This window comes from Ahaetulla prasina, chromosome 4 (assembly GCF_028640845.1).
Source record: "Ahaetulla prasina isolate Xishuangbanna chromosome 4, ASM2864084v1, whole genome shotgun sequence".
NCBI classification, from domain to species: Eukaryota; Metazoa; Chordata; class Lepidosauria; order Squamata; family Colubridae; genus Ahaetulla; species Ahaetulla prasina.
Window position 1 is genome coordinate 4,193,082 of NC_080542.1, and position 139,419 is coordinate 4,332,500.

Genomic DNA, 139,419 nt, shown 5'->3' on the forward strand with positions numbered 1-139,419 from the left:
ATCATGTCACCCCTAATTTGCCTTTTCTTTAAATTAGCCAGACCCCAAAACCTGCAGCTGCTCTTCATGTGTTTTAGCCTCCAGGCCTTTAATCGTCTTAGTTGCTCTTCTCTGAACCTTTTCCAAAGTCTCAACATCTTTTTGACCAAAATCGATTTGCAGGATTCCAAGTGTGGCCTTACTAAGACTTTACAAAGCGGTACGTCGCCTGATTTTGATTCGACGCCTCTTGTTTCTCCAACCGAGGATCGTATTCGCTTTTTGGGCTGCTGATGCACACCGCCGGCTCATACTTAACAACCCACTTCTGAAGTTACGACGACCGCCCCGTCTTCACCGCTGTCACGTGACTGCACTTTGACGCTCGGTAACCGCGGACCTCTGGCCGCCTTTTCCAAGATTTTGTCTGAAAACCAACAACTTATTTCCGGTTTTCTGCAATTGGTGCGCCATTAGTTTGCTTAACGACCACGGCGGTTGGCTTGAGCAGCGTGGCGTTTGCTCAACAGCTGCAAAAAGATTGTAAAACCGAATCGGTCGTGGCGGTCGTCTTCCCCACCGTCGTGGCTTAACAGCCGTAACGTACCAACCAGCTATGACGGGCTCCGTTCAGTCAAAGGTTTCCCGCTCGTCGCGGCTGTAAATATCCTTCGCCGTTTTCTCCCTTCCGTCTCGAAAATGTGAATTATTACGGGCCGCCCTGGCACTGCGCACAAGTACACACTCGTACAGATAACAAAGCGATCCGTTAATATGGCAAAGCGCGATGTTAATTCTTGGGGAAGCGAGTGTGGGCCTGTGAGGGAACGCCTCTTAATCCCCCTGAACAATTTATAGCCAGAAGTCACGAAACATCCGGCTTCTTCAAAATGCTTTTTATTCGCCTTTTCTTCTTCTAAATCGGAGCGGGAGGGGATTGTCCAACTTTGGCAACTTTTAAAGGCCGGTGGACTTCAACTCCCAGAATTCCCCCAACCGAAACCCCTCGCGTGAAGCCTTAATACCGCTTTATAAGGCCTTGGTAAGGCCGCACGTGGAATATTGCATCCAGTTTTGGCTGCCACGATATAAAAAAAAAAGATGTGGAGACTAGAAAGAGCGCAGAGAAGAGCAACCAAGAGGATTAAGGGGCTGGAGGCTTAAACATACGAAGAACAGTTGCTGGTATGTCTAGTTTGATGAAAAGGAGGACAAAGGGTGACATAATAGCAGTCTTCTAGTATTTGAGGGGCTGCCCCAAGAAGAAGAAGGAGTCAAGCTATTCTCCAAAGCAGCCGAAGGTAGGAGAAGAAACAATGAATGGAAGCTAACCAAGGCGAGAAGCAACCTGGAACTTAAAAGAGGAAATTGTCTGACGGAACCATTAACCAGTGGAACTCCTTGCCACCAGATGCGGCGAATGGTCCATCACTGGAGGTTTTTAAGAAAAGATTGGATTTGTCCGAAACCGTATAGGGGTCTCCTAACTTGAGGGGACGCGGTGGCTCAGGGGCTAGGACATTGAGCTTGTCGATCGAAAGGTCGGCAGCTCAGCGGTTCGAATCCCTAGTGCTGCCATGTAACGGGGTGAGCTCCCGTTACTTGTCCCAGCTTCTGCCAACCTAGCAGTTTCGAAAGCACGTAAAAATGCAAGTAGAAAATACAGGGACCACCTTTGGTGGGAAGGGAACAGCGTTCTGTGCGCCTTTAGCGTTGAGTCATGCCGGCCACATGACCACGGTGACGTCTTCGGACAGCGCTGGCTCTTCGGCTTTGAAACGGAGATGAGCACCACCCCCTAGAGTCGGCAACGACTAGCACGTATATGCGAAGGAAACCTTTACCTTTAACTTGAAGGGGTTGGATTAGAAGACCTCTTGAGGCCCCTTCCAACACTGTTATTGTATTAGTCTAACGAAGAGGAGGACTAGGGGTGACATGAGGGCAGCGGTCCATTATTTCAGGGGCTGCCACCAAGAAGGGGGGGGGTTCCACCTATTTTCCGAAGCCCCTGAAGGACAGGACAAGAAGCAACGGATGGAAACTCCTCAAGGAGAGAAGCAACCTAGAACTAAGGAGGAATTTCCTGACGGAATAATAACTCATCGGTGGAACAGCTTGCCACCAGAAGTCGCAAATGCTCCAACACTGGAAATTTTTAAGATGTTGGATAACCATCTGTCTGAAGTGGAGTAGAGTTTCCTGCCTAAGCAGGGGGTTGGACTAGAAGACCTCCAAGGTCCCTTCCAACTGTGTGATTTTATTTATTTATTTAATTTATTTATAATTACATTGCTATACCGCACCATCTCCCGGAGGACTCAGGGCGGTTTACAGCCAATGTTAAAATACCCACACCAATACAATATAAATATAATAAATAACAATATTTAAAAACAAATATTTACTGGCCGAATCACTAAAACGGTCAAAGACCGATTAAAAACCCCTTAAAATTTCGCTAAAATATGTCTTAGGCTAGTCCCGCTCGGTGAAATAGTAAAGTCTTCAGTTCACGTTTGAAGGCCCGGAGATCGGGGAGTTGGCGTAACCCCGGAGGTAGCTCGTTCCATAGGGCCGGTGCCGCCACAGAGAAGGCCCTCCCCCTGGGGGCCGCCAACTGACATTGTTTGGTCGACGGCACCCTGAGGAGGCCCGCCTCTGTGGGAGCGCACGGGTCATTGGGAGGCAATCGGCGGCAGAAGGCGGGCTCGCTAATACCCTGGTCCTAAGCCATGGAGCGCTTTAAAGGTGGTAACCAACACCTTGAATTGCACCCGGAAGACTACCGGCAGCCAGTGCAAGCCGCGCAGGATGAGTGTTATATGGGAGCAACGCGGTGCTCCCTCTATCACCCGCGCGGCCGCATTCTGGACTAGCTGGAGCCTCCTGCTGCTCTTCAAGGGGAGCCCCATGTAGAGAGCATTGCAATAGTCCAGGCGGGAGGTGACGAGGGCGTGAATGACCGTGCGTAAGGCGTCCCGATCAAGGAAGGGACTCTTGATTCTCTTGTCTTGCACTTTTGCACGCAACCGACCAACTTCCCCTGCTCCTTCCCCCCCCCCCCCCGGCAACTGCTCCAAGGAGCGGAAACCTTGTTTTTTAAAAAAATATATATTTATGCATTGCTTCATTTTTTGGGTGGAAGTTATGATTCAGAGGGCTGCGTGCGCCCTGGGTTCACGCACCCGGCTTATGCCATCTCTGCTGCGCAAGGGTGTGTTGTGTACTAGGAAGCGGTTGTGTCAGAAGCCGCTCTGTGACGTGAGCCGTCACTTCTCTTATCAAAAAAACACCCGGATTTCAAGGCTGCAATGCTAATGAACTCATGGACCGAATGCCTCCTGTTGAGAGATCTCTCGAAATACTAATAATAATAATAATAATAATAATAATAATAATAATAATAATAATAATAATAATAATAATAATAATAATAATAATAATAATAATATTTTAATTTGTATACCGCCCTTCTCCCGAAGGACTCAGGGCGGTTTACAGCCAGAATAAAAATACAGCAATACATACAATATTAAAAACTTATTAAATTTGGCCTAATATTAAAATACAAGTAACACTAAAAGTTAATATAAAATTAAAACCCCATAAAATCAGCTAAAAATTAAAATTAAAATTCAAGCCAGTTGAATTCAAGAAGGCTGTTCCTTTAGAGGCAGTCCTCGACTTACGACCGCAACGGAGCCCCCACCCCCTCGATATCTGTTGCTAACCGAGACTTTGTCGTTGCCACCGCAGCGAAGCAATCCACTGCAGTTGTTAAGTGAGCCACACGGTTGTTTAGCTTAAGTGTATTGGTGAAGTGAGTTTTGCTCCATTTCGCGGACTTTCCTTGCCACCTTGTTGTTAAGTGAATCCCTGCAGTGGTTACATGACTAACGCGGTCGTTAAGCGAATCCGGCTTCCCTGTTTTACTTCATGTATGTAACAGGGAAGTCCTCCGCTAACGATGGTCGAGCCTCAACAAATTTAATGCGGCTCAGGGAGGAATTGGGGGAAGCGAGCTTTTGCCCCGTTTTACGACTTTCCTCGCCACCGTTGTTAAGTGAACAACGCTGCGGTGGTTAAATTACTAACACGGTCGTCAAGCAAATTCCCCATTTGACTTTGACTGGTCAGAAAAGGTCACAAAGAGGGGAATTGCATGACACACACACACACCCAGGACGCGGCGACCGACATAAATACGAGTCAGTGGCCCAGCATCTAAAATTTGATCACGCGACCACCGGGGATGTCTCAACGGTCGTAAGTGTGAAAAACGGGTCTTAAGCAAGCGCTGGGTTTTGCATTTTGTTACCACCGGTTCTCGCCCTGCGCACACGCTCACTTCGCATGTGTGTGTGCCTTCCACGCATTGGCCCGGACTTCCGTTCATGGTCTTTGCTCGTGCGCGCAACTTCCACGCATGCGCCTGGCCTCAAAAACATGCCTAATAGGACAGCATAGAGCCGGGACGGGTTGTCAGGCCCACTCGTGATTTCCACTATCATTTCCAGCGAACCGGTCTGAACCGGCCCGAACCGGCTGATACCACTCATGGTCTTAAGTTACCGAAGAAGAAGCTTCTCGGATAAGAAGCGAAAAGTCTTCCAAGAACCAACAACAAAACAAAAGCATCTTTGGGACAAAGTCCATGTGGCAGGTACTACGAAGTCCATGCTGTGTGGACTTCAGCACCCAGTTCGGAACCGGGCTCGGGTTCGAATCCCAGAAGGGTTTGGGGCTAGCCGCGGAGAGCTAAATAGCTTGAAATAGATCTTATATCGGTCTCCCTTTGTCCGTAAAACATATTAATTCAACACAAACCACCGATGGCTTCAATTTTACACATCGCAGGCCAGGCCAGGCCGTTTCCAAACCAAAGGTGTAAGTCTCGCCTCCGACGTGTCCGTCCGTATGTCCCTCTTTCACACCCCTTGATGGTATGTGGGAAAGACGTTGGGAGGCTGGGCAAAGAGACGATGCCAAGGAGCGGTCAGGTAAGAGTCAGCCGAGCCCACAGTTGCATAATGGGTGTGTGTGTGTGGGGGGGGGGAAATAGACTCCAAAAGAAGAAACCCTCTCTAGTGTTTCCAGCTGTATACGAGACGCTGGGCAAATTGTACTGTTCAAAATTGCAAGCTTCAGTTAATAACAGAGCTGGGAGGGACCTTGGAGGTCTTCTAGTCCAGCCCCCTGCTCAAGCAGGCAGTCCACTCAAATTCTCTCATCTGCTTGTGCTCTCTTACCCCCATCCCACCCCATGAGACCGGCACACCCCAACATGCAGCCACATAGGTTATGTTGCATGACCGACACTGTGAGTAGCACTGATGACGTCATCTAGTTTAGGTCATGAAACGCGTGCAAGGAAATAACCGAACTCAGGGAACACCAAGGTCCTCACATTCCTCCTCCTCCTCCTCCTCGTCTCTGCAAACCCCTCTCCCTTCTAGCACTGATTGTGTTCCCTAGCTGGGTTATGAAACGTCTGCATGAAAACCACCCAGTTCAGAGACCACCAAGGACCTCACATTCCTCCTCTTTCTCCTTTTCCTCCTCCTCCTCCTCCTTCTCGTCCCTCCTCTCCTCTCCTTTTCTCTTCAAACCCCACTCCCTTCTAGCACTGATTATGTTCCCTAGCTGGGTTATGAAACGTCTGCATGAAAACCACCAAGCTCAGGGAGCACCAAGGACCCTAGATTCCTCCTCCTCTTTCTTCTCCTCCTCCTCTCCCCAAACCTCATTCCTTCTAGCACTGATGCAATCCCCTAGTTGGGCCCTGAAATGTCTGAAGAAGACCACCAAGCTCAGAAAGCACCAAGGACCTCACATTATTCCTCCTCCTCCTCCTCCTCGTCTTTGCAAACCCCACTCCCTTCTAGCACTGATTGTGTTCCCTAGCTGGGTTATGAAACGTCTGCATGAAAACCACCAAGTTCAGAGACCACCAAGGACCTCACATTCCTCCTCTTTCTCCTTTTCCTCCTCCTCCTCCTCCTTCTCGTCCCTCCTCTCCTCTCCTTTTCTCTTCAAACCCCACTCCCTTCTAGCACTGATGTTGTTCCCTAGCTGGGTCATGAAACGTCTGCATGACAACCACCCAGCTCAGAGACCATCAAGGACCCTTCGTTTCAACCCTGAGCTACAAATCTCCTCTTTCAACGGCCCCACTGACACTGTGTGACTCTTTCCCGGCTGACTCCAGCTCTCTCCAACCGACTGGCCACAGATAGAAGAGGCAGCTATCTAGATTGTCCGCAAATGATGGTGAGGCATCGAAAGAAACCGGACCGCCATCACTCCCGGGAGTTTTTCAAGGGGAGGCTTTCGCCCCGGGGAGGGGGAGGTTGGACTAAACGACCTTTGGGGTGTCCCTTTCCCCGCGCGAGGACTCAGCGAATCCTGACTCCACCGTGGCTCGTGTCCTTACTCGCTTTTCCCATGCCCGGCCTGCTTCAGGACTGGCTCTCCCTGCCTTTAACAGCTAGTCGAACTGGATTTGTAATTTCCCCAACCGGCAAAGGTGTGGCTGAGGTGTCTCCTCGGGCGTATGTCGCAGCAGATCTCCTAAAAAAATAATAAATAAATAAAAAGCTGGCTTCCTCTCCTCGCCCGCCTCCACCCTGCCTTCTCATGGGCCAAGCGCATCAGCCGACTCTGGCAAGAAAGTTGGCGAGGCCGACTCGGCCGTGCCCGACCGCGGGAATCCTCCACCAGTCCAGAATAATTCCTCTTTGCAGCATCCTCGCAAATTAATGGAACAGAAGTTGCCTTCAGAAGTTGGGGGCCCTGGAAGCTTTCAAGAAAAGACCGGACTGCCCCTGTTGTCAGAAATGGTGTAGGGGCAGTGATGGCTAACCATTTTTTGCCATCGCGTGCCAGGAGTGGGGGGACCACGGGAGGGTTCGTGCGTGCGGGGGCTCACACCCATAATTCTATGCGCGACCTTTCCCAGCTCCTGGCACGCGATGGCCCGGTGGGCCCATTTTTCTTTCTCTCCAGGCTCCAGAGCCTTTCTTGGAGCCTAGGGAGAGCAAAAACGGCCTTCCTCACCACCACCACACCAGAGGCCCTCCGGAGGCTGGAAACGGCCCGTTTGCAAACTTCTGGTGGGACTGGAAGGCGCGTTTTCTGCTCACCCCAGGCCCCAGAGCCTTTCTAGGAACCTGGGGAGAGCAAAAACAGCCTTCCCCACCCGCCCCGGAGGCCTGTTTCTCTACTTCTGATGGGTCCAGAAGGACCGAAAATCAGCTGAGCTCACGTGCCCACTGATATGGCTACATGTGCCATGGATGTAGAGTCTCCTGCTTGGGCGGCGGATTGGACTAGATGATCTCCAAGGTCCCTTCCCACTCCGTTAATCTGATTTATTTATTTATTTATTTTTAAAAGAGACATTTTTTGACAGATAATCACTGATGTGACTATAGGTAGTCGCCATACAATCACTCCTTTAGTGACCATTTAGAGTTACAACCGGACTGAAAAAAAAAGTGACTTACGACCGTTTGTCGCACTTACGACCGCCCCAGCATCCCCACGGTCTCAGGATCAAAATTTGGGCGCTTGTCGACTGATTCATACTTACGACGGCCCGCAGAGGTCCTGGAGGTCACCCGATCCCCCTTTGCGACCGTCGGACAAGCAAAGTCAATGGGGAAGCCGGAGCCACTTAACAACGGTGTTCCTTAACGTAACGACGGCAGCAATTCACTTAACAACAAGAAAGCCAGGAAGGTCGTAAAACCGGGGCGAAAACCCCACTGGGCGGCTGTCTCGCTTAGCAACAACGGGCTCTACGGCGGTTGTAAGTCAAGGACGACCTGCGCCGACTCCCGAAGGCATTGCACCAGTTTAGCCACATTGTGAGGAAACATAGCTTGTGTGCGTCGTCTCTTCGGGGCTTGATTTTAACCAGGGTTTAATCGGAGATAGTTTGCCTGTAGGGCTAATGTTCAGCTTCAGCCGCAGGACAAAGTCGCAGTGCCTCTGAGCAACTGCAGAGTATTTTTTCTTCGCAAGGTGACTGGCTGTTTCTCCTGACACACGCACGGACAGGTGCGAATGGGGCAATGGAGAGCCCTGGTTAGCACACACACACACACACTAACACACCTGGGCAATATGTACTCCGGCCCAGCCACCCACAGCACCTGCGTGTAGGCCGCACAATTATTTTGTCCCTGGCATGCTTTCCAGAGCTCACCACTCGTGTGGTTGTAACAGAGCCGCCTAAATGCAAGCCGGGCTAAAGAAGAGTGCCTCTGAGGGAGTACGAAGTTGCGCGGCCTGAGGATTCACAGCAAGGCTGGCTGGGGAATTCTGGGAGTGGAAGTCCAGGCAGCTTAAAGGTTGTGAAGTTCCTTTCTTCCTCCCTCCTTTCTTCCTTCCTTCTTTTCCTGCTCCACATTCCCATCTTCTTCCTTCCTGCTTTCCTTTTCTCCCTCCCTCCCTCCTTCCTTCTTTTCCTTCTCCACATTCCCATCTCACTCCTTCCTTCCTTCCTTCCTTCCTTCCCTTCTCCATATTCCCATCTCACTCCTTCCTGCTTTCCTTCTCTCCCTCCCTCCCTCTTTCCTTCTTTCCTTTTCTTCTCCACATTCCCATCTCACTCCTTCCTTCCTTCCTTCCCTCCCTCCCTCCCTCCTTCCTTCTTTTCCTTCTCCACATTCCCATCTCACTCCTTCCTTCCTTCCTTCCTTCCCTTCTCCATATTCCCATCTCCTTCCTTCCTGATTTCCTTCTCTCCCTCCCTCCTCTTTCCTTCTTTCCTTTTCTTCTCCACATTCCCATCTCACTCCTTCCTTCCTTCCTTCCTCCTCCTCCCTCCCTCCTTCCTTCTTTTCCTTCTCCACATTCCCATCTCACTCCTTCCTTCCTTCCTTCCTTCCTTCCCTTCTCCATATTCCCATCTCCTTCCTTCCTGATTTCCTTCTCTCCCTCCCTCCTTCCTTCTTTTCTTTCTCCACATTCCCATCTCCTTCCTTCTTTCCTTCCTTCCTTCCCTTCTCCATATTCCCATCTCCTTCTTTCCTGCTTTCTTTCTCTCCCTCCCTCCCTCCTTCCTTCTTTCCTTTTCTTCTCCACATTCCCATCTCGCTCCTTCCTTCCTTCCCTCCCTCCCTCCTTCCTTCTTTTCCTTCTCCACATTCCCATCTCCTTCCTTCCTTCCTTCCTTCCTTCCTTCCTTCCTTCCTTCCTTCCTTCCCTTCTCCATATTCCCATCTCCTTCCTTCCTGCTTTCCTTCTCTCCCTCCCTCCTTCCTTCTTTTCTTTCTCCACATTCCCATCTCCTTCCTTCTTTCCTTCCTTCCTTCCCTTCTCCATATTCCCATCTCCTTCTTTCCTGCTTTCCTTCTCTCCCTCCCTCCCTCCCTCCTTCCTTCTTTCCTTTTCTTCTCCACATTCCCATCTCGCTCCTTCCTTCCTTCCCTCCCTCCCTCCTTCCTTCTTTTCCTTCTCCACATTCCCATCTCCTTCCTGCCTGCCTGCCTTCCTTCCTTCCTTCCTTCCTTCCTTCCTTCCTTCCTTCCTTCCTTCCTTCCTTCCTTCCTTCCTTCCCTTCTCCACATTCCCATTTCCTTCCTTCCTTTCCTTCTGACCCTTGATTGAACGGCTTTTTCCATGAAAAAGTTATACCCCCCCCCAAAAAAAAAAATCAGGATAGATGGGGTTGAATTACTTTGGGATTACAGTTCCCATCCGCTGCAGGCTGGGAATGGGAGTTGTAGTCCAATGCCCTGAGGAAAGTTAGTTGATTTCTGTCCTAGCAGACAGAAAAAGTCCCTATTCTCAGAAATAGAAATATCCAGACTGAAAAAAATATATGTTTCTAACAGTAGACAAGGTTTGTGCAAATATTAAAAAAAACTAAACTAAAATAATAATAAAGTAAAATTAAAAAAAACAAAATAAAAATATATAATATAATAAAATATAAAATATATAAAATAAAATATAAAATAAAATCTTTTCTTATCTTATTTATGTCCTGACCTGGCTAGAATTCCCCGGCTACTCACAATTTTTTCCCAACTTAAGGTAAGAGCAGAAAGTCCCACTTAGGGTAAATTTTATTTTCTTTTTCCTTCCATTGTTGAACTGACCAGAGCAATCCCTGGGAGGCAGCTTATAACAAAAGTGAAAGTAGGGAATTTTGTTCTCTGGCCTTTAGAAGAGGGTCTTTCCAGCTGGAGGAAGAAAACCTACCTCAAGCCATTATCAGCCCCTCTGCCCGAATGGAAACTCCAAATTCCAAGGCAGTCTACCTCATCTTCAACTTTCAACAGTCTCAGTTAGAGAGGGATCCTATCTTACAGGCCTTTACTGGGAAAGCCATGGAATAGCCATGGAATAGGTTTAATTCAGGAGGGAGAAGTTTTCAAACTTTTGGAAAAGTTTTAAAAGCTTCAAAACTTTTAATATGTTTTTAAAGTTTTTAAAGATTTTAGAAAGTTCTGAAAATTTTCAAAGTTTGAAAAGAAGCTTGAAAAGTTTAAAAACTTTTAAAACGTTTAAAAGCTTTAAAAGTCTCAACCCTTTTCATAAAAAGCTTTTAAAGTTTGTAAAAACGCTTGTAAAGATTTTAGAACGTTTGAAAGGTTTGACGAGAAGCTTGAAAAGTTTGAAAACTTTTACAATGTTTAAAAGCTGGAAAAGCTTTCAAAGTCTCAACCCTTGTATTATGTTTTTAAAAACCCTTTTCATACGTTTTTTAAAAGCTTTTAAAGTTTTTAAAAACTTCATAAAGATTTTAGAATGTTTGCAAAGTTCGACAAGACCCTTGAAAAGTTTGAAAACTTTTACAATGTTTAAAAGCTGGAAACGCTTCCAAAGTTTCAACCCTTTTAATAGGTTTAAAAAAAAAAAAGCTTTTCAAGTTTTTAAAAACCTTTTTAAAGATTTTAGAAAGTTTGAAAAGGAGCTTGAAAAGTTGTGGGGGGGGGAGGGAGTTTGAAAAAAGTTTTCAAAGTTTTCAAAAAAGTTCCAAAAAGATTCTCTTTTCGTTGGCGACCACCTAGGCAAAAAAAATAAAAAGTCCCAATCATGGATTATAAGGAACTGAGGTGGGGGGGATTTTTTTTTTTAATTCTTCTTCATTCAGGGACCCCTCCCCATTATAGAAATATGGGTTGGGGAGGAGAAATACAGGTGGGGTAAAAATACCAGTCGGTGCGCAAGGACAGCCTGACTCCTTAACCCCATATCCTGCCCTCCCTCCTGTCTGGACGGGGCAGGGAGTGCGTCCTCCCCCCCAGTTGACCCCTCTGACTCAGGAGGCAGCTTCCCCCGTCCTTGCCCTCACGCCTGAGAAGTTCCACGCGGGGAGGGGCCAGCAGCCTCGGCCCTCCCCTCCCCTCCTCTCCCCTCCCCGGATACTTCTCATATTTGTGACTCCAAGCCGGCTCCACCCCAGACTTTTGACAGGAGTTGCGCATCCCTCTTCTGGCTCCAGAGCGCTTCGGGGGCGAAGCGAGCCGGATCGGAGCTGAGCCGCCGAGTGCCAGGTGAGTGCGGGCCGGCGCCGGGGGCAGGTGAGGTGGAGGGCGGCTGAAGACACCGACCTGGGGGGCTGAAGAGGGTCTTCTGTGCAACTTTGGGGAAGGTGGAGGTCGGAGGGGCCGTCGTCAGGAGGGAGGCAGAGACAGGACCACCGTTGCTGAGAGATCGGAGAAAGGTAGGTAGGTAGGTAGAAAAAGAGGGAGGGAAGGAAGGAAGGAAAGAAGGAAGGAAGGAAAGAGAGAGGGTAGGTAGATAGGTAGGTAAGTAGGTGGAAAAAGGGAGAGGAAAGGAAGGAAGAAAGGAAGGGAGGTTAGTAGGTAGGTAGAAGAAGGGGTGGGTAGGTAGGTAGGGAGGAAGGAAGGAGGAAGGAAGGAAGGAAGGAAGGAAAAAGGATCGGTAGGTAGATAGGTAAGTAAGTAGGTGGAAAAAGGGGGAGGGAAGGAAGAAAGGAAAGAAGGAAGGAAGGAGAGAGGATAGGTAGGTAGATAGGTAAGTAGGTGGAAAAAGAGAGAGGGAAGGAAGGAAGAAAGGAAGGGAGGGTAGTAGGTAGGTAGATAGAAGAGAGGGTGGGTAGGTAGGAAGGTAGGTAGAAAGGAAGGAAGGAAGGAAAGAAAAAGGATCGGTAGATAGATAGGTAAATAAGTAGGTGGGAAAAGGGGGAGGGAAGGAAGAAAGGAAAGAAGGGAGGGTAGGTAGGCAGGAGTAGGGTAGGTAAAAAGGCAGGTAAGTGGGAAAAGAGGGAGGGGAGGGAAGGAAGGAAGGAAGGAAGGAAGGAAGGAAGGAAGGAAGGAAGGAAGGAAGGAAGGAAGGTAGAAAAAGAGGGAGGGAGGGAGGGAAGGAAGGAAGGTGGAAAAGCGAGAGGAAGAAGAGAGAAGGAAGGAAGAAAAGGGAAAGAAAAGAGGAAGGGAAGAAGAAAAGAAGAAGAGGAAAGAAAGTAGGTAGGTAAGTGGCAAAGAGGGAAGGAAGGAAGGGGAAAAGGAGAGAGGAAGAAATGAAGAAAAGAAAGTAAGTAGGTAGGTAGATAGGTGGAAAAGAGGGAAGGAAGAGGGGAGGGAGGAGTGGAGGGAGGGAGGAGAGGAAGGACAGAAGGAAAGAAGAAAAGAAAGTTGGTAGGTAGGTGGAAAAGGGGGAGAGAAAAAGGAAGGAAGGAAGGAAGGAAGGAAGGAAGGAAGGAAGGAAGGAAGGAAGGAAGGAAGGAAGGAAGGAAGGAAGGACTGGATTAGGGAGGGAACCTTTAGCAGGTGGTAGCTGCAAGGTGTCTCCAGCTGTGTGCACAAGTAGCCGGGGCCGCCTAGAGCAGCCGATGGATGCCGGGCAGGTATGGGGAGTTACACAAACACACACACACACACACACACACTTGAGAAGGAGTTGCGAAGAAGTTTGGGATGGAAAGATATTCTGGAGAAAACCCACAGCCCGGGGATTCCCGAGGGAATGGGAAGCAAAGAAGGGGAGATGTGGGGAGGGGGGCAGAACCCCCAAAGTGTGTCTGGGGGGTGGTCCCTTTAACCCCACCTGTGATCCAGCAGTGGGTCAGGATAGAAAATTAGGCACCAAAGCGGCTGTTGTAAGAAACGCGCGTCGCCAGGCGGGACTCCCGCGCGTGGGAATCCAGCGCTTGAAAACTAGAGAGGGCAGGACCACAGCGCCCATCATCGGGAAGATGGGACTTGTAGTGCCGAGTGCTTGAACCCCCGGGGCTGGGAAGGAGAGTTGTCGAGGCTTTAGAAAGGAGGACTCTTGCCTCCCTCTGGGCGTCGGAACGGGACTTCGGGAGGTCCCAAAGTCGTGCCCGCAGCGGGGGTCGCGCCTTTCGACTCACGACAACCCTGCAAGGCAGGCCGGGCTCCCCAGAATCCGCTCCCGAGTGGAAATCACGGGTGGGGGGTGGGGGGGGCGCAGCTTTGGCGGAGACCCCTCTGGATCTGAACCCCGAACCCTCTCCGGGACAAATCCGTGGGCTCCCCCCCCCCGGTTCCCGTAAGACCAAAAGCGTTAAGATACCCACGAGTTGACACTTAACTTAAACTCGAGTTAAGCAGAGATTCTTAAAGACCCGATTGAGCGAGAATAGAATAGAATAGAATAGAATAGAATAGAATAGAATAGAATAGAATTTTTTATTGGCCAAGTGTGATTGGACACACAAGGAATTTGTCCTGGTGCATATGCTCTCAGTGTACATAAAAGAAAAGATACCTTCATCAAGGTACAACATTTACAACACAATTGATGATCAATATATCAATATAAATCATAAGGATTGCCAGCAACAAGTTATAGTCATACAGTCATAAGTGGAAAGAGATTGGTGATGGGAACTATGAGAAGATTAATAGTAGTGCAGATTCAGTAAATAGTTATTAATAGTAAATAGTTATAAAAATTCAGTATAGTTATTGTGGGTCCAAAAAAACACAAAACCCCAAAACCAGTGGTTGGAAATTGGGGGACGGGGGTGTCGTCTTACGCGCATTTTGGAGGGGGGGGTCCAGAGCGCCTTTGCTAAACCTAGATTGACAAGCCAGAACGTGGCTTGCTGGTTTGCTGGGTCACCAAATGGGGTGAATGTTGCAGAAGTGGTATGTTTGGTCTATGTAATGGTATATAATGCCACCACTTTGCTAAACAACTAATTCCCACAATACTGTCCAACTTATTAACACTGTATTATTATTTACTTTATTCATGAAATACGAAATTCAGTCAAATGAACATTCAAAAACGCATCACAAATACCATTGATTGGTGCTAACGGTTGATACAGGTTGCTGCCAGCGTCCTAGGTATCAACCAAGTTATTATTATTATTATTATTATTATTATTATTATTATTATTATTATTATTATTATTATTATTATTATTATTATTATTATTTAAACATGAAACTCAGTTAACTGAACATTGAAAAAGGCATCACACATTCCATTATTATTATCATTATCATTGTCATCATCCTTTCTAGTACTTATCTCTTCCCATTTATGGCTATAGCCATGTTGCTTGTCTCTTTGCAATTTGTATTGTTTTATTTGTTTCCTAATATGATTTGATTGCTTATTAGCATCCTATGACTATCACTCAGTGTTGTACCTTGTGATTCATGATGAATATATTTTATTTTATTTTTCTTTATGTACACTGAGAGCTTATGCACCAAAGACAAATTCCTTGTGTGTCCAACCATACTTGGCCAATAAAGAATTCCATTCCATTCTGTTCTATTCTATTCTATTCTATTCTATTCTATTCTATTCTATTCTATTCTATTCTATTCCATATTTTCTATTCTATTCTATTCTATTCTATTCTATTCTATTCTATTGCATTCCATATTTTCTTTTCTTTTCTATTCTATTCTATTCTATTCTATTCTATTCTATTCTATTCTATTCTATTGCATTCCATATTTTCTATTCTATTCTATTCTATTCTGCAGGGGGTTGGACTAGAGGACCTCCAAGGTCCCTTCTAACTCTGTTATTCTATTCTATTCTATTCTATTCTATTCGCAGTGTTTTCCCAACCTTCAAGACGTTTGAAGATGGATGGACTTCGATTCCCAGAGCTCCCAACTTTTAGAGATGGGTGGACTACAAATTCCCACAATTGCCCAGAACAGCCAAGGGTGTTGTAGTCCACACATCTTCAAGTTCGGAGTTCGAGGAGTTGAAATCCACCCATCTTCAAGTTTCCAAGGTTGAGAAATGCTGATCTGCGGTGACAAAATAAAATAAAATAAAATAAGAATTCCTTTCTGCAGGACAGGTGGCTCGGCTGCTAAGACGCTGTGCTTTGTCAGCGGTTCGGCGGTTCGAATCCCTAGTACAGGTCCCCTACATGAGCAGGGGGTTGGGCTAGATGACCTCCATGGTCCCTTCCAACCCTGTACCTGTTATGTATGTACGTTTCTGACAACGAATAACAGTGGTTTGTCCGGAAAGGAGTTTCCAGCTTCTCTGTATTGTTTGAATGAAGCTGCAAGCTTTTTTTGCCAAAATTTCATTGCCAGTCTTGGGCAAAGCAGAGCGGGAGAAATTCCCCGTTTTGGAGATTTAGAGGGTAAACAAGCAAATATTGTCCTTCACACACACACAAACACACACACACACCGTCCTTAGTACTTATTTTCGGAGTGCAGAGCACAAATTCCAGTTTTAAATTTTTGGAAAAATTAATTAATTCTGGTTCAAAGTTGGAGAAACGATGGGCCGTGGTTTAAGCAAGACCCATCCGTCTGTTGGGCTATCTATCGATCAGAATAGGGACCTTGGAGGTCTTCTAGTCCAGTCCTCCGCTCAAGCAGGAGACCCGATACTATTTCAGACAAATGGTTGTCCATTCTCTTGTTAAAGACCTCCAGGGATGGAGCCTCCACAACTTCTGGTGGCAAGCTGTTCCACTGGTTAATTCTGGTTAATTGGTTAAATCCAGAGGGTTGGATTGGATGACCTCAAGACCCGTCCCACTATGAAGTTTGTTGGAGTCTGGTGATTTTTTTAGGGGGGAGGGGATTCAGTGGCAGGATCTTCTTGTACAGACCACAATCAATGATGGTTTCAGAGAGCAAACAGCTCTCTGACCCGTCATAAACTGTGACTCTGGTCTGAGACCATTTGGTAGTGGAAAAATGTCAAATAACGTGCAAAAATTCTTGCTCTTCAGATTCGTCTGCATCCAAATTATTTGTTTTTGGAGTCCTGCTTTTGACTTGGTTGAAAATCTTTTAATAATAAATTGGATCGGGATTTTTCAGTGGCGTTTGCCATTTTGTGACCCTGCCGACGACCCCGGTTGGATCCTCCTACAGGCGGACCTCGTTTAGCGACCGTTTACGGTCGTGAGAGGGGATGATAAAGGAACGTGGTGACCGTTCCTCTCATTTACGACCCATTCAGGTCCGTGACGCAGAGGAAAGGAAGAGCATATGCATGTCTTCACTTAAAGACCATTTTGTTTAATAACAGTGGTCACTAAATGAGGACTGCCTGTAAAACGGGCACATTTTTTAGTCACGGCTAAAAACATCCACACAGGTTACTCCTGGACTTAAATCTACAGATATCTACAGCGATGGCCTATTTATGACTTGTGGACTTCAACTCCCAGAATTCCTGAGCCAATTCCAGTCAGGAATTCTGGGAATTGAAGTCCGCAAGTCCTAAAAGGGGGCCATCATTCCCCACTCTGGTCTAGGACATCGTCTTCCAGAAATATCATTACAAAAAGAAACGTACTTTGCTCATGCTCAGAGGAACTCTTTTCCAAAACAGAGTCCTGCACATGAAAGCATTCTTGCATAGAAAGTAAGGAGCGGATGGCTCGATATTGTCATTTTTTTCTTCCTTTCTATCCTCCCACAGGGCTACAAAAAAAAAAAAAAGCGGGCCTTGCTTAACCATGGTTTGTTGAGTAAACCACAATTGGTAGTGTAATTCCTCAGGCGGAGCCCCCAATCCTGGGTTTGCAAGCCACAATTTTAAGCGGGAAATCAATTTTCTTTAGTTAATCTGCCTAGTTGCTCGTATCGCTGGATTCAAAGAAGCCCTGAGCCGGCCAACGCATTCAGTATATTAAAAAATGATTTAAAAAAAATTACCATCGGAATAAACCGACCAGCTTGACGACCATAGAGTGCGGCACTTCCTAGATCAGCTCGATCATAGCAAACAGGCTAGACGGCGGCTGATGGCAGTGCCAGCCACCCAGGAGGGACCCTTCCTTGGAGACTCCGTTCCGGCAACCCACAAATTGTCCCCGCCTTCCATGGGAAGTTATTTTTAAATTCGCCGTCCCTACATCCAAACCGAAAACCCCACCCCGGTGACTCTTCTTAAAATTCAGCAAACGTCCGTATTGCTGATTTTTCTCTTTGTGTGTGGGAATGGCGTGGCTTAGCTTCCCAAGGATCCACCCTGTGAAACCGGTTTGCTGATAGCTGGTCTAGTCCTCAAACCGGTCTCTTGGGATGAAAGCTCTTCCCTCCCTTGCCCAGTTCGATTCCTGCCTGCTCTTTGCTTGTGTAAAGGCATGGGGTCTTGCAAGGAGGTGGAGAATGTAGAAATGGGCACGCTTGGTTATCTTATTGCAGTGTTTCTCAACTTTTGAGGCAGGTGGACTTCAACTCCCAGAATTCTCTAGCTGGTTTAGTAGTGTCATTATGTTAAGGCAGTGTTTTCCCAACTTTTGAGACGGGTGGACTTCAACTCCCAGAATCCCCCAGCCGGCTTAGTAGCGTCGTTACGTTAAGGCAGTGTTTCTCAACTTTTGAGATGGGTGGACTTCAACTCCCAGAATCCCCCAGCCGGCTTAGTAGCATCCTTAAGTTAAGGCAGTGTTTCTCAACTTTTGAGACGGGTGGACTTCAACTCCCAGAATCCCCTAGCTGGTTTAGTAGTGTCATTATGTTAAGGCAGTGTTTTCCCAACTTTTGAGACGGGTGGACTTCAACTCCCAGAATCCCCCAGCCGGCTTAGTAGCGTCATTATGTTAAGGCAGTGTTTCTCAACTTTTGAGATGGGTGGACTTCAACTCCCAGAATCCCCCAGCCGGCTTAGTAGCATTGTTATATTAATCCAGTGTTTCTCAACTTTTGAGATGGGTGGACTTCAACTCCCAGAATCCCCCAGCCGGCTTAGTAGCATCGTTACGTTAAGGCAGTGTTTCTCAACTTTTGAGATGGGTGGACTTCAACTCCCAGAATCCCCCAGCTGGCTTAGTAGCATCGTTATATTAATGCAGTGTTTCTCAACTTTTGAGATGGGTGGACTTCAACTCCCAGAATCCCCCAGCCGGCTTAGTAGCATCGTTATATTAATGCAGTGTTTCTCAACTTTTGAGATGGGTGGACTTCAACTCCCAGAATCCCCCAGCTGGCTTAGTAGCATCGTTACGTTAAGGCAGTGTTTTCCCAACTTTTGAGATGGGTGGACTTCAACTCCCAGAATCCCCCAGCCGGCTTAGTAGCTTCGTTATGTTATTGCAGTGTTTCTTAAGTTTTGAGATGGGTGGACGTCAACTCCCAGAATTCCCTAGCCAGCAAAGCATTAACGTAACGAAGCTACTAAGCCAGCTGGGGGATCCTGGGAGTTGAAGTCCATTAAACTTTGAGTTGCTGATACTGAAAAAAACTTAGGCACGGTTCAACTAGAAACTTCTTCCCAGACTAACTGGCAGGCTTGCTACCCATCTGGGCGCTGCCCTCGGTGGAGCCCGTCCCCATAGGTAGTGACAAGGGCCAAGGTGGAGCACACAATGATGGATGAGTAACCTTCGGGAGCATCCCAAACATTCCTTCTCCCCCCCACCCTCCCCCATATACTTCCCCAGGCAAAATGTTAGCTTCCTGTCTCAGCTCATTTCAAACCATCCGTCAGGCACAAAAATTCCCATGGATTCAGCCGGCCGGTTTGAGCTGAGAAAGCTGCCCGGGTGCGGAAAGCCATGGTGCCTCTGAGGATGTGCAGAGCGAAGGAGCGAGGAGAAAGCTCCACGTGTCTTTTTAGAAATGGAGGAGCGATTCTGTGGAGATAATTTTGTGTTTTCTCCCTTTGTATTTTCTCCAGCCCTTAAAAATCTGGCCCAGAGTTAAGCAATCAGTTAGTCCTCGACTTACGGCCATGATTGGGGGGTCAGAATTTCCGTGGCTAAGCAAGGAAGTTGTTAAGCGAATAAGTGCCCTGTTTTATGAACTTTCTGCCACGGCTGTTAAGCAAATTCCTGCACTTGTTAAGTGAGTTTCCATTGACTGTTGTTGAGCGGGTTGTGCCCCACTTCTCGACGTTTTCTCCCACGGTTGTTAAGCGAATCACTGCAGTTGCTAAGCAAATCGCAGGGTTGTTAAACGAATCCGCCTTTCTCCGGTTGACTTTGCTCGTCAGAAGCCATCTGGGAAGGTCGCAAATGGACCTTCTCCGCTAAGCGCCTGAATTTTGATCAATTAATCAGGGGGATGCTGAGATGGTCGTAACTGCGAGGACGGGCCATCCGTCGCTTTTTTCAGTGCTGTAGTCAACCTCAAACGGTCACTAAACGAATGGTTGTATAACTACAAGCAGTCCTTGACTTACGACCACCATTGAGCCAATATTTCTGCTGCCAAAACAAGACATTAAGTGAGTTTTGCCCCACTTTACGATCCTTCTTGCCACCGTCAAATCACTTCGGCTGTTAAGTTAGTCACGCCGTTGTTAAGTGAATCCGGCTTCCCCATTGAGGTTGCTTGTCAGAAGGTCACGTGGCCCCGGGGACACTGCAACCGTCATAAATATGAATCAGTTGCTAAGAATCTTAATTTTGGTCACGTAGCCACGGGACTCCTGCGAAGGTCATAAGTGTGAAAAACGATCGTAAGTCCCCTTTTTTCCGGGCCGTTGTAACTACGAACGGCCACTAAATGAACTAGTGGCTACCGGTAAAATAAATATTGGGCCGAAAATCTTCCCTGCAAAAGAGCCGACTTAATTTTGCAAATCGCAGCTGACTTTATATCCATCCGATGATAGAAATTGGGTGCCCCACCTTAAGAGAACACCCGGTTTTTAAAAGCCGGGATTTCTTCCCCAGCTCGGATTAAACTGGTGCTAAAAGGGATCCTTTGTATAAGCAAACAGGCGCGGTACACGCTTGTGTATTTAATTTTTTTTAAAAAAAATAACATTTAAAAGTAAAACTGTGGTGACTCTGGTTTGACTTAGCATGCCCATCGAACCCTGTCATTAGCCTTTGCTAACTGCAATTTTTGGCAACCGACAAAGTTGTGGGAAGCTCGTTGAACGATGCCACTTTAAAAGAAACCACAATCTGGTAGTTTTAAGGGACGAGCGGAGAAGCGAAGTTTCCCGATTTACCAAGCCTGAAAACTCGGTGCAGGCTGGTATGAGATACCATGGCTCTTCAACTTTTACCTCACAAAACCCGCATCAAAACTTCACCTGTCGAAAAGCCAAAACCTCTGCAGAGAGTCCTGGGCAGGGCCACTTCCAAGAACTCGCCTTGCGTGGCTTAAGTAATGCCTGCGCAAGAAAACCGAGGGAGCATCGAATATGGAATGCATAATTATCCTTGGGAACTCACTGTCACTAGACAGCGGCCACGATCTTTCCTGACGGCCTCGGTGGTGATTAAGCAAGATTGCAAAGGTGGAGGAATTTTTTTTTTTAGCATGGCCTGAGAGCACATCCATCACCTCTGACTCTCAAGACAAAGGGAAATCATCATTATTTGTTTTATTTTATAGACCAAATTGAAAGAACGCCCATCTTCCTTACTCCGGGCTGGGTCCCATTAGAAACACAAAACCACACCAAATAATTCTTACATGAGCTGAAAACACACTTATTTATTCAAGCGGGACTGGCCTAATATTTTTAAATTTTAACTGGGGTTTTATCATCATTTTAGGGTTGGAATTTTAAATTTTAAATTTTTAATACTGGCCATTTTTTCTAATTTGCTCGGTTTTAAATTGTTGTTTTAATTGTATATTTCTTATATTTTTATCCTTTGGCTGTGCCTCGGGAGAAGGGCGGTATAAAAATTTAATAAAACTAAACTAAACATAACCTTCACCTTAAGAAGAAAGAATATTTTTTTCCTGTTGTTGTTCTGAGTTGCTTTTCTCTCGCTCTCTTCTTCTTTTCTTTTCTTTTTTTTCATTTTAAGTAGGTGACATGCTCAGAAGTTAGATAAGAAAGAAAGAAAAAGTTTCTTTAACGAAGGGTGATAGGATCAAAAGTTAGAATAAGTGATAGAAATAAGAAAACATTAGCGTATACCTTTTTACATCATAAAATGAAAGTAATGACAAGAGAAAATGTGGAATAATTGAACAATGATAGATTATAATAGATTATAATTGAATATGTATGCATTATTATTAGAAATATATTTCTAATAGTATTCTCCCCAAAATAAGACCGGATCTTATATTAATTGTTGCTCAAAAGACACATTAAGGCTTATTTTCTGGTTAGGTCTTATTTTTGGGGAAATACAGTACTAAATGCATCCATCTGGCTGACAATCTTAACTGGGGCTTATTTTGGGGGTAGGGCTTATATTATGAGCATCCTGAAAAATCATGCTAGGGCTTAATTTTCCTGTTGGGTCTTATTTTTCGGAAAACAGGGTATAAGCGGATTGAATGTAAAGATTATGATTAACTTGGTTTTATTTGTATTAGAATGCATGACATGCTGGCTGGGGAATTCTGGGAGTTGAAGTCCACAAGTCTTAAAGTGACCAACACTGGAGACCCCCTGGTCTCAACTCACCTAAACCATAATCTACCGTAATTTCATTGTTTTTGGGATAGTGTATTGTAGCTCTGGCGGAGGTAAACCAGGTTTTGTGGTTTCATGTGCGGTGTGAGCTCCACAGACTGAGCAAACGTGCCAGCTGCTGATACACGGTGGGTGTGAGGCCAAATTTATAGCGACAAATTAATCAACAAATCAACCATTGCATAATATTTCTGGGCAGGGTTGGTATCTCTTTCTTGTCGGTCCTGCCATTCTGGCTTTGATCCAGATGTTTTGCAGGCCTCCCCAGCGGTATCCAACCACCCCTTACACAACACATGGTTGCTTCCAGGCCCTGATGGGCAGAGTTTGAGTAGAGCTGTGGAGACTCTGGCCATCGCCAGATGTTCCCCAAAATCTGTGGAAGGTCATTTGAATCTCCCCCCCCCGCCCAAGATGTGTCATCAATCACATTTGCCCACAGAGCAATTTCACAGATTGTAGAAATCACTCCCCCCCGGCCCGCAGTGGGTAACCCTGGGAGACAGCCTTGAGAGAGATATGTCTGGAATGTGCTTTTGTTTTTGGCTGCCCTGCTGCTGCGTCGATTTACCATCCCTCTTGCCTATGGCAACTCGAGAGCTGGCCAGGAATGCTTTACGAGTTGACACAAAGTCAATTAGGGGAGCCAGATCCACTTAACAACCCTGTTCCTAACCCTTAGCAACTGTGACAAGAAAGGTCGAAAAAGGGGGCAAAACTCATTTCACAAAGGTCTCACTTAGCGGTGGAAATTTGGGGCCGATTGCGGTCATAAGTCGAGGGCTACCAGTACATTTGGACACCTTGTTACGCTGGCTTATTAAAAAAAGGAATAAAATCCACGTTCGGAAGGAAGTTATGGAAAGAACTTATTTTTTAAAATTTATTTTATGCATTGATTTATTTAGGCTAAACACCTTACTAAATGCGACTCTAAAGATATCCAATTAAAATGTGCTATCAAACATTCCAACCATAAATTAGGATCGTATCTTTAGCTATTTGCTAAGACCGTATTATTCTTATTCTTATTGTTCTCCTTCCTGTTACCTAGCTCCTGTTCTACTTATGACTATAATAACTTTGTCGCTTATATACTTACGATTCATATTGTTTTATTTCGTTTCCTAGTCGGATTTATGTTGATTGCTTATTTGACATCCTGTGACTATCTCTCTTAAGCGTTGCATCTCATGAATCACGATGGATGTATTTATGATCACGATTTAATCACTTTATATCTTTTATGTACACCGAGAGCTGGGAACGTATTTTATGCACCGGAGACAAATTCCTTGTGTGTCCCATCACACTTGGCCCATAAAGAATTCGATTCGATTCTAAAAAAAAAAAATCCATTAAAGTTAAGCTTTCATCTTGGCACCTAAAAAAAAAAAAAGAACTTTACCAAAAATGGGATTTTTTTTATAGTACTGTAGAGTCGTCCCCAGTCGTCGAGTGTTTAAAGGCGCACAAGAACGCCACGCGATCAGAGATTTTGCAATATTCAGCATTGAGAGACTGGAAATATAGTACAAAAGGCATATTTAACTGTCGGCCAGGTTTTCTGCAAGATTCAAAGCCTTAGAGAGCTGGATGCAATTTTGGTTGCGTGCGCACGTATGTTTGCGTTGAGCAAAAAGGACTTGCTACATGCTCAGTGGCCACCTTCTCTCTATTCTGCTTCACACAGGAAGGCAATATAGGTAGTCCTCACTTAGTGACGATTCAAGCTAACGACGGACATCCCCAAAGTTAATCAGCACACATTTTCAAAGTTCTGATGGACACATACACACAATGGCATGATCACATAGTGGGCCTTTGGCCACTGCGTCACAATTAATGGCCATTTACAATTTTCGGTATTTTTCGGGCATTGACTGCTTATTCCTGGCCAAAAAAAAAACGCCCCTTGGGCAAAATTGGTTCGCTTAACGACCGGCACAACAAAAAAAAGGTCATAAAATTGGACACGGTCCCAGGGCGGCCCGCTTAACGACCCACAATCGTTAAGTGATTCCAGGCATCCGTGGTGACCCAGTGAACAATTGCTGTGCCTTACAACCGTACAGGTAGTCCTCAACTTAATGACCGCAATTGAGCCCCAAATTTGCACTAAGTGAGACCATGGCAGAGAGAGCTTTGCCCCGTTATAAGACCTTTTACGACCGCTGTTAAGTGAATCGTTGCTGTTCTTAAGCAAGTTACACGGTTGTTAAGCCAATCCGGCTCAGAAGGAGATTGCCTGACTCCGGGATCCTGCAACCGTCATAAATACGAAACACTTGCCAAGTGTCCGAACTTAGATCACGTCACCGTGGGGAATTTGCAACGGTCAGAAGTGCGAAAAACGGTCATGACTCACATTTTTCCCTCCCGCAGAGCTGTCGTAATTTCAGACGTTCACTAAACGAACTATCGTAAGTGGAGAACTCCCTATAATTCCTGGCTCCATTTCGGTCGTAAGTGGAGGACCTCATCCAAAATCAGGAGGAGATGTTTCCCGTGCGAGAGTACAAAATGTGTGTTGTTAGTCACAAAGGAGCTTTTCAAGTGTCAGGCTTTGGAATTTGGGTGGAACAAAGGAAATGAATTATAGATCAAAAATAAATAGAATCAACTCTGCGGTTCTATTTAGCAATCTAAATATCGGGGACGATTTTCACCTTGAAAATAATGTCAGAGAAGAATAATTCATATTTCTTCCACCCTGGCCAAGCCCTCAAAAAAAATCTACCTATTACCACTTGGGACATGCTCTCTAATTTGTTTGGTTACACTTGAACTCACAGGTATACACAATCTGTTTTATTTATCTTTCTTCTTTCTTTTATTTTACTTTCTTCCGCCCTTCCTGCAGGCTAACTTACAATATCCCAGGCCCCATTCCTTACATATTTTGACAGCCAAAATAAACTTGTCAGGAAAGTTTTTTTTACTCTGTGTGTGTGTGATATCTCACAGCACAGCACAATCTCTGCGAATGGGCCAGGAAGATAGAAAGTCCTTGGTGGGCACATTTGGTTGGCTCCCTTCCAGCTTAGATTTCTACCTGCGGGGAACTCGCGTTGGCTTCCCAGTGACGGAGAGAACTCAAATCTCGTAATCTGAAAAGGAAGGAAGCTCTCTACGTATGCTCCTGAAATCTGGTTTTATTTCAAGAAAAGAAACTCTTTGGTGACTTTCGTTGCCTCCCTTCCGGATTAGATTTCTACTTGCGGGGAATTGGCGTTGGTTTCTACTAACGGAGAGAATTCAAAAGTTGGAAAAGGAAGGCTGTGTGTGTTTGGTACTAAAATCTGGTTTATTTCAAGGAAAAAAACCCTCCTTGGCAACATGTTGGCTCCCTTCCAGATTAGATTTCTACCTGCGGGGAATCGGCATTGGTTCCCATTCAGACTAGATTTCTACTTGCAGGGAATTGGCATTGTCTCCCTTCCAGATTAGATTTCTACTTGCAAGGAATTGGCATTGGTTTCTTTTCAGACTAGATTTCTACTTGCAGGGAATTGGCATTGTCTCCCTTCCAGATTAGATTTCTACTTGCAAGGAATTGGCATTGGTTTCTTTTCAGACTAGATTTTTACTTGCGGGGAATTGGCATTGGTTCCCTTTCAGACTAGATTTCTGCTTGCGGGGAATTGGCATTGGTTCCCTTTCAGACTAGATTTCTACTTGCAGGGAATTGGCATTGGTTCCCTTTCAGACTAGATTTCTACTTGCAGGGAATTGGCATTGGTTCCCATTCAGACTAGATTTCTGCTTGCAGGGAATTGGCATTGGTTCCCTTTCAGACTAGATTTCTACTTGCAGGGAATTGGCATTGGTTCCCTTTCAGACTAGATTTCTACTTGCAGGGAATTGGCATTGGTTCCCTTTCAAACTAGATTTCTGCTTGCAGGGAATTGGCATTGGTTCCCTTTCAGACTAGATTTCTGCTTGCGGGGAATTGGCAGAGAGAGTTTAAAAGTCAGAAAGGGAAGGGTTCTGTATGTTTGCTACCGAAATCTGATTTATTTTTTTACCCCTTTTTGGGCAAGCATGAAACTTTTTTATTCAGGTTTTCTTGGTCTTGGAAAAGGGACAATTTGCATTCATAAACTCACAAAGGCACTTTGTGAGTTTGGCACGCAATGGCCCGGTGGGCCCGTTTTTCTCTCACACACACACCCAGGCTCCAGAGCCTTTCTTGGAACCTGGGGAGGGCAAAAACGGCCTTCCTCACCACCAGAACCAGAGGCCCTCCGGAGGCCGGAAACGGCCAGTTTGCAAACTCCTGGTGGGACTGGAAGGCCCGTTTTCTGCTCTCCTCAGGCTCCAGAGCCTTTCTTGGAACCTGGGGAGGGCGAAAACGGCCTTCCTCACCACCAGAACCAGAGGCCCTCCGGAGGCCGGAAACGGCCAGTTTGCAAACTCCTGGTGGGACTGGAAGGCTCGTTTTCTGCTCTCCTCAGGCTCCAGAGCCTTTCTAGGAACCTGGGGAGGGCGAAAATGGCCTTTCCCACCCCCCTGAAGGCCCTCCGGAGGCAGGAAACAACCTGGTGGGCCCAGAAGGCCCGAAAATCAGCTGAGCTCACGTGCCCACTGATATGGCTATGTGCGCCACACGCATGCCATAGGTTCGTCATCGCGGATCTAGTCCAAACCCCCTGCCCGGGCAGGAGACCTTACACCATTTCTGACAGATGCCAGTGGTCTGTTCAAATGTGGTCTACTCAAAGGGTAAGTTTGATCTGCTGTCAAACTCAAGCACTCTTCCCTCCTGGAGAGTCATTATCCAGGTAGACTGCCCCTGAAGCTGGAGGTTTTACGCAACTATGCTTATCCCAAGATTAGATCTAAATATAGGAGCTCCAATCGCAATGTTTCTCCACCTTGGCCACTTGAAGACGGATAGACGTCAACTCCCAGAATTCCCCAGTCAGTTTTCATGGGCTTTTTAAAAAAAAACACTTTGCTGACATCAAGGTATATTACATCGACTGCATCCCCGCTATCTATTAGGAAAATTAACTCTATCCCAAAAAAAAAAAAGTGATAAAGGCCGCCTAGCCGCATTTGTTCTTTATCCGTGGTTAAACAGGGTGACATAATGTCGAAGGCAAACCAGGCCTTAGGTCTCTTAACTGGTAAGGTAAGAGAGTCAGTTTTCCGTACAGTGCCGGGTGTCAAACTCGCCGTGTCATGTCGCCGTCAGGTGACGATTCACGACGTCCTCCCCTTCGCGGAGCTGGGGTGGGTGTGGCCTGCGCGCGATACATCCGGCCTGCTGGCCGTCAGTTTGACATCCCTGCCGTCAGTGGCGGTATTCACTTATTTTCCCTACCGGTTCGCAAATGTCCCCGTATACGCATGCGCCCGGCCTTCCGCGCATATGCTTTGGTTGCACACGCTCCTTTCACGCATGCGCCTGGCCTCAAAAATTATGCCTAAATAGGATGGCATAGAGCCGGAGCAGGTGGGTGGGTCCACCCACGATTTCTGCTACCGGTTCGGACGAACCGATTTGAACCAGCTGAATACCATCTATGCCTGGCGTAGAGCGAAGGGTCACTAAACCTGTGGACTTCAGCTCCCAGAATTCCTCAGTCAGCCCTGCTGCCAAGGGAATGCTGGGAGTTGAAGTCCACCCAGAGGGCAAAACCAAACAAACAGGACATTTAGAGTTACGGAGAAGGAGATTTAAGCCAGCATGGAAAACAAAGCCGTGGAGCAGATGTTGGTCGAACCCCTGACCTGGTTTTTTTTTTCATCCCTTTGATATCGGGACAGCTTTGGCCTGGGTTCAAATTTTATCAGCAGTTTCCCCACCACCCACCCCGTAAAAGTACAATTTGTCCTTTCTTCGACATTCCTCTCTCGGCCTTTGGGTTCCTTCGGGCCTTTTGGCCTCCTTTCTCTTCTCCGCATCTGTCCACATCTGGCAGACAGCAGGATTGCTGGGTGGGCTTTGAAGAAGGAGGCCGAGAATCTGCCTTGGCCCACTGACCCTCGCTCTCCTTTCCCCAGCCGGTGCTGAGTCAAGGGACACAGAAAGGGGAAGGGAAACGGCAGCTTGCACAAGACCTTTAGGGACTAGAAACTTGGCACGTCGGCGTTGGAGGGAAAGACGGGGTCGAGGCCTGGTCACAAGGCTGGGTGGGTGAAGCAGAGTCCCAGAACTGTGGCAAAGGGTTTCCACATGTTACGTGTGGAACTCGTCTCACAATTTCTTCTATTCGGGCTTAGCGGCTCACCGTGTTTTCCTCACAATTCCTTCACAAGTGTCTGCGGGATGTATGCGAACATCGGTGACCGCCACGGGATGTTTCGAACCCGGATACGCCTGGAAGATTTTGCATCCCGTGTTTAAAGAGGTTTTTCCCAGCCGGTGAGGCCTTGCGAACCATGCTGGTCCCGACTGTGTCGTTAAGTCGAGGACTAGGGTCCTTTTCCTCGACTTACGACACAATCGGGAGCAACATTTCCCTGGCTAAGTAAGGCGGTGGTTTAAGCGAGTCACGTTCAATTTTACGACCGTTTTTTTGGGGGCCACGGTTGCTAAGCAAATCGCTGAAGTTGTTAAGTGAATCAAATGGTCATTAAGTGAAACCGGCTCCCCCCCCCTTGATTTGGCTTGTTGGAAGCTGGCTGCAAGTGGCGATCACGTGATTCCCCCATCGTAAATACATGCTGGTTGCCAAGTACCCCAATTTGGATCATGTAACCATGACGATGCCCTAACGGTCGTAAGTACGAGGACTGGTCATAAAGTCACTTTTTTAAAGTGCCCTTGTAACTTTCAATGGTCACTGAACGAATGGTTGTAAAGTTGAGGAACGCCCTGTACAGGTAGTCCTCGACTTATGACCACAATTGAGCCCCAAATTTAGCTTGCTAAGGGAAGCATTTGTTAAGCCTGTTTTGTCCCATTTTGTCCCTCCCGCCGTTAAGTGAATCATTGCAGCTGTTAAGTCAGGAACACGGTCGTTAAGCGAATCCACCTTCCCCATCGATTTTGCTTGTCAGAAGGTCGCAAAAGAGGATCGTGTGACCCCAGGATACGGCGACCGTCATAAATAGGAACCAATTTGCAAGGCGTGAGGAGAAAAACAAGTCAAAATACTCCCAGAATGTCCCCAACTGCGACAGTTGTAAATGCAAGGACCGGACGTAAGTCGCCCCGTTTCATCCTAACTTCAAATGGTCGCTAAACAAGCCATTGACCACCTGTACCTTTAAGGAAAGTCTTGTTTTTTTTAAATAAAACTCACCTGGGGGAACTTGCTGGACTACTAAACCTGAGAGAGGATTTAACCTGCAAGGATCGTCCCGGCTGGGCTGGTAAAACTAAAAATATTGCAGAAATAAAAACAGCCCTTTATATTTGGGGTTTGGGATTTAACATGGTTTGTGAATTCAGCCCATTGTGGTTTAAACAGGGTGAACCTCAACGAATAATCAAATTGGGTCTGAATGGGATGATGCGACTAGCTAGCTTATCTGTGCTAAAACCTTTGAATGGAGATGGCTGATTGGCTGGGATGCAACTATTCTCTGACTGAAGCTGGCTTGTTTCATAAGCCATGGTTAAACAGGGGTTTAATGTCCAGGCAAAGCGGGCCTATGTCTCTCATTTTCAGGTAAGAGAGTCAGTTTGCCCTACTACAGTAAGGATCACTAAACTTGGCCACTTTAAGACCTGTGGACTTCAACTCCCAGAATTCCTCAGTCACCCACGTAGGGTAACTTTCTTAAGAGACGGGGGGTATGTAGTAAGCGTAATATATCTTGCCTTCAGCAAAATGAAAGGGGAATTCTGGGAGTCGAAGTCCACGAAGTTGCCAAGGTCGGAGACCCTGGTCTAGTGGTTAAGGTACCAGGCTAGAAAGCTCAATGTAGTGAGTTCTAGTCCTGCCTTAGGTACGAGAGCCAGTTGGGTGCCTTTGGGGTGAGACAGACCAGTCCCCCCTCACAGGGTGGTTGTTGTGGGGAACATAAGAGAAAGAGCGGGGAAGTGTTGGATATTTATTTTATTTACCGTATATACTCGAGTATAAGCCGAGTTTTTCAGCACGTTTTTTGTGCTGAAAAACGTCCCCTCGGCTTATACTCGGGTCTATACGGCTTATACTCGAGTTTTTTTTTTTTAAGCCCCTCGGCTTATACTCGAGTATATACGGCTTATACTCGAGTTTGTTTTTTTTTCCTTTTTTTCACATTTTACCGGACGGCGCGGGGAAGCCCTGCCGGTGCAGTGAGAGGGCGGGGCGGGGGAGCCGCCAGCCTTCTCAGCTGAGGGAGGGAGGGTTTCCCCAACCGGTAGGTGCCTCATTTCCCACCCTCGGCTTATACTCGAGTCCCCAGTTTACCCCAGTTTTTGGGGTAAAATTGGGGACCTCGGCTTATACTCGGATCGGCTTATATTCGAGTATATACGGTATTTATTTTTCAGATTTATATACCGCCCTATCTCCCTAGGGACTCAGGGCGGTTCACAGGCAATTAAAAACAAACATATAAATACAATTTAAAATCAGACATGTTTTGTTTGCCGGATATGTTTGCCGCCTTGAGTTATTTGTAAAAGCGAAAAATAATGAAAGGCAACATACAAATAATAAATAAATAGAGAGACAAATGTTGGATAACCATTTGTCCGAAATGGTGTAGCCTGGGCAGGGGGTTGGACTAGAAGACCTCTAAGGACCCTTCCAACTCTGTTATTATGTTAAATATTCTGCCCAGATTATTTAACAGTTCCTATCCTTCCTTCATTTGGGGAGGGTCTTCGAGAGGAAATTATCCCTCTGGACTTGGGTAAGAGGTATTTGCCAACTACAGGTAGCGCTCAACTTACAACCACAATTAAACCCGAAATTTCTGTTGTTAAGTGAGACATTCCTTAAGTGAATTAAGTTTCGCCACCGGCCTACCTCGCAGGGCTGGCAATCGTCGACACCAAAGGTAAATAACAGAGGAACTAGTGTCCAATGGTGCTTGAGTCTCAGGAGAGCGGGAGGGACGAGCATTTGATGTACATCAAGCCCATTCGGATCCATTCGGATCCTACCAAGATGTTTTTTCACCTGGCCTGCCTCGAAGGGCTGTCGTACCTCCGTCGCAGACCCTCAAAAGCCAATCCTTTCGATCACAACCAATGGATTTTGATGTATTAGCACAGGGGTGTCAAACTCGATTTCATTGGAGGGTCGCATTGGGGGAGGGGCACATGCGGGGAGGGGGCGTGGCCAGCTTGACGTCACTCATGTCAGGGCACCGGTGGTGACAGGAGCAAAAACGGCCACCTGAGCTCCGTTTTCAGCTGAGACAGCCTCCTGCAACCCTCTGCCAGCGAAAATGGAGCTGGGGAGGGCTGCGCACGGCCCTCCGAAGCCAGTGGTGGGTTTCTAACGGTTTGCACCGGTTCGGGAAAACCGGTAGCGGCAGCGGTGGGAGGCTCCACCCACTCGCCCGGATGTCATCATGGATGCTCTGCGCATGCGCAGAAGCGCCGTGCATGAGCAAAGCGAGTGCCTGCACACACACGCTCACAGTTCCAAACCAGTAGCGAAGCTAAGTGAAAACCACTACCGTACGGAGCTCCATTTTCACTGGCAGAGGCACCACGAGCCAATCCTGTGTTGTTTCCAAGGTGATCCCGGCAGCGGGCCAGATCTAAGCACTCCGCGAGCCGGATCCGCCCCTTCCCTTGCCTTGAGTTTGATACCTTTGTGTTAGCAGAACAAGCTTTTCTTTTTTCTTTTTTTCAACCTTGGCCCTCTGAAGATGGATGAATTTCATCTCCCAAAATTCCCCCGGCCAGTTTTCATGGCTTTTTTTTAAAAAAAAACTTTGCTGAAGTCAAGATATATTACATCGACTGCAGCATTCCCACTATCTATTAAGCAAGTTACCTTATCGGGTGGGGCGGGGAATGCAAGATTGTTGGGGCGGGGGCAAGAGGCTGACTCTGTAAACCGCTTAGAGAGGGCTGTAAAAGCACTTGTGAAGCGGGCTATAAGTCTGAGGGCTATTGCTATTTGTTCTTTAGCCATGCTGAATTCTGGGAAACCCTTGCTGGCTGGGGAATTCTGGGAGTTGAAGTTGTGGTGATATTCGCTTACCTTCGCTACCGGTTCGCGAAATTGAGCGTGCATGCACAGAGTGTAAAAAAACAGGACGTGATGACGTCCAGGTGGGTGGGCAGAACCATATCCGCCGCTACAGGTTTGCCCGAACCGGATCGAACCGGCTGAATACCACCACTGGTTGAAGCCCATTCATTTTCCAGTGATTTGAGAGGAGTATTTAATGGCTTGGGAAGGATGTACGCAAGCTGTGAGTTTTGCAATTGCGTAGGCAGAAGGTGTATCGTAGCCACAGGGGTACTCTCGGCTGTTCTTTGCCAGCCTGTCTTTGCGGGGCTCCGATGCCATTCCGGAATCTTTACCTCGTCTTTCTTAGCGCCTCTCCATCTTCCTCTCGGATGCAAACGGGGAAACGATTAACCGAACAAACGAAAAGTTGGTTTTGTTTTCTAAGCTGGGATCGGGGGACTGTGCGGCTAAACGCTCCTCTTCTTTCTCTTCCGCAGACGCCATGCCTGTATCGGATCCGCGAGGAGATGCAGGACGGTGGGCCAACGTCAGCTACCGGGTACGCCAGCCGAATGCTGCCGAACCGGCACCCAGGAGGAAGAAACAAAGCTGGTTTCACAAATTCTGTCGATGCTGCGCGGGCCAGCGGGATGACAGCGACTGGACACCGGCGCCCGGCGAAGTCCCGGGAGCCCGGCGCCCGGATCCCGTCATCCGGGGTGAGTCGTCCAGGGGAGGAGGCTGAGAGGCTATCCCAAACTCTGGCATCAATACAATTGAACGTGTCCAGAAATATTTTACAAGAAGAGTTCTCCATTCCTCTGAAAACAATAAAATACCCTATCCCACCAGACTTGAAATCCTAGGCTTAGAAAACTTGGAACTCCGTCGCCTTCGACAAGACCTAAGTTTAACTCATAGAATCATCTATTGTAATGTCCTTCCTGTTAAAGACTACTTCAGCTTTAATTGCAATAATACTAGAGCAACTAATAGATTCAAACTTAATGTCAACCGCTTTAATCTAGATTGCAGAAAATATGACTTCTGTAACAGAATCATCAGTGCTTGGAATACTTTACCTGACTCTGTGGCCTCTTCCCATAATCCTAAAAGCTTTAACCAAAAACTCTCTACTATTGACCTCACCCCATTCCTAAGAGGACCATAAGGGGCGTGCATAAGAGCACAAACGTGCCTACCGTTCCTGTCCTATTGTTTTTTTTTCTTTTCTTCTTCCTATATATATGCTTATACCTCCTTATATTTACTCATATATGTGTTTATATACTATATAATCTTTTGATATATTGTTGTGACAAAATAAAATAAATAAAATAAATAAACAAACCTCCAGAGAAGGAGAGATCTGGGGGGCTGGGAGATGAGCTCAATCGGATATAAAAAACCCCACCCAATTTCAATCAGAATAGAGCTGGAAGGGACCAAGGAGGTCCTCTAGTCCAACCCCATACTCAAGCAGGAGACCCTATACTATTTCAGAAACATGGTTGTCCAATCCCTTCTTAAAACCCTCCAGTGATTGAGCAGCCACAACTTCTGGTGGCAAGCTGTTCCACTGGTTAATTGTCCTCGCTGTCAGGAAATTCCTACTTAATTCCAGGTTGCTTTTCTCCTTGATTAGTTTCCGTCTGTTGCTTCTTGTCCTGCCTTCGGGTGCTTTGGAAAATAATTTGACACACACACCCCTCTTCTTTGCAGCAGCCCCTCAAATATTGGAAGATGTTATCATGTCCCCCCCCCCCCTTAATCCTTTAATTTCCATTAAACTAGACATACTCAATTCCTGCAACCGTTCTTCGTTGCACTTCCGGATTTTAGAGTTCGGTTTGGAAAAATGAACAATCTTTCCCCTCCCCCATCACCCATTAAATCCAAGAGGAAAACCCCATCACTGTTAATTTTATCGGAGGATAGCTGGGGCAGAAACGCAAAACCCTAAATTAAAGTGATCCTTTTGCTCCTGAGATTTCGTTTTCCAGACGCTTCTCACCGGTTGAGTGACAGTTTGGAGCAGTGTTCTGCAACCTGGGCTAGAATGGAATGGAATGGAATGGAATGGAATAGAATATATGGAATAGAATAGAATAGAATGGAATGGAATGGAATGGAATGGAATGGAATGGAATGGAATGGAATGGAATGGAAAAGAATATATGAAATAGAATAGAACGGAACGGAACGGAACAGAACAGAACAGAACAGAACAGAACAGAACCGAACGAACGGATGGGATGGGATGGGATGGGATGGAATGGGATGGAATGGGATGGGATGGAATGGAATAGAATATATGGAATAGAATAGAATAGAATGGAATGGAATGGAATGGAATGGAATAGAATAGAATAGAATAGAATAGAATAGAATAGAATAGAATATATGGAATGGAATGGAATGGAATAGAATGGAATGGAATAGAATAGAATAGAATAGAATAGAATAGAATAGAATAGAATGGAATGGAATGGAATGGAATGGAATGGAATGGAATAGAATATATGGAACAGAACAGAACAGAACAGAATAGATGGAATGGAATGGAATGGAATGGAATGGAATGGAACGGAACGGAACGGAACGGAACGGAACGGAACGGAACGGAACAAAACAGAACAGAACAGAACAGAACAGATGGGATGGGATGGGATGGGATGGGATGGAATGGAATGGAATGGAATGGAATATATGGAATAGAATAGAATAGAATAGAATAGAATAGAATAGAATAGAATAGAATAGAATAGAATGGAATGGAATGGAATGGAATGGAATGGAATGGAATGGAACGGAACGGAACGGAACAGAAGGGATGGGATGGGATGGGATGGGATGGGATGGGATGGGATGGGATAGAATAGAATAGAATAGAATAGAATAGAATAGGTGGGGTGGGGTGGGGTGGGGTGGGGTGGGGTGGGATGGGATGGGATGGGGTGGGGTGGGGTGGGATGGGATGGGATAGAATAGAATAGAATAGGATAGGATAGGATAGGATAGGATAGGATAGGATAGAATAGAATAGAATAGAATAGAATAGAATAGAATAGAATAGAATAGAATAGAATAGTAGAATAGAATAGAATGGAATGGAATGGAATGGAATGGAATGAATTGAAAGGGACCTTGGAGGCCTTCTAGTCCAACCCCCTGCCCAGGCAGAAAACCCTACACCATCTCAGACAAATGGCTATCCAACATTTTCTTAAAAATTTCCAGTGTTGGAGCATTCACAACTTCTGGAGGCAACTCGTTCCACTGATTAATTGTTCTCACAGTCAGGAAATTTCTCCTTAGTTCTAAGTTGCTTCTCTCCTTGATTAGTTTCCACCCATTGCTTCTTGGGTGGACTTCAACTCCCAGAATTCTATGCTGTGCTGGGGAATTCTGGGAGTTGGAAGTCCAGCCATTTTAAAAGTATCCCAGGTTGAGAAATGCAGGCAATCCTCGGCTTTACGAGCACAATTGAGCCTAAAAATTGCTGTTGCTAAAGTGAAACATTTGTTACGTGAGTTTTGCCCCATTTCACGATGCCACAGTTGTTAAAGTGAAGTTACTGACACGGTTGTTAAGTGAATCTGGCTTCCCCGGTTGACTTTGCTTGTCCGAAGTTTGCAAAACAGACTCCGGGACACTGCAACCGTCATATCAGAAAGGTCAGCAGTTCGGCGGTTCAAATCCCTTGTACAGGTCTCCTGCGCAAATTCAGGGGGTTGGGCTAGATGACCTCCAAGGTCCCTTCCGACTCTGTTACTGTTACCAATGCGAGTCAGTTGTCAAGCATCCGAACGCAAATCCTGCAACCCTAAGGGATGCTGCAACGGTCGTAAGTGTGAAAAACGGACGCCAGTCACTTGGTTCGGTGGCGTCGCAACTTCGAACGGTCACTCAACGAGCCGTCGTTAAGTCGAGGATGGCCCGTACGGGCTTAAAGCTTCAGTAGTTGCACCCATCTCCGTCGTCTTCTCTCTGAATTGAATTCCAGTCTGGAGGCGGAATTTTTCCCCAGGTTTTTGCATCTGGCGAACCGTTTTTTAAAAAAATAGGCCGAAAATTTTGCATTTCTGCAACTTTTCTTTTGCCGGTCTTCGGAGCCGCAATCTGGGTTAGGATCACTGGTGGGTTTCACTAATCGTTGCTACCAGTTCGCTTCTGTGCATGCGCCGAGCCTATTTGACGACGTCCAGGCGGGTGGACGGAGCTTCCCGCCGCCGGCACAACCGGTTCTCCCGAACCGGGGCGAACCGGTAGCAACCCACCCCTGATTAGAATGCAAAAAACGGTCGTGGCCAGAGCGAGTGACCCTCCTTTCTTTTCTCCTCCCGCAGAGGGTATGCTGGTCGTCAAAAAGATTGATTTAATGAGTAGCCGCACGGGGGCCAACCGTCGCGCCCACCACACCGACGAGTACGAGTACGAGAAACTGATCATCCGCCGCGGGCAGCCCTTCGAGATGAAGCTTCACTTCCAGCAACCTTACGATTACGACGACCACCGGGTCTGCCTCGAGTTCCTGATCGGTAAGTCTTTGACCGAAGAACGGTTCCTCCGTCCGGGTTTCTAGTCCTCATGGCATTCCCCCTGGGATTAGTCTGGGAAGGGCCGAAATCAGCAAAGGTCAGAGGTTGGCAATGTTGAAGTGGCCGGGAGACTACCCAGTTATGGGTAGTGTTTGGGCGACGTTAGGGATCCGGTGGGGATCTGTTTTGGAGATCATCTTTGAGTCTTGGGAGGGGGGACATCTGGGTGATTGTAAACTTGGCAATGGCAACCTTTAATTGACTGACAGTTACACTTGACAGCTTGGAGGTGGGGAAGAGTGTAGTTCCCTTCTTTTCTTCCTTCTTTGACTCCTTCCTTCCTTCCCTCCCTCCCTCTCCTCCTTCCCTTCCTTTCTTCTTTTTTCTTTCTTCCCTCCCTGTCCTTCCGTCTTTCCTTCCTTCTCTCCCTTCTTCTCTCCTTTCTTCCTTCCTTCCCTCCTTCTCTCCATCCTTCTTTCCTTCCTTCTTTTCTCCTTCCTTCTCACCTATTTTACTTCCTTCTCTCCCTCCTTCCCTCCCTTTCTTTTTCTTCCCTCCCTCCTTCTTTCTTCCTTCCTTCTTCCCTTTCTTCCTTCCTTCCTTCCCTCCCTCCCTCTTTCCTTCCTCCCTTTCTCCTTTCTTCCTTCCTTCCCTCCCTTTCCCCTTTTCTCCCCTTTCTTCCTTTCCTAACTCCGTCTCGCCATCCTACTTTCCTTCCTCTTTTTCTCCTTTACTTCCTTCTTCTCTCCTTTCTTCCCTCCCGCCTTCCTTCCTTTCTTTCTTTCTCCTCCTTCTTTCTCCTTTCTTCCTTCTTTCTCCTTCCTTCTCTCCATCCTTCTTTCCTTCCTTCCTTCTTCCTTCTTTCTCCTTTACTTCCTTCTCTCCTCCTTCCTTCCTCCTTTCTTCCTTTCCTCCCTCCTTTCCCTTCTTCTCCCCTTTCTTCCTTTCCTCCCTCCCTCTCTTGCGGTTATTTCTCATCTCAAAAAATGTGGTGGAATTTGAGCTGGGTTGTAGGGGGTCTCGGAGAAAAAAAAAAAAAACCCTCTAAAATTACCCAGAAAAATCAACGTACTTCCTCAAACAGGACCCAGCCACCACATCAAACAAGCCCATCCCGATAAATGCAAGGCTGCCATAACACGATGCCTTGTCATTAAGCGATCCATTGTTCGGGGGAGGCTAATTTTGAGCTTCCCATGACCCCCGCCCACGGCTACGAAATTAACCGAATTGCAATTCTAATTACTGCTGCCTGCCCTGTTTTATTTTAAGCAAGAGGGGAGGGGCACCAAGGGCCAGACGGTGCAGTTTTCCCTCTCGCAGTTACTTTACATTCGGGAAGCATCTGGGTGCAGTGGTGGGCACGGAGCCCTCTCTAAGGGTACGTGTGCCATCGCCGGGGTGGGCTGCTGGGGGTTCGCAGGGGTTCGGGAGAACCTCTAGCTAAGATTCTGTGCAGTTCAGAGAACCCCCAAATCCCACTGCTGGCTGACCCCACCCCGCCCCTCCTGCCCCTCCTAGGAGTCCCCACGCTGGCCGTTTTGGATGCACAGGGCACGCACGGAAATTCAGGGAGGCCGAAAAACAGGCCCATTTCCGGCCTCCGGAGGGCCTCCGGAGCCTGGGGAGGCTGTTTTTGCCCTTCCGGAGACTCAAGAAAAGCCTCTGGAGCCCAGGGAGGGCAAAAACGCCCCTCCCCTCGCTGTGGTGCAGGAGGCCGACTAAGCCACACCCACCATGGCCACGCCCACCAGGCAGAGAAGCCCTTGCTAAAAATTTTGAAGCCATCGCCCCAGCCCAGCTCCATCGCGTTTCTCCCGCAGGGGAGAGCGGGAGGGCGGGAAGAGAGAGAAGGAGGGAAGGAAAGAGAGAGAGGGAGGGAAAGAGAGAGAGGGAGAGAAAGAGAAAGACGGGGAGGGAGAGAGGGAGGGAAAGAGAAATGAGACTGCAAAAGTTTTTCTTTTTTTTTTAATGGTTGCTCAACGTAATATTTCATAAAGCAGGGGGACAAAAAATGACGGGGGGGAGCCCTAAAAGTGGACTCATCACATTTTTTTTTCTCAGAACGTTTAGCTGAACTCTGCCTGGCTGATCGTTATTTTAGGTCGTCAAACCTCGGTATTTGGGTTAAATTGCCGTGCGGGCACTTGCCGATCCACAAGTGGGTTTCGGGTTGCCGTTTGGGCACTCCGGTTCGCCATCCTTGATCTGGGGAGGTCTTCTGGATGCCAAATATCCCCCCCCCGTGGTGGGATTCAAATAATTTAACAACCGGTCCTCTGCCCTAATGATTTCTTCCAACCACCGGTTCGCCAAACTGTTCAGAAAGTTAACAACCGGTTCGCCCGAAGTGGTGCGAACCGGCTGAATCCCCACCACTGCCTCCCCCTCCCGAAATGAATTAACTCCAAGACGGGGAGCGCGACCGTTCCCTTCCTTTGCTTCAAAACCGGGCAGAACCACCCCGCACGCTTGCAGGAGACGAAATGATTCTGTTTACTGGTGGAACTGGTCCCCAGCTCGCAATACCTTTCTTTTTTATTATTATGATTATCCCCGACCTCGCTCCGCTCAACCGGGCGAGGAATTTTGGCCTCCCGCATCCCTGGAGGGGTCCCTGGTCACCACGATAGCAATGTTGTTGCGTTGCTACATTTCTCGAGGAGAAGTTTGCACGCACACACACACACACACAAACACACACACACACCCTGCCTGCCTGCCTGCCTGCCTTCCCAGCCCGGCGAACAACTTTCGCTCGTCCTTCCTTCCCTTCGGCATCTCTCTCTGCAATTTTTGGAGGGTTTCTGTTTTTTTAGCTCACCAGCACCTGGGAGAATTATGGTGCCAAGCCTTGATTATCTCGCAAGGTTGTCATTTGGTAGATCTGGGGTTTGGGAGGCCCGGTTGATCCTCCTCCCTCTTGATCTTTTTTTTGTGTGTGTTTGTTTCTTTTTGTCACAACAGTATACACAAATTGTCATAGATAAAACAACATATCTTGAAGAAAATATATATATATATATAAGTAAAAAAAATATGCATCAACTATATTAATTTGATATAATGAAGGGAACAATAGAACAGGAACGGTAGGCACTTTTGTGCTCTTATGCACGCCCCTTATAGTCCTGTTAGGAATGGGGTGAGGTCAATAGTAGACAGTTTTTGGTTGAAGTTTTTGGGATTATGGGAAAAGACCACAGAGTCAGGTAATGAGTTCCAGGCATTAACAACTCTGTTACAGAAGTCATATTTTCTGCAATCAAGTTTGAAGCGGTTGACATTAAATTTGAATCTATTGTTTGCTCTTGTAATATTGCGATTGAAGCTGAAGTAGTCTTTTACAGGAAGGATATTGTAATAGGTGATTTTGTGTGTTAAACACAGGTCATGTCGAAGTCGACGGAGTTGTAAGTTTTCTAATCCCAGGATTTCAAGTCTGTTGGTATAAGGTATTTTGTTGTTTTCGGAGGAGTCTTTGTGGCCGGGACTGCCTCCCCGTCCTTATCGACACCCGGAAACTCCGAATTTTATTTTTTTCCCCCCGCCCCACCTCTGAGAAGGCCCGAGGCAAGAATTTGGAAAGCCAGAAAAGGGCGAGAGTCAAAATTAAAAAATATATATATATTTTTTGCAAAGGAGGAGACGGGTTTGCAGGTCTGGGGAGGAGGTGTGTGAGTTTAATCTCCAGCCTGCTATCTCCCTGCCCCGAGGGCCCAGCCAGGAAAGACCCCCCCCCAACCACAAAATATATTTGAAGTGGGTAATTTGGTGTTTCCACTGATTTTGAACAGCTTGTTAATTGGATACAGACTTCAGTTGTTTCCCAGATTTGGCAGTTTGGAGATGGGTGGGCTTCAACTTGCAGAATTCCCCAGAATCCATCCATCCATCCATCCTTCTTTCTTCCTTCCTTCCTTCTTTCCTTCCTTCCTCTTCTGTTCCTTTATTTCTTTCTCCCCTCCCGCTCTCTTTGCTTTCCTTCTTCCTTCCTTCATTCCCGTTTTCCCTCCCTCTCTCCTTCCTTCCTTCCGCTCCCCCTTCCTTCCTCCCTTCCTTTCTTCCTCTTCTATTTCTTTATTTCTTTCTTCCCTCCCTCTCTCCTTCCTTCCTTTCCTTCTTCCTTCCTTCTCTGTTCCTTTTTTTCTTCCTTCCCTCCCTCTCTCCTTCCACTCCCCCTTCCTTCCTCCCTTCCTTTCTTCCTCTTCTATTTCTTTATTTCTTTCTTCCCTCCCTCTCTCCTTCCTTCCTTTCCTTCTTCCTTCCTTCTGTTCCTTTTTTTTCTTCCTTCCCTCCCTCTCTCCTTCCTTCCTTCCTCTCCCCTTCCTCTTCTTCCTTCCTTCTTCCTTCCTCTCCTCTTCCTCTCTTCCTTCCTTCCTATTCTGTTTATTTCCTTTCCTTCCTCTCTCCTTCCTTCCTTCCTTTCTTCCTTCCTATTCTGTTCCTTTATTTCTTTCTTCCTCCTCTCTCCTTCATTCCTTCCTCTCCCCTTCCTTCTTCCTTCCTCTTTTCCTTTCTATTCTGTTCATTTCCTTTTTCCCTTCCTCTCTTCTTCCTTCCTTTCTCTCTCCTCCTTCCCCTCTTCTTCCTTCCTCTCTGTTCCTTTATTTCCTTCTTTTCTCCCTCTCCTTCCTGCCTACCTTTCTTCCTTCCTTCCTTCCTATTCTGTTCCTTTATTTCCTTTTCCCCTCCCTCTCTCTGCCTTCCTCTCCTTCCTTCCTTCCTTCCTTCCTTCCTTCCTTCCTTCCTTCCTTCCTTCCTTCCCTCTATTTCCTTCCTCCCTCTCTTTCTCTTCCTTTCTTCCTCCTTCTATCTTCTTTCTTGCCGACGTTTCATGACCCAACCCATCAGCACTAGTAGGGAATGTGATTTGGGGGGAGGAGGAGGAGGAGGAAGGAGGAGGAAGAGGAGGAAGCAGCGACTGTGGGGACCCTGGGCACTCTCTGGGCTTGGTGATTTTCTTGCAGACGTTTCATGACCCAACTGGGTAACATCATCAGCGCACTGCGGTCTTTGCCCAGGCTATAAAGAAAATGCCCCTGGTGGCATTTCAGGGGCTAAAATGGAGCCACTGACTGTCAGGGTTTGAAACACCAAACGAGAAGGCAGCGCCTACTTCCATGGCTTCCTTTGGCCGAGACGTGTTCATTGGCGTCTCAGATTCTCTACTGATTCCATTTGGTAATATTTATTTTTTTTTTTTTAGGCTCCCGGCCACAGGAAAAAAAAGACAATAATCCACGATCGTATCGACTTCCTGGCCCTTTGATAAGCGAAACCGGGGCTGGGTGGGGGAAGCTGCGATCTGCTTATGTGCCTTCCAGCCCTTTTCGCCAGTTAGTCGGGCCTTGAATCCGATCCGTCCTTCTTCTTTCGATCCAAATTTGGTGGTTATCACCACGATATGAAAAAAAAAGATGTTGAGACTCTGGAAAGAGTGCAGAGAAGAGCAACCAAGATGATTAGGGGACTGGTTGCTGGATGGGCGTGGCCATGGTGGGCGTGGCCTACTCAGCCTCCTGCACCACGGCGGGGGTGGGAGGCGTTTTTGTCCTCCCCAGACTACGGAGACTTTTCTCGAGCCTCCGGGAGGGTGAAAACTGCCTCCCCTGGGCTCTGGGGGTCTTCCGGAGACCAGAAACGGGCCCATTTCTAGACCCAGAAGGCCCATTTTTCACCCTCCCAGAGCCGCTGCGCAGGCCCTGCACTTAGCTGGCATCCAAAACGGGCTGCGTGGAGACTCCTGGGAGGAGAGGAGCAGGGTGGGAGGATTCAGCCACTCTTTGCAACTACCGGTTCGACGAACTGGATAAAAATTAACATCCGGTTCGCCCCAACTGGTTCGAACCGGCTGAATCCCACCCCTGATTCCGGCAAAGGTCTTTAAAAGTGTGAAAAATGAACGGTCACTAAATGAATTGTTGTAAGCTGAGGACTCTCTGTATTGGTAAGAACCGTGAGTGCAAGCTATTTGTCTTTCCCCCTACCCTGCCAAGGGATGCGGTGGCTCAGTGGCTAAGACATTGAGCTTGTCGATCGAAAGGTCGGCAGTTCAGCGGTTCGAATCCCCAGTGCCACGTTAATGGGGTGAGCTCCCGTGACTTGTCCCAGCTTCTGCCAACCTAGCAGTTCGAAAGCAGGTAAAAAATGCAAGTAGAAAAATAGGGACCGCCTTTGGTGGGAAGGGAACAGCATTCTGTGCACCTTTGGCATTGAGTCATGCCGGCCACATGACTACGGAGACATCTCCGGACAGCACTGGCTCTTCAGCTTTGAAACAGAGGTGAGCTTACTGCCCCCTAGAGTCGGGAACAACTAGCACATATGTGCGAGGGGAACCTTTATCTTTACTACCCGGCCAGGAAGTGCTTCTAGTACATTTTTTGAGGGGGATCTTGGACCAGGAAGCCTCTCTCTCAGAATGAAACAGATGCCCTAAACCGGGCACACCCCACCGGAGGGAACATGGCACAATAAATTATTGCAATAAATTATTGCAGCATAAAAATATTGCTGCATCGGGCACAACGCCCAGCATCCGCCGGGAACAGAGGCATAATAGATGCAATCGTATAAACATAGCAACAGAACAATCAAGAGATATCAGATTGTGACACAGAAAAACCCTGTAAAAGCAGCTGAGTTTACGTTTTTCAGCCGTGGCCCCTTTAAGATGGGTGGACTTCAACTCCCAGAATTCCCCAGCCAGCTCAGCTTTGCTGGCTGGGGAATTATTCTGGGAGTTGAAGTCCACCCATCTTAATGTTGAGAAACCACAGGATTAAATCTGGTGTCTTTCCATCTATCCCGATTGATTCTACAAACCAATTTAAGCTTATCGCCGTCGCCTCATTTTGTGGCAGGGAGTTCCGTCGGTTACCGAACGCAGATGGTGCGGATTTTTCATTCGCCTTCAATCTCTGCAACTCGGCTTCATCAAGCGATCCCAAGTCGTTGTACGGTACAGAGTGGGCAAACAGCTTTTTTAATATATATTTATGACAGAAATGGCAGTCCAGTCACTTCTTGAACTTTTTCGAAGGGATATCTTGGTTAGGTTGTCGAAAGATATATTCCACTGATGGATTGATTCTAAAATGAGTGCCAAGCCACCGATTTACAAACCTTACAAAATGTGGAGTTTTGCTCTTGATATGGACATGGCAAGAGTGGCCAAATTTCCCACCTGTGGTTGACCTGTCCAAATCACAAGAAGAATTAATGGAATTCTTCCTGACAAAGAAGAACCTGGGATGATCCTCCAAAGTTCTAGAGAACTTCCCCTTGAAGAGACAATTAAAAAATAATAATAATTTTGAAGACTATCTGGATGTTGGTACGTCTGATGGAAACCAAGCACCATAAGAACCTTAGGTAGACCATCAAGTACCAAGATAGAAATGTCCTTGTTGTTGTTTTTCACCATGAAGGAAATATGACTTCTGCATCCTAGCAGAGATATCTGCAGGAGAACTTTCTCCTCACGTTCAAGATGGAACCCAAATGAAGGAGGTCAACTGAGCAAGGAGACACAGTGGGAGCCCTTCCTCGCAAAGAAGAACCTGAGATGATCCTTCAACCTTCTAGAGAACTTCTCCGTGAAGAGACAACTAAAAAAAAAAAATTTTGAAGGCTACCTGGATGGGGTCACGTCTGGTGGAAACCAAGCACCATAAGAACTTTAGGTAGACCATCAAGCTCCAAGATAGGACTGTCTCTTTTGTTTGGGAATGTTCTTCACCGTTAGAACTTCAACCAATTGCCACTCCTAAAAGAAATATGACTTCTGCATTGTAGCAGAGATGTCTGCAGGAGAAATTTCTTCTCACGTTCAAGATGGAACCCAAATGAAGGAGGTCAACTGAGCAAAGAGAAACAGCGGAAGCCCTTCCTCGCAGAGAAGAACCTGGGATGATCCTCCAACCTTCTAGAGAACTTTAGGTAGAGAAAACCCTAAAAGGAGAAGAAGATCTTCGCCATGGAGGAAACGATACAAAATTCAAATTATAGGAAGTGCTGCTGGCTCGCGGACGTCACATCTCAAGGAGGGAGAACCAGTTCGCGTATCTGACAACTAATTACTTCTTCATTCCAACACCGTGTTTTGCTGGATGATTAGTTTATGAAATGGATTTATGGAATTTATTTATTTTTCCATCCAGTGAAAGAAATGAAGAGACGTCATTGTTATAATGCCACAGCAACAGGGGGAATTCAGCCGGTTCGGCCGAACCGGTAGTTGCAGCCCACCTGCCCCGGCACTATGCCGTCCTATTTAGGACGCGTTTTTTTAAACCACACGCATGGGTGCAAGCCACACATGTGAGCAAGGCACATGCGCAGAAGGCACACGCTCACATTCTCGATGCTGGGCGAACCAGTTGTTAATTCATGCGCCGCCCGCCCCGCGCCACAGATTTTCCTGTCTGTCAGTTCCTTTGCATATCAATAGAAGGTGCGGCTGTATATTCAGTGGCAGGGAGACATCGAAATTCGGAATATCCGAAAAGCCGCCCCACCCCCTCCCCCCATATTTTTCATTGTATTTCATTATATCCGAAAAGTGGGGGAATTTCCTTTGGACGTAAGCCAGACCGTTGTGAACTTAGCTTCAGCTCCATTTCAACGACGTTTCTTGCCACCGACGTTAAGTGAATCGTTCAAATGGTTACGTCCGTCTCACACGGTCATTAAGTGAATCCGGCTTCCCCCATTGACGTTGCTCGCAGGTCACTAAAGGGGGATAAAGTGACACACACACCCTCCCTGGGACACTGCGACCGTCATAAATATGAGTCGGTTTCCAAGCATCTGAATTTTGACCCCGAAAATCCTGCAGCGGTCGTAAATGTGAACAACAATAAGTTCCACTTTCCAGTGCTCTTATAATCTCAAACCGTCACTGAACGTTGCAAGTTGAGGACTGCCAGGGACAATTCAGTGGCAAAGAGACATAAAAATTCAGAATATCTGAAACGAGCCACAAGCTTTTTCACGGACTTCTTCCTTGCGTTTCAAACTTTTATCCCGGTTTGGAAATTGAAGACATAACGTATTATTTCTTTTTTTTTTTCCCTTTTTCTTTTTTCTTTCCCCTCGGGACAATTCTCCACTTTTCAACTTTCCCAAACGGTGGCAGGTTGACTTAAGTGTGACTAAGTGTCACCTCTCCGCTTTCTTTGCCGAATGGAAACTGCACCGGTTGCATTTCTGTCTGCAAGCAAGCTTGGCGACTTTTAAGACTTGTGCGGCCTTTAATTCTCCAGCCAGCCACTTATGACCGTTCCAGCATTGGAATTCTGGGAGTTGAAGTCCACCCGTCTTAAAGGAACAGCATTGGAATTCTGGGAGTTGAAGTCCACCGGTCTTAAAGGGCCAGCATTGGAATTCTGCTCATCAGAAGGTCCTAAAAGTTGAAAGTTAAAGGAGAACTTTAACTTTCTTAATGGATGGTGGGAATGCGGTCAACATAATATATCTTGACTTCAGCAAAGTTTTTAAAAAAACTAAAGAGCTGGCTGAGGAATTCTGGGAGTTGAAGTCCCCAGGCCTTAAAGTCGCCAAGTTTATACACTCCCGGTCTACAAAATAGTTTATCCACACCTGCCCTCCAGGTGTGCTGAAAGCCAGACCCACGATCCCAAGACGGTACTGCCACGCTTATCCAATTATGGGAAACGTAGTCCAACATTGGTGGGACGCGGTGGCTCAGGGGCTGAGACGCCGAGCTTGTCGATCGAAAGGTTGGCAGTTCAGCGGTTCGAATCCCTAGCGCCGTGGAACGGGGTAAGCTCCTGTGACTTGTCCCAGCTTTTACCAACCTAGCAGTTCGAAAGCAGGTAAAAAATGCCAGGAGAAAAATAGGGACCACCTTTGGTGGGAAGGGAACAGCGTTCCGTGCGCCTTTGGCATCGAGTCGTGCCGGCCACCTGACCACAGAGATGTCTTTGGAAAACGCTGGCTCTTTGGCTTTGAAACGGAGATGAGCAGCACCCCCTAGAGTCGGGAACGACTAGGACAGATGTGCGAGGGGAACCTTTTCCTTTACCTCAAATTGGTGAGGACAATCCTTCCATCCACAGCTGAATATCTAGCTAGAAAACCCAGACTCCAACCTTCATCCGGGCTGCCCCTGTTCAAAAAGCCACACCTGGAGAAAACAGGTTTTTTTCCCCACTGCTTGTCCTAACCTGCAACTCCAAATAATAGGGAAGGAACAGAACATTAGAAGTTGGAAATAAAAATGTGTTTTTCGTTTGTTTGTTTTCTAAGCCTAGTAATCCCCTTCTCAGCAGTGTTGAGTAACTTTTAAGACAGATAGATTTATGTTGGCTGGGGAATTCTGGGAGTTGAAGTCCACCTGTCTTAAAGGACCAGCATTGGAATTCTGGGAGATGAAGTCCACCTGCTTTAAAGGACCAGCACTGGAATTCTGGGAGTTGAAGTCCACCCATCTTAAAGAACCAGCACTGGAATTCTGGGAGTTGAAGTCCACCCGTCTTAAAGGACCAGCACTGGAATTCTGGGAGTTGAAGTCCACCCGTCTTAAAGGACCAGCATTGGAATTCTGGGAGTTGAAGTCCACCCGTCTTAAAGGACCAGCACTGGAATTCTGGGAGTTGAAGTCCACCCGTCTTAAAGGACCGGCATTGGAATTCTGGGAGTTGAAGTCCACCCATCTTGAAGGACCAGCACTGGAATTCTGGGAGTTGAAGTCCACCCGTCTTAAAGGACCGGCATTGGAATTCTGGGAGTTGAAGTCCACCCATCTTGAAGGACCAGCACTGGAATTCTGGGAGTTGAAGTCCACCCGTCTTAAAGGATCAGCACTAGAATTCTGGGAGTTGAAGTCCACCCGTCTTGAAGGACCAGCACTGGAATTCTGGGAGTTGAAGTCCACCCAGCTTAAAGGACCAGCACTGGAATTCTGGGAGTTGAAATCCACCCGTCTTAAAGAACCAGCATTGGAATTCTGGGAGTTGAAGTCCACCTGTCTTGAAGGACCAGCACTGGAATTCTGGGAGTTGAAGTCCACCCAGCTTAAAGGACCAGCATTGGAATTCTGGGAGTTGAAGTCCACCCGTCTTAAAGGACCAGCATCGGAATTCTGGGAGTTGAAGTCCACCCAGCTTAAAGGACCAGCATTGGAATTCTGGGAGTTGAAGTCCACCCGTCTTAAAGGACCAGGACTGGAATTCTGGGAGTTGAAGTCCACCCGGCTTAAAGGACCAGCATTGGAATTCTGGGAGATGAAGTCAACGTGTCTTAAAGGACCAGCACTGGAATTCTGGGAGTTGAAGTCCACCCGGCTTAAAGGACCAGCACTGGAATTCTGGGAGTTGAAGTCCACCCGTCTTAAAGGACCAGCACTGGAATTCTGGGAGTTGAAGTCCACCCGTCTTGAAGGACCAGCACTGGAATTCTGGGAGTTGAAGTCCACTTGGCTTAAAGAACCAGCATTGGAATTCTGGAAGTTGAAGTCCACCCGGCTTAAAGGACCAGCATTGGAATTCTGGGAGATGAAGTCCACGTGTCTTAAAGGACCAGCACTGGAATTCTGGGAGTTGAAGTCCACCCGTCTTAAAGGACCAGCACTGGAATTCTGGGAGTTGAAGTCCACTTGGCTTAAAGGACCAGCATTGGAATTCTGGGAGATGAAGTCCACGTGTCTTAAAGGACCAGCACTGGAATTCTGGGAGTTGAAGTCCACCCGTCTTAAAGGACCAGCACTGGAATTCTGGGAGTTGAAGTCCACCCGTCTTGAAGGACCAGCACTGGAATTCTGGGAGTTGAAGTCCACTTGGCTTAAAGAACCAGCATTGGAATTCTGGAAGTTGAAGTCCACCCGGCTTAAAGGACCAGCATTGGAATTCTGGGAGATGAAGTCCACGTGTCTTAAAGGACCAGCACTGGAATTCTGGGAGTTGAAGTCCACCCAGCTTAAAGGACCAGCACTGGAATTCTGGGAGTTGAAGTCCACCCGTCTTAAAGGACCAGCACTGGAATTCTGGGAGTTGAAGTCCACCCGTCTTAAAGGACCAGCACTGGAATTCTGGGAGTTGAAGTCCACCCGTCTTAAAGGACCAGCACTGGAATTCTGGGAGCTGAAGTCCACCCGTCTTAAAGGACCAGCACTGGAATTCTGGGAGCTGAAGTCCACCCGTCTTAAAGGACCAGCACTGGAATTCTGGGAGTTGAAGTCCACCTGTCTTAAAGTTGTCGAGGTTGAAAGACACAGTCCTAAAGTCAATAAAATCCTTTGATTTACTTATTTTTTCTTCCTCCTATTGCAATCTTTACAGGTAGTGCTCAACTTACAACCATTCATTTAGTGGCAACAAGGGCACTGAAAAAAAGTGACTTAGGACCATGTTTCACACTTACGACCAATTGAAATGGCAACTGACATGTATGGTCGCAGTATGTCCCGGGGTCACGTGATTCCCCTTTTAGGACCTTCTGACGAGCAAAATCAGGGGGGGAAACCAGATTCACCTAACAACCGTGTGACTCGCATAACAACTGCACCGATTCACTTAATAACCACGGCGTAAAAATGGACCAAACTCCCTCAACAACCGTAACAGCCACACAAATGTTGGGTTCCATTGTGGTTGTACCCAGTGGTGGGATCTTCCTGGTTTAACAACCGGTTCGGTGATCGCGCCATTTGCATGGGGCGAACCGGTTCTCTCCCAGCTGATCGTCGGAGCTACCGGTTCTCCTGAACCGGTCCGAACCGGTAGAATTGCACCACTGTTCGTATGTCGAGCACTGTCTCCACTTATGACTGACCCACTGTCAACCAGAAAGCGAAGTCTTTGCTAGGGACCGGTTCCCTCCCCCAAAATGTCAGTTTTGCTTGTGGTTGCAAGCCACAAATTGTTGCCTGAGCCACTACTAAATCGTGGTTTATCCTGCCGATCGAGTTGTGGTTAAAGACAGAGGAAGTGAGCTGAGCTGGGCTGGGCTGGGTTCTTGTAAGTTTCTTTGTATTGGTTTTAGATTTTATTGAAGGGAGAGGAAGCAAGCGGTGGAATCTGGAGAATTCACATTATCTCTTGGAACATGGATTTTTTTGGCAGGCCCCGTTCCCACCATCTGGGCACAGGGTGTTCTCAGGCTCCTTATCTAACTCTCCCTAGCAAACCGAGGCTTAACGCCAAGCCAATCCTCTATGCTCTGCTTGATAAAATGTCTGTTTTGGGGCCGTACCGTCGGCCCACCTCGACAAACAAGGGTGGACTTGTTGATGTTTGGGTGTGAGAGTTGGCTTCAGACACATGAAACCCAGGTTTATCCAAACAGGATACTTGTATTTCCAACATGGCTGACACCGCCCGAACAGATCAGTCCTATTTTAAAGATCGAATAATTTTCACTTTATAGGTCGTTTAGGGACGTTTCAGAGATATACCGGCACTGAAAAAAAGAGACCGAGGGCCATTTTTTCACACTTAACGACCGTCACAACATCCCCGCGGTCACGCAAACAAAATTCAAACGCTTAGCGACCGACTCGTATTTATGACGGTCTCAGTGTCACGCGGGGTCACGCGATTCCCCTTTTGCGACCTTTTCTGATTCGGCATTCTCTGTGGGACCACAAAGACCCTGTTGGAAGAGAACATGGGGCTTGTAGTTCAACCACGAGTTCACGGCAGGGGTGTCCGCAGGGTATGGTCAAAAGAGTCAAGATGGCGGCCACCCCTCCACCCTAATTCTCAGCAAAACAAATGCCTCTTCTCTTGAAACAGTAAAATAAATGTAATAAATTTGTGTAATTTATAGATTTAAAATACAAGCTTTAAATACACATGTAAGAGATCGTTAGAGTTGGTTGCAGAGTCAGCCAGATGTTGAGAGTGGATCTGGCAGTTTTCTCCACCTGTTCAGTCCTTCACTCCCAAGGACCTGAAGATAAGACAGAGGTGGATATTAAATGGTGTAAAAAAAAAGATTTTCCAGTAGGATTTAAGCCGTTCCAAGTCGAGCTGCCTTTCGCAATTGACCGATGGTGAATTTGTCAATTCCGATGTCGTTCAAATGGCGCGCCGGTCGTTTGGCTTCGCGCACCCAGGCATCTATGACTATTGGTACCTCCCTGTCATTAATTCTGTTCATCACAAAAATTACAATTATTAATTTTCCCTCCCACGTTTTCTCCTTCCGGCAGGCCCCAACCCACAACCCTCGAAGGGCACCCACATTCTGGTACCCGTCGGCGGTTCCATGCCCGGCATGAGCTGGACGGCGGAAATGACCAGCTCAGACGACGACACCATGTCTATCCGGGTCTGCCCCTCGCCCAGAGCAGTGATCGGCAAGTACCAGTTCAGCGTGAAGACCCGAAGCAAGGCGGGCGAATACGCCGCTCCCTTCGACCCCAACAATGAGGTCTACATCCTCTTCAACCCCTGGTGCTCAGGTAAGTTGTGGGGAGAAATAAACGAGCGAGAGAAACAGAGGGAAGGAGGATGAAGTCCAGAATTGGCAGCCTGGCTTTGCTCAAGTGGTCGTTTCCCAGCTAAGTTGGGAACTCAGCTCCCAGAATTCCCTTGTTAGGATAACTGGGGACTTCTGGGAGGGGAATTAGCGGGAGATCTGGAAGGCTGATGGAGGCAACCTTTGACTGCGGCGTCAATCTGCGAAGATTATCAATTAAAAGAGTGAATCCTTTTTTTTTTTTTTAGAGACGACAATCACTTTGTATGGATGGAGGGAGAAAGGAGTGGATGGATAGAAAGAAGGAAGGAAGGAAGGAAGGGTGGGTGGGTGGGTGGATGGATGGATGAATGGAAGGAAGGGAGGGAGGCAAGAGATGGATGGATGGAAGGAAGGAGAGATGGATGGAAGGGAGGGAAGCAGGGAGGAGAGAAAAGGAAGGAAGGAAAGAAGGAAGGAAGGATAGATGGATACATGGATGGATGGAAGGGAGGGAGGAAGGAGAGAGAAGGAAGGAAGGAAGGAAGGAAGGAAGGAAGGAAGGAAGGAAGGAAGGAAGGAAGGAAGGAAGGAAGGAAGGAAGGAAGGAGAGATGGATGGATGGATGGAGGGATGGGAGGAAGGAAGGAGAGATGGATGGAAGGGAGGGAGAGAGGGAGGGAGGGAGGAGAGAGAAGGAAGGAGGGAAGGAAGGAAGGAAGGAAGGAAGGAAGGAAGGAAGGAAGGAAGGAAGGAAGGAGAGCTAGATGGATACATGGATGGATGGGTAGATGGAAGGAAGGAAGGAGAGATGGATGGATGGATGGATGGATGGATGGATGGATGGGTAGATGGAAGGAAGGAAGGAGAGATGGGTGGATGGATGGATGGATGGATGGAAAGGAGGGAGGGAGGAAGGAGAGAGAGAGAAGGAAGAAAGGAAAGAAGGAAGGAAGGAAGGAAGGAAGGAAGGAAGGAAAGAAGGAAGGAAGGAAGGAAGGAAGGAAGGAGGGAGAGAGAGAGAGAGATTGATGCAGTGGTGGTATGCAGCCGGTTCTATCCGGTTCAGGAGAACCAGTAGCGGCAGCTGCAGGAGGGTTTTTACATACATTTAGATGAATATATTGTATCACAGTCCTTGACGTACAGTCCTTCGTTTCACGACCAAAGTTTCCACAATCCTCACCATTATGACCATTGCAAGATTCCCCACAGTTCCATGATCAACCTCCGGATACTTGGCACCCGTCCTCTATTTACAACGGTTGCTGCGTCGCGCGATCCCCATTGGCGACCTGCCCAGCCGGCTTCCGGCAAGGAAAGGAAGTCAACCGGGCAGCCAGATTCACTTAATGACCGCACACCTCACTTAAAAGACCTCAGTGATTTGCTTACCCATCGTAGTCGAAAAAGTTATCCCATTGGGCATCGCGCAATCCCTGCCTCGCTTAACCACACACACCCTGGCCGTAAGGTTGTGGTCGTAAGGGCGAGGACCAAACTGCCTTTTGCCACGTCGATGGCTGGGTTTTTAATGTCTACAAATCCGTGAGAAAATGGCCGCCAACCTTTGTCCGAAAGAGGCAATCTCTTAGGAGTTGCCACCCTTGCGTTTTTTAATTTTTTTTTCCCACGGTTCTCATGAAAGATGCACAACTCACAATCCGATCTAAATCTCCATGCCATAACACACTCTTCTCCTGACCTCGGTACGAAAGGCGCTGTCTTAATTTTTTTTGCCCGAGTCAGCAGGGCGTGGGAATGATGGAGCCTTGATTGCGTAGCCGAGACACTTGGAGAAAGAAGAAGAAGAAGAAGAGAAGAACGGAAGAACCACAACAACAAAATAATAAATTCATTATTTGTCCTTTCTGCCGGGTTTTCCCATCTCCTTCGTCACACCCCAAACCGGTTTTTTATCAAAACTAGAGATTTTTTTGGCTTCTGACGAACACATTAAGGTAAAGGTAAAGGTTCCCCTTGCACATCTGTGCTAGTCGTTCCCGACTCTAGGGGGCGATGCTCATGTCCGTTTCAAAGCCAAAGAGCCAGCGCTGTCTGAAGACGTGTCCGTGGTGATGTGGCCGGCATGACTCAACGCCAAAGGCGCACGGAACGCTGTTCCTTTCCAACCAAAAGTGGTCCCTATTTTTTCTACTTGCATTTTTTACCTGCTTTCGAACTGCTAGGTTGGCAGAAGCTGGGACAAGTAACGGGAGCTCACCCCATTACGCGGCAATAGGGATTCGAACCGCTGAACTGCCGACCTTTCGATCAACAAGCTCAGCCTCTCTTACCCACTAAGCCACCAGGTTATCAAAACAGAGCGGTTTTTTTATTTCCAAAATGGATGACGCCCAAATAGATCGGCCCTATTTTGAAGGATTGATTTCAGTTCCGCTTTATAAATCGTCCTTGATTTACGACCGTTCCTTTAGTGGCCGTTCGAAGTTAACAACAGCACCAAAAAAAAGGAAACTTAGGATCGTTTTTTTCACCCTTACGACCGTCTCAGTATATTCCCTGCGGTCACGGGATCAAAATTCAAATGCTTATATATCAACTCGCATTTATGACAGTCACAGCGTCCCGGGAATCACGCGATCCCCTTTTGAGACATTCCGACAAGCAAAGTCAACGAGGAAGCCGGATTTGCTTAAGGACCGTGTGACTCGCTTCTTCAACGGGCAGCGAGCCACTTCACAGCTGCGGCAGGCGAGGCCGTCAAACGAGCAAACGCCCCTCCGCCAATGTTTCGCTTAGGAACAGAAATTGGGGGCTCAGTTGTTCGTAAGTCGAGGATGACCCTTAAGCGGGTTTATTTTTGCATTTGAAGCTATTTCTTAAGAGATCGGAGGTCAGTTTGACGGGGCCCCTTTCTTAAGAAATGGGAATTTCCACGATTCCTGTCTTTGTCAATATGTCTGACTTTGGAACCTTCTGGAAGGAAACGAGCAGGTGTGGTGCGGTGGTTGTTCCATATGCAAAAATTTAGGAATTGTATCAGCCCTCCCACACCCCTGTTTCTGTTTCCTTCCTGAACTGCAGGGAAGGCTGAGGAGAGTCAGAAAGAATCAAGGCGGGGAAAGGAATAAATTTCTCCGTGCTATTTTTCGAAGGACAAAAACCAAAGGAAATAAATCTTTAGCTTGGCACGCAGGAGGGAACGTTCACAAAACAAAAACAAAAAAAAAGGAAAACAAGGACTCGCACAAACACACGAACACACACCCTCAATAGGTATTGTTCTCTCGGCAGGAAGGAAAAGAAAGATAAAACTCTTTGGTCTGTTTTTATTTTGATCAAACCTCAGGAAATGACTTCCAAGACATTTAGCTCGTGCCTCTCTGAAAAGTTGGGTTTTTTTTCAAGGAAATAGAGAAAGTGCTCATCTTACGACCAGTGGTGGGATTCAGCCAGTTCGCACCACTTCGGGAGAACCGGTTGTTAACTTTCTGAGCAGTTTGGTGAACTGGTTGTTGGAAGAAATCATTAGGGCAGAGAACCGGTTGTTAAATGATTTGAATCCCACCACGGCTTACGACCACAGCTGAGCCCAAAATGTACGTCATGAAGAGAGTTTTGCCCCCTTTTACAACCTTTTCTTAACACCGTTGTTAAGAGAATCACTGCCCTTCTTAAGTTAGTCAGACGGTCGTTAAGCAAATCCGACTTCCCCCATCGATGTTGCTTGTCAGAAGGTCGCAAAAGGGCAGTGGTGGGATTCAACCGGTTCGCCCGAACCGGTCCGAACCGGTTGAATCCCACCCCTGCGAATGGGGATCACGTGACCCCAGGACACTGCGACCGTCATAAATACGAGTCCGTTGCCAAGCAGTCTGGATTTTGATCGCGTGAACCATAGAGATTCCGCAACGATCGTTAAGTGTGAAAAATAAGCCATAAGCCACTTTTTTTTAGTGCCGTCGTAACTTTGAACGGTCACTAAATGAACTGTTGTAAATCGAGAACGATTCGTATTTTTTTAAAAAACAGTATTTTATTGTAATTATTTTTAGGAAGCGAATTTTTTTCCGAGGGATCCCAAAGCGACACACACACGGGACAAAAGTACACGTTAAATACACATTTTTATTTGCAAAAAGAAAAGATCGGCAAGAAGCGAATTTTTTCTTTTAATTTCCTCAACTGAAGGACGTTTTAAAAGGGAGGTGAGATCGCCAAGGTGTGTTTAGTGGCAGAGATGTATATTTAAACTATATTTTTAAAAAGGAGAATAGCAATGGCTGGAATTTTTTTCACAATTACTTGAATTTTCCTCGTTTTTTTTCCTCCTTTAGAGGATTCGGTTCACATGCAACAGAGCGACTGCCTAAAGGAATACGTGCTGAACGAAACGGGACGAATTTATTACGGGACGGAAAGTCAGATCGGGGAGCGAACCTGGAACTACGCGCAGGTAAGGGGCCCTTTTGTCTTCTCGCCTCAAAAATGTTTGGGGAGCAAATTTTGTTGAGGCTGAAAAAGTGAGAAGTCGAAGGATCCAGCGAAGAAATAGAAGATGTTTGAAGTGATTTTTAAAAAGGAAGGAAGGAAGGAAGGAAGGAAGGAAGGAAGGAAAGAAAAAAGAAAGAAAGAAAGAAAGAAAGAAAGAAAGAAAGAAAGAGGAAGGAGGGAGGGAGGGAGGAAGGAAGGAACGAAGAAAGGAAGAAAGGAAGAAAAGAAAGAAAGAAAGAAAGAAAGAAAGAAAGAAAGATAGATAGATAGATAGATAGATAGATAGATAGATAGATAGATAGATAGATAGATAGATAGGGCAGCGATTTGTCTGACATGGTGTAGAATCTCCTGCTTGGGTAGGGGGTTGGACAAGGTCCCTTTCAACTCTGTTATTCAGTTATTTTGAAATGGTACATAGAGGGATGGACTAGAAGCCCTCTTGGGGCCCTTCCAACTCTGCTATTCTGTATTCTGTATAAACGAAAGTGTTGTTAGTGAAGAAAGGAAGAGAAGGGGGGAAAGGAAAGAGGAAAGTAAAAGAGGAGAGGAGGGTGGGGAGGGGAAAGGAAAGGAAAGGAAAAGGACAGAACAGAAAGGACAAAAGGAAGGAAAGAAAATAGGGAGGGAGGAAGGAAGGAAAGAAGGAAGGAAGGAAGGAAGGAAGATGAGAAGCAGGGAGGGAGGAAGGAAGGACCATAGAAGGAAATAAGGGACATGGATGGGAATGGGGTCCCTTTAACTGTGTTTCTCACTCTTGGGGACTTGAGGTAAGGGGAGTTGAACAGGAAGGAAGGAAGGAAGGAAGGAAGGAAGGAAGGAAGGAAGGAAGGAAGGAAGGAAGGAAGGAAGGAAAGAAAAAGGAAGGAAAGAGGGAGGGAGGAAAGGAAGGAAGGAAAAAAGGGGAAGGAAGAAGAGAAGGAAAGAAGGAGGGAGGGAGGGAGGGAGGGAAGGAAGGAAGGGAAGAAAAAGGAGGGAGGGAGGGAAGGAAGGAAGGGGAAGGAAGAAGGAAGGAAGGGAGGCAGGGAGGGAAGGAAGGAGGGAGGGAGAAGGAAGGACCATAGAAGGAAATAAGGGACATGGATGGGAATGGGGTCCCTTTAACTGTGTTTCTCATTCTTGGTGACTTTAAGATAAGTGGAGTTGCAGGAAGGAAGGAAGGAAGGAAGGAAGATGAGAAGGAGGAAGGGAGGAAGGAAGGACCATAGAAGGAAATAAGGGACATGGATGGGAATGGGGTCCCTTTAACTGTGTTTCTCACTCTTGGGGACTTTAAGGTAAGTGGAGTTGAATAGGAAGGAAGGAAGGAAGGAAGGAAGGAAGGAAGGAAGGAAGGAAGGAAGGAAGGAAGGAAGGAAGGAAGGAAGGAAGATGAGAAGGAGGGAGGGAGGAAGGAAGGACCATAGAAGGAAATAAGGGACATGGATGGGAATGGGGTCCCTTTAACTGTGTTTCTCATTCTTGGTGACTTTAAGATAAGTGGAGTTGAACAGGAAGGAAGGAAGGAAGGAAGGAAGGAAGGAAGGAAGGAAGGAAGGAAGGAAGGAAGGAAGGAAGGAAGGAAGGAAGGAAGGAAGGAAGGAAGGAAGATGAGAAGGAGGGAGGGAGGAAGGAAGGACCATAGAAGGAAATAAGGGACATGGATGGGAATGGGGTCCCTTTAACTCTGTTTCTTTCTTGGTGAGTTTAAGATAAGTGGAGTTGAACAGGAAGGAAGGAAGGAAGGAAGGATAAGAAAGGAGGGAGGGAGAAAGAAAGACAGACTGAAAACGATGCAACCATGGCTACGTTTCTCATTAGGGCAAGGGAATCCCTGGAAAGTGGTCAAAAAAGTCAAAATGGCCACCCCAGCCGTGCCGTCATCGCCCAGAGGTTGACGCCTTCGTCCCAAAACAAACCGCAGGAAGCTGGGAAGCCCTGGTTCCCTGCTCCGACTGATGACCTTCCTTCTTGTCTCCCCTCAGTTTGACCACGGGATCCTGGATGCTTGTTTGTTCATGCTGGATAAGCGGGGGATGCCTCACGCGAGCCGGGCTGATCCGATCATGGTTTGCCGCGTTGTCTCGGCCATGGTGAGTGGCGAATGGCTTCCTCTCCCTTCCCAGCCCTGACAAGGGATCCAGAACCTTCTGAAAGAAGGGAAAATGTCAATTATTATTTCATTTATCTTCCCCGCCTGCTTCCCCTTGGTTTGGTTCATAGCTTCCGCTGTTCCTTCAATCGATTCTCCTCCTCGTTTCCTTTCTTTAATATCCCATTTTATTCTCTGTATTCTATGTTTTCCTTTCTTTTCTCTCTCTCTTCTGTTTCTTTTTCTTTCTCTCTTTTTTCCTTGTCTTTCTTTCTCTCTTTCTTTCTCCTCTCTCTATTTCGCTTTCTCTCTTCTTTTTTCTTTGTCTTTCTCTGTCTCTTTCTCTCACTCTCACTCTCACTGTCTCTTTTTCTTTTTCCTCACTCTTTCTTTCTCTTCTTTTTCTTTCTCCCTCTTCTTTTTTCTTTGTCTTTCTCTCTCTCGCAGTAAGAATTACAGTGAATTAAAAAAAATTCAAACATTTTAGCAACTGGTTCGCTGCCTAATTGCTGGGTGGGCGTGGCCATGGTGGGCGTGGCCTACTCGGCCTCCTGAACCAAAATGGCCTCCCCTGGGCTCCGGAGGCTGAAAACAGGCCCGTTTCCGGACTTCCGGTACTTCCGGGCGGCCCGTTTTTCGCCCTCCCAGAGCCTCTGCGCAGGTGCTGCACTTACCTGGCATCCAAATGGAGACTCCTGGGATGGGAGGAGCAGGGACGGGTGGGCGGGGCCAGCCATGTTCTCGCAACTACCGGTTCGGCGAACCAGATGTAAAATTAGCATCCGGTTCGCCCATAATCGGTCCGAACCGGCTGAATCCCACCCCTGCTTACAAGCGTTAAAAAACAGAAATTCAATCTTGGAAGTGGAACAATGGTCATAAATACGTACCGAATGTCAAATGTGCAAATTTTGCTCATGTGACTGTAGGGAACTTGCAACAGTTATAAGTGCAAAGACCAGTCATAAGTTACCTTTTTCAGCGCCGTTGTAAGTCAAGGAGTCCCTGAAATGTTCTAATGACCTATAGATGATACACAACATTTAAACCTTTAATAACCTTCCTTGCTTCTCCTTTTTCTTCTTTTCGTTCCGCTTTAGTTTAGTTTAGTTTCGTTTTCGTTTTTTTTCCCCATTGTTTGTCCAACATTTTTCTATCTTTCTTATCGAATAAAATAAGTTGAACTGCAAAAAATAATAATAATAATAATAGGGAGGGAACGGGAAAATAACATCAGGCTATTTAAAGCGGATGTCACCCCTTCGAGGTAGGCTTGACGGGGTATCCGACTCCATAAATATAATAGGAACGTGGCTTTATAGAGGTAGGTTAAAATATCTTTTCTTAACCTATCCAACTTAAAGTCGTGCGGACTTCAACTCCCAGAAGTCTTTGCTTTGCTGGCTGTGGAATTCAGGGAGTTGAAGTCCACATTTTGCTCCACGTTACGACTTTTCTTGCAAAAGGGGATCCCTTAAGGCTGCAAACCATCATAAACGCGAGTCAGTTGCCAAGCATCCACATGTACAGTAAATCACGTGACCATAGGGATGCCATAAGGGGCGTAAGTCTGAAAAGCGGTTCTAAGTCACTTTTTTCATGGCCGTTGTAACTTCGAACAGTCCCTGTCGTGTCCCACCCCCACTCTGACGAACGAGTCAAGGAAGTCCGTAACAAACTTGGCAACGAAGCCTTTGCAGCTTGCTAAGTTCCTTCGAGGTTTATCAGGGCAGGCAGGAGTCCAAGTTGTGACTCGATAGAGTCCGATATCAGCAAACTAGATAAGACTTTGCTTGACTCAAGGTTGGAATGCCAAAAGCAGGTCCTTTATATAGGCTGTGGGGGGGTGGCTCCATGACTCAGCATTTATCCAGGCCTGCCCCACCCGTCCTTCTGCTGGCATCGCCTCTCAGATATCCGGAAGCGAGGGTCCACCCACCTGAATTGTCTTCAGCTGGATCTGCTGTCAGCTTCTGGGAAAGGGAGGGGTCAGAGGGAGTAGGGCCGAGTGATTCCAGCACCTGGCTGGCTTCCTGCTCTGAAGGCTGAGCCAAAGGAACACACGCTGTATGAGTGAGGTTTATCGGGCTTGTCCTTTCACTCCTGGAATCCTCTCCGGGCATGGGGCCAGGGCTGGGGGCTGGAGGCATGACAGGCCGTTCATCTTCATTATCAGACTCAGAGTCTGATAAAAGGCCCGGTTGGAGACGGGAGAGGCCCGGCTGAGGAGAGGAGGGAGGATGAGTCACAACAGTTCCTCAGTGAACGTCGTAACTTGAGGACTACCTATACAGCTGTATATAAGTAAGAATCGTGGTCCCCAACACTGTAGATGCATTTAGCACCGGCCAGGTTAGCAAAGATGTTTAGAGACATGTCCGCCAGATGTTGGAAATGCAACCAGACACTGGGTACATATAACCACATGTGGTGGCCCTGCACAAAAGCAAAGAAATATTGGACGAAATTGCATACACGGTTAGGAAAAAAAATGTTAAAGCGGCACATCGATTGTAAGCAAGGAATGTTTTTGTTAGATATTATAGTGAAAAGTATAATTAAAAAAGGGAATTTATATTAAATTTGACATGTTTTGAAAGCGGCAAGAATTGCATTTGCGTAGTACCGGAAAAATGAGGAAACACTTTCAGAAGAAGATGTAATTTACAAAAAAAAATTAGGTTGTGCTGAAATGGAGAGGTTGACACCAAAAATAAGAGAAAAAGAAGATACAGAATATTTTCAACGCACTTGTTTGACAAATGGTTGGATAATAGAACAGCGGTGGGTTTCAGATACTGTTACCACCAGTTTGTCGCGTGTGCGCACGCTAGGTTTGCATCCGCACACACCTTCTGCGCATGCGCCCAGACTCAAAAACATGCCTAAATAGGATAGCATAGCTGTTGTGACCCAGGCCCAAGTAGGTTGTAGGAAACTCAGCCCGTGAAAAAACAAACTTTATTTGAACAGCTGAGAATTACTTTATTCCCAGCGTCATTCAATTAAATTAAAACAAATGCCTCCCAACACAAATTCCTCAGTTATCTCACAAACCTTAGTCCAATTAGGCAAACTGGCAAAGGCCCTTCCTGGCAAACGTCCAGAAGCTACAAAAATAAAGACGTACACGAAGCAGAAGACGGAGCAGAAGACACAGCTACAACATTGTTTTCCGGCAAAGCCCAAACACCGGTGCTGGTCTGTTTTAAGCTTTATGGGAGGGGCCAATCATCTCTTGGCCTTACTCCCGAGTTGTCCTTTGTGCCTGAGCTGCTCTTGCCTTCCGGCAGCTCTTCTCATGCGTGCATTAGGAACAGGGTCCTCCTGTTCCTCTGCCTCACTACTATCAGTCTCTGGAGGCTCTGGAGTCCGCACCTCACTCCCCGATGGCCCTGCCTCATCTCAGCCTCATCGCTTTCCGACTCCGTTGCCAGCTCCGCAGGCTGCTGGCAGACCACAACCATAGCGCCAGGGCAGGTGGGCAAGTCCACCTGCGATCTCTTCTACTGGTTCGGCTGAATCGGTCCGAACCAGCTGAATTCCACCTCTGTAATAGAAATAGAAATTAGACCTGGGGAATTATTATTATGTAAACAAATGGATCCAGACAATGCCCTGCTCACTAAACACCGATATGTGTAAAATGAAAATATATAAATAAACCGTTAAAAAAAAAACCCCACACCATAGACGCTCTTGGCCTTGTTTTTGATCCATGACGGTGTTGTGTTTCCTCCCAGGTGAACTCTCTAGACGACAATGGTGTTCTGGTCGGATGCTGGACAGGGGATTACTCCCGCGGCACCAACCCTTCGGCCTGGGTGGGCAGCCGAGACATTTTGCTGAAGTATCACCGTACCGGTTACCCCGTCCTCTATGGGCAGTGCTGGGTGTTTGCGGGCGTCGTGACCACAGGTAACGGGTGTTCGCTGTTGACGGGGGGGGAGGGAGGTTTGCGGGTCACAAGAAAAGAAGCAGGAACCTCAGGGATAGGGGGCCGTAGATTGTGATGTTGTGTGTTGTGCCTCGCCCGCCCCTCTCTCCACAGCCAGGCCCCTCACATCTCCTGCCAACGGAGCCAGAGACTGATAGTGCAGAAGAATGTCCTGGCATGCCTCCAGCCCCCAGCCCTGGCACCATGCCCGGACAAACTGAGTAAACAAACCTCCCTCTGATAGTATGTACGCCTGAAGCCAGCCACGAGCTGGAACTGCCAGCAGCTGGGGACGAAACAATGCAGTGGACAGATCCTCGCTTCCGGAGAATGGAGAGGCGACGTCAGCAAAAGGAAGGGAGGGGCAGGCCTGGATAAGTGCTGAGTCATGGAGCCACACCCCATGGCCTATATAAAGGATCTGCTTTTTGGGATTCCTTGAGTCAGGCAAAGTCTAATCTGGTTGCTGAAGTCACACCTTGGATTCCTGCCTGCCCTGAGAACTCTGACAGGAATTTGGCAAAGCTGCAGAGGCTTCGTGGCCACGCTTGAGACAGACTTCCCCGACCCGGCTGTCGGAGGGAGAGTGGGACACGACATTGTGGGTGTCTTCATCCCTGGAGCTTTTGAAGAAGAGATTGGACATCCCCGTTTCTCTGAAACGATGTAGGGTCTCCCGCTTGAACAGGGGGCTGGACTAGAAGACCTCTAAGGTCCCTTCCATCTCTTTTATTCTGTTATTCCTCCTCCCCCTCTTCCTCCTCCTCCCGCTACTACTTTTTAAGAAGAGATTGGACATTTGTCTGGAATTGTATAGGGCAGCGGTTCTCAACCTGTGGGTCGCGATCCCGTTGGGGGTCGAATGACGATTTGCCAGGGGTCACCTAAGACCATCAGAAATACGGGAAGTATACTTGCGAGTCGAAGAATCGCGCTCCAATGGTTGACTCCACAATCCAGCTGCAGGCTCTTCAAATCGCGAGCCGAATTCGGCTTCAGGCGCGATGAATTAAAAAAAGAGAGAAATCTTTTCTCTGAAGTCTCCCTCTCAAGCCAGCTGCAATCGCTCCCAATCGCTAGCCTAATCTGGCTTCAGGCGCGATAAACTTAATAGGGGAGGAGTCTCCGCTTTAATGCCTCTGTCCTCAAGGCAATCGCAAGCAGTTCAGATCACTAGCCAATACGGCTCCAGGCGCGATAAATTCAAAACGAAAATAATTTTACGGTTGGGGGTCGCCACATCGTGGGGAATTGTATTAAAGGGGTCGCAGCACTATAAAGGTTGAGAACCACCGGTATAGGGTCTCCTGCTTGAGCAGGGGGTTGGACTAGAAGACCTCCAAGGTCCCTTCCAACTCTGTTATTCTGTTAATCCTCCTCCTCCTCCTGTTACTATTATACTGCCACTTTTTAAGAAGAGACTGGAAAAACTATTTCTCTTAAACGATATATTGTCTCCTGCCTGAGCAGGGGGGGTTGGACTAGAAGACCTCCAAGGTCCCTTCCAACTCCGCTATTCTGTTATTCCTCCTCCTCCTCCTCCTCCTGCTACTATTATACTGCCACTTTTTAAGAAGAGACTGGAAAAACCATTTCTCTTAAACGATATATTGTCTCCTGCCTGAGCAGGAGAGTTGGACTAGAAGATCTCCAAGGTCTCTTCCAATTTTGTTACCTGCTATAAGGTGGTCCTGGTTTTTCCTTTTAAAAGGTCCAATCAGGTCTGGAAACGAAACAAAAAAAAGAAGAAGAAGAATTATTAATAATTTCTTGATGACCGCAAGCAGGCCGGTCCTTTCCCAGCCAGCACAGTTAGTCCTCTCCTTATGACCACAACTGAGCCAAGAATTCCCCTAGCTAAGCAACACACCTGTTGCGCGAGTTTTGCCTCGTTCTACGACCTTTCTTGCCCCCGTTGTTCAGTGAATCACCGCATTTGATAAGTTAGCCACACCATTGTTAAACGGATCTGACTTCCCCGTTTGGCTTTGCGGGTCAAAAGGTCGCAAAAGAGGGGGGAAATACCCCTGACCCCAGGCCGCAGCCAGCGTCATAAAATGAGTCAGTGGCCAAGCACCTCAATTTTGATCACGCGACCCAGGGTGGAAAAAAAAAACGGTCCGAACGGCGAAGTCATTTTTTTTCAGTGCTGCCGTAACTTCAAGCGGTCACTAAATGAACGTCCGTACGTAAAGGACTACCTATAATTGCCGATTGTCAGCAGAAAACAAGGCAGGCTCCGTTCACCTGACCTGTGCAGGGCTGATAGAATAGAATAGAATAGAATAGAATAGAATAGAATAGAATAGAATAGAATAGAATAGAATAGAATAGAATAGAATAGAACAGAATTTTTTATTGGCCAAGTGTGATTGGACACACAAGGAATTTGTCTTGGTGCATATGCTCTCAGTATTATATAATATAATATGTAATATTACATATGTAATATGTAATATTCAGCAAGGTACATATTACGGGCCTCTGGTGGCTCAGACTGGTAAGACAGTCTGTTATTAACAGCAGCTGCTTGCAATTACTGCAGGTTCAAGCCCCGCCAGGCCCAAGGTTGACTCAGCCTTCCATCCTTTATAAGGTAGGTAAAATGAGGACCCAGATTGTTGGGGGCAATAAAAGTTGACTTTGTATATAATATACAAATGGATGAAGACTATTGCTTGACATAGTGTAAGCCGCCCTGAGTCTTCGGAGAAGGGCGGGATATAAATGCAAATAAAATAAATAAAAATAAAATAAATATTACACTACATCACAACTCAGGAATTTAAAAGAGGAGTTTATGCAGTGACGTCATTAAGGGGGCGGGGCTTGCACGGCATACATTAATTATCCTGGGCGGGTTCTGATCATTTATGCGTCTTGAGTAGGAATTCCTGGAAGTTTTTCTTAGCTCATCAAACGACAACAGAATAAATCAACTACAGGTAGCACTCCACCCGACCAGCCCAAAATTTCTACCGCTGAGTCAAAACATTTGCGTTCTCTCCCATTTTATGACGTTTCTGGTCACGGTTGTTAAGTGAACCGCGGCCGTTATTCAGTTACTCACCCGGCTATTAAGCGAATCGCTTTGCCCATTGACTTTGCTCGCCAAAGGGGATTGCGTGACCCCCTGTGAACACTGCGGCCGTCATAAATACGAGTCGCGTGACCGCCAGGATGCCCGCAATGGTCGTAAATATGACAAACGGCCCTAAAGTCACTTTTTACAGCACGGTCGTCACTTTGAATGGTCACTAAATGAACTGTAGTCGTAAGTCGAGGGCTGTGATGTTCACCCATTGTGCTGATATCACAAGGGACCCGATTCCATTTGAGCACAGACTGCATGTTGCGCGACCACAAACCATGATACAGGTACGGTAGTCCTCGATGTACGACCGCAATTGGCCCCGGAATTTCGATCTATCTGAAGCCAAGCAGCTGTGAAACATGTCCCTTCCAATTTTGTTACCTGCTATAAGGTGGTCCTGGTTTTTCCTTTTAAAAGGTCCAATCAGGTCTGGAAACGAAACAAAAAAAAGAAGAAGAAGAATTATTATTAATAATTTCTTGATGACCGCAAGCAGGCTGGTCCTTTCCCAGCCAGCACAGTTAGTCCTCTCCTTATGACCACAACTGAGCCAAGAATTCCCCTAGCTAAGCAACACACCTGTTGCGCGAGTTTTGCCTCGTTCCGCGACTTTTCTTGCCCCCGTTGTTCAGTGAATCACCGCATTTGATAAGTTAGCCACACCATTGTTAAGCGGATCTGACTTCCCTGTTTGGCTTTGCGGGTCGAAAGGTTGCAAAAGAGGGGGGAAATCCCCTGACCCCGGGCCGCAGCCAGCATCATAAAATGAGTCAGTGGCCAAGCACCTCAATTTTGATCACGCGACCCAGGGTGGGAAAAAAAACGGTCCGAACGGCCAAGTCATTTTTTTTCAGTGCTGCCGTAACTTCAAGCGGTCACTAAATGAACGTCCATACGTAGAGGACTACCTATAATTGCCGATTGTCAGCAGAAAACAAGGCAGGCTCCGTTCACCTGACCTGTGCAGGGGTGATAGAATAGAATAGAATAGAATAGAATAGAATAGAATAGAATAGAATAGAATAGAATAGAATAGAATAGAATAGAATAGAACAGAACAGAATTTTTTATTGGCCAAGTGTGATTGGACACACAAGGAATTTGTCTTGGTGCATATGCTCTCAGTATTATATAATATAATATGTAATATTACATATGTAATATGTAATATTCAGCAAGGTACATATTACGGGCCTCTGTGGCTCAGACTGGTAAGACAGTCTGTTATTAACAGCAGCTGCTTGCAATTACTGCAGGTTCAAGCCCCGCCAGGCCCAAGGTTGACTCAGCCTTCCATCCTTTATAAGGTAGGTAAAATGAGGACCCAGATTGTTGGGGGCAATAAAAGTTGACTTTGTATATAATATACAAATGGATGAAGACTATTGCTTGACATAGTGTAAGCCGCCCTGAGTCTTCGGAGAAGGGCGGGATATAAATGCAAATAAAATAAATAAAAATAAAATAAATATTACACTACATCACAACTCAGGAATTTAAAAGAGGAGTTTATGCAGTGACGTCATTAAGGGGGCGGGGCTTGCACGGCATACATTAATTATCCTGGGCGGGTTCTGATCATTTATGCGTCTTGAGTAGGAATTCCTGGAAGTTTTTCTTAGCTCATCAAACGACAACAGAATAAATCAACTACAGGTAGCACTCCACCCGACCAGCCCAAAATTTCTACCGCTGAGTCAAAACATTTGCGTTCTCTCCCATTTTATGACGTTTCTGGTCACGGTTGTTAAGTGAACCGCGGCCGTTATTCAGTTACTCACCCGGCTATTAAGCGAATCGCTTTGCCCATTGACTTTGCTCGCCAAAGGGGATTGCGTGACCCCCTGTGAACACTGCGGCCGTCATAAATACGAGTCGCGTGACCGCCAGGATGCCCGCAATGGTCGTAAATATGACAAACGGCCCTAAAGTCACTTTTTACAGCACGGTCGTCACTTTGAATGGTCACTAAATGAACTGTAGTCGTAAGTCGAGGGCTGTGATGTTCACCCATTGTGCTGATATCACAAGGGACCCGATTCCATTTGAGCACAGACTGCATGTTGCGCGACCACAAACCATGATACAGGTACGGTAGTCCTCGATGTACGACCGCAATTGGCCCCGGAATTTCGATCTATCTGAAGCCAAGCAGCTGTGAAACATGTCCCTTCCAATTTTACGACTTCCACCCCCCGCCCCACGGTTGCGAAGCCAATCATGGCGGCGGTTAAGCGAATCGCATGGTCGTTAAGTAAATCCGGCTTTGGCTTTCCTTGTCAGAAGATTATTGGGATGGTCACAAAGGGCGATCACATGACCCTGGTACGCTGCAACCGTTGTAAATACATGCCGGTTGCCAAATGCCCGAGTTTAAAATCATACGAACCGGTGGACACCGCCCCCATTGTAAGTGCGAGGACTTGTTGTAAGTCACTTTCTTCAAGGCTGTCATAACTTCAAGCATTTGCTAAATGAACGGTTGTAAGTCGAGGATTACCTGCATTACTGGCCGAACATTTGGGTTCGCTGTTCGATCCTAAATCTTTGCAAATATTCAGGAGAGCAAATATCACATTCAAAAAAATCCCACCAACTTTTTGGATACTGGTTGAGAAGAACTACTAGGCCTCTCTGCTGATACCCTTCCTCTCTGTCCCTCTTCCTCCTCAGTTCTGCGGAGCCTGGGCATTGCCACGCGGACTGTCACCAATTACAACTCGGCGCACGACACAGACGTCAGCCTCACTATGGACATCTACTTTGATGAGAATATGAAGCCCCTGGAGCACCTCAACGCCGACTCTGTGTGGTGAGGACACGAGACCTCCTCTTCCTCCCTCTCCTCCTCCTTTTCCTCCTCCCCCTCCTCCATGGGTGTTTAGGTGGTGAGGAGAACGACAAGTCTGGAGAGAAGAGCAACTAAGAGGATGAAGGGCATGGAGGCTAAAACATATAAAGAATGTCTATGACTTTGAATATGACTCGTCCTCCTCTCTCTCCTCCTCTTCCTCTCCCTCCTCCACTTTCTCCTCCCCCCTCTCCCCCCTTCTTCTCCATGGGTGTTCGAGTGGTGAGGAGAAGGATAAGTCTGCAGAGAAGAGCAACTAAGATGATTAAGAGTGTGGAGGTTAAAACATATAAAGAATGTCTATGACTTTGACTATGACAACTCCTCCTCCCTCTCCTCCTCTTCTTCCCCCTCCACTCCTGCTCTTTCTCCTCCTCTATGGGTGTTTGGGTGGTGAGGTGAAGGACAAGTCTACAGAGAAGAGCAATTAAGATGATTAAGGGCGTGGAGGCTAAAACACATATAAAGAATGTCTATGACTTTGACTATGACTCCCCCTTCTCCCCCTCCTCCCTCTCCTCCTCTTCCTCCCCCTCCCCTCCTCCTCCTCCTCCTCCTCCTCCTCCTCTTCCTCCATGGGTGTTCGGGTGGTGAGGAGAAGGACAAGTCTGCAGAGAACAGCAACTAAGATGATTAAGGGCCTGGAGGCTAAAACATAAAGAATGTCTGTGGAGATTCCCAGTCATCCAGGTCATAGTTGTCCCAAAGGTGTTTTTTCAAGAGGCAACTGGAATTTCTGGTTTTTCCTTGAAGACATTTCACTTCTCGTCCAAGAAGCTTCTTCAGCTCTGACTGGAGGGTAGGGAATGGAAGGGTTTAGTCAGAGCTGAGGAAACTTCTTGGACGAGAAGCAAAATGTCTTGAAGGAAAAACAAAGCCCAGTTGCCTTTTGAAAAAGCACTTTTGGGACAACCATGACCTCGACAACTGAAACTCCCCATAAATAAGGAGTCAGGACAAAAAGCAACAGATGGAAACTAATCAAGAAGAGAAGCAACGTAGAAATAAGGAGACGTTTCCTATCAGTGAGAACAATTAATCAGTGGAACTGCTTGCCACCAGAAGTGGCAGAGATTATTAAGAAGAGATTGGACAACCGTTGGTCTGAAATGGCATAGGGTCTTTTGCTTGAGCTTGGGGGTTGGACTAGAAGACCTCCGAGGTCCCTTCCAGTTATGCACGGAACCTTTGAAATCCCTCCTTTGGATGCAGGAATTTCCATGTCTGGAACGACTGCTGGATGACGAGACCGGATCTGCCTTCGGGGTTCGACGGGTGGCAAGTGGTGGACGCAACCCCTCAGGAATCCAGCAGTGGTACGTTTGGGCTGGTGAGAAAGCTCTCCTATGAAATGGCATCCCCGACCTTGGAAACTCTTGAGAAGGTTCTAGATCAGGGGTATCAAACTCAAGACCCACGGGCCGGATCCAGCCCACGCGGTGCTTAGAAGTGGCCCGTGGGGCTGCCTTGGGATCAGCGAAGGACCTCCCCGCAGTGCCTCTGCCAGCGAAAACAGAGTTCGGGTGGCCCACACACACCCCTGGCCACGCCCCCTGCACGCGGCCCTCCCGAGCTCCATTTTCCCTGGCTGAGGTCCCACGGGCCGGTCCTTCGGTGTTTCCAGGCCGGGCTCACAGGCCAGATCTAAGCACCCCACAGGCTAGATCTGACCTCCAGTTCTATCCAGTTCAGTTGAACCAGTAGCGTCTACTGCGATAGGCCCCGCCCACGCGCCTGGACATAATGTCGTCCAATTTAGCCACATTTTGGAGGCCGCGAGCATGCGCGGAAGGCGTGCGAGCAGAGCACCTGCGTGGAAGGAGCGCACGCGCGCTCACGTTTGCAAACCATTAGGGAAGGTACATGAATCCTATCTCTGGGGCACAGCCCACCTTCGCTGACAGAGGGCTGCAGGAGGCCATTGCAGCTGAAAGGTCTGGCCATGCCTCCTGCCCATGACCCCCCTCCAAGGTCAAACGCAACCCTGATGTGGCCCTCAATGAAATCGAGTTTGACACCCCCTGTTCTAGATTGAAAGGGCCCCAGAAGTTGTAAATGCTTCAACACAATGGACGTTTTTAAGAAGAGATTAGATAACCATTTGTCTGAAGTGGCATGGGGGATTCCCTGCCTGAGCAGGGGGGTTGGACTAGAAGACCTCCGAGGTCCCTTCCAACTCTGTTAGTTATTCTACTCTTCTCCGTTTCCTTTCTCGCGTTCTGGTGGGACACAACACGATCACCTCCCGCTTCTTCCCACAGGGATCTTCTGCTGTGGGCCCTGCTCCGTGGAGGCTATCAAAAACGGCCTGGTCTACATGAAGTACGACGCTTCCTTCTGCTTTGCCGAGGTGGGTCTCTCTTTTAGTGTCGAGCACAGCTGAGGTGGCGTAGTGTCGAGATCAGTGCCTTCAGGCACGGCGGGGAGAAAAATCGGCAGGAATGGGTGGATTGGTGATACTTTGTCTCCTCAGGTGAACAGCGACAAAGTGTATTGGCAACGCCAAGGGGACGGCAGCTTCAAGATCGTCTACGTAGAAGAAAAAGCCATCGGCCATCTCATCAGCACCAAAGCCGTAGGGTCCCATCAGCGCGAAGACATCACCAGCCTTTACAAGCACCCCGAAGGTAAGAGTACGTTGAGCGGAGGAATAGGATTGGCCCAGTGGTGACAAAAGGACAGGCAGTCCTCGATTTATAATGGCATCGAAAAAAGTAACTGATCACTGTTTTTCACACTTGCAACCGTTGCTCATCATCCTGTGGTGATGAGATCAAAATTCAGATGCTGGCAACTGACTCGTATTTTATGATGGTTGTAGTGATCCCAGGATTACGTGATCCCCTTTTGTGACCTTCTGACCAGCAAAGTCAGTGTGGAGGCCGGATTCACTGAACGACCGTGTCGGTCACTTCAGAACTGCAGTGATCCATTCACTCGTAAAATAAGGCAAAACTCAATTAACATAACAATGGAAATTTTGGGTCAAAAGTTTGGGTTATGACTTCAATCATAGTCGTAAGTTGAAGACTACTTGTAGTAGCATCTGTCGCTGGCTATCCTAAAAATGGCATATTTCCTCAAGGTCTCCTTTGGATCTCTCTCTTGGGATCGAGGAGAATTTTTTGAATCCTCCGTTCATTTTCCCCGCAGGATCGGAAGCGGAGCGCAAAGCGGTAGAAACTGCTGCCAAGCACGGCACCAAGGCCCACATCTACACCAACAAGGAGTGGGGAGAAGACATCTCGGTGACGGTCGACACCCAAGAGGCCTACACCGGACAAGACATTTCCTTGAGGGTCATCCTGAAGAACCGGAGTTCCATGCCTCGCAGTGTCTCTCTCAACCTCTTTGTGGCCGTCATGTATTACACGGGAGTCACCGGCAGCAATTTTAAACAGGAGCAGCGCCAGGTCCAGGTTCCTGCAGGAGGAGGTAACCGTCTCCAGCTGCCTGAGGCACAGCATCTGGTGCCAAAATTGAGGGTGTTGGAATTTATTGTTGGAATGTATCTTTTTGTGAGAGCTATGGTAGTATTCAGCCAGGAGATGGCAGTGTTTGCAAGTTTGGATCTGCAGTATATACTCTTTTGTTCTAAATAGAGTTTCCTGTTACAGTTAAAAATAGCTGAGCAGTAAAACACATTGTGACTGTGCTCCTTGTTTGAGCTGTGCTATTTCTAACGAAGGGCCACCTCCTTCGTAAATTGTCAGGAAGGAATGGGTTGCGATGCAGAATGGGCTGGGCAAAACAAGGAAACCTTGGTATTTGGGTCCTTGAGTGGCTCAGGCTGTAAGATAGCCTGTTATTAAAACACAGCTGCCTGCAATTACTGCAGGTTCTAGTCCCACCAGGCCCAAGGTTGACTCAGCCTTCCATCCTTTATAAGGTAGGTAAAATGAGGACCCAGATTGTTGGGGGGGCAATAAGTTGACTTTGTAAATATACAAATAGAATGAGACTATTGCCTTACACACTGTAAGCCGCCCTGAGTCTTCGGAGAAGGGCGGGATATAAATGTAAATTTAAAAAAAATTGTTTATCTTAAGGGTCTCTGCCTACCTGACCCCAAATATGTCTTCTTTCTTTCTCGCAGCTCAACAGGTTCCGATGGTCATCTCCTATCCCGAGTACAAGCCCCATCTGGTGGACCAAGGAGCCATGAAGCTCAGCGTCTCTGGGAAAGTAACCGAAACCGGACAGGTCATCGCAAAGGAACATACTTTCCGTCTTCGCACCCCAGACCTGACCCTGACGGTACGACACAAACTCTAGGCTGCTCTCACCAGCTACGTCTGACAAACTAGGTTGGACAAGGATGGTGAGATCTTCTGAGCCCAGAAGGTCAGGATTCTCAGGAGATGTTACTTAGGGAAATTGACTCTTTCAGCTGTCCCTAAATTTGGAGCTACCAGTTCTGGTCAAGTGACGTGCTCATTGGGATTATAAAATAAAATAACAGAATTGGAAGGGACCTTGGAGGTCTTCTAGTCCAACCCCCTGCTCAGGCAGACAACTCTATACCATTTCAGATAAATGGTTATCCAACATCTTCTTAAAAACTTCCAATGTTGGAGCATTCACAACTTCCGGAGGCGAAGGGGAACTACGTTCTACATTTGTCCTCATTTAGCGACTGATTTTAGCGATTGTTCGCAGTTACGACAGTGGCAAAAAAACCCCAACTTCACGACCACTCTTTGTCGTTACGACCTCCGCAGGTCTGTCAAGCCAAGGAAAGCTCTAGAAAGGTCATAAGCAAAGTTTCACTTAGTGACCACTTTAGTTAATGACAGGTGCCAATGTGGTTGCTAAACAAGGATGAGCTGTATTCTGTAGGGAGGGTCATTGGGAGTACTGCCACACCATTCAGCTGTTTGTAAAAATACTACCCTTAGGAGGAGTAACGGCAACACCTAGGAGTAGTAACGGCAACCACTTACTGCCATTTTCATCGTGTGGCATCTTCTTTTTCTCTGCTCCGCAGCTACTGGGTCCGGCCGTCGTTGGACAAGTGACTCAAGTCCAGATCGTCTTCAAGAACCCCCTTCCTGTGACTTTGACCAACGCCACTTTCCACATGGAAGGATCCGGACTCTCGACTCCCAACACAATGACCGTCGGGTGAGTAGACCTGTAGAAAGCTGCCTATTGTGTGTTTTCGTTATTCCTGTGTGATTCGTTGCCCCCCAGAAAGACACAGAATAGAAAAATAAAGTTGAAAGGGACCTCGGAGGTCTTCTAGCCCAACCCTCTGCTCAAGCAGGAGACTCTATACCAGTGTTGATGAACCATTTTAGCACCGAGTGCCGAAACGGGAGCGCGTGCACGAGGGAGCACCAGAAACCGGAAGCTCAGCTTCCCAGCATGCACATGTGCGCTGGAGAGCTGCTCTCCCCGTTTCCAGCACTCCCGCGCACGCGAAGACCAGCTGGCTGGAACCCGGAACAGCAACGGGCGACAGCTGGCGTGCCCAGAGAGATGGCTCTGCATGCCACTCGCGGCACTCGTGTCATCGGTTCACCATTACGGCTCTATACCAGGGGTCACCAACCTTTCAGACCTCAGGGACCGCTAAATTCATAGCGAGAACACAGGCTGTCAAACAAATCTGTCTTCCCTGTTGACTCTGCTGGTCGGAAGGTCGCAAAGGGGGATCGTGTGACCCCCGGGATGCTGCAAACCGTCATAAATGTGAGTCGGTGGCCAAGCATCTGAATGTAAACGATGGGGATGCCGCAAAGGTCACATGTGTTAAAAACGGTTGGAAGTCACTTTTGTAAGGGCCGTTGTAGCCTCGAACGATCATTAAGCGAACTGTTGTAAGTCGAGGACTCCTTGTACTATTTCTCCCCGTGCATCTTTTTTCCTAAGGGGGGTGAGATTCGCAAGCATGACCCAGAATGTCTGTTTTCACGTTGCAGGGATATCGGTCCGCATCAAACCGTGCGACTCTGTCAGAACTTCACTCCGCTGCGTGCCGGACGACGCCAGTTGGTTGCCAGCCTTGACAGCCCACAGCTCTCCCAGGTCCACGGCGTGTTGACCATCGACGTGGCCCAGAATCCTCCGCCGGGACCGTCGGCGTCTCCAGCACCTGCCCGGGTTCGCGGCTCCCCCGGCCGTACCCGAGGTTCCCCTGCGGCCACTCGGGCCTCCCCGGGAAGGCAACCCGCCAACCACAGCACCCCAGCCAACGCCAACACAAACGCCAACACAAATGCACGGGGTACCCCCAGCCGCCAGCCCAATCCTGGAGGAGCCCCCAATGCTCGCGGGGCGGCTGCCGCCTCCAGGCCAGGGGCCACGGGGCAGCCTGTTTGAGCCAGCTCTTAGCTATGGTGCCGAGTGTGATGTGACAGCACAGCAGAACTGCATGGCGAAGAGAAGAGGGGAGGACCCTTGCCCGAGCCACGGAAGCACAGTGGGGTGTGCCGAACCCCCAAGGCCGGTGAACAAAATGTATCTCCTGGGAGTGAACTTCAAGGAACTTCTTCACTTCTTCATCCACCAATTTCGCTTTTCGTTTTCATTCCGCGCCACTATTTTTTCCTGCAAATATTGTTTTTCCACATATAATCACCTGATCAAGTCGCAGTTTCTATGGTCGAGACCACGGTCAGGAGCAATCAAAGCACCGTCCTTCTCTCACAGCATTCACCCGAGATGTGGGTCGAGGACTCGGCTGCCTCCTCCAACTCTGGGACCCCCACTCCCAGTGGTGCCACCCACTCACCCTGTGCACAGACTCCCTCACCCTGTACGTTAATTACTTGACGTGTATTTTTCACCGTGAAATTTATTCCCTTCTCTAAACGCACGCCGATCTTCACTTGCGCACGCTTGCTTCCACTAACGGTGCAAAATCCTCTGGAGAAGTTTGGGAGAACTTCCGACAGAGAAGTGATAAGTTGGGGTTTGTTGTTGTTGTTGTTTTTTCAAATTATTATTCCCTAAAATGCACGGTGGGACTTCTCCCTTGAGCCAAAGGAATTTTCTAGGAATTTTTTCCCCCCATCTCTCTGTTTGGACAGATTCAAGGGGGGGGGAGGGGAGGTTGGGGGGGAGGGATTTTATTAGCTTTCCTTTTTTTCAGGAAGTGTATTTAAGGGAGAAGTCGAAATCCGTTTGCTAAGGAGGGTTAAGGCAAAATAAGTTGGCTAGCCGGGCTTCTGCCGTTCATGCAAGTTAAAATATAGGCAAATTAAAAGTGTCAAGAGATCATGTAATCCTAAAGCGGTTTTTAATTACTACCCTGATCTTTAATCTTCGTTACGTTTCTCTCGTACTGCATTTAACCTTTATGGACAACGAATGAAGCAACGACAAAAAGAAAAAAGAAAAACTGTATTTTTGTGTGTGTGTTCATACTAATATAGGTATTTATTTGAAAATAAATGATTTTTAACTCCTAGCGCGCTTTGTTAAAATAACGTCGTTTTACGTTTTTCTGAAGTCATTTCAGGGGGGATCGCTCAGCCATAAAGTTTGTGGGTTGTAGGCAGAGTATTCAGGATTCAGCCGGTTCGAATGAACCGGTAGCAGAAATCGTGAGTCCGCGCCAGCTCTATGCTGTCCTATTTAGGCACTTTTTTGAGGCTGGGCACATGCGCGTAAGGCACGCACACGAGCAAAGTGCATGCGCGGAAGGCTGGACACATGTGCGGGAGGCGCACACACACACACAAAGCAACCGTGCACCCAGCGAACCGGTGGTATAACAAAATGTGTTGGTTGTGGGTTGATCAGAGCCTTGAAATTGTTAGCCACAAACCAGAGGTGGGTTCTACTTAGCTTTATACCGGTTCGCATCGTGCTTCTGCGCATGCGCAGATCACTTTTGATGACGTTTCGGGTCAGTGGGCGGAACCTCCCACCGGTTTTACTACCGGTTCTATAGAATTGGTCCGAATCGGAGACAACCCAGCACTGCCGCAAACGGTGGCAAGATTTTGGTAGCCCGGTGTGTATTTCCCCAAATAGGATCTGAGCTGTAAAGGTAGATTAATATCGCTTTACAGGTCGTCCTCGACCTTACAGCATATTCATTTAGTGACTGTTCGAAGTTACAACGGCACTGAAAAAAGTGAATGTAGGACCGTTTTTTTCACACTTACGACCGTTGCAGCCTCCCCGTGGGTCAGGTGAGCCAAATTCAGACGCTTGGCCACTGACTCATATTTACGACGGTTGCGGTGTTCCTGGGGTCACGTGCTTCCCTTTTGTGACCTTCTGACAAGCAAAGACAGTGGGGAAGCCAGATTCACTTACCGTATTTTTCGGACTATAAGACGCATCTAAATTTAGAAAAGGAAATCAAAAAAGTTTTCGGCCTTCCTTTTTACAGGCCTTTTTTTTGGCCCTTTTCCAGCCCATTTTTGGGGCTTTTTTCGGAGCATTTTTGAGGCTTTTTTTGGCCCAGTTTGGGGGCTTTTTTGGCCTGTTTTCAAGGCTCTTTTCAGCTATTTTGGGGGCTTTTTTGCCCTGTTTTCAAGGCTTTTTTCAGCCTGTTTTCAAGGCTCTTTTCAGCCATTTTGGGGGCTTTTTTGCCCTGTTTTTGAAGATTTTTCAGCCTGTTTTCAAGGCTTTTTTTGGCTCATTTTTGAGGCTTTTTTGGCCCATTTAGGGGGCTTTTTCAGCCTGTTTTTGAGGCTTTTTTCAGCCATTTTGGGCGCTTTTTTGGCCTGTTTTCAAGGCTTTTTTTTAAGCCTGTTTTCAAGGCTTTTTGGGGGGCCATTTTCAAGGCTTTTTTTCGACCCGGTTTTTAGACTTTTTTCAGCCCGTTTTCAAGGCCTTTCATCCCCTTTTGGGAGACAAAAAATCTGTGTCTTATAGTTCCGAAAAATATGGTAACAACCATGTTGCTAACGTAACTGCAGTAATTCACATAACAACCCTGGCAAGAAAAGTCATAAAATGAGGCAAAACTCACGTAACAACTCTCTAGCTTAGCAAAGGAAATTGTGGGTCCGATTGCCATTCTAATCCAGTCCTTGTCTTTGGCAAGTTTTAGCCAATTTTTTATCAGATTCTACATTTCTTTGGAGAACTTTCTTTGCTGCTTCGAAGAATTAGAACACATTAACAAAAGGAACTCCTAGTTACTGGAAACATTACTCACAGAGGCTCCCCTCTCCTGCTGCCATCAGGTCCACTTTCAGTTTTCACTTATCATTCTGGTCACTTTTAATTCTTTGCTGCAACTATAAAATTCAGAATGGCGAGCCAGAATACTGGCTGCACTTTATCGGAAACGGCACCGTAGTTGCTGGGCTACCGAACCACAAATTTGTGCAACTCTTTTTAAGGCTGTTCCATCTTCCGCAAAATGTTGAATTTACCTTCCAGTTCCCTATTTTTATGATCACTGAACTAAACTTTTCTGCAGGGTGAAATCTACTTACCTTCCCTACTGGTTTGGAAGGGCACTCTCTGTGCGCGCATCATGTGCAATTTTCAACCCAAAGCCTTTTGCACATGCGCAGAGGATCAAAAACAGGTTACTTCCTGGTTAAAACCAGGAAGTAACAACATCCGGGCGGGTGGACGGAGCCTCACGCTGCCGCCGCTAGTTCGCCAAACCACCCACTGCTGCCACTACCGGTTCTCCCGAACCGGTGCGAACCGGTAGCATTTCACCCCTGCCTTTCTGAAAAACCTTGCCAAGAAAACTATAAGGACTTGCCCAGGAACCTCAAGAACTGAACGCAATTGAACGGAAGAAATATATACTGTTGGAAGAAATATCCTTTTGGGTTCGGTTCCAAGTGGGAAGAAAGACACTGGAAACATGGCGGCTGGTTGGAAAGATGGTTTTTAATGGTGGACAGAACCACTTGCTTTGAGGTCCTGGCCAAAAAGCACCTGGTTGAGAGAGAGAGAGAGAGATTTATACCCTCTGTTGGGCTTTGAATTTGAGCATCTATTAGTTGTCAGACTCCCTCCTATGGGGCCATGCAGAGGTGACTCTGTAGGTTGTCTGTGTCCCAGGCTTGGTTGAGCCTTACTGGGTGATGATGTAATGAAAGGGCTTTGGGAAATTCCTACTATGGCTCTGCCTGAAGGAAGTAGATCTTTGTTATGTAGAATAGACTGGCCCAGGCCTTAATGGCCGATTGACAAAGGTGGTGGGGGGCTGAGTTTCTGCCTCCCTTTGAGGGGAAATATTCTGCCCTTTTAATATTTCCTAAAATATCTCATTTTCCTAGGAGAGTGGTGGGTGCTAACTTCCTATAATACAATACTCATATATAAACCCATCCACGGATAAACTGACGCTCACTTTTTTTAGTCCAAATATCAGGAAAAACAAAAATGTAAAACAATATATAATTTCTACAGTAGTTTTTATCTGCAGGAGGTATATTTTTCAAAGTATTTTGATAGTTATATTCATGGGTCACGTGGATTTATACACAAGTACTATATATGTTAAGGGATGCGGTGGCTGAGTGGCTAAGACACTGAGCTTGTCGATCGAAAGGTTGGCAGTTCAACGGTTCGAATCCCTAGTGCGCGTAATGGGGTGAGCTCCCGTTCCTTGTCCCAGCTTCTGCCAACCTAGCAGTTCGAAAGCACATAAAAAATGCAAGGAGAAAAATAGGGACCACCTTTGATGGGACGATAACAGCGTTCCGTGCGCCTTTGGCATTGAGTCATACCGGCCACATGGCCACCGAGACGTCTTTGGACAGCGCTGGCTCTTCGGCTTTAAAACGGAGATGAGCACCGCCCCCTAGAGTTGGGAATGACTAGCACAGATGTGCGAGAGGAACCTTTACCTTTACCTTTACCTTTACTGTACATGTAATAATTATTAGATGTCTTATTGGAGAGCAATCTGGCAAATTGAATTTATATTGATGCAAATGAATTTTCTCCTGCAATAGTCTCAGATGGGATATTTTCTTTCCACTTAAGATCCAAAGTGCTCAGAAACAGCTGCCTCCCCCACTCTCAAAATTACTCAGTGTTCAATGTGGTTGAAAAAGGGGAATTAAGACAAAAAGAAAGATTTCTTTCCCACGGGACAAAGTGCCCGTTACGTCTCCAAGATCTGGAGGGAACTGCCAAATTGGCTGACTTTAAAAAGTGTTTGTGGTCACGATAACTGACTTAATTTAGTGCTTCAGTTTTTATAGCTCCCATTCCTGACCCTGGGGAAGACATAAAAAAAACCCACAGTACCAAAACATATAAAACCACCTACAAATATTACAAGCCACTAAAAAGAATTGAAAGCCATACATTTGAGGTGATAGGTTCTAGATTTCTCGTGCAAGTAAAGGCGGTCTGAGGTCCGTGGCGGTGGGAAAAGGAGAGACGCAGGTGGAAGGCATCTCCAAGTAACTGATTAAATTATGGTTTTTGCTGGCCTGATTTTTTCATCAGAAGTGGGTTGCCATTGCCTCTTTCTTAGGGCTGGGAGAAGGTGACCGGCCTAGGATCACCCTGTTGGCGGATCCTGACTCTCAACTCCTTGCAAAAAGTTTTCTCGTAATTGCTTACGCAAAGTGAAAATTAACGTTTTGAGCCGCTGATTCTCAACCTTGGCAGCTTTAAGTTAGGTGGACTTCAGCTCCCAGAATTCCCTAGGCAGCATTGGGTGGACTTCAATTCCCAGAATTCGTTAGTCAGCATTGGGTGGACATCAACTCCCAGAATTCATTAGTCAGCATTGAGTGGACTTCAACTCCCAGAATTCATTAGCCAGCATTGGGTGGACATCAACTCCAGAATTCATTAGCCAGCATTGGGTGGACTTCAACTCCCAGAATTCATTAGCCAGCACTGAGTGGACTTCAACTCCCAGAGTTCCCTAGCCAGCATTGGGTGGACCAACTCCCAGAATTCATTAGCCAGCATTGGGTGGATATCAACTCCTAGAATTCATTAGCCAGCATTGTTGTTTTTTAGTTGCATAGTCGTGTCTGACCCATCGCGACCCCATGGACAACGTTCCTCCAGGCCTTCCTGTCCTCTACCATCCTCTGGAGTCCATTTAAGCTCCCGCCGACTGCTTCAGTGACTCCATCCAGCCACCTCGTTCTCTGTCGTCCCATTCTTGTTTTGCCCTCAATCTTTCCCAGCATTAGGCCCTTCTCCAGTGAGTCCTTCCTTCTCATTAGGTGGCCAAAGGATTTCAGTTTCCTCTTCAGGATCTAGCCAGCATTGGGTGGAGATCAACTCCCAGAATTCATTAGCCAGCATTGAGTGGACTTCAACTCCCAGAATTCATTAGTCAGCATTGAGTGGACTTCAATTCCCAGAATTCATTAGTCAGCATTGAGTGGACTTCAACTCCCAGAATTCATTAGCCAGCATTGGGTGGACTTCAACTCCCAGAATTCATTAGCCAGCATTGGGTGGACTTCAACTCCCAGAATTCATTAGCCAGCATTGGGTGGACATCAACTCCCAGAATTCATTAGCCAGCATTGGGTGGACTTCAACTCTCAGAATTCATTAGCCAGCATTGGGTGGACTTCAACTCCCAGAATTCATTAGCCAGCATTGGATGGATATCAACTCCTAGAATTCATTAGCCAGCATTGTTGTTTTTTAGTTGCGTAGTCGTGTCCGACCCATCACGACCCCATGGACAACGTTCCTCCAGGCCTTCCTGTCCTCTACCATCCTCTGGAGTCCATTTAAACTCACGCCGACTGCTTCAGTGACTCCTATCCAGCCACCTCATTCTCTGCCGTCCCCTTCTTCTTCTTTGCCCTCCATCTTTCCCAGCATTAGACTCTTCTCCAGTGAGTCCTTCCTTCTCATTAGGTGGCCAAAGGATTTCAGTTTCCTCTTCAGGATCTAGCCAGCATTGGGTGGAGATCAACTCCCAGAATTCATTAGCCAGCATTGGGTGGACTTCAACTCCCAGAATTCATTAGTCAGCATTGGATGGACTTCAACTCCCAAAATTCATTAGCCAGCATTGAGTAGATTTCAACCCAGCTTTAGTGCAACAAGCCAGCTTTCCAGGCCAGTATGCCTGGGAAGGAAAGATGCTGGGTTTTTTTTCTGGAAGAGTCAAGGCGCAGGCTCCCCTTGTCGTTCTGCCCAACCACAACCCTGTGAGGCAGGCTTGCCTGAAAGTGGGAGGGGCTCAAAAGTCCCTCCCGCTTTCAGGGAAGCCTCCCTCACAGGGTTGTTGTGAGGAGACCAGGTAGGAAAGCCTGCGCCTTGAGTTTTGAAATGGAAGGCGGGTCTGAAACCAAATAAAATTTTTTAAAAAAGGAGCAATGATGGGGATGAATTTAGTCCCCAAACCCCATGAGCCTTCAAACATATGGGACTACAACTCCCATCAGCTCGTAGGAGACGCGCAAGAGCCGGGATGCCCTGCTGGTGCTATCCCAGAAACAGCCACCAGAGGCCGCTGCCGCTCAAGCGAAGAATTCCATTCCAAAACAGGAAGTGACGATCTCGACGGAGCGACGCGCCGCGGGTCTCCATGGAAACAGAGCGGAAGTTCATGTGCGGGGCGAGCAAAGGTCCGGAATGAGGCCGGGTCGAAAGCCGTTTTACCCTTCCTTGTGTGTGTGTGTGTGGGAAGATTTAAAAGCGGGGCGGGTTGAGGGAGCGGCAGCGTGAAGGTTCTTTTCCAGGCGCCAAGCTGCCCAAAAAGGGTGTGGAACGGTGAAGGCCGTTTGGGGGCGGAGCTTCCTTTGGTGTAGGTGGAGCGTAAAGAAGGCGGGGTCGGGAAGGAGAGGCGGGTGCTATAGGAGCGGGGCCTCCGCTGAGTGGTGGAGAGCAAAGAAGGCGGGATTGGGTAGGGCAGGGGGCAATATTGGGGCGGAGCCTCCGAAGGAGATGAGAAGGGTGGAGCGGCAAGAAGGCGTGGCTACGGGGGGCCGGTCGGGAGCGCGAACAAGAGGTGGGGGGGAGAATTGAGCGAGCGCTTAAAGAGGGCGGCTGAAGGACGTAAGGGGCGGGGCCTCCGCGAGGATGGAGCGCAAGGAAGGCGTGGTTTCGGCTGGCCGAATCTTTGGCCTCGCAGGAGCGCGAAGAAGGCGGGACTGAGTGGCTTGGGGGTGGTGCGTCAGCTAGGAGGAGGCGTGGCTTTGGGTGGGCGGATCCTTTGCCGGGGCTGAAGCGCGAAAACGATTGGAGCGGGCCACGTAGGGGGCGGGGGCCTTCCCTAGAGTGCGAAGAAGGCGGGGATTGGGCGGGACTGAAAGGGGGCGGGGAGGAGCGCGAGGAAGACGCGTTTTCGGTGTGGGCGGATCTTGGGCTGAAGGCGCGAAAAAAGATTGGAGCAGGCAACGTAGGGGGCGGGGCCTTCTTTGAAATAGAAGAAGGCGGGACAGGACGAGTGGGCGGGGGAAGGAAGGCGTGGTTTAGGGTGGGCGGGGCCTCGGCTGGGGCCAGTAAAGATTGAGGCCGGCGGCCTATAGGACGCGTGGAGGTGTTGCGAGGAGGAGCGAAGAAGGCGGGACGGAAGGGAAGCGGCGGGCGGGGAGGAACGCGAGGAAGGCGTGGTTTCGGGGGGCGGGGCTGGATCGCGAGCCAGGATTAGGGGGCGGTGCCTCCCTTGGAAGTTCGAAGAAGGCGGGACGGAGGGGAAGCGGAGGGCGGGGAGGAGCGCGAGGAAGGCGTGGTTTAGCGGGGGGCGGGGCTGGAGCGCGAGCTGGGATTGGGGACAGGCACCTAGGGGGCGTGGCCTCCACCGGGGGGGGGAAAGTGGGCGGGGAAGGCGTGGCTTCCGCGTTGCGGGGGGCGTGGCCAGAGCCGGCTCCTTTCTCACTGGGGGTCTCGCAGCTCTTCCATGGGCGACGATCGGGCGGGCGAAGCGGCCTCCGAGGGGCCCTGCGGCGCCGTGGCCCTGCGGGTAGTGGCGGCGGCAGCCTGGCACGTGGTCCGCGGGCGCCGCTTCGCGGATTTCCCGCGGGTCCTGACCTTCCTGGAGAACGTGGCGGAGGCGGCGCCGGAGCTGGTGCCCTTCCAGCACTTGGCCAAGCTGCGCCTGGGGCTGCAGGCCAAGGTGAGGAGGAGCTCCCCGGGGAGGGGGAGGGAGGGGACCCCCAGGAGGAACCACTTTGGCCCCATTGGGGAGCCGTTTCAAAAGCTCTGGGAAATAGATGAAAGAGATAAAAGATAAAAGAGGGACTTTAAGCCGGGCGTTGGGGGGACTTCAGCTCCCAGAATCCCCCCAGGCAGCAAAGTTGCCTCGGGAATTCTGGGAGTTGAAGTCCCCCCCCCCCGGCTTAAAAGTTGCTGAAGTTGAGAAACACTGGGCTAAAGAGTCAAAATAGGGCTCCCCTTAACACTGACAAAGCTATTTCAAAAGAAGAGAGGAGAGGAGAAGAAGAGAAGAGAAGAGAATAGAGGAGAAGAGAAGGGAAGATATGAGAAAAGAGGAGAGAAGAGAAGAGGAAAAGAGAGGAGAAGAGAATAAAAAGAAGAGAGGAGAAGAGAAGAGAAAATAGGAGAAGAGGAAAAGAGAGGAGAATAGAATAGAAGGAGAGAGAGAAGAGAAGAGAGAAGAGAAAAAGGATATGAGAAAAGAGGAGAGGAGAAGAAGAGAAGAGAGGAGAAGAGAAGAGAAAATAGGAGAAGAGAGAGAGAGAGAGATAATAGAAGAAGAGAAGAGAACAGAAGAAGAGAGGAGAGAATAGAAGAAAATAGAGAAGAGGAGAAAAGAAGAGAAGAGAAGAAGAGAGGAGAGAATAGAGAAGAGGAGAAGAGCGAAGAGGAGGAGGAGAAATAGAAGAAGAGAAGAGAGAATAGGAGAAGAGAAGAGAGAATTGAATTGAATTGAATTGAATTCTTTATTGGCCGAATCTGATTGGACACACAAGGAATTTGTCTTTGGTGCCTAAGCGTTCATTGTACATAAAAGCTATGAGTGATAAATCGTGATCATAGTCATCATAAAAATACATTCATCATAAATCATGAGATACAACACTTAGTGACAGTCATAGGATAGTAAATAAGCAATCAACCCAAATCGTGGGAGCCAGTTTGAGCCTTTTTTGGGGGGGGGAATTAAATACTCTCAAATTGTTTTAGGGAGAATCGTCCTCAACTGACCCTCTCTTGCTTTCTCCTTTTGCCCAGATTGTCATGAACATGTTGCAGGAAGATCAGCCCCAAGGGAAAATCTATGATGCTATCGATACCTACTTTCCAGAGAATGAGGCGCCGCTCCACCATTCCAAAGCAGTGAGTTTTTCTCTCTCTGTTTGTAGAAATCATCCTAGCCCAGGGGTCTGCAAACTTGGCTCTTTTAAGACTTGTGGACTTCAACTCCCAGGGTTCCTCAGCCAGCTTTGCAAAGCTGTATGCAAAGCTGGCTGAGGAACTCTGGGAGTTGAAGTCCACAAGTCTTAAAAGAGCCAAGTTTGCAGACCCCTGTCCTAGCCTAACGTCCTCCATACAGTCCTTGTGGATAACTCCCTTCCCCTCTCCTTAAAGAGATTCTCTCTCTTTTTCTCTCTCTGTCTCCCTCTCTCTGAATTATGCCGTTCCATCTCTTTTCCCCCCTCCCATAGACAGCTAAGGACCTAGAGATGGTACAAACAGCCCAAGAAAACTTCAGAATTCTGATACTGAGGTTGCTGAGTGACAGCATGCAGAAGGATATATATGTGCAGGTAAGGCTGGGAGGACACGGGTATCTATAGAAGTCTTGAACCCCTTGGTCTGTTTTATCTCATCTATTTACCTATTTCTGTCTATCTTCATCACCATCCTTTCTATAATTGCCTTCCATCCATCTCTCTCTCTCTTCATCACCATCATTTCTATAAGTACCTATCATCCATCCATCTATCTGTCTCTATCATCTGTCTATCTACAGTATCTATCTATCTATGGTATCCCTCATTTCTCTCTTTCTGTCTATCTCCATTTCAATTGTCATCATCATTTCTATAATTAACTATCATCCATCCGTCTCTGACTATCATCTGTCTGTCTATCTACGGTATCTATTATCTCTCTCTCTATAGTATCTATCTATAGTATGTCTCATTTCTCTCTTTCTATTTCTATCTGTCTATATCTATTTCAATCTTCATCACCATCATTTCTATAGCTACCTATCATCCATCCGTCTCTGTCTATCTCTATCTATCATCTGTCTGTTTATAGAATAGAATAGAATAGAATAGAATAGAATTTTATTGGCCAAGTGTGATTGGACACACAAGGAATTTGTCTTGGTGCATATGCTCTCAGTGTACATAAAAGAAAAGATACGTTCATCAAGGTACAACATTTACAACACAATTGATGATCAATATATCAATATAAATCATAAGGATTGCCAGCAACAAGTTATAGTCATACAGTCATAAGTGGAAAGAGATTGGTGATGGGAACTATGAAACGATTAATAGTAGTGCAGATTCAGTAAATAGTCTGACAGTGTTGAGGGAATTATTTGTTTAGCAGAGTGATGGCCTTCGGGGAAAAACTGTTCTTGTGTCTAGTTGTTCTGGTGTGCAGTGCTCTATAGTGTCGTTTTGAGGGTAGGAGTTGAAACAGTTTATGTCCAGGATGCGAGGATCTGCAAATATTTTCACGGCCCTCTTCTTGATTCGTGCAGTATACAGGTCCTCAATGGAAGGCAGGTTGGTAGCTATTGTTTTCCTGCAGTTCTAATTATCCTCTGAAGTCTGTGTTTTTCTTGTTGGGTTGCAGAACCGAACCAGACAGTTATAGAGGTGCAAATGACAGACTCAATAATTCCTCTGTAGAATTGGATCAGCAGCTCCTTGGGCAGTTTGAGCTTACTGTGTTGGCGCAGAAAGAACATTCTTTGTTGTCCTTTTTTAATGATGTTTTTGATGTTAGCTGTCCATTTGAGATCTTGCGATATGATAGAACCCAGAAATTTGAAGGTTTCTACTGTTGATACTGTGTTGTCAAGTATTGTGAGAGGTGGAAGTATGGAAGGGTTTTTCCTAAAGTCTACCACCATTTCTATGGTTTTGAGTGTGTTCAGTTCCAGATTGTTTTGGTTGCACCACAAGGCTAGTCGTTCGACCTCTCGTCTATATGCGGATTCGTCATTGTCTCGAATGAGACCAATCACTGTTGTGTCATCTGCGAACTTCAGTAGCTTAACAAATGGATCATTGGAGATGCAGTCATTGGTATACAGAGAGAAGAGAAGTGGGGAGAGCACACAGCCTTGGGGGGCCCTATCTATCTACAGTATCTCTCTATTATCTATCTATCTATCTTATCTATCTATAGTATCTATAGTATGTCTCATTTCTCTATTACTATCTATCTATCTGTCTATCTATCTATCTATCTATGTCTATTTTAATCTTCATCACCATCATTTCTATAACTACCTGTCATCCATCCGTCTCTGTCTATCTCTGTCTATCATCTGTCTGTCTGTCTATCTACAGTATCTCTCTATTATCTATCTTATCTATTTATCTGTCTGTCTATCTACAGTATCTATCATCTATAGTATCTCATTTCTCTCTATCTTTCTCTGTCTATTTCAATCTTCATCACCATCATTTATATAACTACCTATCATTCATCCGTCTGTCTTATCTATCATCTATGTACAGTATCTCTCTATTATCTATCTATAATCTCACGCGCACGTTTCTCTCTCTTTCTCTTCCTGTCCCTGTCTCTCTGTCTCTCTCCTCCTCCATCTCTTCCTCTAATTTTTATTGAGATTATCAACATAGAAGTGAAATCAAAAAAAAGAAGAAGAAGAAGAAGAAAAGGCGTTAATCTTCCCACTCTTTTTGTCGCAGCCGAACCCAGCTTAATAAACCTACAGCCTCAGGTTATTATTTTTGCCCACTTAAATCTACAACCGGCCCTTTTGATAGCGACAAACCCTATCTCATCCACAAATCCCAAAATCAGAATTTCGTTTATTCCCCCCCTCCCCGCCGTCTCCAAACCGGCAGTTTCCCAACCGGAAACAAAGTTGGATGTGTTCTTTTTCTTTGATCAAAGTAATCCATTTCAGCTCCATCAGTTTTCCCATCCATTCTTCCAGTTGGGGGTGTGGGGGAGGATTCTGTGTCTTTTTCCACTTTGGCCCCCCTGAGGCATTCTTGCTGTCGGGGCAACAGGGAACCTTTGAACCACACAAGGGAAAACAAGTCAGGGAGAAGGAACCGGTTGCTTCTTTCGGGGTTGGGGAGACGAGAACCTCAGCTTCAAAAGGGCTACTTGTGTAAAGATGACAGAGGCTGCTCCAAGGCTGGACAGGTGTTTGGCTTTAAATTACAAAGCCCGGTGTCTAATCTCCATCATCCAGCTCATGGTTGTCCCAAAGGCAGCTGGACTTTCTGGTTTTTCTTTTGAATAGAATAAAATAGAATTTTTTATTGGCCAAGTGTGATTGGACACACAAGGAATTTGTCTTGGTGCATATGCTCTCAGTGTACATAAAAGAAAAGATACCTTCATCACTTACAATACTTAATGATAGTCATAGGCTACAAATAAGCAACCAGGAATAGAATAGAATAGAATAGAATAAAATTTTTATTGGCCAAGTGTGATTGGACACACAAGGAATTTGTCTTGGTGCAGATGCTCTCAGTGTACATAAAAGAAAAGATACGTTCATCAAGGTACAACATTTACAACAGAATTGATGATCAATATATCAATATAAATCATAAGGATTGCCAGCAACAAAGTTACAGTCATACAGTCATAAGTGGAAAGAGATTGGTGATGGGAACGATGAGACGATTAATAGTAGTGCAGATTCAGTAAATAGTTTGACAGTGTTGATGGAATTATTTGTTTAGCAGAGTGATGGCCTTCGGGGGGAAAAAAACTGTCCTTGTGTCTAGTTGTTCTGGTGTGCAGTGCTCTATAGTGTCGTTTTGAGGGTAGGAGTTGAAACAGTTTATGTCCAGGATGCGAGGGGTCTGCAAATATTTTCACGGCCCTTTCGCTTCTCATCCAAGAAGCTTCTTCAGCTCTGATTTGAGGGTGTGGCAACGGAAAGATTTATCCTCCTTGCAGACAGCTAGAAAATTCGCATTTTTATTATTATTATTTTTTTGGGGGGTGGTTAGTCGTGAAGGCGTGTCCGACCCATCGCGACGCCACGGAGAACGTTCCTCCAGGCCTTCCTGTCCTCTACCATCTGGAGAAGGAAGTGGCAAACCACGCCAATATCTTTGCCATGGCAACCCCATGCGTTCTGTTAGCGGGTTGCTAAGGCCACTTGGAGACTTGTCTATGCCCTCAGGGTCACCTGAGTGGTGCAAATGGGTGTGGAGCCTTTTTGGAACTGCTGAAAGGATTGTGTTGTAGACTGGAGATAGATGAGGTCGTATCCCTCCCCCACCTCTGTTGAGAGAGGGATAGGATAGGATAGGATAGGATAGGATAGGATAGGATAGGATAGGATAGGATAGGATAAAATAAAATAAAATAAAATAAAATAAAATAAAATAATAAAATAAAATAAAATAAAATAAAATAAAATAGAATAGAAAATATGGAATGGAATGGAATGGAAAATATGGAATAGAAAAGCAAAGAAAAGAAAATATGGAATAGAATAGAAAAGAAAATATAGAATAGAATAGAAAATAGAATAGAACAGAATAGAATATATGGAATAGAATAGAATATATGGAATAGAATAGAATAGAAAATATGGAATAGAATAGAAAAAAGAAAATATGGAATAGAATAGAAAAGAAAATATGGAATAGAATAGAATAGAACAGAACAGAACAGCAGACTTGGAAGGGACCCTGGAGATCTTCTAGTCCAACCCCCTGCTTAGGCAGGAAACCCTACACCACTTCAGACACATGGTTATCCAATCTCTTCTTTAAAATTTCCAGTGTTCGAGCACTGGACGTTCAATTTTGACCTACACGGCCTCTTTAACTCCTCTTTCAAACCAGTAACCCCCTCTGTCCAAAATACGGACTTTGTTGTCTTCAAAATAGCAATAAGCACTTAAGACTTATGCACCGCTTTTCAGTGCTTTTACAGCCCTCTCTAAGAGGTTTACAGAGTCAGCCTCTTGCCCCCAACAATCTGGGTCCTCATTTTACCCACCTCGGAAGGACGGAAGGCTGAGTCAACCTTGAGCCTGGTGAGATTCGAACTGCCAGATTGCGGTCGGTCAGAAGAAGTAAGCCTGCGCTACTTAACCACTGCGCCACCGCAGCTCAGAAGAGTGGCCTGTGTCTTTCAAACGCAGATGGACTGCTGAATCTAAGTCCCGATGTGTTTGTTCTGCTATGTTGCGCCATCGGTTTGTGAAGCGGCTGTTTTGATTCCCCCAATGTACAGATTGGCACATGGCTCACTGCATTGGATTGGAAAGACCACGTTGCTCAGTTTCTGGTCTGGGTATTTTATCCTCGGGGTGGACAAGTTTCTGCCTTAGTGGTGCTCTTGGGTTTGAAGCGGGGGTGAAATGCTCCCGGTTCGGACCGTATCGGCCGATCCGGTAGCAATGGCGGCGGGTGGTTCGGAGAACCGGTAGCAAAAATCCCTGCCCGCACCCCCATGCCCAGCTGAGCCATGCGATCATCAGAGCCTTTTTTTTTTTACCTCTGTGGCCTCTGTGGCTCAGACTGGTAAGACAGTCTGTTATTACTGCAATTACTGCAGGTTCAAGCCCCACCAGGCCCAAGGTTGACTCAGCCTTCCATCCTATATAAGGTAGGTAAAATGAGGACCCAGATTGTTGGGGGCAATAAGAATAGAATAGAATAGAATAGAATAGAATAGAATAGAATAGAATAGAATAGAATAGAATAGAATAGAATAGAATAGAATAGAATAGAATAGAATTTTTATTGGCCAAGTGTGATTGGACACACAAGGAATTTGTCTTGGTGCATATGCTCTCAGTGTACATAAAAGAAAAGATATGTTCATCAAGGTACGACATTTACAACACAATTGATGGTCAGTATATCAATATAAATCATAAGGATTGCCAGCAACAAGTTACAGTCATACAGTCATAAGTGGAAAGAGATTGGTGATGGGAACTATGAGAAGATTAATAGTAGTGCAGATTCAGTAAATAGTTTGACAGTGTTGATGGAATTATTTGTTTAGCAGAGTGATGGCCTTCGGGAAAAAACTGTTCTTGTGTCTAGTTGTTCTGGTGTGCAGTGCTCTATAGCGTCGTTTTGAGGGTAGGAGTTGAAACACTTTATGTCCAGGATGCGAGGGGTCTGTAAATATTTTCACGGCCCTCTTCTTGATTCGTGCAGTATACAGGTCCTCAATGGAAGGCAGGTTGGTAGCAATTATTTTTTCTGCAGTTCTAATTATCCTCTGAAGTCTGTGTTTTTCTTGTTGGGTTGCAGAACCGAACCAGACAGTTATGGAGGTGCAAATGACAGACTCAGTAATTCCTCAATAATTATTCAGTAATCAATAAGTTGACTTTGTATATAATATACAAATGGATGAAGACTATTGCTTGACATAGTGTAAGCCGCCCTGAGTCTTCGGAGAAGGGCGGGATGTAAATGCAAATTTTTAAAAAGCATTTTTTTAACAACCTCTTCGGCTGAAGACATTGTAAAAAAAAATGCTTTTAAAGGGTTAAAACAAGGCTCTGATGATCCCAGCTGAGGTACCTGATCGCCAGAGGCTTTTTCTTTTAACTTTTAAAAGCATTTTTTAAAAGGTAAAAAGGCTGAAGCCCGCTAGGCAAAAAATGGGTGTAGGCAAAAAATGGGGGGGGGTTTCGTAAGAGAGAGAGAGAAAAGAAAGAAAGAGAAAGAGAGAGAGAGAAAAATAAATTAAGAAAAAAAGAGAAAGGAAGGAAGGAAAGCGAGAGAGAGAGAAAGGAAGGAAGAAAGAAAGGAAAGAAAAAGAAAGAAAGAAAGAAAGAAAGAAAGAAAGAAAGAAAGAAAGAAAGAAAGAAAGAAAGAAAGAAAAAGAGGGAGGGAGGAAAAAGGAGAGGAAGGACTGACTACAAACCTAGCACTTAGGTTCAGAGGATAATCCAGGGCTGGAAGGGACCTGGAGGTCCTCTAGTCTAACCCTGCTCCAGCAGGACATTGTTAGTGAGTTTCTGTCTTTTGATCCCCCAGTCACATGGTTACATAGCCACGCCCACCCAGTCACATGACACACACACCCTCCAAGCCATGCCCACAGAACAGGTAGCAAAAAAATTTTTGTAGATTTCACCTCTGGTTTGAAGTGTGCCACGTATGTTAACCGGAAAACCAGAAAGTCCAGCTGCCTCTTGAAAAAAAAGCACTTTCAGGACTATAAAAGCCCGTGCGCTGTTCATGCCTGATACAATAAAGGCTGTCCCGATTTTTTTTGTGTGTGTGTCTGTTTTTTAGAAATATCTGGAAACAGATTACGGGGAAGCTTTTGTGAACGTGGTGGAGAAACTCTTCTGCGATTATCTCTGCCAGTTGGAACACGTCCTCCCGGAGCCCCAATTCCAGATGGTACGAAAAGTGGGGGGGGGGAGAAACCAGGCGTCGGAACAATAGCCGATAGGGGTAAAAAGGAATGGCAGTTGGGGCGGATGGCGTTGCAGCTTTGTGGTAGAGCACAGGGGGCTTGCAGCCCGCCTCGCCCCCCCCTGCCCGCCCTCCTCCAAAGCCATCAGCCTCGGCTGAATGGATTCCAGGTAGTCCTCGATTTATGAACAACAGTCGTTTTCAGTGAGTTTTCCCCCATTTTACGACCTTTTGTTTTCCCGCCGCTGAATCACTGCAGTTGTTAAGTTACTAACATGGTTGTCACTGGGAGATCGGGAGTTCTAGTCCTGCCTTAGGCATGAAAGCCAGCTGGGTGACTGGGCCAATCACTAGGAGACTGAGAGTTCTAGTCCTATCTTAGGCAGGAAAGCCAGCTTGGTGACTTTGGGCCAGTCACCAGGAGACTGGGAGTTCTAGTCCTGCCTTAAGCACGAAAGCCAGTTGGGTGACTTCGGACCAATCACTAGGAGACTGGGAGTTCTAGTCCTATCTTAGGCACAAAAGCCAGCTGGGTGACTTTGGGCCGGTCACCAGGAGACTGGGAGTTCTAGTCCTCCCTTAGGTATAAAAGCCAGTTGGCTGACTTTGGGCCAATCACTAGGAGACAGAGTTCTAGTCCTGCCTTAGGCACGAAAGCCAGCTTGGTGACATTGGGCCAATCACCAGGCGACTGGGAGTTCTAGTCCTATCTTAGGCAGGAAAGCCAGCTGGGTGACTTTGGGCCAATCCCCCCCCCTCTCAGCCCACCCCACCTCACAGGGTAGTTGTTCTGAGGAAAATCGGATGAGAAAGTTCTGCTGGATATGTTCGGAAGGCTACGAGAGTGAGGGGGGCATGCCCCACTTTCAGGGGGCGGGGATTATTCCACAGGACAGAGGCAACGTCAAGAGAAGGCCGCCCCGTCGGCGTTCTTTAACTGATAGGGTCCCCGGCATCCCTTCCCTGCCTGGCCAGGCGGGCTTGGCCTCATGCCCCTGCAATGGAGAAGAAGAGCCCCTTTGTTGTGTCTGCGCCCCCCGGAGCTGGGCCTCCTGCCAGAAAGTGACTTGGAAAGTGAGGGGGAAGGGCCGTCAGGATTTACCTCGGGAGCACCGGCTTCCTTGGCTCAGCTCCAGGAGCCAGAGGCAGGCCAGGTGGAGGAGATAACGAGGCCTCCGTTCCCTGACTCTCCCCCCCAGGCCACGCCTCCAGACCCAGCTGATGGCAATCAGGCCTGGCTGGACCCTAGGTTTCGTAGGCAGGAGAGGCGGGAACAACAGAAGCAGGGGTGGGGCAGGCCTAGGAAGTGCTGAGTCATGGAGCCACACCCCACAGGATTTAAAAGCAGCCAGAGCTGCTGTGCCTCTTCGTAGCAGGCAAATCAACTGAGTAACTAAGAGCTGAAGTTTGTTCCTGGGTGACTCATCGGTGTGGAGGGAGATAAGAGACACTTGGCAGACGCTGGCTATTTTGCTGCCAGAGCTGATAGTGCCGACTAAGCCATCACTCGGATGGAGGCGGACAGAACACCCTTCCTCTTATCTTTCCTTTCTAGCTGTTGGAGGCTGCCAGCGTCCAAACCCCCAGCCAGCTTCCCCAACCCAGTGCCACCATTCTAAACCAGTACTTCAGCGCTGTGGGATACCAGCGGGCTGGTAAGTCTTTAACGGAGCTGACGGGCTGGTGAGGGGGGCAGAGATGGTATTCAGCCGGTTTGGATCGGTTCACCGGAAACCGATAATCGCAGGTGGGCCCAGCCAACCACCCCGGCTTTATGCAATCCTATTTAGGCACGTCTTTGAGGCCGGGCGCATGCGCGGAAGGCCCATGCGTCAGCAAAGCGCATGCACACAAGGCCCGGCGCATGCATCCACATGCGTGTGGAAGCTAAGCACGCGCGCACGATCGAGCTCACATATACAAACCAGTCAGGAAAGTAAGTGAATATCACCCCCAGTGGGGGATTTTCTGTGGTCCCTTAACCTTCTCCGTATCTTCCAGGCTATGACGAACCTCCCCCCTCCCCTCCCCCTCCCTCAAGCGCCCCACGCCAGAGCGGGGACGAAGACCCCCAGACTCCGCCTCGCTCCCCACAGCCAGACAGGAGCCGAAGCGTGGACTCTCCTTCCTGCATCTCAGAAGGGTAAGTCATCGGCCTGTACAGGGAGTCCTCGACTTACGACCGCGGTCGAGGCTAGCCTTTCCGTCGCTAAGCGAGACGTTGGTGAAGCGAGTGTTGCTCCGTTGTGCGACCGTCCTCGCCAGAGAGTCCGTTAAGGGAATCCTTGCAGCTGTTAATACAGGGAATCCTTGACGTACAGCCACAATTGAGGCGATTTCCGTTGCTAAGCAAGGCATTTAAGCGAGGCTTGCCCCGTTTTGCAACCTTTCTCGCCACGATTGTTAAGTGAATCGTCACGGTTGATAAGTTAGTAACCCGGTTGTTAAGTGTAACCATCATAAATACGAGTCAGTTGCCGACTGTGCGAATTTTTGATCACGTCACCGCAGAGACGCAGCAATGGATGTGTGGAAAATAGCTCCCTGGTTTTTTTCAGGGCCGTGGTAACTTTGACCGGTCGCTAAACGAAGGGTCATAAGTCGGGGACTTAACTCTTCCCCTTCCTTGCTCCTCCTTTTGCGGACCTTACTTGCTTTTAAACGGCTCACAGTACCCCCTTTATTTTAACCTGCAGGGATTCGCACAGGCAGTCCTCGGAAACAAGTAAGTTGTGCGATGATCCGGGGCACGGCAAGAGGCGCGACACAGGCAACTGGCCATTCAAACCGCCCCTTTCTTGCTCCCGATTTCCCCCAAAAGCTGCATGTTTCCGGCATGTCCCAGAGCAGAGTGATGACGCGCACACTCACACACCTCCAGCAGCCTCTGGCTGCAAATAGTCCAGCCCAACGCGGTGAGCGCCACGGCTGCAAAGCAAGAAGTCCGGCAAGGCGAGTCCAGGAAGCAAAGTAACAAGGCAATCAAACGTCGGCAGTCGACACTCCAGGAATTCAGCGTTTGTTCCCGACAAATGCCCGCCCTCCCCCCCCCTCCACAGCGTCTCCTTATGTCTCAGTCCCCAGGTGTGCCTTGTGAAGAGGAGCAGGACGCTCTCCTCCCGAATAGCCTGCTCAGTCTGCGCTGTTCTCGCCTTCTCTCCACTCTCCGTGATCGAGGATCAGGAGGGGGCGGTCCTTTCTCATCCGCCTGAGTTCTGTCTCTCAGGTTCACTGCTTAGCCTCTCTTCGTCGTCCTGCCCCACCCCTTCCTCCCCTCCCCCTACAAGCCGTCCCAATCCTGCTCCTCCCCACCTTCCAACGAAGCCACTCCCCCTTGATCTCCGTCGGCTCCAGTTCCGGCTCGTCTTCCTCCACAGATTCAGGTTTCCGACGGGGCCATTGGCAAGTTGTGTCATTTCAACATCTCTCCCTGAACGACCCTGCGTAGACCAGCCTGCGAATTATTATACAGTGCAGTCCCCCCCTTAGCCAGTTGTTAAGTGAGTCGCTGCAGTTGTTAAGTGAATCTTATAACTTATACACACACACCCCGGGACGCTACGACCGTCGTAAATACGAGTCGGTGGCCGAGCGTCGGAATGTAGATCACGTAACTACCGGGATGCTGCAACGGGCGTTAGGCGTGAAAAACAGGCCAAAGTCCGCTTTTTCCAGTGCTGTCGTGACTTCGGTCACTAAACGAACGGTTGTAAATCAAGGACTATCTGCAATCCAGCCAAAGGTTCTGAATTTCTTGACTCCGTGCAAGAATCGAAGTGGATCTTAACTCCTGACCCTTCAGGACACGTTTGTCAGGAAGCCACTGGCGGGGGAGAGGATACAGGTAGTCCTTGACTTACGACTGCCACGGAGCCCCAAAATTTATGTTGCTAAGTGAGACATTTGTTAAAGTGGGTCTTCTCCTTAGAAAATAAAACTTGCTTTCATTCATTCTTTTTCTTTCTTTCTCTTTCTTCCTTCTCTTTTCTTTCTTTCCTTCTCTTCTTTCCTTCTTTCTTTTTCTTTCATTTTCTTCTTTCTTTTCTTTCTTCCTTTCTTTCTTTCTTTCTTCCTTCCTTTCTTCTTTCTTCCTTCTTTTTTCTTTCACTCTTTCTTCCTTCTTTCCTTTCTTTCCTTTTTCTTACCTTCCTTCTTTCTTTCTTCCTTCCTTTCCTTCTTTCTTTCTTAATTCCTTCTCTTTCTTCCTCCCGTCCCACCTTCCTTCCTTCTTTTTCTTTCTTCTTTCCTTCCTTCCTTTTTCTTCCTTCCTTCCTTCTTCTCTTTTTTCTATCATGCTTTCTTCCTTCTTCCTTCCTTCTTCCTTTTTCTTTCTTCTCTTCTTCTTTCCTTCCTTCCTTCTTTTTTCCTTCCTTTTCTTCTTTTTTATTTTTCTTTTCTTCCTTAATTCCTTCTCTTCTTCCTCCCTCCTCCTCCTTCTTTTCTTTCTTTCACTTCTTTCTTTTCTCCTTTCTTCCTTCCTTCCTTTTTTTTCCTTCCTTCCTTCTTCTTTTCTTTCTTTCTTCCTTCTTTCCTTCCTTCCTTCTTTCACTCTTCCTTCTCTTTTTCTTTCCTTTCTTTCTTCCTTCTTTCTTTCATTTCTTTCTTTTCTTCCTTAATTTCTTCTGTCTTCCTCCCATCCCTCCTCCCTCCCTCCCTTCTTTTTCTTTCTTTCACTTTCTTCCTTCTTTCCTTTCTTTTCTCCTTTCTTTCTCTCTCTCTCTCTTTCTTTTCTTTTCTTTTCTTTCGTTCTTTCTTCTTTGCAGCTGAAGATCTGGTGCCAGATTCCGAAAGCGAAGGAAGCACCTCACCTTTTCAGGTGAGGAAGCAGCTGAGCGATGGTGGGCTAACAGGGCGGGATAAAGACCAAGCTTTGGTAGAAGGGGATGAATAGAATCTGGGGGGTGGGGGGGAGAAACACTCTTGGCCTCCATACTGAAGGGCTGGACTCGGTGGCATTAAAGTCACTGTGACCCCTAGAATATGGGGCCCTCGGGGCTCTCTGAGCTTGGTTGCTTTCTGGAAGACGTTTCATGACCCAGCTAGGTAACATCATCAGTGCTAGAAGGGAGGGGAGGTTTGTGGAGAGGAGGACGACGACTGAGGGCTCCTTGGTGCTCTCTGAGCTTGGTAGTTTTCTTGCAGACGTCTCATAACCCAACCAGGCAATGCCATCAGTGCTAGAAGGGAGTTGGGTGTGTGCAGAATGGAGAAGGGAAGGGAGGGAGGAAAAAGGAGGGGAAGGAGAAGGAACTATGGGGTCTTTGGTGCTCTCTGAGCCTGGTTCTTTTCTTGCAGACCGTTCATGACCCAACTAGGTAACATCATCAGCGCTAGGAGGAGATGGGGTTCCTCTCTTATTTACATACTTAATTGGCTCCTTAGACCCCCCCCCCCCGCTTCCTTTCCTCTACCGCCTCCCTCCCAGATCCTGAATTAGACAGTTGCCTCCTTCAGGCCAGACACCCTTAAAAGGGGGGCGGGGGGAAGATGCTCAAGTGTTCCTCCCTTTCCCCTCCCCCAACAGGGCGAATACCGGGGTACCCATCTCTGCACCCTCATCCCCACTTTTCGGGAGCATCTCAGGGAGAGCAGCAGCCAGTGAGTGAAGTCCACGCACCTTTCGAAGTTGCTAAACTTGAGCGGGGTGGGTGGGGGGAACCCTGTACCCCAACACAGAAAGGGGGTGGCCCAGCCCGTCACCTTTTCTGCAGAGAGCCCAGGGTCAGCTGCGCGTATCCACACAACCCAGACCAGGGGTCTCCAACCTTGGCAACCTTTTAAGACTTGGGGACTTCAACGCCCAGAGTTCCCCAGCCAGACACGTAGAGTTAACTTTCTTCATAGATGGTTGGTACGCAGTAAGTATAATATATCTTGACTTCAGCAAAGTAGGGGGGGGAGCTGGCTGGGGGATTCTGGGAGTTGAAGTCCACAAATCTTAAATCGGGGTGGGGGTGGGGAGTTGGTCTTCAACCTCGGCAGTTGTGGACTTCAACTCCCAGAATTCCCCAGACAGACATGTAGGGTAACTTTCTTAATAGATGGCGAGTATGCAGTAAGCATAATATATCTTGACTTGATCAAAGTGGGGGGGAGGGAAGGGCTGGGGAATTCTGGGAGTTGAACTCCACAAGTCTTAAATCAGGGGTCTTCAACCTTGGCCGCTTTAAGACTTATGGATTTCAACCGCCAGAATTCTCCAGCCAGCCATGTAGGGTAACTTTCTTCATAGATGGTGGGTATGCAGTAAATGTAATATATCTTGACTTCAGCAAAGTGGGGTGGGTGGGAAGAGCTGGCTGGGGAATTCTGGGAGTTGAAGTCCACAAGTTTTACAAGTTGCCAAGGTTGGAGAACCGCCCCCCCCCTTGACCCAGACAATTTTCCTTCAGCTAGGCTGGTCCTCGGCTTCCGCTACGTTTCCCCAATGTGAGCGATGGGCATCGACAGGTACTCCTCAGCTTCCGACCAGTTTGAGCCCAACATTCCCGTCGCTAAGCGAGAGGCTGAGCTCTGCCTGGTTTAGCGACCTTTTCTTTCCCTCGGTAGCTAAATGAATCTCTGCGGTCGTTGGAATGAGTCACCCGGTTGTTAAGTGAATCTGGCTTTCCCCTTGACTTGGCTTGTCGGAAGGTCGCCAAAGGGGAATCGCATGATCCCGGAACACTCCCGACCGTCATAACTACAAACCAGCGGCCAAAAAATCTGAATTTGGATCATGGGAATGCTGGGACCTTCGTACGTGTGAAAAAATGATCCCAAGTCACTTTTTTTTTTTCAGTGCCGTCGCTAATTTGGAATGGTCGCTAAATGAAAGTCGAGGACTACCTGTATTTAAGTTGAAGGCCACCACACCTGTCCCAACCATTGGGGGGGGGGCTAAAAATTTCCCTGCCGTCGTTTCCAGGGGCTCCTGAAGCTGAGGAGGAGATCCCCCGTTCAGTGTCCATCAAAACGAAGGGCACCTGGGAAAACTAGTTTTGGGGACAAGGCTAGGCCCAGTGGAGTGGGAAAAAGGCTGTTTTAAGCATTTGGCTTTTTTAAAAAAATTCCTTCAAGGTTGAATAGTTCTCTGTTATGATTGACATCTCCGGCGATGCGGTGGTCCCCCTCACCCACCCCTCCAGCAAAAGACTTCCCGCAGTCCAGAACTTTGCCGACGGTTTGAAAACTTTATTCCGAAAAGAAGCAAGAAAAGCTTTGAGGCTGGCCGGCGGAAGAGGAATAGGGCAACGGAGTCCGTCCGTCTCGGGCCAAGACGACGGTCGAGCGGCCGACGCTTTTCTACAGTTGGTCTCGGAAACGGTTCACGATGGGACGCATGAGCCCTCCAGGCTCCTTTTGAGGACTGGAATGTTTGAAAGCACCAGAAACAAATAAAAATTGAGTTTGCACATAGCTTTCGCGGCAAGGTCCTTGCGGGGGTGGTGGTCCGTGAGCCGGGGGGGGGGGGGCTTGCTTGTGGACGTCTCATGACCCAATGAGGGAATATCATCAGTGCTACAAGGAAGTGAGGTTTGCAGAGGGAATGAGGACCGGGAGTGGGGGGAGGGTCCTGGATGCACTCGGGGGGATTTTTTTTTGCAGACGTTTCATGACCCAACTAGGGAATGCCATCCGTGCTAGGAGCGAGGGTGGGATTCAGCTGGTTCGGAAGAACCGGATCCCTAATTTTACATCTGGTTCACCAAACCGGTAGTTGCAAGAACTGGCTGGCCCCTCCCCTTCCCGGAGTCTCCACGCGGCCCATTTTGAATGCCAGGGAAGCACAGGACCCGCATGGAGGCTCTGGGAGGGCAAAAAACTGGGCCTCCTGGAAGTTTCAGGAGTCTGGAAACAGACCCATTTCCAGCCTCCGGAGGGCCTCCAGAGCCCAGGGGAGGCTGTTTTCGCCCTCCCGGAAGCTCAAACAAAGCCCTGGGATCCTGGGGAGGGCAAAAATCTCCCCCCTCACACTGCCATGGTGCAGGAGGCTAAGTAGGCCACACCCACCTATCAACTTGGCAGAGAACTGGTTTGTTCTGTCCCCCTCGCCTCAGTCCAAGTGATGACTTAATTAGCCAGCACTATCAGCTCTGGCAGCAAACTAGCGCGCGTCTGCCAAGTGTCTCTGTTATCTCCCTTGATGCCAATGAGTCAACAAACAGTACTTCAGCTCTAGTCAAGCAGTTGATTTGCCTGCTACGAAGAGGCACAGCAGCTCTTGCTGCCTTTATATCCTGTGGGGTGTGGCTCCATGACTCAGCACTTCCTAGGCCTGCCCCACCCCTGCTTCTGTTGTTCCCGCCTCCTGCCTACGAAACCTAGGGTCCAGCCAGGCCTGATTGCCATCAGCTGGGTCTGAGGCGTGGCCTGGGGAAGAGTCAGGATGGAGGCCTCGTTATCTCCTCCACCTGGCCTGCCTCTGGCTCCTGGAGCTGAGCCAGGGAAGCACTGGACCCGCATGGAGGCTCTGGGAGGGCAAAAAACCGGGCCTCCTGGAAGTTTCAGGAGTCTGGAAACAGACCCATTTCCAGCCTCCGGAGGGCCTCCAGAGCCCAGGGGAGGCTGTTTTCGCCCTCCCGGAAGCTCAAACAAAGCCCTGGGATCCTGGGGAGGGCAAAAATCTCCCCCCTCACACTGCCATGGTGCAGGAGGCTAAGTAGGCCACACCCACCTATCAACTGGGCAGAGAACTGGTTTGTTCTGTCCCCCTCGCCTCAGTCATAGTGATGACTTAATTAGCCAGCACTATCAGCTCTGGCAGCAAACTAGCGCGCGTCTGCCAAGTGTCTCTGTTATCTCCCTTGATGCCGATGAGTCAACAAACAGTACTTCAGCTCTAGTCAAGCAGTTGATTTGCCTGCTACGAAGAGGCACAGCAGCTCTTGCTGCCTTTATATCCTGTGAGGTGTGGCTCCATGACTCAGCACTTCCTACGCCTGCCCCACCCCTGCTTCTGTTGTTCCCGCCTCTCCTGCCTACGAAACCTAGGGTCCAGCCAGGCCCGATTGCCATCAGCTGGGTCTGGAGGCGTGGCCTGTGAGGGGAAAGAGTCAGGGGATGGAGCCCTCGTTATCTCCTCCACCTGGCCTGCCTCTGGCTCCTGGAGCTGAGCCAGGGAAGCCGGTGCTCCCGAGGTAAGTCCTGACGGCCCTTCCCCCTCACTTTCCAAGTCACTTTCTGGCAGGGGGCCCGGCTCGTGGGGGGCGCAGACACAACATGGTTGCTAAAATTTTTGAATCCCACCCCTGGCAAGGAGAGACTGGGGTTTGTGGAGGGAACGACGACTGTGGGGTCCTTGGTGCTCTCTGAGCTTGGCTGTTTGCTTGCAGCTGTTTCATGACCCAACTAGGTAACATCATCAGTGCTAGAAGGGGGTGGGGTTTGCGGAGAGGAGAAAAGGGGGAGTGGGAGGACGACTGTGGGGTCCTTGGACCTCTGAGCTTGTTTCCTTGCAGACGTTTCATGACCTAACTAGGTAACATCATCAGTGTTAGAAGGGAGGCGAGGTGGATTCAGCTGGTTCGGAAGAACCGGATCCCTAATTTTACATCTGGTTCACCAAACCGGTAGTTGCAAGAACTGGCTGGCCCCTCCCCTTCCCGGAGTCTCCACGCGGCCCATTTTGAATGCCAGGGAAGCACTGGACCCGCATGGAGGCTCTGGGAGGGCAAAAAACCGGGCCTCCTGGAAGTTTCAGGAGTCTGGAAACAGACCCATTTCCAGCCTCCGGAGGGCCTCCAGAGCCCAGGGGAGGCTGTTTTCGCCCTCCCGGAAGCTCAAACAAAGCCCTGGGATCCTGGGGAGGGCAAAAATCTCCCCCCTCACACTGCCATGGTGCAGGAGGCTAAGTAGGCCACACCCACCTATCAACTTGGCAGAGAACTGGTTTGTTCTGTCCCCCTCGCCTCAGTCCAAGTGATGACTTAATTAGCCAGCACTATCAGCTCTGGCAGCAAACTAGCGCGCGTCTGCCAAGTGTCTCTGTTATCTCCCTTGATGCCAATGAGTCAACAAACAGTACTTCAGCTCTAGTCAAGCAGTTGATTTGCCTGCTACGAAGAGGCACAGCAGCTCTTGCTGCCTTTATATCCTGTGGGGTGTGGCTCCATGACTCAGCACTTCCTAGGCCTGCCCCACCCCTGCTTCTGTTGTTCCCGCCTCTCCTGCCTACGAAACCTAGGGTCCAGCCAGGCCTGATTGCCATCAGCTGGGTCTGGAGGCGTGGCCTGGGGGGGGAAGAGTCAGGGGATGGAGGCCTCGTTATCTCCTCCACCTGGCCTGCCTCTGGCTCCTGGAGCTGAGCCAAGGAAGCCGGTGCTCCCGAGGTAAGTCCTGACGGCCCTTCCCCCTCACTTTCCAAGTCACTTTCTGGCAGGGGGCCCGGCTCGTGGGGGGCGCAGACACAACATGGTTGCTAAAATTTTTGAATCCCACCCCTGGCAAGGAGAGACTGGGGTTTGTGGAGGGAACGACGACTGTGGGGTCCTTGGTGCTCTCTGAGCTTGGCTGTTTGCTTGCAGCTGTTTCATGACCCAACTAGGTAACATCATCAGTGCTAGAAGGGGGTGGGGTTTGTGGAGAGGAGAAAGGGGGGAGTGGGGAGGAGGACTGTGGGGTCCTTGGACCTCTGAGCTTGTTTCCTTGCAGACGTTTCATGACCTAACTAGGTAACATCATCAGTGTTAGAAGGGAGCGAGGTGTGTGGAGAGGAGGACGACGACTGTGGGGGTCCTTGGTGCCCCTCAGCTTGGCTGTTTGCTTGCAGCCGTTTCGTGACCTATCTAGGTAACATCATCAGTGTTAGAGAGTGAGGTTTACAGAGAGGAGGAGGGCTGTGGGGTCCTTGGTGCCCTCTGAGCCTGGTGGTTTTCTTGCAGATGTTGCACGACCCAACTAGGGAACGCCATCAGTGCTCTTGGCAGGGAATGCCTTCCACGGAATGGAAAAAAGTGTGACAAAGTGAGCTTTGGTGCACTTAGAATAAGCCGAAGAAGACCTAAAGGAGGTTGCTGGCTTCTCTACCATAGAGGAATCGACCTGTTTCTAAAGGAAAGGGCCCTCCTGCCTTGATTGGCATTTGGGGATTAGAAGTGGGGGGGGGCATGAGAGGTATGAACTCCCCAGCAGCCTGTTGGGGAAGGGAACAAGGGCCCTTCTCAAGGCTGATCCTCCCCCCCAAAGATGGGGTTGACTTGCTGGGTGACGCGGATGAAAGTGGTCCTGCGGCTCAGCTCCTTCAGCTTGGCAGCGCCCACGTAGGTGCAGGTGGAGCGGATGCCGCCCAGGATGTCCCTCAAGGTGTGCTCCACGTCTCCCTTGAAGGGCACTTCCACCACCTTGCCTTCCGATGCCCTGCAGGGGGGGGAGAGAGAGAGAGAGAGAGAGAGAGAAGGCGTTGCAGGAAGGTCCTCCGCGGGCAGACCTCCAAGGTCCTTTCCAGCCCTGTGAACTCTATGATTAGATAGCTCTTTTAGTATCTCTTCAGGCGGGGGGGGGGGGTCTGGAAGACTCAGCCCCTTGAAGGTTTGTGGACTTCAATTCCCAGAATTCCTCCGGCCAGCATGTTGAAATTTCCTCTCCTTTCCGAAAGATTTAGATTTTTCTATTCATAGAAAAATATATATATTTTTCTCTAAACTTTGTTTTCTTAGGGCCGGGTGGAATGATCTCCCTCCCAGATTTAGATTTTATTTTATTTTATTTTTTTGCAAACTTTGAAAAGAAAGGAGGAAGAGGGGCGCGTTGTAGGATGGTCTCTCACTGGTAGACCTCCAAGGCCCCTTTCAGCCCTGTGAACTCTATGATCGGCGAGCTCTTTTAATATTTCTTCCGGCAAGGGGGGGGTGGGGTCTGGAAGACTCGGCCCCCTTGAAGGTTTGTGGACTTCAACTCCCAGAATCCCCCCAACCAGCATGGTAAAATTTCCTCCCCTTTTCATTCCGATTTATATTTTTCTATTCATAGGGAAAAAAATTATTTTTCTCTAAACTTTGTTTTCTTAGAGCTGTGTGAAATTATTTCTCCCAATTTTTAATTTTTTTTTTTTGGTAAACTTTGAAAGTAGGAAGAGGGGCGTTGTAGAAAAGTCCTTTACTGGTAGACCGCCAAGGTCCCTTCCAGCCCCGTGACTCTATGATCAGCTAGCTCTTAAGAGGGCAAAGGTCTGCATACTCGGCCCCTTTTAAGACCTGCCGACTTCCAACTCCCAGAATGGCTGGCTGGGGAATTCTGGGAGTCGAAGTCCACAATTCTTCAAGTTGCCAAGATTGGAGATACCCGCTTTAGACTACCAATGGAATCCAGCCAGAGTGAAACTTCCTTCCTCTCTCTTTCTGATTTATATTGTTCTGTTAATAGAAAAAAAAACCTTTATTTTTCTCAAAACTTTTCTTAGGGCTGCGTGCAATGATTCCTCCTCCCACCGTATTTTAGATTTGTTATTATTATTTTTGGCAAACTTTGAAAAAAAAGAAGTTAAAGACCTTGGAGTTTTCATATCCAATGATCTAAGTGCCAAAGCCCACTGTAACTACATCACAAAAAAAGGCTTTAAAAGTTGTAAACCTAACCTTGCGTAACCTCTTCTCCAAAAACACTACACTACTAGCCAGAGCATATAAAACATTTGCTAGACCAATTCTTGAATACAGCTCGCTTGTCTGGAACCCGCACCTCATTTCTGACATCAGTACAATTGAACGTGTCCAGAAATATTTTACAAGAAGAGTTCTCCATTCCTCTGAAAACAACAAAATACCTTATCCCACCAGACTTGAAATCCTGGGTTTAGAAAATTTAGAACTCCGCCGCCTTCAACATGACCTGAGTTTAACTCATAGAATCATCTATTGCAATGTCCTTCCTGTCAAAGACTACTTCAGCTTCAATGGCAACAATACACGAGCACACAATAGATTTAAACTTAATGTTAACCGCTTTAATCTAGATTGCAGAAAATATGACTTCAGTAACAGAGTTTGTTAATGCTTGGAACACACTACCTGACTCTGTGGTCTCTTCCCAAAATCCCAAAAGCTTCAACCAGGGGCCGGTTTAGCTCTGCCTGGTAAGGCCTGTTATTAAGAACACAAAGCCTGCAATTACTGCAGGTTCGAGCCCGGCCCAAGGTTGACTCAGCCTTCCATCCTTTATAAGGTAGGTAAAATGAGGACCCAGATTGTTGGGGGGGCAATAAGTTGACTTTGTAAATATATACAAATAGAATGAGACTATTGCCCTATACATTGTAAGCCGCCCTGAGTCTTCGGAGAAGGGCGGGGTATAAATGTAAACAAAAAAAAAAACAAAAAAAAAAAACCAAAAACTGTCTACTATTGACCTCACCCCATTCCTAAGAGGTCTGTAAGGGGCGTGCATAAGAGCACAAACGTGCCTACCATTCCTGTCCTATTGTTTTCCTTCATTATATCCAATTACAGAGTTATTACATACTCATATATATGCTTATATATTGTATAATTATTTCATGCTTATGCTTATATATACTGTGTGATAAAAATAAATAAATAAAATAAATAAAAAGGGTCCCTTCCAGCTCTATGACTCTATGATCAGATAGCTGTTTTATATACAGTACAGTCGTGGCCAAAATTGTGGAAACCCTTTTGGGAAAAGTATATTTTTGAGGTTTGATGGCTAATAACACCACTTTTTTGGGGGGAGTTTCAAGATAACCCTATTCCACTGCTAGAATAGCCTGGAAATAGCCCAGACCTTCACCCAATGGAAAATCTATGGAGCCCACTAAAGAAACTGGTTAGTCAGAAGCGACCCAGCAATAAACCTCAGTTAATAGAAGCAATCCTTCAATCTTGGTTTCACACAATAACAGCTGCAGAACTCAAAGACTTGGTTCACTCCATGGGAAGATGTTGTAAGGCCGTCATTCACGCTAAAGGTGACCCAACGAAGTATTAACTGACACGGGGATCATTTTTGTAGATCTCGTTTTTTTTCTAGGGTGATCATTTTTGTGTATCTCGTTTTTTCTACGGGTTTCCCTTCTTTATACTTTAACTGCTATTCTAATAGCAAATCCTTTGTAAAAGTGATTGCGTTACATTCCTGATTAAATTATCTTTCCATTGATATAGAATTTTATGGTACTACTCCAAAAACAAAAGCGGTGTTATTAGCTAGTTTTAAGAAAACACACTTTTCCCAAAAGGTTTCCACAATTTTTGGCCACTACTGTGTACCATACCCCTATACTCCTCCTATAAGAGATCTGTGAGAAGCGGGGATCCGACTGACCGTCATCCAGCTTCCTTACCGATATTCAGCCACTCCTCCAGCATATTTCTTCATGGATACCTCGGAGCTCATGCCGTAAAACAGCTTGTATTTCTTGCCTTCTTTTTCAATCAGGTCCCCTCCGGATTCGGTGTGTCCAGCCAACATGCCTCCCACCATCACAAAATCTGCACCAGCACCTGCGGGACAAAATTCGAATTATACGAGCAAAACCAGCAGCTCTCCCACACAAGAAGATATATGATAGATAGATAGATAGATAGATAGATAGATAGATAGATAGATAGATAGATAGATAGATAGATAGATAGATAGATAGATAGATAGATAGACAGATAGATACAGACAGACAGCAGACAGATATAGAAATGGATGGATGGATGGATGGAGAGAGAAAGAGAGAGACAGAGATGATAGAAAGATAGAGATAGATAGATAGATAGATAGATAGATAGATAGATAGATAGATAGATAGATAGATAGATGGGAGAGAGAGAGAGAGAGACAGACAGACAGACAGATATAGAAATGGATGGATGGAGAGAGAAAGAGAGAGACAGAGATGATAGAAGATAGATAGATAGATAGATATAGATAGATAGATAGATAGATGATAGAGACAGACAGACAGACAGATATAGAAATGGATGGATGGATGGAGAGGGAGATATGATAGAAGATAGATAGACAGAAATGGATGGATGGATGGATAGAGAGAGAAAGAGAGAGACAGAGATGATAGAAGATAGATAGATAGATACCAATAGATAGATGGATGGATGGATGGATAGATAGATAGATGATAGAGAGAGAGAGACAGACAGACAGATATAGAAATGGATGGATGGATGGATGGAGAGACAGAATAGATAGGATAGAAGATAGACAGACAGAAATGGATGGATGGATGGATAGAGAGAGATAGAGAGAGACAGATGATAGAAGGTAGATAAATGGATGGATGGATGGATGGATAGATGGATGGATGGATAGATGGATGGATGGATAGACAGACAGACAGACACAGACAGATAGATATAGAAATGGATGGATGGATGGATATATATATAGAGAGAGAGATGATAGAAGATAGGTAGATAGGTAGATAGAGAGATAGACAGACAGACAGACATGGATGGATGTAGAGATGATAGAATAATGGATAGATAGATAGATAAATAAGAAATGAGAGATTAGATAGATAGATAAAGAGATAGATAGCTAGACAGACAGATGATCCAATTTCGGGCAGTTTTAGCACTTGGCATGGATTTACGACGGTTGTAGCATCCCGGGGATGGGGGGGGGGGGTCACGTGATCACCATTTGCAACTCTCCCCCCCCCCCGCAGGCTTCTGGACAAGCCACTCCAACGGGATAAGCCAGATTCACTTTAACAACCGCAAGACTCACTTAACAACCAGCAGCGGTCTGCTTAACAACCGCGGCAGAAAAATCATAACGTTGGGGGTGTTGCCATCGGCCTGGCTGAACCATTGAAATTCTGGCCTCCATTTGCGATCGTTAAGTCGAGGACTCCCTGTGTCAGTCCCAGCGCGTCCCACCTCGGCAAACCTAACCGGCAGAATTTGGAAAACGGGATTTTACCGAAAGCTTTGGCCACGTCCCCTGGGCAATGGCAGCCTCCGTCCTGCAGTAAAGAGACCGGAAAGTTAAATCTCAGCCTTTCCGTTTTTTCCCTTCAAATCCCCCTCCTAAAGTAGATGCGAATTCAGTTCGTTCAAAAGGCTGCCGAGCAAACCAAACGGGGCAGAGCAAGATTCTAGTCCTCAAGGGCGGTACGCAGGAGCCAGACGAAAGAGGAGGAGCCAGAGAAGCAAATTATCGGGCTGAACTTCTCAAAGCCTTCGTAGCCGCTAACGGGTAATTCTGAGAATTAAATATAGTTTGCCCCGGTCGACGTGGAAGTCTTAAACCGGCTTGTGGTAAGGCGACCGAGGAGGAAACCCAGAAAATTAAGTCAAAATAGCCCCAAAAACACCCCGATTTCATTGTAATTTGCTTCGACGTTCTATGTTTCGTGCAACACTTTTATTCTGTAAAAGTTTTACTAAAGTCGCTGGTTACTTCTCCCCTTCCAGAAATCCCAACCTTGGCCACTGGAAGAGCTGTGGACTTCAACTCCCAGAATTCCCCAGCCAGCCAGCAATTCTGGGAGTTGAAGTCCACAGCTCTTCCAGTGGCCAAGATTTAACACCAGGGGTGGGGCTGCTGGGGGTTCGCAGGGGTCCGGGAGAACCTCTAGCTAAGATTCATCCCACTCCTGGCTGGCCCCGCCCACCAGGCCCCTCCCCTCCCTGGAGTCCCCATGCGGTCCATTTTGGATACAGGTAAGTGTCGGGCACGCGCGGAGGCTCGAGGAGGGCGAAAAACGGGCCCACCAGAAGTTTGGAAAGGCCTCCAGAGCCTGGGGAGGCTGTTTTCACTCTCCCGGAAGCTCGAGAAAAGCCTCCGGAGTCCAAAGAGGGCAAAAACGTGTCCCCCCCCAAAATGGTGCAGGAGGCTGACTAGGCCATGCCCAACCTGGCCACGCCCACCCAGCAACCGGGCCGAGAACCCCTTTGCTAACATTTTTGAAACCCACCCCTGTTCAGACTTTCTCACCGAGATGATGTGTCCACCGAGGCCGTGGGCCGCGTCCGCGCACTCCATGACGGCGCTGAGTTGAGGGTAACCCACCCCGGTTTTCTTCCGGGTGGTACAAACGGAGCCTGAAACAAACCAGGATTAAGCCAGCCCGGATCCCGAAGCAAGAATCTTTTTAACTTTTCAGCAGAGGGGTGAACCTAGATGTAAATTTTCAGCCCAGCTGCAAGCCGCAGGAGAAATTGACGGGGGAACTCCACCCAACATCACCTGGTCCGATCCCGACTTTGATAATGTCGGCGCCCGACAGGATGAGCTCCTCCACCATTTCGCCCGTGACGACGTTCCCGGCCTGCGGAGGCAAAAGACGAGCAGGAAATGGGTGAGATCCACATGAAAGTCAGCTGGGTGACTTTGGACCAATCACCAGGAGACAGTGAGTTCTAATCCCGCCTTAGGCCTGAAAGCCAGCTGGGTGACTTTCGACCAGTCACCAGGAGATGGTGAGTTCTAGTCCCGCCTTATTCATGAAAACCAGCTGGGTGACTTTTGGCCAATCACCAGGAGACGGTGAGTTTTAGTCCTGCCTTAGGCATGAAAGCCAGCTGGGTGACTTTCGACCAATCACCAGGAGACGGTGAGTTCTAGTCCTGTTTTAGGCATGAAAACTGGCTGGGTGATTTTGGACCAATCACCAGGAGATGATGAGTTCTAGTACCGCCTTAGGCCTGAAAGCCGGTTTGGTGACTTTGGACCAATCACCAGGAGACGGTGAGTTCTAGTCCCGCCTTAGGCCTGAAAGCCGGCTGGGTGACTTTGGGCCAATCACCAGGCAACGGTGGGTTCTAGTCCCGCCTTAGGCATGAAAGCCATCTGGGTGACTTTGGACCAATCACCAGGAGACGGTGAGTTCTAGTCCTGCCTTAGGCATGAAAACCAGCTGGGTAACTTTGGACCAATCACCAGGCGACGGTGGGTTCTAGTCCCGCCTTAGGCATGAAAGCCATCTGGGTGACTTTGGACCAATCACCAGGAGACGGTGAGTTCTAGTCCTGCCTTAGGCATGAAAACCAGCTGGGTAACTTTGGACCAATCACCAGGCGACGGTGGGTTCTAGTCCCGCCTTAGGCATGAAAGCATCTGGGTGACTTTGGACCAATCACTAGGTGACGGTGAATTCTAATCCCGCCTTAGGCATGAAAGCCGGCTGGGTGACTTTGAGCCAATCACCAGGAGACGGCGAGTTCTAGTCCTGTCTCAGGCATGAAAGCTTAAGTGACTTTGAAGCAATCCATCTTTCTTAGCCCAGCCCACTTCACAGGGTTGTGGTTGTTGTTGTAGGGAAAAGAGAAGGAAAAAGCACATCTTGACTTATTTGTAAAAATAATAAAGACCGGGATACACACAAATAAAGAAAATAACTAACCCGCTCGGGAGCCAAAGCAGCAACGGACTACACAGCCAAATTGGAAAAATTAAAATATTCCTCTTTTATTCTTATTATTTTTAAAAATCTTCCCTGCCGGCCTCCTCGAGCGGAACAAGTGGCAGGTCCGCGTACCATGATGGTGTGATCAGGGAACCGCTTCCGCAAATCCCTCAAGAACTGGACGAAGTGCTCGGAGTAGCCGTTGGCCACGTCCAGGCAGATATACCGGATCTCGGGCACGGCCTCCAGGATTTGCTCCAAGTGCTCCAAGTCGGAAGTACCGGTGCTGGCAGCCACGTTCTAAGGAAAAGGTAGCGAGTGGAGAATTCATAATCACACACACACACACACAGGCTGAGAAAACTACGTTTCGAACGACTAAACCACAACAGACTGAGCTGAAAAGCCACACAAAAGCCATTAACCTCGGGTTTAACAGAGTAACAAGAGCTGGAAGGGACCTCGGAGGTCCTCTAGTCCAACCCCCTGCTCAAACAGGAGACCCCCCCCCACCTATACCAGGGGGTCTGCAACCTTAAACACTCAAAAGAGTCATTTGGACCCGTTTCCCCACAGAAAAGAAAACACCGGGAGCCACAAAAACCTTTCCCGTGCCTGACTGTTTCTTGAGCGGCCACAAAACGAACATGTGTAAGTTGCATTAAATGTTCCTGTTTTCTTCTGAAACTTTTCTATCTACCATCGGCCTACCGAGGGTTGAAAAGCTCAATAAATTGCGTGCCGGTGGGTGTCGCACGTTGGCGGTTGGTGACGCATATTTTGAGCGACAGGGAGTCGCAGCAGAGGAGTGAAAGAGCCACATGCGGATCCAGGGCCGCAGGTTGCCAACCCTTGCCCTATACCCTTTCAGACAAAGGGCTATCCAATTTCTTCTTAAAAAGGAGGCGAATAAAAGAGTTGGTGCCGTGTCCCACTCCTCCTCTGACGGCCAGGTCGGGGAAGTCCGTATCAAGCGTGCCTCTGCAGCTCTGCCAAAGTCCTATCAGAGTCCTCAGGGCAGGCAGGAATCCAAGATGTGACTTCAGCAATCCAGATGAGACTTTGCCTGACTCAGAGAATGCCAGAAAGCAGATCCTTTATGTGGGCCATGGGGTGTGGCTCCATGACTCAGCACTTATCCAGGCCTGCCCCTCCCTTCCTTTTGCTGACGTCGCCTCTCCATTCTCCGGAAGCGTGGATCTATCCGTTGCATCGTTTTGTCTCCAGCTGTTGGTAATCCCAGCTCATGGCTGGCTTCAGGCACACATGCTATCGGAGGGAGGTTTGTTTGTTCGGTTTGTCTGGGCATGGTGCCAGGGCTGGGGGCTGGAGGCATGCCAGGACATTCTTCAGCACTATCAGCGTCTGGCAGGAGATAAGAGGGGCCCGGCTGCGGCGGGAGGAGCGAGCGAGGCACAACAGTTGGAAGGGACCTTGGAGGTCTTCTAGTAAACCCCCCTGCTCAAGCAGGAGACCCTAAATCATTTCAGAGAAATGGCTGTCTGATTTCTTCTTGAAAACTTCCAGGGTTGGAGCACACACAACTTCTGATGGCAAGTGGTTCCACTGATGAATGGTTCTCACTGTCAGGAAAATTCCTCCTTAGGCTTTCGGCAAAGCAAGACACGATGCATTTCAGCTCGGCCGGCTTGGCAAGCAGTTCTCGAGTTACGACCAACCGTTGGAAATGGAAATGATTTCGGTTGTAAATCATTGTGGTCGTTACGGCAAAGCACCCTGTGACCAGACTCGATTTTGCCACCCCTTTTTCGCAATGGTTGTAAAGCGAGTCACGCTGCAGTCGTTAAGCGAATCACGTGGTTGTTAGGTGAAACCATTCTTCTAATTCAGAGGGGGGGGGGTTGCAGAAACCAGCAAAAAAAAGTCACAAATCATGAGAAATAGTACAAATCAATCAATAAAATCAATTTGAGCTAAGCTGAGCTGAGCTGAGGAACGAAAGAAGGAAAGAAAAGGAAGGAAGGAAGGAAGGAAGGAAGGAAGGAAGGAAGGAAGGAAGGAAGGAAGGAAGGAAGGAAGGAAGGAAGGAAGGGAGAAAGAAGGAAAGAAAGGAAGGAAGGAAGGAAAAGAAGGAAGGGAGGAAGGAAGGAAGGGAGAAAGAAGGAAAGGAAGGAAGGAAGGAAGAGAAGGAAGGAAAAGAAGGAAGGGAGGAAGGAAGGAAGGAAGAAAGGAAGGAAGGAGAGAGAGAGAGACAGAGAGAGAAAGAAAGAAAGAAAAAGAAAGAAAGAAAGAAAGAAAGAAAGAAAGAAAGAAAGAAAGAAAGAAAGAAAGAAAATTGAGCCCATTGTCGGGGGCAGTGGGAGCAGCAGTCATAACTTTGAGGAGGGATCATAAAGTAGCATTTTTGAAAGCCCGTCATAAGTTTGAATGGTTGTTAAACGATCCATCGGTCGTAAATGGAGGACTAGCGTGCGGGGTGGACACAAGAGGGGGAAGTGAAGGCAAAGCGAAGGTTCCCACACCTACCTGGAGACAATCTGGATTCTGAGCTGCGAATTCCTTCCACTCCTGCAAAGCGCAGTGCTTGTGGATGGCGGTGAAGAGAGAGAACTGAGGGAAGGAAACAACAGGAAGCAGCAGGTTGTGAGTTCAAGTCCCCACCTGAGGCACGAAAGCCAATTGAGTGACGCTGGGCCGGTCCCTGTCTCTCAGCTCAACCCACCTCACAGGGTTGTTGTTGTCGGGAAAATAGGAGGAGGATGGTGGGATGGACATGTTTACTGCCTGGAGTTATTTGAAAAAAGGGAAGGAGGAAAGAGGGAAGGAGCAGAGAAGACGGAGGAGGGAAGGAGAGGAAGGAAGGAAGGAGAAAGAAAAAGGAAGGAAGGAAGGAGGGAGGGATGGAAGGAGGGAGAGAGTGAGTGAAGGACGGATGGAAGGAGAAAGAGAAAGAGAAAAAGAAAGAAAAAACAAAAGGAAGAAGAAAGGAAGAAGGGAAAGAAGGAAGGAAGGAAGGAAGGAGGAGGAGGAGAAAGGAAGAAGGAGAAAGGAAGGAAGGAAGAGAAAGAGAAGAGGCAGGAGGAGGAGAAAGGAAGAAAGAAAAAAAGAAAAAGAAAAAAAGGAAGAAGGAAGAAGGAGAGAAAGAAAAAAGAAAGAAAAAGGGAGGGAGAGAGGAAGGAAGGAAGGAAGAAAAGAGAGGGAGGAGGGAGGGAGGAAGGAAGAAAAAAGGAAGGAAGGAAGGAAGAACGGAGAGATGGAAGGAGGGAGAAAGAGAGGGAAGGAAGGAGAAAGCAAAAGAAAGAAAGAAGGAAGGAAGGAAGGAAGGAGAAAGAGACAGGAGGGAGGAAGGGACGGAGGGAGAGGGAAGAATGGTGGCTGGGGGATTCTGGGAGTTGAAGTCCAGCCATCTTCCAGTGGCCCAGGTTGAGAAACTCTGCCTAGGACGAGGGCATCCTTGGGTTTTTGGGGAGTCCATACCTTGTACAAGGCCTTGGCCATCTCAAAGGTCCCCACCGTGTCCATGTTGGCCGCGATGATGGGTATCCCCCTGTACGTCTGCTTGGAGTTACGGAAGGTGAAGGACCTCATGAGATCCACCTAGAGACAAACAGGAACCCAAGCCAGAGAAGACGGAACTTGTTGTGACTCGTCCTCCCTCCTCTCCTCAGCCGGGCCCCTCCCGTCTCCAACCGGGCCTTTTATCAGACTCCGAGTCTGATAATGAAGATGAACGGCCTGTCAAGCCTCCAGCCTCCCGGCCCTGGCCCCATGCCCGGAGAGGATTCCAGGAGTGAACGGACAAGCCCGATAAACTTCACTCCTACAGCGTGTGAGCAGGAAGTCAGCCAGGTGCTGGAATTAGTGACAGCAGATCCAGCTGAAGACAATTCACAGTGGGTGGACCCTCGCTTCCGGAGATCTGAGAGGCGACGCCAGCAGAAGGACGGGTGGGGCAGGCCTGGATAAATGCTGAGTCATGGAGCCACACCTCACAGCCTATATAAAGGACCTGCTTTTGGCATTCCAACCTTGAGTCAAGCAAAGTCTTATCTAGTTTGCTGATATCGGACTCTATCGCTGAAGTCACAACTTGGACTCCTGCCTGCCCTGATAAACCTCGAAGGAACTTGGCAAGCTGCAGAGGCTTCATTGCCAAGTTTGTCACGGACTTCCTTGACTCATTCGTCGGAGTGGGGGGTGGGACACGACAGAACTCCCCAAAACTTTGAAAGTTGGGGTCCATCCAACCTCGGCCTGGGCGACTTACGCCACCAGGAATGGCAGCCTGCCCATCGCCCATCGCCCATCTTGTGCCTGCTGCCAGGAGGAGAATCATCTCAGCCTCACGACAGCTGCTAGAACCTCACATCCGGAGTCCTCGACTTACGACATTACGGACTGGGATGTCCGTTTGCTAAGCGAGGAGGGGGTTATTAAGCGAGTGGCACCCGATTTCTTTTTTTGCTACCGTGGCCAAGCCAATCGCCGCCGCCGTTAAGTGAATCAGGTGGTCCTTAAGCTTTGCTGGTCAGAAGGTCGCCAAAGGGGATTGCGTGACCCACACCCCCAGGACGCTGCAACCGTCATAAATATCTTAATTTTGACTGTGGAGATGTTGCAACGGTCGCTAAGTGCGAAAAACGGTCGTAAGTCGCTTTTTTTCACTGTCGTTGTAAATCACTAAATCAACGGTTGTAAGTTAAGGACTTTCTGTATACAACTGGGTTTGAAAGCCCAGGAAAGAAGTGGGAAGGGGGGACCGAGAATATTTTAAGCCCCCTCCCCAATCTTTACCAACCTCTCTGCTTTTTTGCTTCAAACCGTCACTAAATGAATTGTTGTAAGTGGAGGCTACCTGTGTTGAGGATTTCAAGATTGCCTCATTTAACACACATTCCTTCTGTGTTTTCTACCTCCTAACACACTCACACTCCTCGAAGAATTTACTGTGTTCTTCACCCTGCCAAATCCTTAGCCCGATTCTCAAGTTCACTCCAGGGAGAGAAAACACTAAATAAACGTGCATTTCTTTGTCTTTAAAACCATAGATATACATCTATTTATTATTATGCACATGTAGTTATCTCCATTATTATTATTATTATTATTATTATAACTGCTGCCTTGTCATCTGCAAGGAGAATGAAAACAGTCCTTCTACCTCGCTCCGGGATTTGAGGGTACTCCGTTTTGGTCTGAGAAGGACATCTTTGAAGTCCAGTTTAATGTCATTATCTATGTGAGGCATCGTGGATTCCTGTAAATTAAAAAATAAAAAATAAAAAAGCAAAGAATCCTGGAATTTTGGAACACCAGGGATGAAATCCCAACCTTTTCTTCTCTAAACCTTTTTCCTGACAGTTAAGAATAATCAGTGGAACGAACTGAATCCAGAAGTTGTGAATGCTCCAACACTGTAAGTTTTTAAGAAGAGATTGGACAATCATTTTGTCTGAAGTGGTGGAGGGTTTCCTGCCTAGGCAGGGGTTGGACTAAAAGACCTCCAAGGTCCCCTCCCACTCTTGTTATTCTATTCTATTCTAATTCTATTCTAATTCTATTCTAATATTTCTATTTCTATTCTTTATTTCTATTTCTATATTCTATTCTATTCTATATTCTATCCTATCCTATCCTATCCTATCCCTCTATTCTATTCTATTCTATTCTATTCTATTTTATTCTAATATTTCTATTTCTATTCTTTATTTCTATTTCTATATTCTATTCTATTCTATTCTATTCTATTCTATTCTATTCTATTCTATTCTATTCTATTCTTAATTCTAATTCTACTCTAATTCTATTCTAATATTTCTATTTCTATTCTTTATTTCTATTTCTATATTCTATTCTATTCTATATTCTATCCTATCCTATCCTATCCCTCTATTCTATTCTATTCTTAATTCTAATTCTACTCTTAATCTATTCTAATCTATTCTAATATTTCTATTTCTATTCTTTATTTCTATTTCTATATTCTATTCTATTCTATATCCTATCCTATCCTATCCCTCCTATTCTATTCTATTCTATTCTATTCTTAATTCTAATTCTATTCTAATTCTATTCTAATATTTCTATTTCTATTCTTTATTTCTATATTCTATTCTATTCTATATTCTATCCTATCCTATCCCTCTATTCTATTCTATTCCTATTCTATTCTATTCTATTCTTAATTCTAATTCTATTCTAATTCTATTCTAATATTGCTATTTCTATTCTTTATTTCTATTTCTATATTCTATTCTATTCTATATTCTATCCTATCCTATCCTATCCCTCTATTCTATTCTATTCTATTCTATTCTATTCTATTCTAAATTCTAATTCTATTTAAATTCTATTCTCATATTTCTATTTCTATTTTTTATTTCTATTTCTTTTATTCTATTCTATTTCTATTATTCCGATTCTATTTCTATTATTCCGATTCTACCGTGTTTCCCTGAAAATAAGACCTTCCCGGATAATAAGCCCAATCGGGCTTTTTTGTGCATGCGTTAAAATAAACCCTCCCCGAAAATATTTAACTACATGCGCAGCCGGTCCCCGCCATTTCCTCTGATTAAGGGTTAGGGAGACAGAGCTGGAAATCAGGTAAGACAGCAAGAGGAACCCCATCTTACTCCACGTGCCCCAAAAATAATAAGAGCTCCCCAAAAATAAGGCCAAGCACTTATTTTGGGGTTCAAAAAAAAAATAAGATAGGGTCTTATATTTGGGAAAACATAGGTATTTCTATTCTATTCTATTCTATTCTATTCTATTCTATTCTATTCTATTCTGTTCTGTTCTGTTCTGTTCTGTTCTGTTAATATAAAAAGTGGAAAGAGGGGCAAATAACTAAGGCAGAATATCAGCAAATAGCCCGAGCCTGTAAAGATGAAGTGAGGAAAGCTAAGGCTCACAATGAACAAAGGCTAGCGACAAAAGTAAAAAATAATAAAAAAAGCTTCTTCCAACATGTTAAAAACAAGAAAAAAGTCAAGGAAACAATTGGCCCATTGCTGGGAGAAAGTGGCAAGAAGATGACAAGCAACAGGGAGAAAGCAGATCTACTTAACTCATATTTTGCATCTGTCTTTACACAAAAGGAAAAAACAATCCAACCTATCAAAAACAGCACTACAAAAAACAGATTAGAAACACAAGTTAAAATAGGGAAGAAAATGGTAAGTGAACACCTGTCTACCCTAGACGAGTTCAAATCACCAGGACCGGATGGATTACACCCCAAGGTTCTGAAGGAACTGGCAGACGTGATCTCAGAACCACTGAACTATATCTTTCAAAGATCCTGGAGCACAGGAGCTGCCAGAGGACTGGAAAAGAGCTGATGTAGTTCCCATCTTCAAAAAAGGGAAAAAAACAGATCCAGGAAACTACAGACCTATCAGTCTGACCTCAATACCGGGGAAGATTCTGGAAAAGATAATCAAGCAACGAATCACCGAACACCTAGAAGCAAACAAAGTAATAACCAAAAGCCAACATGGGTTTGTCAAAAACAGATCATGCCAGACTAATCTTATCGCATTCTTTGACAAAATGACAAAATTAGTAGACCAGAGGAATGCTGTTGATATAATTTACTTGGACTTCAGTAAAGCATTTGATAAAGTAGACCATAACCTACTACTAGATAAAGTAGAAAAATGTGGGTTAGACAGCACCACCACCAGATGGATTCGTAACTGGCTGACCAACCGCACTCAACGTGTAGTCCTCAACGGAACTACATCCACATGGAGGGAAGTATGCAGTGGAGTACCCCAAGGCTCTGTTTTAGGCCCAGTACTCTTCAACATCTTCATCAATGACTTGGACGAGGGGGGACTCATCAAATTTGCAGATGACACCAAGCTGGCAGGAATAGCCAACACTCCAGAAGATAGGCTCAAGTTACAGAAAGATCTTGACAGACTTGAACATTGGGCGCTATCTAACAAAATGAAATTCAACAGTGAAAAAAGTAAGGTTCTACATTTAGGCCAAAAAAACAAAATGCACCAGTACCGTATATGTGGTACCTTGCTCAATAGTAGTACCTGTGAGAGGGATCTTGGAGTCCTAGTGGATAACCATCTAGATATGAGCCAGCAGTGTGCAGCAGCTGTTAAAAAAGCCAACACAGTTCTGGGCTGCATAAACAGAGGGATAGAATCAAGATCACGTGAAGTGTTAGTACCACTTTATAATGCCTTGGTAAGGCCACACTTGGAATATTGCATCCAGTTTTGGTCGCCACGATGTAAAAAAGATGTTGAGACTCTAGAAAGAGTGCAGAGAAGAGCAACAAAGATGATTAGGGGACTGGAGGATAAAACATATGAAGAACGGTTGCAGGAACTGGGTATGTCTAGTTTAACAAAAGAAGGACTAGGGAGACATGATAGCAGTGTTCCAATATCTCAGGGGCTGCCACAGAGAAGTGGGAGTTGGGCTGTTCTCCAGAGCACCTGAGGGTAGAACAAGAAGCAATGGGTGGAAACTGATCAAGGAAAGAAGCAACTTAGAACTAAGGAGAAATTTCCTGACAGTTAGAACAATTAATAAGTGGAACGACTTGCCTTCAGAAGTTGTGAATGCTCCAACACTGGAAATTTTTAAGAAAATGTTGGATAACCATCTGACTGAGATGGTGTAGGGTTTCCTGCCTGGGCAGGGGGTTGGACTAGAAGGCCTCCAAGGTCCCTTCCAACTCTGATGTTATGTTATGTTATGTTATAGTTAAACAATCTCCAATGCAAATTATTTTCCATCGGGCATCCCTTGCTTTTTCAAAAGGCAACTGGACTTCGTACTTTTCAAGGTATTTTTCCTTGAAGATGTTTCGCTTCTCATTCAAGAAGCTCCTTCAGTTCTGACCGAATGGTGGAGGATGGAAGGATTTATGTTCCTTCGCAGTCATCTGGTCGTTAGTCCTCTCTCTGAGAGTCGTTGAGGCCACTTGGAGGTTTATCTGTGCCCTCGGAGTCACCCGAATACAGGTATCCCTCAACTTACAACCGTTCATTTAGTGACCATTCAAAGTTAAATCATCACTGAAAAAAAGTGACTCAATGACCATTTTTCACACTTACGACCTCTGCAGCAGCCCCGTGCTCGTGTGATCAAAATTTATATGCTTGGCCACTGACTCATATTTACGACGTGACGGTTCACCTGATCCCCTTCTGCGACCTTCTAACAAGCAAGGGAGATTGATAATTTATCAACTTCAGTTATTCACTCAGCAAGTGTGCCAAGAAAGGTTGTAAAACGGAGCAAAAACTCTCTTCGCAAGTGACTCGCTTTAACGGCAGAAATTTCGGGCTCAGTTCTGGTCGTAAATCGAGGACTACCTGAAATGGGTGGTGGATGAGAGGCGAAAACGTCGTGAAGGAAATACAAAAGTCCAGTTTTGCCTTTTGAAAAAAAAAAAAGACCTTTGGGAAAACTATCACCTGGATCTCCATAGTTCTTCTCAATAGTGTTTGCAAGACTTTATGGCTCAACATAGTTAATGATCGTTTTCGAAATTACCCCTTCAACTTTGTGACACTTTCGGCTCTCTTACTCTGGGTGAATTGTGTTGCTTTCAGGAACCAAAAGTCGCTGCCGATAAATGTTTCATGACCTCCGTGTCACCTTCAGCTTCGATTTCCGCATGGCCGTCCCTGTAATTCCTAAACAAAAAATAAACAAACAACAGGGAATTAAATGTCAAAAGTCCAGCTTTTATCGCCAAGTGAATCTCGCCTTCCCATAAATCCTTTTTTATCATCCTAAATCCCCCATAATCTCTCGAGACCGCCGCTGTCTCAGTGCCACGAGATAACAGATCTTGACATTCCTTCTGCTAAGACTTCCTCTGCCCACGTTAAGAGTGCCACGGGGTTCGATCGCTTCATCCCGAACCGGGAAGCTTCAGGGCCACCTCTGGGTGGGCCACCTTGGACCACTTTGAGCAGCTTTTCAATCTAGGGAAGCCTTGGTGGGTGGCCTTTGCAACTTTTACCTCCCCTGAGCTGGCGGGACTACAAGTCCCATGCGCCCCAGCCGGCACCGGCCCATGGGGAATTGTAGTCCTAGCCCCACCTGGAGGGCATGAGATTGGGGAATGCCAGGTTAGCCTAAAGCCAGTGTGGATCAACCTCGGACATTGGAAGATATGTGGACTTCAACTCCCAGAATTCCCCAGCCAGCCATGCTGGCTGGGGAATTCTGGGAGTTGAAGTCCATTTGCCACTTGCAAAAACGGGGCAACACTGGCTTAAGCGATGCCAACCTTGCACCCCAACCCAGAAACCACCACCACCCCCAGTTTGGTTATCTCAAAGCTGGCATCACACATCCCAATTGACCCATTTTTTTAGGGTACGGAGTATATAGGGGGCTGCACAAACCCCCACTTCCGTTTCCCCGTTTTTCGCTTCCGGTCTTTTGGCGCTCCCCCCCCCACCGAGGGGAGAGAGGGAAAAAAAAAAAAAAGCGACCGCGACCCGCTCTCGGCGTTCCAAGGTCTCCGCGCTAAGCCCTCTCGAAACCTGGCTGGCGTTCGCTTTTAACGGGGGGAGCAATGCCTTGTGGGAAACGTAGTTGTCACTCTAAGCGTCTACAAAGCCCGCAACGGCCGCTGTAACTACATCTCCCGTAAGGGAGCGCGCTCAGGCGGGATGGCGTCACGCGCAGAGGCAAAACCGCCAATCAGTGGACTTAGAGAAGAAAAACTACAGCTCCCAGGGGTCAAAGCATCACAACTGTTGTCTCCGAGCGGCCATGTTCGTTTTCCTTTTTTTTTTTTTATTTAAGTGCCTGAACAAAGCTTTCAATTATTCTAGAATTATATAATTCTGATTACTACTAATTATTAATTATTAGAAATAGAATTACATTTTATTGAAATGTATGATACCCAGGTATCACACCACATTCACGCCCTGATGTGTATAAACAACATAAAATTTAAAAAAAACTTGAATTGGGAAAAAAAAAAGAAAGAAATAGAAATATCCCTTCACGATATCGGCGCTCCCTTTCTTTTAAGCAGCCTCTCAAAAAAAGAAGAGCCGTGACAGAAAATCGCGGGGCGTGCTGGGAAACGGAGTCCCCTCGCTCCATTTAACCCCAGCGACCCTATGGGGGGGGGAAAAAAAGACAGCATCTCCCATAATGCAGCGCGACAGCGGCGGAAGGCTATCCCTCTAGGAGGAGTCTCTCCCGGGCTTTTGAATGAAAGGAACAAGAGACGGAAGTGACGTCACAGGAGACCGGAAGCAATCCGTCGGGAGCGCGGCGTCCTCGCGGAGAAAGCCAGTTCCGCTTCCGAGGTCGCTTCCGAGGTTGGGCGGCGCTGAGAGAGGCACCGGGGCGGGCAAGCGACGCGGCCACGATGCTGATCAAAGTGAAGGTGAGGCGGGAAGGCTGCGGCCGAGGGGAGCCGCCGACGGGCCTTTCCCACGTGCGCTGAGGCGCGGCATCCCGGGGAGCGCCGGCCGCGGTGCATTATGGGCGGCTCTGAGGCGCCGGCAGGCAGAAACTCAACCGGTAGAGCTGCTTTCCCCTCCCCCCTCTCTGTGTGTGTCTCTCTCTGCCAGGCCGTGAAGGGCGGCCTCCCTTAGGACCCCGGCACAAAAGACGTAGGTTGCCTCAGGGGACACAAGTTCGGCGGTTCGAATCCTTACTACAGGAAGGAAGGGGTTGGGCTAGATGACCTCCAGGGTCCCTTCCAACTCTGTGACTGTTACAATCCGCACAATCCCCACAAAAAGGCACCGCAATCCCAGGGATGTAGTAGCCTTCCTTCAATCGAAGCCTGAGGATATTTTTATATATATATATATATATATGTATGTATGTGTGTGTGTATATAGATATATATGGAGGTCTTGGCGTATTCGGGTCTTTTTTTTTTTTGTTTGTTTACATTTATATCCCGCCCTTCTCCGAAGACTCAGGGCGGCTTACAGTGTATAAGGCAATAGTCTCATTCTATTTGTATATTTTTACAAAGTCAACTTATTGCCCCCCCAACAATCTGGGTCCTCATTTTACCTACCTTATAAAGGATGGAAGGCTGAGTCAACCTTGGGCCGGGCTTGAACCTGCAGTAATTGCAGGCTTTGTGTTCTTAATAACAGGCCTTACCAGCCTGAGCTATCCGGCCCGTGTAAGGTTGAGAGTATCTTGGCGACGTTTCCACGAGGTCTCACTCGTCATCTTCAGGCTGGTGCTTTCGGCTTCGTGCTTGTGCGAGCAAAGCATGGTCGGACCCAATTGACACCGGACCCAGGAGAACCATCACCAATCATCCTCACCGGATTCAAACCCAAACCCATCCCATAGACGACATACAACCACCATCCAGAAGCCAGACCACGGCCGCTGCACCCCCCCTCCGATCCCCACGCAGAGCAAGCTGACACACACCATGAACACATGACAGGACCTCGGACTCGGAGCCAGACCAGCGCCCGGGATGCTGCATCACAGCCATCTGCTCGGGATGTCGCAGCCCAGTACTCAGGATGTCACAGCACTAGAGTTCAGGATGTTGCAGCCCAGTCCATTACCCAGGTCGTTAAGACGAATGGGCACACAGCTAGGACCACACCCACACAGGATGCTACGAAACAGCTGACCAATCTGCAAACATCAACTCCATCAACCAACCAAGATGTAATAACACAGCCAACCAATCCGCTTACAGCAACAAAGCCGGCACTCCACACCTCCCCACCAGTATTTATAGAGAGATGGCAGCTCCGACCACGCTTAGCTCGCACAAGCATGAAGCCGAAAGCATCAACCTGAAGATGACGAGTGGGACCTCGTCGAAATGTCGCCTAGATATTTTCAACCTTACACGGGAAAAGACCCGAATACACCAAGACCTACATACCTATACCCGTGAAAACCTACAAAAACAAATACCTATATATACACATGTGCATACACATACACATACATTCACACACACACACACACACACACACACATATACATACATATGTAGGTCTTGACGTATTCGGGTCTTTTCTCATGTAAGATTGAGAGCATCTTGGTGACTTTTTGACGAGGTCTCACTCGTCATCTTCAGGCTGGTGCTTTCAGCTTCATGCTTGTGCGAGCAAAGCGTGGTCAGAGCTGCCGTCTCTCTATAAATACTGGTGGGGAGGTGGAGAGTTGCTGTGAGCGGGTTGGTTGGCTGTGTGGTTGCATCTTGATTGGTAGATGAAGTGGGTGTTTGCCGATTGGTCGGCTGTTTTGTAGCATCCTGTGTGGGTGTGGTCCTAGTTGTGTGCCCATTAGTCTTCTGTGTTGTAACGACCTGGGTAATGGGCTGCGTGGAAACGTCCTGAGTTCTGGGAATGAGACCTTCTATCACATTCGTTGTCACGCCATTACAACACAGAAGACTAATGGACACACAACTAGGACCACACCTACACGGGATGCTATGAAACAGCTCTGATAGAGGGCGTGTGTGTCTCTCATTTCGGAGGAGGCTAAGTAGTTTTCGTGCAAGATCTCACAAGTCCACCCTGTGTACACGTTAGCTTTTTCTCTGCTTGAATATTAATATAAATGTTTTTAATGTCTGCTGTTCAAACGTTTTAATCCCATAATTGTTTTATTCAGTTATTGATGGTATTGTGAGTTACTTGGCAGAGATGGGCGGCATACAAATTTCATAATATCATAACAAAGGCAAAAAAAAATAATAGTCTGGATAGTTGACATGACAGCGTCTGCAGACAGCAGGCGAGAAGAGAAGGTAACAAAATACAAAGACCTGCAAATAGGAATAGAACGACAGTGGCAAAAGAAAGCAAAGTTAGGACCAATAGCATTAGGAGCTTTGGATGCAATCCCAAAATATCTGGAGCCACCTCTTGAACACCATCAGCATTGACAGGAATCCCCATCGGTCAATTATAAAAAGCAGCTTTACTCAGAATCGCTTACATCCTGTGACAACAGTACCTTTAACACCATCAAATATCAACATCCAATATTTGGGGGGCTGCCCCAGAGATGAGGGGGTCAAACTCTTTTCCAAAGCACCCGAAAGAGTAATGAATGGAAACTGACCAAGGAGAGATTCAACCTGGAAATAACAAGACATTTTCTGACAGTGAGAACCGTCAACCGATGGAACAGAAGTTCCCTTCAGAAGTTGTGGAAGAAGCTTCATTCCTGGAAGCTTTCAAGAAGAGACTGGACTGCCATCTTGTCAGAAATGGCGTAAGATCTCCTGCTGGAACAGGGGGTTGGACTAGATGACCGCCAAGGTCCCTTCCAAGTCTGTTAATCTGTTAATCTACCTATCCCAGGCCTAGGAAAGGACTCGGGAGGTGGACAAAAATGCCAAATCCAGTCTAAACATCTGGCTGACTGTGCGACCAACCCCAACAATAATCATACATTATAATCTCGCATTCTCCGCTATACGTTCGCGTACAAACTGCTTCATTTATTGATCAAATTTATTTTGCTATCCATCTCGCGGGTCAAGTGACGCTGAGCGGCTTTTTTCCTGGTTTATCACCTAAAATGGATTGTTGGACTCCAACCAACTAATTTTCATCCATTTTGCGAGGAGACGACACTTATCATTTGGAGGATTCTCACCGTTTCTAACTTTTAATCATACTTTTGATTTTCCTCTTGCATTTTCTCCCAGGCTCCGTCAAAGTAGAATGAAATTCCCCTCACTTCAAATCGGTCTTGTCAACTTTCGTCTTTCTGGCTAAATCTTACTGATTTTATTGTAATGGTTGGGAACTGTCTGGAGACATTGAAAGTCAGGGAGCATGCAGGTTTAATAATATTGTTGCTGTTGTTGTTGTTTTAGTCAACCCTGGTGTTGTGACCCAGGTCCAAGTAGTTATACCAGACACAATCGGTCCTAAAGAAACATAGTTTATTAGAACAGCTGAGAATTACTTCATTCTCAGCTTAGTCCAAATTAATTCCAAAATGAAGTCCTTCAGCCTTATCACAAACGTTTGTCTTCTTTGGCACCCTGCCCAAGGCTTTTCTTGCCAAAGCCCCACAAAGTTCAGAAACGAGATGCCGACTAGAAATCAGTGTAGCAATGTTGCTTTCCTACAAAGAGCCCAAGAGCCATTGCTGCTCTTTTAAGCCTTATGGGAGGGGCCAATCATCTCCTGGCCTTACTCCCGAGTTGTCCTTTTTGCTTTAACTGCTCTTGCCTTCTGGCAGCTCTTCGCATGCGTGCACGAGGAACAGGTTCCTCCTGTTCCTCTGCCTCTCTGATGTCTGATCTGGAGCTCTGGAATCCACGCATCGCTCCCAGATGGCCCTGACCCCATCTCTGCCCCCAGCACAGAGCCCTGGTCCGGGCCTTCCCCTGACTCAAGCACTGACCCATTGTCCTCCCCAGCCTCCTCACTGTCCGACTCCGCTGCTAGCTCCGCCGGCTGTTGGTGGATCACACCTGGCATGCTGTTGTGCTTTCACATGCCTCTGAGTTCAGATGGACTGCATGTATTTTGTTAGCCTTAAGTATTCATCGTATGGTTCATTAAACTCGGTATCCTTTGTTATCATTAGAAACTATTACTTGCTGGCTGACACTGAAAAGATTATATTCTGTTCAAAGGTAAATTCACTCCTGCTCAGATTGCCCTAGGTCAGGGGTCTGATGTCGTGTCCCCCTCCCCCTCCGACGACCGGGTCTAGGAAGTCTGTATCAAGCGTGGCCATGAAGCCTCTGCAGCTTTGTCAAATTCCTTCCACGTTTCTCAGGGCAGGCAGGAGTCCAAGTTGTGACTTCAGCAAACTAGATGAGGCTTTGCTTGACTCAAGGTTGGAATGCCACAAGCAGGTCCTTTATATAGGCTGTGGGGTGTGGCTCCATGACTCAGCATTTATCCAGGCCTGCCCCTCCCTTCCTTCTGCTGGCATCGCCTCTCAGATCTCCAGAAGCGAGGATCCTCCTACTGTGAATTCTCTTCAGCTGGATCTGCTGTCGGTAATTCCAGCACGTGGCTGGCTCCCGGCTCACACGCTGTAGGAGTGAGATTTGTTTGTTCATTCCTGACATCCTGTCCGGGCATGGGGCCAGAGCCTGGGGCTGGAGGCATGACAGGCCGTTCATCTTCATTATCAGACTCCGAGTCTGTTAACAGGCCTGGGAGGAGACGGGAGGGGCCCGGCTGAGGAGAGGAGGGAGGACGAGGCACAATAGTCTGCAAACTTGGCTCTTTTAAGACTTGTGGACTTCAACTCCCAAAGTTCCTCAGCCAGCTTTGCCGAAGTCCACAAATCTTAAAAGAGCCAAGTTTGCAGACCCCTGCCCTAGATTTCTAGAAAGCAGCATTCTAAGAGGAACGAAAAGAAGGACTTAATAAAAAATTCATGTAATGAAGAGAAGGACTAGGGGTGACAATGATAGCAGTCTTCCAATATTTGAGGGGCTGCCCCAAAGAAGAGGAGTCAAGCTCTTCTCCAAAGCACCAGAAGAAAGAACAAGAAACAATGGATGGAAACTAATCGACCTGGAATTAAGGAGAAACTCCCTAACAGTGAGGACAATTAACCAGAGGAACGACTTGCCACCAGAAGTTGTGAATGCTCCATCATTGGAGGGTTTTTTAAAGAAGAGACTGGACAACCATTTGTCAAAAACGGTATAGAATCTCCGAATCTCCTTCTTGAACAGAGGGTTGGACTAGAAGACCTCTAAAGTCCCTTCCAAGGCCGTGACGCTATTATTCTGCATACTGATTCACTAAGTGAACGTCTTCCTCTCCTCTTTGAAATTCTGTTCAGATATTTGACTTCAAAGTATTAATAACCGCTGCATGAGCTAAACCAGCGATGATGAAGAATGGGCAAAATCTCCAAGCCTAAATCTAATTAATAGCTTGGAAACCTAGTCATTTTGGATGTTAATTAGAAGCCGGCTCTTCTCGGAGGCACAGCTGGTAATTAAAAGATGTGAGGGCTTCCTCTCTTAGCTATAAATTAGCTTAAAAAAACCCACAGCATTACCGTTTGTGGTATCTTGCTCATGTTGTGTCTCGTCCGATCTCACCACAGCCAGGGTCTTCTTATCTGCTTCCGAACACGGAGGAATGTCCTAGTATGCCTCCCGGCCCCAGCCCTGGCTCCATGCCCAGACAGGCTGAAGAGGAGGAAATACCTCCAGCCCCCAGCTCTGGCTCCATGCCCAGGCAAACGGAGCAACTAGACCCCTCCCCCTCCTCCACAGCATGTGAGCTTGAGGGAGGTCAATTGCCAACAGCTGCAGACTGGAGTGACCCTCGCGTCAGAAGACGTGATAGGCGGAGGCAACAGAAAGAAGGGAGGGGCAGGCCTGGATAAGTGCTGAGTCATGGAGCCACACCCCATGGCCTATATAAAGGATCTGCTTTCTGGCATTCTCTGAGTCAGGCAAAGTCTAAACATATCTTGCTGAAGTCACTTTCTGGTCTCCTGCCTGCCCTGAGGACTTTGCTAGGACTTTGGCAGAGCTGCAGAGGCACGCCTGATTCGGATTTCCCTGACCCGGCCGTCAGCGGAGGAGTGGGACACGACAGCTCAATAGTAGTAACTGTGAGAGGGATCTTGGAGTCCTAGTGGACAATCACTTAAATAGGAGTCAGCCATGTGCGGCAGCTGCCAAAAAAAGCCAACACAGTTCTAGGCTGCATTAACAGAGGGATATAATTAAGATCGCTTGAAGTGTTAATACCACTTTATAAGGCCTTGGTAAGGCCACACTTGGAATACTGTATCCTGTTTTGGTCACCACGATGTAAAAAAGACGTGGAGACTCTAGAAAGAGTGCAGAGAAGAGCAACAAAGACAATGAGGAGACTGGAGGGTAAAACATATAATGAACGGTTGCAGGAACTGGGTATGTCTAGTTTGATGCTAAGAAGGACTAGGGGAGACATGATAGCAGTCTTCCAATATCTCAGGGGTTGCCACAAAGAAGAGGGAGTCAAGCTATTCTCCAAAGCACCTGAGGGCAGGACAATAAAAAATAGGTGGAAACTAATCAAGGAGAGAAGCAACTTAGAACTAAGGAGAAATTTCCTGACATTTAGACAATTAATCCATGGAACAACCTCCCTCCAGAAGTTGTGAATTCTCCAACACTGGAAGTTTTTAAAAAGAGATTAGATAACCATTTGTCTGAAGTGGTGTAGGGCAGTGATGGCTAATCTTTTTGCCAAAAATGGGGGGGTTGCGGGTATGTGTGTGTGTGCCCACACCCATAATTCTATGTCACCCACCCCCTGCATGCACACGCGACCCCCACGTTTGGCACCCGATGGCACGGTGGGCCTGTTTGTCACTCTCCCCAGGCTCCAGAGCCTTTCTAGGAGCCTGGGGAGGGCTAAAACGGCCTCCCTCCCCCCTGGAAGTCCTCCTGTTTGCCAACTTCCGGTAGGACCGGAAAGCCCGTTTTTTGCTCTCCTCAGGCTCCAGAGCCTTTCTAGGAACCTGGGGAGAGCAAAACAATGGGTCTTCCTCCCCCCCAGGCCCTCAGGAGGCCGGAAACAGCCTCCTTCCAGTGGGCCCAGAAGGCCCGAAAATCAGCTGGCCGGCCCACATGTGCGCGCCAGAGCTGAGCTCACTGCCCACTGATATGGTCATAGATTCGCCATTATGGGTGTAGGGTTTCCTACCTAGGCAGGGGGTTGGACTAGAAGACCTCCAAGGTCCCTTCCAAGTCTGTTTCTCTATTCTATAAACGCCAGCAAGATTTCTTAGCCTGGTCTGCCTCTGTCCAAAGGCAACCTAAGCCGGAAACGTAGATGAATGAAACATCCTTTTATTAGAATAGAATAGAATAGAATAGAATTTTATTGGCCAAGTGTGATTGGACACACAAGGAATTTGTCTTGGTGCATATGCTCTCAGTGTACATAAAAGAAAAGATACCTTCATCAAGGTACAACATTTACAACACAATTGATGATCAATATATCAATATAAATCATAAGGATTGCCAGCAACAAGTTATTGATTCGTAAGCCAGGAGAGTTCCTCACAGATAACAAACGTTAGCAGATCCATTCCCTTTCTCTCTTTAGAATTGAACCAAGAGTGGGATTCTGCGGAGGGAGTGGACGATGGTGGTTTGATGAACCGTTTTGTGTTTTGTTTTTTCCCCCCCTCTCTTTCCTTGCAGACGCTGACCGGCAAAGAGATAGAAATCGATATCGAACCGACGGACAAGGTATCGGCCCTCAAAAGGATGGGGTGGGTTTTGATCTTGATGTCTATCCTTGTTACGTGTCCTGCTTTGCCTTCAAACGCAGTTCACCCCCCGACCTCCAAATATTTGTAGAAAGAGAGGAAGGTGTTTCCGTGCAAAATGGGGCAGGGGTGACTCCTCCACTGTGCCCTACCCCCACCTCTTCTTTCTACAATCTTAGTAAGGCCACACCTGGAATCCTGCGTCCGGTTTTCATCGCCACCTTACCAGAAAAAAGATGTCGAGACATTGGGAAAAAGTGCACAGAAGGTGATTAGGGGGCTGGATAATTTAATTTAATAATAGATAATAATAGAATTTTTTATTGGCCAAGTGTGATTGGACACACAAGGAATTTGTCTTGGTGCATACGCTCTCAATGGACATAAAAGAAAAGGTACCTCCATCAAGGTACAACACTTAATGATAGTCAGAGGCTACAATTAAGCAATTTGATTTAATTTCAGTGAGGAGAATTTAATGTAATCTAAGTGGGTCGTAGGGACGCGGTGGCTCAGCGGCGAAGATGCTGAGCTTGTCAATCGAAAGGTCGGCAGTTCAGCGCTTCGAATCCCTAGCGCCGCGTAACTCCCGTGACTCGTCCCAGCTTCTGCCAACCTAGCAGTTTGAAAGCACGTTAAAAAAATGCAAGTAGAAAAAATAGGGACCACCTTTGGCGGGAAGGGAACAGCGTTCCCGTGCGCCTTTGGCGTTGAGTCATTCCAGCCACATGACCACGGAGACGTCTTCCGACAGAGCTGGCTCTTCGGCTTTGAAACGGAGATGAGCACCGCCCCCTAGAGTCAGGAACAACTAGCACAGATGTGCGAGGGGAACCTTTACCTTTAAGCAGGTCATACAAATTGAATGCTTTTGAGATGATTAAGAGACTGGAGACTAAAACACATAATGAACAGTTGCAGGGACTGGGCTTGGCTAATCTAGAGAAAAAGAAGGACTAGGGGTGACATGGTAGCAGTCTTCCAGTATTTGAGGGGCTGCCACAAAGAAGAGGTTCTCCAAACCACCTGAAGGCAGGAGAAGAAGCAACGGATAGAAACTCATCAAGGAGAGAAACAACCTGGAAGTAAGGAGAAACTTTCTAACAGCAAGGACAGTTAACCAGTGGAACAGCTTGTCACCAGAAGATGTATATTTGCTCCATCGCTGGAAGAAATTGGATAGCCACTTACGTCTGAAATGGTGCTTGAGGTTTCCCGCTTGAGCAGGGGGGCTGGACTAGAAGACCTTCAAGGTCCCTTCCAGCTGTGTTCTGATCAATTGATCCCCAGATAAGGAGCCAGGATCACAGAAAAACACCACCCCCTCCGTAGCCCCAAGGTGCTTTTTCAAGAGGCAACTGGACTTTCTGGTGTGTTTTTTTTCTTTGAAGACGTTTCACTTCTCATCCAAGAAGCTTCTTCAGCGCTTCCCTACAGAGAGAAAGAACGATTCAGCCACCTAGGCAGGGGGTTGGACTAGAAGACCTCCAAGGTCCCTTCCAACTCTGTTACTCGGTCCTATAAACTCCCTACATCCTTAACCTCTGGTTAAGGGCCTCTGGTGGCGCAACAGGCTAATGCAGCCTATTATTAACAGCAACTGCTTGCAATATTGCAGGTTCAAGTCCCACCAGGCCCAAGGTTGACTCAGCCTTCCATCCTTTATAAGGTAGGTAAAATGAGGACCCAGATTGTTGGGGGGCAATAAGTTGACTTTGTATATAGTATACAAATGGATGAAGACTATTGCTTGACATAGTGTAAGCCGCCCTGAGTCTTCGGAGAAGGGCGGGATATAAATGCAAAAACAAAACAAAACAAAAAAAACCTCATCCTTTGCTCTTCAGCTTGCAACTGTTGGCTAATTTTTCCTTCTCAATTTTTCTTCTCACGCAATGGCTTCCTTCATTGACGGACACTTTTTCCATAACCTCCATTTCATCCCCCACCAGAACATACAATGCTAATGACCCCCAGGTGTGTTCAACTGGATAGGAATCCCTGCCACTTTCCCTCAGCCCTCCTGTTGGTTCCTGGAGAAGCTGTTCTGACAGTGATCAGATATTGAGGGCCTACACCATTGATGGCTAACCTTTTTGCCATCGCATGTCAAAAGCGGGGGGGGGGCACCCATCATTCTATGCTACCTCCCACCCACCCTGGCATGCACACACGACCCCCACTTTTGGCACCCGATGGCACGGTGGGCCCGTTTTTCACTCTTCCAAGGCTCCAGAGCCTTTCTAGGAGCCTGGGGAGGGCGAAGACGGCCTCCCCCTCCCCGAGGCTGGAAACAGCCTGTTTGCCGACTTTCAGTAGGACTAGAAAGCCTGTTTTTTGCTCTCCCCAGGCTCCAGAGCCTTTCTAGGAGCCTGGAGAGGGCAAAGACGGCCTCCCCCTCCCCACCCTCCCCGAGGCTGGAAACAGCCTGTTTGCTGACTTCCAATAGGAGTAGAAAGCCTGTTTTTTGCTCTCTCCAGGCTCCAGAGCCTTTCTAGGAGCCTGGGGAGGGCGAAGACGGCCTGCCCCTCCCCACCCTCCCCAAGGCTGGAAACAGCCTGTTTGCCGACTTCCAGTAGGAGTAGAAAGCCCGTTTTTTGCTCTCCCCAGGCTCCAGAGCCTTTCTAGGAGCCTGGGGAGGGCGAAGATGGCCTGCCCCTCCCCACCCTCCCCGAGGCTGGAAACAGCCTGTTTGCTGACTTCCAATAGGAGTAGAAAGCCCGTTTTTTGCTCTCTCCAGGCTCCAGAGCCTTTCTAGGAGCCTGGGGAGGACGAAGACGGCCTGCCCCTCCCCCCTGAGGCCAGAAACAGCCTGTTTGCCGACTTCCAGTAGGTCTAGAAGGCCCGTTTTTTGCTTTCTCCAGGCTCCAGAGCCTTTCTAGGAGCCTGGGAAGAACAAAAAATGGGCCTTTCCCCACCCCAAGCCCTCCGGAAGCTGGAAACAGCCCATTTTCCTACTTCCGGTAGGCCCAGAAAGCCCAAAAATCAACTGGCCGGCACACGCATGCGCGCCAGAGCTAAGCTCACGTGCCCACCGATACGGCTCCACATGCCTGTGGCATAGGTTCGCCATTTATTTATTTTTTTATTTTATTTTATTAGATTTTTATACCACCCTTCTCCCGAAGGACTCAGGTACAGCCAAAAGATAAAAAACCCAATATATATACAATTAAAACAAAAAATTTAAAACGAAACATATTGCAAAAATGGCCGACATTAAAAATTTAAAATTTAAAACCCTAAAATAATAAAACCCCAATTAAAATTTAATAAAACTATTAAGCCAGTCCCGCTTGAATAAATAAGTGTGTTTTCAGCTCACGGCGAAAGGTCCGAAGGTCAGGCACTTGGCGTAGGCCAGGGGGAAGTTCGTTCCAGAGCGTAGGAGCTCCAACAGAGAAGGCCATCACGGGCCTTCACCCGTAGCAGCTTTGAAAAACAGCCATAGGTTGGCGAGAAGATACTGGAGTGTTTTCTTGGAGCAGAATCATTATAGCAATGTTTCTTAGTCTTGGGGAACTGGAAGATGGGTGGACTTCAACTCCCAGAATTCCCCAGCCAGCATGAGTTGAAGTCCACCCATCGCTGGTTACAGGCTTTGTGAGTTTCAAAACTTTGTAAACTTGCTTTATGGTCCTCCAAGTCAAACATCTAAAATAGTTTTTTTTCAAGCTTGGTCACCTGAAGATAAGGGGCAGGCAGGCTAGCCTGGGGAATTCTGGGAGTTGAAGTCCACCCATCTTCAAGTTGAGAAATAGACTTATGTTACCAGGGGTGTCGAAACTTTGTGAGTTTTGCCTTACGGGCTTCCCAGGCATGGGCCAATCCTTCCTTTGGCTCAGCCTTCAGAGCAGGAAGCCAGCCAGGTGGTAGAATTACCCGGGCCTACTCCCTCTGACCCCTCCCTTTTCCAGACGCTGACAGCAGATCCAGCTGAAAACAATTTAGATTGGGTGGACCCTCGCTTCCGGAGATCTGAGAGGCGACACCAGCAGAAGGACGGGTGGGGCAGACCTGGATAAATGCTGAGTCATGGAGCCACACCCCACAGCCTATATAAAGGACCTGCTTTTGACATTCCAACCTTGAGTCAAGCAAAGTCTTACCTGGTTTGCTGATACCGGACCCTATCGCTGAAGTCACAGCTTGGACTCCTGCCTGCCCTGATAAACCTCGAATGAAATTGCCAAGCTGCAGAGGCTTCGTTGCCAAATTTGTTACGGACTTCCTTGACTCATTCGTCGGAGTGGGGGTGGGACACGACAAACAGTGTTTTTCAAACTTGGCAATTTGAAGATGGCTGACTGGCTAGCTGGGGAATTCTGGGAGTTGAAGTCCACCCGTCTTAACGTTGCCACGGTTGACAACAAACATTGGTCTAAAATCATCCCGTGTCGCTTGTCAAAGTCCCGTTCCCCTCCTCCCAACGGGTGGAAGTTAAGAGCTGTTCTCTGGGGAAAATGACCTTACTCTCTTTTTTTTTCCCCTTTCTCTGCTCCCTTTCAGGTGGAAAGAATAAAAGAGCGGGTGGAAGAAAAGGAAGGTATCCCGCCTCAACAGCAGCGGCTCATCTACAGCGGCAAGCAAATGTGAGTTTCAACCGAGGGAGAGAGCATGTATATGTGTCAGTCTTTATTTTATTTTTATTTTTTTTAAAAACACCTTTGTTGTAATGTTTTCTTTGTGGTGTTTTTTATTATTCTATTGTCTTTTTTTAAATATATATATATATATTGGTGCTTTATATTTTAACATCCTTTGAATTGAACTAAATGTCACACAGGTAGAGAATAATATTTCCAGTTAAAATATGACTTAAAACATAGCTAAATCTCCATCGGAGTTTCTAAAAACGTCCTGTCGTTTTATCTAACTTCTACATCGTTTTTCTAATCGGACAGTATATAATATATAATATAATATAATATATAATATAATATAATATAATATAATATAATATAATATAATATAATATAATATAATATAATATAATATAATATAATATAATAACAGAGTTGGAAGGGACCTTGGAGGTCTTCTAGTCCAACCCCCTGCCCAGGCAGGAAACCCTACACCATCTCAGTCAGATGGTTATCCAACATTTTCTTAAAAATTTCCAGTGTTGGAGCATTCACAACTTCTGCAGGCAAGTCGGTCCACTTATTAATTGTTCTAACTGTCAGGAAATTTCTCCTTAGTTCTAAGTTGCTTCTTTATAAATGAAATTCTTAACCATGAAACTAGGGAAAATAGAAATGGCTGTGCTTGAATACCGGAAATCCTCAAGCTACAACCACAATTGAGCCCAGCATTTATGTTGCTAAGTGAGACATTTGTTAAGTGAGTTTTGTCCCGTTTTACGACCTTTCCTGCCACAACTGTTAAGTCAACCACTGCGGTTGTTAATTTAGTAAGTTTCTTGTCCTTGCACCTCGTACAACGAAATTAAATGCCACCGTCAGTGTGCATCATACGTGGGAAAACTATAAAAATAATACATAAAACAAAAGTAACACCGTTGTTAAGTGAATCTGGCTTCCCCATGGACATTGCTCGTCAGGAGGTCACAAAAGCGAATCACATGACTCTGGGACATTGCGACTGTCATAACTATGAGTCCGTTGCCAGATGTTTAAATTTCAATCGCCTGACCGCTGGGATGCAACGGTTGTAAGTGTGAAACATCATGTCCCTATTTCTCAGTGCGTTGTAACTTCCAACAGTCACTAAGCGAAAAATTGTAAGTCAAGGACTTTCTATAAATGAAATCTTCGCTTAGTACCCTTATTTCTTTGGAAAATCTTAATTATCTAACAAAATGATGCTATCGACTCAATTTTCTCAAGTTGAATATAATCAATCATGTTTTAACAACCCCATAATCCCTTGCAGGGGTGGAGTCTGGGCAACTGAATGGAGCTAGCAGAGTGTTTTTTACTGGCCGCATGCCCTTCCTGTCGCCAATGCGGAGTATTGTTCAGCAGATACATTCTCATCATGCCCGAGAGAGAGAAATATCTGCCTCTACCTAGGATCGAACTCATGGCCTCCTGATTGTGAGGGGAGAGAGCTCCGCCTCCAGGCCACCACCCCACTCCAAGTTGAACATAATCAATGCGTGTCCAATTTCTGAGTCAAGCATGTTATAAATCAGTAATTAATTTAAAAGATTGGATTTATCTTAGTAGTAAAAACGATTTGTTGAAGAATGTTATGACTGAGGCCCAAGTAGGTAGTAAGAAACTCAGTCCGTGAAAAAAACAAACTTTATTCGAACAGCTGGGAATTACTTCATTCCCAGCGTCGTTCAATTAAATTAAAACAAATGCCTCCCAACACAAATTCCTCAGTTATCTCACAAACCTTAGTCTAATTAGGCAAACTGCCAAAGGCTCTTCCTGGCAAATGTCCAGAAGCTACAAAAACAAAGACATACACGAAGCAGAAGACGGAGCAGAAGACGCAGCTACAACATTGTTTTCCGGCAAAGCTCAAACACCAGTGCTGGTCTGTTTTAAACCTTATGGGAGGGGCCAATCATCTCCTGGCCTTACTCCCGAGTTGTCCTCTCTGCTTGAGCTGCTCTTGCCTTCTGGCAGCTCTTCTCATGCGTGCATTAGGAATAGGCTCCTCCTGTTCCTCTGCCTTACTACTGTCAATCTCTGGAGGCTCTGGAGTCCGCACCTCACTCCCCGATGGCCCTGGCCTCACCTCAGCCTCATCGCTGTCCGACTCCGTTGCCAGCTCTGTAGGCTACTGGCAGACCAAAACAAAGAATCGGGCATCTGGGATCAAATAGGTCCTCTTTTCCACCCCTAAAGCCCCTCCCCCTGGGCACCAGATTTCTAATATAATCTAGAGGTGGAGCTTTCACCTCACAATTGGGAGGCTGTGAGTTCGATCCTAGGTAGAGGCGGATATTTCTCTCTCTGAGTAGTATCTGCTGAACAGAACTCCGCACTGGCAACAGGAAAGGCATCCGGCCAATAAACACTTTCCTAGCTCCATTCAGTTGCCCAGGCCCCACCCTGCAAGGGATTATGAGGTCGTGAAAAGAAGATGAATGATATATTTGTCCGGAGTTGACACCCCCATTCCAAAATAGGGGTTCATCCCCCCCCTTTCTTTTGTCTCCTCTTCCCGCCCTCCCTGCAGGAACGATGAGAAAACGGCCGCCGACTACAAGATCCAGGGCGGTTCCGTCCTTCACTTGGTCCTAGCCCTGCGTGGAGGCCTGCGATGATGGCGCCCCCGGCCCCGCCGCGCCACCCCCCTTTCCTCAAAGCCCCCGGATGTGGGTGAGCCTCACACATCCCCCCCCTCGAGGCGTCATGGGGGGGGGGCCTGTCGGGTTCGAGCGCATCCCGCCGCTTTCCGTTTCTCCCGAATCCCAGGAGGGGAACTGCCTGGTCACCGCCGCCGCCTCCTCCAGATCTCTGTTTTTTTTTGCAAGCTGTCATTGGGAGAGGTTGTGGGGGGGGGAGGGATTGTGTTTAGGGAAACGGGGTGCTCTTTTAAGTTATCGGGGTGCAGCCTCCGTCTCGCTGCATGTGCTGGTTTTCGCCACCCGGGTCCCAAAGTGTCTTCCCCCCCCCCCATCGTCCCCGTCATTTCGTGGCTAATAAATGTTCAATAAACGTTTCACAACCGCCGCGGTGTGTTTTTATGCCTCCTGGGGTCTAAAAATCTAAAAAAAAAATTCACCTACTGGTTCGGTGGGTGTGGCTTAATTGGTGGGCGTGGCTCGAGGGGGGTCATGTGACCATGTGGGCATGGCCAATAATACATAATAAAAAATAATAAAAGTACACAAAACAATAAGTACCAAAAACCAACTTTCACGCTTTACACACACACACAACACCACACAACTGACTCACACACACACATACGCAAAATGCCACATACAGCTTTGTGAGATTTTGTGTGAAACATCTGGGGATTGGCCCAAAGTCACCCAAGTTGCTTTCTTGCCTAAAGCGGAACTAGAACTCGCCATCTCCTGCTGACTGGCCCAAAATCACCCAACTGGCTTCCGTGCCTAAAGTGGAACTAGAACTCACTGTCGCCTAGTTGTTGGGCAGAGTCACCCAGCTGGCTTTCATGCCTAAGGCAGTACAAGAACTCAACTTCTCCTGGTGATTGGCAGGAGACCAGCATATAGACAGCGAACCCTCCTCTCTCCTCACATTGATATTACCTCCTCCTCCTCCCTGCAAATCCCACTCCCTTGTAGCACTGATGATGTTCCCTAGTTGGGTCATGAAACGTCTGCAAGAAAACAACCAAGCTTAGAGAGCACCAAGGATCCCACAGCCCTCCTCCTCTTCTTCCCTAAATCCCACACTCCCTTCTAGCACTGATGTTGTTACCTAGCTGGGTCAGGGAACGTCTGCCAGAAAAACCACCAAGCTCAAAGAACACCTAGGACCCCACTGTCCTCCTCCCCACTTTCTCTTCCACCACCTTTTGCCTCTTCCTCCTCCTCCCCTTCTCCTCTACTCCACAAACAAACCCCACTCCCTTCTAGCACTGATGTTGTTACCTAGCTGGGTCAGGGAACGTCTGCCAGAAAAACCACCAAGCTCAAAGAACACCTAGGACCCCACTGTCCTCCTCCCCACTTTCTCTTCCACCACCTTTTGCCTCTTCCTCCTCCTCCCCTTCTCCTCTACTCCACAAACAAACCCCACTCCCTTTTAGCACTGATGATGTTACCTAGTTGGGTCATGAAACGTGTGCAAGAAAACCACCCAGCTCAGAGAGCATCAAGGACCCCACAGTCTTCCTCCTCCTCCTCCTCCTCCTCCTCTTCTTCTTCTTCTTCTTCTTCCTCCTCCTCCTCCTCCTCTCCCTTCTAGCACTGATGATGTTCCCTAGTTGGGTCATGAAACGTCTGCGAGAAAACCACCCAGCTCAGAGAGCATCAAGGACCCCACAGCCCTCCTCCTCCTTTCTTCCTCCTCTTCTTCTCCTTCCCCTCCTCCTCCTCCTCCCCCTCTTCTTCTTCTTCTTCTTCTTCTTCTCCTCCCCCTCCTCCCCCTCCCTAAATCCCACACTCCCTTCTAGCACTGATGATATTACCCAGTTGGGTCATGAAACGTCTGCTGGGAAACCACCCAGCTCAGAGACCACCTAGGACCCCACTGTCCTCCTCCCACTTTCTCTTCCACCACCTTTGCCTCTTCCTCCTCCTCCCTTCTCCTCTACTCCACAAACAAACCCCACTCCTTCTAGCACTGATGTTGTTACCTAGCTGGGTCAGGGAACGTCTGCCAGAAAAACCACCAAGCTCAAAGAACACCTAGGACCCCACTGTCCTCCTCCCCACTTTCTCTTCCACCACCTTTTGCCTCTTCCTCCTCCTCCCCTTCTCCTCTACTCCACAAACAAACCCCACTCCCTTTTAGCACTGATGATGTTACCTAGTTGGGTCATGAAATGTGTGCAAGAAAACCACCCAGCTCAGAGAGCATCAAGGACCCCACAGTCTTCCTCCTCCTCCTCCTCCTCCTCTTCTTCTTCTTCTTCCTCCTCCTCCTCCTCCTCTCCCTTCTAGCACTGATGATGTTCCCTAGAAAACCACCCAGCTCAGAAAGCATCAAGGACCCCACAGCCCCTCCTCCCCATCCTTCCCTCCTCCTCTTCTTCCCTTCTCCTTCTCCTCCTCTTCCTCCTCCTCCTCCTCTTCTTCTTCTCCTTCTCCTCCTCCTCCTCCTCCTCTCCCTTCTAGCACTGAGGATGTTCCCTAGAAAACCACCCAGCTCAGAAAGCATCAAGGACCCCACAGCCCCCCTCCTCCCCCATCCTTCCCCTCCTCCTCTTCTTCCCCTTCTCCTTCTCCTCCTCCTCTTCCTCCTCCTCCTCCTCTTCTTCTTCTCCTTCTCCTCCTCCTCCTCCTCTCCTTCTAGCACTGATGATGTTCCCTAGTTGGGTCATGAAACATCTGCAAGAAAACCACCCAGCTCAGAAAGCATCAAGGACCCCACAGCCCTCCTCCTCCTCCCATTCCCTCCTCCTCTTCTTCCCTTCTCCTTCTCCTCCTCCTCCTCTTCTTCTTCTTCTTCTTCTCCTTCTCCTTTCTCCTCCTCCTCCTCCTCCTCCTCTCCCTTCTAGCACTGATGATGTTCCCTAGTTGGGTCATGAAACATCTGCAAGAAAACCACCCAGCTCAGAAAGCATCAAGAACCCCACAGCCCTCCTCCTCTTCTTCCTCCTCCTCTTCTTCTCCTTCTCCTCCTCCTCCCCTCCCCCTCTTCTTCTTCTTCTTCTTCTTCTTCTTCTTCTTCTTCTTCTTCTTCTTCTTCTCCTCCCCTCCTCCCCCTCCCTAAATCCCACACTCCCTTCCAGCACTGATGATATTACCCAGTTGGGTCATGAAACGTCTGCTGGAAAACCACCCAGCTCAGAGACCACCAATCACGCTCACCCACCCACCCAATATCATTTCTTTAGCGACCGTTCCAAGTTACGACAGACGGGGGGGGACGTTGCGGAGAGGAGGGGAGGGCTCCAGCAGCCCAGCCCCGTCTCCTCTTTTAACCCTCTCCAGCCCAGGATCCTGATACGGCAACCTGCAGTTTGCAGCTCCCTGCCAAGTTGATCCCCTGCCAAGTTTTATTGTTTATTTATTTATTTATTTATTTATTTATTTATTTATTTATTTATTTATTTATTTTGTCACAACAATATATGTAACTATCATACAGAAAGGTTATATAGTATATAAAGGTATAAGCATATATATATATAGGACAGGAACGGTAGGCACGTTTGTGCGCTTATGCACGCCCCTTATGGTCCTCTTAGGAATGGGGTGAGGTCAATAGTTGAAAGTTTTTGGTTAAAGCTTTTGGGATTATGGGAAGAGACCACAGAGTCAGGTAAAGTATTCCAAGCACGGAAGATTCTGTTACAGAAGTCATATTTTCTGCAATCTAGATTAAAGCGGTTGACATTAAGTTTAAATCTATTGGTTGCCCTTGTATTATTGCAATTAAAGCTGAAGTAGTCTTTGACAGGAAGGACATTACAATAGATGATTCTATGAGTTAAACTTAGGTCTTGTCGAAGGCGACGGAGTTCCAAGTTTTCCAAGCCCAGGATTTCAAGTCTGGTGGGATAAGGGATTTTATTGTTTTCAGAGGAATGGAGAACTCTTCTTGTAAAATATTTCTGGACACGTTCAATTGTATTGATGTCAAGTTTTTTTTTGTTGTTTTTTTTTTTGTTTACATTTATACCCCGCCCTTCTCCGAAGACTCAG

At 47.4% G+C, this 139,419-nt stretch overlaps 4 protein-coding genes across 19 annotated transcripts; 3 read left to right on the top strand and 1 right to left on the bottom strand.

Annotated features, from left to right (window-relative positions):
- The first annotated feature begins 11,348 nt into the window (after window positions 1–11,348).
- TGM1 (transglutaminase 1) lies at window positions 11,349–74,649 on the top strand. Its single transcript, XM_058181158.1, has 15 exons — window positions 11,349–11,492; window positions 32,354–32,575; window positions 36,206–36,397; window positions 50,577–50,828; window positions 55,126–55,244; window positions 57,247–57,354; window positions 61,097–61,271; window positions 67,058–67,196; window positions 68,448–68,551; window positions 69,497–69,585; window positions 69,709–69,862; window positions 70,389–70,670; window positions 71,332–71,492; window positions 72,223–72,359; window positions 73,160–74,649. Exons 2-15 carry the CDS (start codon window positions 32,359–32,361, stop codon window positions 73,557–73,559), a joined length of 2,529 nt encoding a protein of 842 aa, XP_058037141.1. The 5' UTR covers window positions 11,349–11,492; window positions 32,354–32,358; the 3' UTR covers window positions 73,560–74,649.
- A 7,315-nt stretch (window positions 74,650–81,964) lies between these two features.
- TINF2 (TERF1 interacting nuclear factor 2) lies at window positions 81,965–98,055 on the top strand. Of its 9 annotated transcripts, XM_058183299.1 has the most exons (10): window positions 81,965–82,221; window positions 83,301–83,405; window positions 83,735–83,836; window positions 90,536–90,646; window positions 92,217–92,316; window positions 92,663–92,804; window positions 93,358–93,386; window positions 95,425–95,477; window positions 96,186–96,259; window positions 97,721–98,055. In XM_058183299.1, the coding sequence occupies exons 1-10, from the start codon at window positions 82,006–82,008 to the stop codon at window positions 97,740–97,742; spliced, it is 954 nt and encodes a 317-aa protein (XP_058039282.1). In that variant the 5' UTR covers window positions 81,965–82,005; the 3' UTR covers window positions 97,743–98,055. The 9 variants fall into 9 exon arrangements, with proteins under 9 accessions (XP_058039282.1, XP_058039284.1, XP_058039285.1 ...); XM_058183301.1 differs by lacking the exon at window positions 96,186–96,259; XM_058183302.1 differs by lacking the exon at window positions 90,536–90,646.
- A 2,115-nt stretch (window positions 98,056–100,170) lies between these two features.
- GMPR2 (guanosine monophosphate reductase 2) lies at window positions 100,171–119,471 on the bottom strand. 7 transcript variants are annotated; one of them, XM_058182864.1, is made up of 11 exons: window positions 119,411–119,471; window positions 118,486–118,594; window positions 114,079–114,174; window positions 112,395–112,514; window positions 111,444–111,527; window positions 109,089–109,256; window positions 107,798–107,879; window positions 107,546–107,652; window positions 106,529–106,571; window positions 104,940–105,099; window positions 100,171–101,998 (listed from the first exon to the last, which is right to left on the bottom strand). In XM_058182864.1, exons 3-11 carry the CDS (start codon window positions 114,163–114,165, stop codon window positions 101,803–101,805), a joined length of 1,047 nt encoding a protein of 348 aa, XP_058038847.1. In that variant the 5' UTR covers window positions 114,166–114,174; window positions 118,486–118,594; window positions 119,411–119,471; the 3' UTR covers window positions 100,171–101,802. The 7 variants fall into 7 exon arrangements, with proteins under 7 accessions (XP_058038847.1, XP_058038844.1, XP_058038846.1 ...); XM_058182861.1 differs by having other exon boundaries at window positions 118,452–118,594; window positions 119,411–119,470; XM_058182863.1 differs by having other exon boundaries at window positions 119,321–119,448.
- A 715-nt stretch (window positions 119,472–120,186) lies between these two features.
- Window positions 120,187–135,805, top strand: NEDD8 (NEDD8 ubiquitin like modifier). 2 transcript variants are annotated; one of them, XM_058182973.1, is made up of 4 exons: window positions 120,187–120,318; window positions 128,083–128,130; window positions 132,660–132,742; window positions 135,309–135,805. In XM_058182973.1, exons 1-4 carry the CDS (start codon window positions 120,301–120,303, stop codon window positions 135,394–135,396), a joined length of 237 nt encoding a protein of 78 aa, XP_058038956.1. In that variant the 5' UTR covers window positions 120,187–120,300; the 3' UTR covers window positions 135,397–135,805. The 2 variants fall into 2 exon arrangements, with proteins under 2 accessions (XP_058038956.1, XP_058038955.1); XM_058182972.1 differs by lacking the exons at window positions 132,660–132,742; window positions 135,309–135,805 and adding exons at window positions 128,330–128,418; window positions 132,068–132,639 and having other exon boundaries at window positions 120,315–120,455.
- The last annotated feature ends 3,614 nt before the right edge of the window (window positions 135,806–139,419 follow it).

Excerpts from the sequence above, each read along its gene's own strand:
- NEDD8 (XM_058182972.1), top strand. The coding sequence starts at position 120,416 with ATGGGCGGCTCTGAGGCGCCGGCAGGCAGAAACTCAACCG. Across the intron at positions 128,131-128,329 it reads ATATCGAACCGACGGACAAG|TAAGGCCACACCTGGAATCC; the intron begins GTATCGGCCCTC and ends CTACAATCTTAG. Across the intron at positions 128,419-132,067 it reads TGGGAAAAAGTGCACAGAAG|ACGCTGACAGCAGATCCAGC; the intron begins GTGATTAGGGGG and ends TCCCTTTTCCAG.
- TGM1 (XM_058181158.1), top strand. The coding sequence starts at position 32,359 with ATGCCTGTATCGGATCCGCGAGGAGATGCAGGACGGTGGGCCAACGTC. Across the intron at positions 57,355-61,096 it reads GCCGCGTTGTCTCGGCCATG|GTGAACTCTCTAGACGACAA; the intron begins GTGAGTGGCGAA and ends GTTTCCTCCCAG. Across the intron at positions 72,360-73,159 it reads CCCAACACAATGACCGTCGG|GGATATCGGTCCGCATCAAA; the intron begins GTGAGTAGACCT and ends TTCACGTTGCAG.
- TINF2 (XM_058183299.1), top strand. The coding sequence starts at position 82,006 with ATGGGCGACGATCGGGCGGGCGAAGCGGCCTCCGAGGGGCCCTGCGGC. Across the intron at positions 90,647-92,216 it reads CGGAGCCCCAATTCCAGATG|CTGTTGGAGGCTGCCAGCGT; the intron begins GTACGAAAAGTG and ends TTTCCTTTCTAG. Across the intron at positions 93,387-95,424 it reads CAGGCAGTCCTCGGAAACAA|CTGAAGATCTGGTGCCAGAT; the intron begins GTAAGTTGTGCG and ends TCTTCTTTGCAG.
- GMPR2 (XM_058182864.1), bottom strand. The coding sequence starts at position 114,165 with ATGCCTCACATAGATAATGACATTAAACTGGACTTCAAAGATGTCCTT. Across the intron at positions 107,880-109,088 it reads TCCCTGATCACACCATCATG|GCCGGGAACGTCGTCACGGG; the intron begins GTACGCGGACCT and ends TTGCCTCCGCAG. Across the intron at positions 107,653-107,797 it reads CAAAGTCGGGATCGGACCAG|GCTCCGTTTGTACCACCCGG; the intron begins GTGATGTTGGGT and ends GGTTTGTTTCAG.